General features: G+C 46.5%; 1 protein-coding gene and 1 pseudogene across 3 annotated transcripts; one reads left to right on the top strand and one right to left on the bottom strand.

The window, feature by feature from the left end:
• Positions 1 to 11,036: 11,036 nt before the first annotated feature.
• On the bottom strand, positions 11,037 to 118,791 carry LOC146871997 (uncharacterized). 3 transcript variants are annotated; one of them, XM_085653098.1, is made up of 3 exons: positions 118,167 to 118,791; positions 80,405 to 80,567; positions 11,037 to 17,640 (listed from the first exon to the last, which is right to left on the bottom strand). In XM_085653098.1, exon 3 carries the CDS (start codon positions 16,115 to 16,117, stop codon positions 14,192 to 14,194), a length of 1,926 nt encoding a protein of 641 aa, XP_085509224.1. In that variant the 5' UTR covers positions 16,118 to 17,640; positions 80,405 to 80,567; positions 118,167 to 118,791; the 3' UTR covers positions 11,037 to 14,191. The 3 variants fall into 3 exon arrangements, with proteins under 3 accessions (XP_085509224.1, XP_085509203.1, XP_085509213.1); XM_085653077.1 differs by lacking the exon at positions 80,405 to 80,567; XM_085653087.1 differs by lacking the exon at positions 80,405 to 80,567 and having other exon boundaries at positions 118,171 to 118,791.
• On the top strand, positions 21,987 to 124,686 carry LOC146871996 (uncharacterized; annotated as a pseudogene).
• The last annotated feature ends 5,369 nt before the right edge of the window (positions 124,687 to 130,055 follow it).

Here is a 130,055-nt window from a genome sequence, read left to right as displayed (position 1 = left end):
GAGCCAATCCAATCTGTGCTAAATTAAGATGTAGTCCACCAGGTAGGTTGATCAATTTGAGTTCTTCCTGAACCAGTGGGCTGCCTTTAGCCTTGAACTATCCCAATCCTCTGAGACGTCTGCATATATTGGGGGAACATACAGTGTGCATTCTGGGGGGAGATGTAATTGCTTAAGTTGGCCCTGTGTGAGGAATCCTTCATCCAGATTTGGCGGCCAGAGTCAAAAGGTTGGGAATTCAAAATTCTTTTGGCAGGGTTGGGGGTTGATCTTGCACAAAATGGATGCTGGGCGATTGTTGATATGCTCTAGTTTACTCACCATGGCTTCAATAAAGCTATTGCACATGTCCCTTATAGACTCTATGAGTGAATCGTTAAGCCCAGCATCCAAGAACCCCCCTTCAGTGGGGCCTACAATGTGCTGCTTCTTTGACCTGGTGGGAGGCTTAATCCTCTTTCTTTTTACCGTGGGTCCCTTAGATGTATTGCAACTGGGCTTGCTACTCGGCTGCAGCAGTAGCCAAGGGAAACCAACGTCCCCTGTCGGCTCTATGCTGAAAGAGGACGCTGGTAAAGTAGTGTCATTCTCTGCCGATCACTAGCAAGCCACTTTGAGATTATTAACAATGAGGGGCAATGTAGTTAAGTCCAAAGGCAAGGAGGGCGAAGTTCAAGGCGGGTAAACCAATGATGGAGGTGGCGAGTGGAGCGACAGACGACGATCCACCAGTTCGATTTCTTTGCCAATTACACTGATGGCTCTCTGTAAAAATCCCTCAATGGTGACAGCAGGGGTAGTTTTGGGACCGCCTCCTGGGAGTTTCCGTTTCTCCATTAGGCTAACACCAGTGGACAAGCAGCGAGAATAGAAAATGCAGGGCTCACAGTACCTCTTTTACGCCAGTTGAAAGAGATGTGGCTCAGCCTCTTTCGGGCTCTGATGCATGCAGATGGGCCCTCCCTGGGCCCGGGCGCAGGTGGGCTTGCTGAAGTGCATTTCAGCATGTCGCACAAGGACCCGCCCCTCAGAAGCAACACTCTGCAGGTGCACCCCCTAGCACTGTGATGGTGGGGGATGAAGTCTCCTGAGGTGGTGAAGGTCCAAGGGGGTCAGACACCCCAAAGCTGCCATCCAAAATATCCCCATTTATTCTGCTTTTATTTGTTAGTACTACCAGCGATATACCGGTGTATTGAAGTTGTAAGGTGTGTAACCCAACATTTGTCTGTCACTTTAGGAATCCCACTTTTCTTTTGAAGAATGGTGGAGGGATTATCCAAGCTAATGGAAGAGGAGGAGGTCAAAAGAGACCCTCTTTGCCAAGAAATGCCTTATGTAAAATTAAGAATAACATCCAGGGGTCGACAAGAACAAATTATTAAGTAAGCTACTGCCCGAGGGGACCTGAATGGAGTTGACATAACATGGGGAAAGACTAAATCGCTCTATTGTTTGTTTGTCTTGGAGAACTGACCCTAAATTGCCCATTCTCAAATAAAAAAACAAGTAGTGTGAAATAACGAAACCTGTAACACACTTGTACTTTAAAAGGTAGAAAAAAAGTCCAAATTCTGTTTTATTTCTTCCAAGCCAGAAATTAGTTAAGGAATGCTGCTCTTTTCAAAAAGAAGTAGCCGTGGGTCACTGCCCATAGCGTTGCAAACATGAAAATGACATTAGTTCAAATAGTTATTTTAATAGTGTTGTGAGATGTAGTTGTCATACGTGACCTATTTTAATCCTCCTTTACCTTTGCTATCAGTGTATGGAGGTACTCATTTCAGATAGGGCACATCTGAGAGAATGAGTACCCAGAGATACTTGCAAGCAGAATCCACTCATTTAAATTCAGGATTCACCTTGAACATGACAGGTCACCAGTTTTACCCAGGAAATTTCATAGAAAGAAGTGTTGACAGGTCAAGCAAGGAAAACAAAACTGACAAGGACAAGGTCCCTTTTTTCTGTATTTATTCCAACTTCCATAGATTTCATGTTTTTATTGGCTGTAATCCTGTAAGTCAGGGATATTATGGCAAGAATAAAATGCAGTGGATAAGGTTGGTATTTCTTCCTTGTCATTGTCCTGAATGTTAACCACTTGGAGCAAACCCAATTGAACATCTCCACTGCCATGTGGGTTAGCACACAGTGCCTTGACCCACATCAAGATTGATGGACCAGATCTACAAAATCAAATGCTTTTGCATTATTAAGAGTAACAGTACTATTTATTATGTTCTAGTTTTGCCACTTATAGCGTCTAAGGTCCTTCTCATATCCTCAGAGCTCTGTCTATAACAGATGAAGCCAATATGTGCTCTGTGGGTCACCCTGGGTTGCAAGAAGTAATGTTTGCTGGACTAAGTTTTTTAAAATAAATTGCTATCATTTTGAAGTGAGGTCTGAAGAAAGTCCATTCCCATCTTGTGTATGACCTATGTCAAGGACTGAAGACGCTCAGTACTGCATTTTCAAAAGGTGATGGTATACTCATTTTCTTTTTACATCTTACTTGCTCGCATATAATCAATAGCCAAGGAGACTGGCTTAATTGAAGCATCAAGATAGTTTCTTTTTAAAGATCATACTCCCAATTCCTGCGCATTAGACGCAACTGTTTTGAAAAGGAAGATTACTTCGCTGAAGCATTTACCCTTCCCAACAAACTCAAAGCACGTGGCTACCCTAAAAGATTAGTGCGGAATGCACAAAAAAGAGCATGGTATTGCCCAAGGGAAGTCCTTTTATCCCCCAGATTGAAAACCAAATCCAACCGCATTGTTTGCGTTACCACCTTTTCCCCTGCCTCAAACCCTATCCGCAAATCTATCCTGCACCACTGGCCAGTGATCAATGCAGGTATTCTCTCACTTGAACGTCCCTTATTTGCCTTCCGAAAGAACTGCAACCTTAAGGATCATCTTGTAAGAGCTGCACTCCCCTCTCCCCGACCAATGTCCACTTTGGACGAACTTTGGGGACGCAAGCCACTGATTGGACATGTAAAATGTGGCAATTGCAATGTATGTAGCGCAACCATTGAAGGTACTAATTTTCTATTTAACAATGTATCTATCAAATTGAACACGTTTTCCAATTGCAATACTAGCAACGTCATTTACTTGATATCATGTCCTTGCAACAAAGTCTACATAGGCCAGACTACCCAAAAGGTCAAACTGCGCATCGGCCAGCACAGGAGTCGAGTACGATGCAAAACTCCTAATGCTCCCATGGTTGAACATTTTTTGGAAATGGGACACAAAGAAGATGACTTCAAATGGACAGTGATCAAAACAATCAAACAACCGCCAAGAGGCGGTGACATCACCAAAATCTTGAACAAGGAGGAACTAAAAATGATTATCCGCATCAATAGCATCAGGGATGGTCTGAATCGCATTGAAGACTGGACTAATCTCATTTAACCATCTCCTGTACTTTGATACTTGTTTTCTTCACACTGCTCGCAGAGGTCATGTCTGGTTTCTCCTCCGTTGTGCAAAATAATTGCTTATTGTCTCTTTCATACTGTTAATGTATAGACTAATTTCAATTCGTACAATTTGACCCTCGGTATGACCTGGTACCTTTAACCTTCCCTGTACCTTTTTAGGTTTTGCACTCTGAACTTTACAGTCCGCCTTGACACTGCCTCTCTGCTTTCACAGTATCAACGTAGCGTCTGTTTAGCTCAATCTGACCACCTAATTCATCCTCTTATTGATGTCTAGCCCGTTTCAGTCTCTCATGTATACTTTGTGTTTTTTAATTTTCTCCATTGTCTTCATTGTTGTTCGGTTAATACCTTATTCGTTTTGCATTTATTGATGTTCAGCTAATACTATACTCGTTTTGTACTGTCTATTCTTAATTTTCTTCCTACCTTCGGCAGTTTCACATCTATTGCAATGTGCACTACCTGTCACTCCGCTATACTACCCGTCCCAAGATGGCGCAACTTTCGGCATTCTCACATCGATTGCACTGTGCACTACCTAGTCCCTCCTCTCTGTCCTCACTACCCGTCCCAAGCTGGCGCGACGGTCTCACGCTTCTACTCATTGCGCACGCCCAATCCTTTAAAAACCTTTGCACCACCCGGCCTCCCTGTCACTCCGTATCCCTTCTCTAGGCAGCTCTGAGGTAAGCGGTCCCCCGTTCTCAGCGTGTCACCCTCAATGGTCATGTTCTAATTCTGCTCGCCATTTCGCTCATTTTCTGTCTCCTTTTTCCTTAGTGCATTGTCACCCTGCCTTAACAATTCGGCGGATTCCCCAACCCTCGGACCGGAACTCCCGGCCCGTAGCAGCCCGATTGCCTCGCCTCCTTGCCGTCCCCTCAACAGGATTAACCCATTACGGCATTGATTACCCTGGCTTGGCTTAGCTCTCCTGCACTGTCAGTGAGCCTTCTTCAAACCCCTTGGTTTCCCTACCCTTGGACAGGAACTCCCTGCCTGTCCTTACACAGGTACCCTTTACCCATTTGTTTAGTGTTCACTTTATTACTTCCCACTTCATTTCAGTTATGGTTTATTAATTTAACTTCTAGGTCAGCTACACTTGACTTTGCCCCTGGTTGAGCCCAGCTTAATTCAGCCGGCCACCTGGCCCTGCTTCCGCGTCCAGTGGGTGAGCTTCCTATGGTATTCAGTGACTGGTTCTCAGCTCTCACAAACGCGCCGCAGTATTCTCGTCCCGTACACAAAACGCGGTTACTCACTCTCCTCGTTCTATGTACTCACATTTTATCGGTAATTGATCTCACATCGCCCTCGGTCATGACTCACTCCACGCATGACTCCTCCATTACCATTGATTTCGACACAGTTGTTAGCCCTCCTCCAAGCATGCCTCTAGCTCAATTTTGGTCACTTTACGCTCCTCTAAAGTGCGTTGATTCACACCCGCAATCCATCGTCTGCATGGTAATCCTTCTAATTTTACTGAATCATATCACAGGCTAGCGATATATTCTCCCATAGCACTTCCCTCTTGCGCCTTTTTCATCACTAGTCGCATGCTTACTGTTCGGCATGCTTACTTTTATCTAAATTCAAACTCTCTTCTTTCTTCATATCTACCCTTTTCCTTTTATTTTCACAGGCAATTTCTTATGCTCAGGCCAGCCAATTATTTTTGTCCTGATGATGATCCTAGTATTTTAAGACAGGATCGAAACGTCGTCGACCCAAGCTAACAACTTGCACATTAAGCCAGTGTGTTAAAAAAGTGCAACTGTTGTTACTTAAAAAGCTTCTAACATTGGATTTGTAAAAAAGCTCTTTACGTCTTGCCTGAAATGCCCCCTTGTATGTAATTGTTTTACATGTATTGTCTTTTTTTCCCCAAAGGATACAGGATTGTGTCCCACAATTAGTATGTTATTGTATTTGTTATTATTACATTCTAGAAATAAATAGGGTTGTCCGGCTGGACATCCCATAATATAATATAGCTTCGATTCTGGACTATATTTATCCCAAGTGTATTTTCCCTTTCTCCAAGGACCACTGTTTCTTTTAAAACATAATTACCCAAGGTCCTTGATTACCTTTTGGGTCCCTTTGTGTCTTTTCAAACAGTCCAGGTAAAAAGCCACGTTTGTCTTGTCATCTTCTCACTGGAAAAGATATAGGTTGAGCAGTATTTAATTAAACTGTTTGCTGCTTCTCTGCTACTTGTACAACGTGAGGATCCAGGTGACTCAATCTGAACACATTTCTGTCCTTCTTCTGGAGTTTATTTTATAAACCATTAATTTGTAAGCCTTATCATCATCAGCTTTATTTCGACATAAAAGTCATAAAAGCAACACAGTGCAGAAGTAACATAGCCAGTAAAATGAGTATAAATAAAAGAGGATACAATAACAAATATACACTTAATCATCCTAAAATCTAGTTAAAAGCAATGAGCATTTCATCATTTTGTTTAGACATAGTATAATATATTGGAAGGCTATTTGTTTGCTTAAACTGGTTACCAGAGATTAAGAAGAAATAAATAAAGTGCTTGTGCATGATGATTTAACCAACAGTGCTGTTGTTGCTTTGAGGTCTTAGCTATTGACTGTGCGTTGGAGGCTGTCTCTTTCTCACAAGTGCCAGGCTTGCCCCAAGTACTTTGCTACACAGCAAGATAAAAAAGGTCTGGAATCAGACTTCAAGATGCGGAGCGCAACATGGTGCTCCCGTGTGCTAAATTGCCGGCAAAGTGGGCAATGCTTTCGACAGGAGCTCGACAGCTCTGGCAATCTTTTCCGTTATTTACAGAGCATTTTGCTATCACTTCACCCACTGGGAGGGAGCCATACCTAAAGTGCATATAGAGTTTTCTGTCTCTAGGTACTTTGATTAAATCAAGGTAAGGTTCGTAGTATCTACATATGGGAGTAAAATTTGGTTGTCAGATTGCCCACATTGGGTCTACTAAGCTCTTGTTGGTCCACCCATTCCCAGTACAGGTGTTTTAGATCCTCTCTTCTTGTGGGAGCCTGGCTGGCCCAACAACCGTGAAACCCTATTTCAGATAACAATTTCTTGATGTCACGTAACCAGCCTATTTTCCCCCCAGTGTCGAGGCTGATAACCTCGGTGAGGGCCTCTGCTCAGGGGTTCTACTGATGCAGGCCCAGAAGAGCAGGGGGCGCAACCTAGCTACATCGCTCATTGATCGCCTACCCATGTCCATTAGTAGCGGCATGAGGGGAATATATTTAGGTGCGGCTACTAAATCTCTCAAGAATTTGCATTCTGACCTCCGGAGCTCATCAAGGTTATTGAATTCCCAGACTTCAGCACCATAAAGGGCAGCGCTAACTGCCTTGGTGTTATATATCCGGAGGGTTGGAGCTATGGGTCTGGTATTGGAAAGGCGATGTTCTCTTGCTATCGCACCAGCCGTGCGCTTATGGGCCATCAGCATCTTGCCCAGGTGGGGTTTCCACGACATTTTGTTGTGGAATCTTACACCTAGGTAGTCAAAGGTGTCAACTTTTTCAAGGGGACTCCCGCCTAGGAGTGGGCCATTCCTGCAAGTCTTATGGGGATTAAAAACCATAAATTTGGTTTTGTTTGCATTTATAATCAAGCTCTGGTTCTCACAGAAAAGATGGAATCTATCAGTTAGACGCTGTAGCCCGGCTGGGGTCTTAGATATCAACAAAGTGTCGTCCGCAAACAACAAAGTCTGTATCATTTTCCCCCCAAGACAGGTGAGTCAGCTGGCTCCTCCAAAAGGAATTCCACTACTCCATTCACATATAGGGAGAAGAGAGTTGGCGCCAGGGCGCATCCCTGCCTTACTCCATTTTTGACAGGTATGCGCTCTGTAAGTTGACCCTGCTCGCCCCATCTGACCTGAGCAAAGTTCCCCTCATGCAGCCGGATTAGTAAATTAAGAACAAAATGGGGTATGCCCATCTCGCCAAGCTTACCCCATAGCCTGGACCTAGGAACCAGGTCAAAGGCAGTCTTCAGATCAATAAAGGCTAAATAAAGTCTGCCTCTGCCTATGACCACAACCTTCCAATAGATTAGGAGGAATCTATACACTTGGTCGATTGTCCCGGTCTTTGTTCTAAAGCCCGCCTGAATCTGAGAAAGATATCCTCATCCTCAGACCATATCAGAATCCTGTGCAGAAGCATCCGGCCAAAGACCTTCTGCACAGCATCAATTAGACTTTTTGGTCTGTAATTCACCGGCTCCCTTCTTGTATATGGGCACTATTATGCAGATTTCCATGACGTTGGAACTGGTGCTCCTTCGGCTATGGCATTTGTTAATAGTAAAATATAACGTGCCCATTGGGTACGGTCGGCCAAAAATAGGTCGCCGGCAGGCTATCCGGGCCAGCAGCTTTCGCTGGGACAATTTTGTTAATTGCAAATTCTACCTCCAAAGGTGTAAAATAGTCCTCCTCTTGCGGCCAAAGGTGTAAAATAGTCCTCCTCTTGCGGATACCCAAAGTCCCCTACTGCTTCCCCATCCTGGCAGTCCCCCTCGACAGAGTAAAGCCCTTTGAAGTGGTTAAACCAGGCCTGGCTGGTAATATGGTTCGGGGTTGGGCGTGGACCTGACCTGCTGCCCCAGATGACCAATTTCCAAAAAAGATTATTATCTTTGGATAAGCATGTGTCTTTAAATTGTTCCCATCTCAATTCGTTCCAGGATGCCTTTGCCTCTCTTTGGGCCACTTTGTAAGAACTTCTTGCGATTTTTATTCGTGTTTTGTCATTCCCCTTGATTGCCTTAATTAGAGCTGACCTGTTTTCCCTACAATCTTTGTTAAACCAAGAGTATGGGTCCTTAGTGGAGTCGCTGGGTTTTTCCTTTTGGGTTGGAGTTAAAAAGAGTGCAATGATTCGATTGAATGTGCGCTCGTGGGCCCTAGGGACATCCGATGATCTAGTTGCACTGTGTGCCGCTACTTGAAGCTCAGCCATGCCAAGTGCTAGCTCTTGTCTGATGCCATCGATCTTACCCTCATTTAATACTACCCTTTTCCACTTCAGGGTCCTTTTGCAATTTGATTGCACTACCTCTCTAGTAACTGCCTGAGGTTGGATATTCTGTTGGGGAGGGTATGCTTCCCATAGCGGCTTTGTAGTTAAGCACAATGGATTGTGGTCACTTTCAGTAGTTGTGCCCACTAGCATATCAATTAGGTGTCCCCATAATCTAACGTCAAGGAGGATGTAGTCAATCCGGGATGGGCAACTAGCTCTGTTATAAGTATTGGCCTCTTGCTTGTCAGAAGGTGACCTGCCATTAGTGGCTCTTAGGCCGTAGTCAATGGTAATAGAATTCAGTTGAAGAACCTGCTGGGTCCATCTTTTAATTGGGGGAAGATCAAGTTGGGGTACTGCCCACCTAACATCTTGGGGTTCAATTTCCAACATTTCCTCATTAGCCAAGGGTTCGTAAGTGCAATTAAAATCGCCTGCTACTATTGTTCTTGCATGTGGTGGGCATTTATCTAGGCATTCCTCTAGTGCCGAGATTATATTCGAGGGCCTGCCACACTTTGTCCCTCTTGCGTAAATATTAAAAAGCTCAATTTGGCCGCTGCCCCTGGGGCCCCTAATACTCAGCCACAGGATATCTAGGCTAGGGGATTGACTGAGGGATGATTCGACAGTCAAGGGTGATACTCGTCCAAACAGTCAGGCCTCCTGAAGGGTGACCTCTCCCAACAGATGTAGCAGGAATAAAATGACACATGTAACCAGATTTATATAAGGGGACCAAACTTCACGTCTCCTGGAAAATACAAATGTTGAAGTTCCCTACAAAATCGTTCCCATGAGGAAGAGGGAGTTTGCTATTCAATTCGCCACATTCCAGGACACAATTTTTAGCTGGTGGTTTGGTGTATGAGCTATACATTGCGGGGAGAAGATGATATTTCCTTGCAAAGGAACTGGAGCTAGTAGATCTGTAGGTGGGTGTAAATCTGTGGCTAGCTCTTTGTTTAGATGGATTTTTGCCCTACTTGTGCCTGCTAGACATTGAGGGCTTTGCATAGAGTGATTTGGGCAATTTAGAGGGATCAGAGGAAGAGGTGCCCGCTAAGTGTATTATTGCCTGCGCGCGCTGTAAGCTACCTTGTTTGTCCAGGGGCTGATGTCTAAATTGGATGGAAGAGCCATCCAGAGGGCAAGTACGAAACTCCAACGCCAGGAGATTCCCTGCAATTTCCGAGTCCTTAAGGGTGATCTCAATGTCATCCAGTTGGGTGAAGGGTGAGGAGCAATGGCGCACTTTAAGGATATCATCTCTAATCACCGATTGACAACCCATAGTGTGGCAGATCCAGTGGATTACTTTATTAGTTAAGGATTCTTCGCTCTCGAAAGTGTTTTTGGTGGTGGTTTTTAAGCTTGGGACATTGGTCATATACATTTTTCTTGGTTGATGTCCATTACTAATGATGTCGACAGTTGGGGAGATCTGAGGGTCTCGATTGCCATAAATAAGATGTTGAGGAGGTGATTGGGCCTGTTGTGGCTGTGTGTAATGTTTTGATGCGAGGGCCTGCAGGAGCTGCGGAGTTGCCAGCCTCTTGACCCTATCTTGTATAGAACTAATAGGCCTATTTATGCCCTTGTTTGGTGGTTCGTTGGAAGCTTGTTTGAGAGTCAAAGGAGCAGAGGAGGCTGATTGGTGAGCATTTGGATCAGAGGTAAAGCTTTTTGTGTTAGACGTTAATGGGGCTAAATTGTTTAGGTCCACAATAGATAGGCTGTGGGCAGTGGTATTGAACAATGGTGACATTATCTTTGTAAGGCTCGTCCTTCTTCTTTGTTATAGATGTAACTAGTTCCTCTATCTTCATTTTCAATGTGCCAATCTCTTTTCTTAGTATGTTGATGTCAGGAGAAGTGTCCATGGGCTCGGTCTGGCTTGCTATATTATGCACCTCAATGACATCAGCCATGCCATGCACCAATGACTGGGGGTTGCCGCTATGTTCATCCCCTATTGCCTGGAGAGGTAGAAATCTATTTGAGCAAAGAATAGTTGGTTCATGTGTGTGGGCCTCTTTAGATATGTTAGTGCTAATGTTGGCAGGGGGGGTGATAGGGGATCGAACTAAACCTTTGGCGGGAAGAGTTAACTTGTTGGATTTGGTGGACGTCTTTTTAGAAGATGGTTTTTGGAACATCATTGGGATACCGGGGGGCAGGCTGTTCTTGGACTATGACATGGGGAAGGGATCTCAACCAGGCCCTCATCAGTTGGAGGTATCAGTTGATTACACTCCAAAATTTCTTCGCACTCGTTTATTAGGGTATCTATCCTATCGAGTACACAGTTGCTACCCGGATGTTTGATGGACTTTCTAGCCCTTTTCCCTTTTGTTGACCTGCCTGCCGCACATCCCCCAGTTCCTTCCATGGTTTTGCGCTTCCCCATCTTAATTGACCAGATAACACTGCTAACAATACTAAAAATTGCATTAAACAAAAATGAAAGTGGGGGTGCACGAATGAGATAGTCCAAGAAGCCAGACGTTGTAACTTAATGTCCTCTTTAATTCAAAATAATTTTGGGTTGTAAAAAGATGGTCAGCCAACGCGTTTCATTCCCTCAAGGGGAACTTCATCAGGGCTGTAACATGATAAGACAACATATATATTACATATATATTACATATAAATCATAAAGCACAGGACTAAAACCACACACAAATATGACCAAACAATATGACAATTCTGAAGACAATTATTAGACAACATGAAAAAGTGACCCTTTAAAATGACATGTTTTTAAACATGCAAAAAATATTCTTTTGAATATTTACACTATGTACATATTTAGGAGACATATGTTTAGCTGACAACTGCTAAATTGTAAAAATTGTGTCCGCCTAGCACATATATACAGACAAATGTTGGGCTAGCAGAGACCAATTTGTAGAGATTGCCAACCCAATCATTTAATCTGCTTCCATCTAATGGAGGAACCTGAACAATTTATTGAACTGTATGTGAAGAAAAAACATTTTAAGGAAAATGTATAGAAATGAAAGGGACTGAATTAATAAAGGAAAATAGGATGTATAATGAAAACAGGTCCAAAACAGAAAAAGAGAGAAAAAAAGAGAGAAAAACGCATACCTTCAGTCAATGATTATGTTCTTAAGAAAAGAGCAAGTCTTGAAGTCTTGAAGTATAGTGTAATTCACATATACTTCAGATTTCTGTAAACAAATGCAATGTCCGAAGTCAGAATATATGGCATTGTGATCTCAACTGAGGTACTAAAACCATAACCTACAAATGTAACTCGTTCTAATAGCGTACACTGTATGTTGTACCACAGATTGAATATAACATAACATATGATAAATCACTGGTGAGAAGAAAAACAAGGCTGGGTATGTGATGTACTTAAAGGAACCATGGTTCACTATTGTAGTCAAAGGCTGGCCGATATCGTGTTAAAACTCGAAAGCAATAAATGAAAAACATCCAGCAATCATCATCCCTATAAAGTCTACATGGATTGGAAGACTAAATTCAACAAAACCGATGTGCTCCCAACCAAAGTATGACAAAGTGTAACCATATGATGAAACCGGAAGGGACAAAAAATCAGTAGCGTACATATGGCCTAACCATAGTAATTTTGCGAGAGTCAGTATTGAGCCCCCAGTATGACAAAGTATAACCGTATGATGAAACCGGAAGGGACAGCAAATCAATAGCGTACATATGGCCTGACCAAAGTAATTTTCAAGAATGAGTATAGAGCCCCCAGTTAAAAAAAACGACGAGGTTAATCTGTACGTGTTGTATTGCAAAGACACAGACACATAACTAAATAAAAAGTACAAACTGCCGTCGCACGAGTAGTAGACCCCCAACAGGAAATATCATGGCAATGTATAAACCTGAACCAAGGGCTATGTTAGCAAAACACCCCCACAGACATGAAATTTACAAAACCACCACGGACCCTCTCTCTATATAACAAACGTAAAATGTAGTCTTACCGGCAATCGCCTACGTAGGGTTCCTAGTCAAACGGCGTGTTCCACGTTGAAATTCAAGCGAACCGCCATGATGTTTAAGTATACGGAACTCCACCCCCTAGTGATCTCTTAAGCCAATGAAAATGAGCAGAGACCATGAATGCTGGTCTTCATTGAGTTGAGAACACACAGTCGCCTATTGTAAACAATAAAATTATAAGCATGAATAAGTTCTAATGTTCGTGTCTAGGCGGTAAAGAACCCCGAGCCGTTCCAAAAAAGAATATAAATCGTAATTTTAAAATAAAGCAGGAATCTGCGAGAGAGTAACAGCGTTTCACGTTTGTGGGTATGCAACCCCCCACAAACCCTCTCTCAGTGTGTACAACGTGGAATATATCCATATCGGCAATAACCTAAACGGGGTTCGTGAAAAAGCGGCGAATTCCATGATGAAATTCAAGGAAAAGGCATGATATATGGATATACGGAACTCCACCCCTTTGTAAGCTCTTGAGCCAATGAAAGTGGATAAAGACCATATGTAAAGGTCTTCATTATGTTTTGGTCAATCAGTCGCCATATGTAAAGGTCTTCATTATTTTTTGGTCACTTAGTCGCCATATGTAAACATACAGTTAAATCATAAATAAAGTATAATTGTATATTTGAAAAAAGTAAGAAAACCACAAAAAATAAGGAGTTTGGTAAACAGGCCACTTTGAACAGGTACAAGTCCCAAGCGTCTCTGAATCACAACCACACCTGAAGACATCTAGTCATGTACATATTATGTACACCTCAATCACCATCGTTAAGCAGCTGGTGGCCACGAAGGTGGAGATGTGAATCAAAACCGCAGATGGTGTTGATCAGATGCCACCTAAGAACAGGCAATTAGACATGCGTGTATCCATATATATCAATACGTGCAACTATTAGCCGATCGTACAGCTATAAATTTGGCTCAATTTGTAAGTTAGTGACATATCACATCATTAATACTTACTAAAAATAAAGTGCTCTGCCTGCAAGCGAGCGGATTATTCAAAAGGAAACCGGAAAGTGTCATAATGGAAATGAGGAAGTATAACATAGAGAGACATATTCTTATTACATGATAAAATTGATTGTAATATAATAATATAAAAAGTGTTGTAAATAATGATGTCATGTAAATTATTCTAAGTATATTGGAGTGAAGTTTCAATAACAAAATTTAAACATCCCAGAAATTGCAAATGTAGTATTCTGCGAAGGAATAAGGAAACACATTTTTATATATATCACACCTAATAGACAGGAGCAGAAATGATAATGATAGAAAAGTATAAAAAGCAGATAAAGGGAAAGGAATAAAATTAATAATTATAGCCACCTGTTTTCAAATATATCACTATGCATTTTCGCCAAATATAAAATATACATATGCAGTGTGTCCAGCCATAAATACAAAATGCAATAATGAAATATAGATCTTAGGATAAGGAAATTCCTACATTAATCGTTTTCAAGAAAATAATGCATTTCATTGTCACTGTTAAATCCTTCAACAGTGCTCCGTAATCTGCAAATCCATTTTGCCTCACATTGCCTGAGCCTGAGTTCTCGGTCACCCCCTCTCTCTATATTTTCCACATGATCAATGGCGTGAAACCAGAAATTAGCATGACCCTCATGTTTTTTGATGAAGTGTTCCGTCAAAGGATATCTGGAGTCACGTTTGAGTATAGCCCTCCGTGCTCCTGAATCCTGATTTTTAGGCTGCGTTTGGTACTGCCTACATATATGGTACCACACGGGCATCCAATAACATAGACAACAAAAATGGTATTACAGTTAATGAAATTATAGATGTTGTAGTTTCTAGAGCCATTGTACGAAAAGTTCTTAATTTTGTTAATCCCTAGTTCACAGATGTTACACATTGTACAAGTGAAAAAACCTTTTGGTTTAGCTGGTAACCATGTTGTTTTCTTGTTTTCACAGTTTTTAATATAACTTGGGCATAGATCGTTTCTTAGGGTTTTCCCACGCCTATATGTGATTGAAGGATTGGTGTGAATTACTTTTTGGAGACCAGGTATCTCGCACAAGAGATTCCAATGTCTTTTCAGCAATTTAAAAATAGCACTGCTGTGAGAGGTGTACTGGGTCACAAACCTAATGTTATTGTCACTTTTCTTGGTTCTGGTAGTGCTACATGTTTTTAAAGTCGTCTCTCTGGGTAATGAGCGTGCTCTGGTTTCTGCCCTCTCCACAGTCTCTTTTTTATATCCCCTGGCTAGGAACCTCTTCTTAACTAGCTGGAGATTCTTATCAAAATTGGATTCCTCGCTGCAGTTACATCTAATACGTACCATCTCCCCATATGGGATGTTGTTAATAGTGGAGCTGGCATGTGCACTTTCTGGGTGCAAGACTGCATTACATGCAGTTTCTTTGCGATATAGAGTACTCTGAATGTGCCCATCTTTTATGTAAAACTGGAGGTCCAAAAAGTTGATTTTTTCTTTGCTAAATTCCATTGTGAGCTTAACATTGAATGGATTAGAATTGAGATACTCAAAGTAGTCCTGAAGTTGTGATACAGTACCAGACCATAGGCAGATAATATCATCGATATACCTCCCCCAGAACACGATGAAATCAGTCCAAGGGGAGGCACATCTACCCCATGCGTGCCCCCTCTCATACCATCCCATGAAGAGACAGGCATAAGAGGGGGCAAACCTGGATCCCATGGCCGTACCTCTCCTCTGATGGTACCAGACGTCATCATATAGGAAATAATTCCTATTGAGAACCAATTTCAGCATTTCAACAATCATCTGGTTTTGGTCCAACTGATCAGCCTTATCTCTATCCAAGTAGAATTCAGCAGCCTTGAGGCCATATTCATGTTGGATACAAGTATATAGGCTAGTGACATCGAATGTTACAAAAAGAAGTTCGTCAGACCACTCGAAATCATGAAATTTGTTTAGAATGTCCTTGCTATCCTGGATATAGGAAGGGAGATCAAGGACATGTTTGTTGATTTTAAGGTCAATGAATTCAGACATTTTCTCAGTAACAGACCCAATACCTGAGATGATGGGTCTTCCTGGAGGGAAGTTTCCTTTTTTGTGCACTTTGGGAAGAATGTAAATACAGGGAAATATGGGATTCTCTGCTTTAAGGTACCTAAATTCTTGTTCACTGATCAAACCCATGTCCCTCCATTCCCTTAGTTTTGAGTTAATTTCAATAATCAAATCACGTGTAGGATTGTGATCCAATCTGCCATAGCAATCAGTGTCGCTTAGTTGTCGTTCTATTTCACCTTTGTAATCTTTCATGTCCATGACGACGACGTTACCGCCTTTATCAGACTCCCTAATGACGATGTTATTATCATTTTTCAGCCTTTTAAGTGCTCGTCTTTCTCCAAAGGTAAGATTATGTTGTGCATTGTTCAAGCCCCTGCTTTGTTTTTCCAGTTGGTATAGACCCTCACTTACCCACTCCGTAAAGATGTCAATATTGCCATGGTATACCATTGGGGTAAATTTGGACCTGGGGCGTAAGCCACTGTCTTTCATAACATTCTCACTAATATCAAGGTCATCTAAAATGGTGTGCATCCCCACTTCTTCCCCATCACTTTAGTGAGAGTAGGCACTGAATATTCTTAACTTCAGCTATCGTAAGGTCAGTCTGTATAGTCTCATCAGAGAGTTTATTCAGAGGCATTTTGTCTTTGAAAAAATCTTTTAATTTCAACATTCTACTGAACTTGAAAAGATCGACATGCACATTTGTGAAATCACCACCCTCTGTGGGGCAGAATCCCAGCCCTCTACATAACAAATTTGTCTCATCAGTGTCCAATATTTTACTGGATAAGTTCACCACTCTTAGATTGGAATCATCCCCATCACCCTCAATTTCCTTCATTGTTATCTCAGTTATTACTGTTTCTGTTTGACTTTTCCCCTCTCTGACCTTCTTAGTGGGTCCTCTAGTGCGCCTTCCTTGTCCCCGCCTGCCCCCTCTTCTTGTCTTTTTTGCTGTTGTATCTTTTTTGCTTGATTGCCACTTATTTTCAATCTTGCCACTTCTTTTTGAAAAGTAGTGGCTCCAGCCCCTAAAGGGTGTGCGTTTGAGTTAATGTTCGATGAAGTACTCACAATAGATGATATGGAGGTACTACTCGTGGATCTTGTTTCCTCACTAGCTTCTCTGGATCGTTTTTTATCATCTGCCACCAAAGTTGTGTCAAATTTTTGGCAAATGTATAGATCCTCCCCTCCCTGTAGTCCCTATCGTCACGATTGATCTTTCGTAATTTTTTCGCTTTTAAGTAATTTTGATGACCCTCAATCACTTTTTGAAGGATATTGTAGTTTTTATCAATTAGCTCCTTGTTGCCACAAGTTTCAATTTCCTTTTCTATGCATTCGATCTCTGACAACAGTTTTGCTCCTTTTTCTATAGCATGTCTTATCAAGATCTGCATCATTATTAGTGAGGCACCTTCTAAGTTTGCCTCCCACTCATTCAACAATTCCTCGCTAAGATCTTCAAACATGGGGAAAATGAGAATACGTAACCCTCTTGGCACTTTCTTATTATCTATATTGTTGGAGGGTCACCCCATCCCACCACCTTGATAGTTCTTGTTTTTTTAAACGTTCCAATTTAACAAACAAAGCACGTGGTCCCAATGCATTTTGTATAGTGGGTCCTGTTTGTGGCAGGTTGGTATTTCTTCCGAATAAGTCCTGTGCCATCTCTTCTCTTTTATCATCAAATCGTGGCATTATTCGTTACAGATGATGTCGAGTGCTTGCTGACCCAGAAAAACCAATATTCCAACTGCAGCAACGGCGAGCCCTTCTTGCCGCACCTCACATCAGTTCTCAAAAAAAGGTATATATAGTAGTAATTATCGTGCAATCAACCCCATACGCCAGCCGCTGAATGGCGCTACTGTGCTCCAGATCAATAATGCATTAAACAAAAATGAAAGTGGGGGTGCACGAATGAGATAGTCCAAGAAGCCAGACGTTGTAACTTAATGTCCTCTTTAATTCAAAATAATTTTGGGTTGTAAAAAGATGGTCAGCCAACGCGTTTCATTCCCTCAAGGGGAACTTCATCAGGGCTGTAACATGATAAGACAACATATATATTACATATATATTACATATAAATCATAAAGCACAGGACTAAAACCACACACAAATATGACCAAACAATATGACAATTCTGAAGACAATTATTAGACAACATGAAAAAGTGACCCTTTAAAATGACATGTTTTTAAACATGCAAAAAATATTTTTTTGAATATTTACACTATGTACATATTTAGGAGACATATGTTTAGCTGACAACTGCTAAATTGTAAAAATTGTGTCCGCCTAGCACATATATACAGACAAATGTTGGGCTAGCAGAGACCAATTTGTAGAGATTGCCAACCCAATCATTTAATCTGCTTCCATCTAATGGAGGAACCTGAACAATTTATTGAACTGTATGTGAAGAAAAACATTTTAAGGAAAATGTATAGAAATGAAAGGGACTGAATTAATAAAGGAAAATAGGATGTAGAATGAAAACAGGTCCAAAACAGAAAAAGAGAGCAAAAAAGAGAGAAAAACGCATACCTTCAGTCAATGATTATGTTCTTAAGAAAAGAGCAAGTCTTGAAGTCTTGAAGTATAGTGTAATTCACATATACTTCGGATTTCTGTAAACAAATGCAATGTCCGAAGTCAGAATATATGGCATTGTGATCTCAACTGAGGTACTAAAACCATAACCTACAAATGTAACTCGTTCTAATAGCGTACACTGTATGTTATACCACAGATTGAATATAACATAACATATGATAAATCACTGGTGAGAAGAAAAACAAGGCTGGGTATGTGATGTACTTAAAGGAACCATGGTTCACTATTGTAGTCAAAGGGTGGCCGATATCGTGTTAAAACTCGAAAGCAATAAATGAAAAACATCCAGCAATCATCATCCCTATAAAGTCTACATGGATTGGAAGACTAAATCCAACAAAACCGATGTGCTCCCAACCAAAGTATGACAAAGTGTAACCATATGATGAAACCAGAAGGGACAAAAAATCAGTAGCGTACATATGGCCTGACCATAGTAATTTTGCGAGAGTCAGTATTGAGCCCCCAGTATGACAAAGTATAACCGTATGATGAAACCAGAAGGGACAGCAAATCAATAGCGTACATATGGCCTGACCAAAGTAATTTTCAAAAATGAGTATAGAGCCCCCAGTTCAAAAAAACGACGAGGATAATCTGTACGTGTTGTATTGCAAAGACGCAGACACATAGCTAAATAAAAAGTACAAACTGCCGTCGCACGAGTGGTAGACCCCCAACAGGAAATATCATGGCAATGTATAAACCTGAACCAAGGGCTATGTTAGCGAAACACCCCCACAGACATGAAATTTACAAAACCACCACGGACCCTCTCTCTATATAACAAACGTAAAATGTAGTCTTACCGGCAATCGCCTACGTAGGGTTCCTAGTCAAACGGCGTGTTCCACGTTGAAATTCAAGAGAACCGCCATGATGTTTAAGTATACGGAACTCCACCCCCTAGTGATCTCTTAAGCCAATGAAAATGAGCAGAGACCATGAATGCTGGTCTTCATTGAGTTGAGAACACACAGTCGCCATTTGTAAATGATAAAATTATAAGCATGAATAAGTTCTAATGTTCGTGTCTAGGCGGTAAAGAACCCCGAGCCGTTCCAAAAAAGAATATAAATCGTAATTTTAAAATAAAGCAGGAATTGCCCGCACTTCAATTTGGTCAGACAATAAATAATCATGCAACTCTCTAACTCTCTGCAAGTGATAAACTGAACAGTGATACAGACCAGTGAGACAAGAAAGAGAAAAAAAAAACAAGGGTGCAGTATAATTCCCTGAGGCACAGGGGAGTCAAGCACCGTCAAAGTAGGCAGGCAGAAGTTATTACATGGACAAATGTTAGCAGTTAACGTCATATGAGGGAGCCCAGGATGAACAGTACCTTGCTTGATCCACAGCAAACTCAAGGGGGTAACCCAGCCCTGCCTCTTCCTGCCAATGACAGGCAAGGACGGGCCCGCCATGTCCCGCGCGCGTCCCACACAGCGGGATACTTGCTGCGATTATAACGCACCTCCAGGCGAGCTGCACAGCGTCAGTCCGGGCAACAAGGCAGGGGTTGCTGGGAGAGGAAGTTCAAACGGCAGTTCCCCTCACAGTAGGTAGTGGCGTGCTCCTGCAGTGTCAGCCGTTCCCCTCACGGCGGCGATGATGTGGCAAAAAGGCCTCCTGGACTGCTGCCCGAGAAGAAATCAGCGTTTTCGGTGTCCCACACAGTGGGATGCTTGCAGCGATTATAACGCGTCAGTCTGGGCAACAAGGCAGGGGTTGCTGGGAGAGGTAGTTCAAGTGGCTGTTCCCCTCACGGCAGGTAGAAATCAGCGTTTTCGGCGTCCCCAGAGCCTTATCAAAGTTTTTGCTACAGCTTCCATCAAAAGTGTTCCCACAGAGAATATTTGTCTCCAATGTATAGTTAAAAAAATACCCTGGGCCAGACCTGGATCCACGCCATCAGTCCCTTCAACACAATAAGGCACCAGAGTCGGTCCGCCCCTGCCCTCTGCCTCTCCATTCAGTATCCCATAATAATTTTTGCATAACTTTTGCAATGTTTTACATGCAAAATACTCAATCAACAATAACAATTAATTGAACAGTGTTTGAGTGCCAGAACCAAAGATCGAGCAGAAGTAAGGCCCTCTCATCGAATCCTACTTCTCACAAGAACGAGTAGTGGAAAGCCTTGGTTATATTTGAATAGACATAACTTATTAAAGTAAGTATTCTAGACTCAGGTCTGTGTTCAAGGCAACATCTAAACTTATATAGTACACAAAGATGGGGATCAAAGCATTAGTGCAAAACCAAAGGAAATGATGGACGGAGTGTTGAACATTGCAAGCACTCACCCCCCAGTCAACTGATCTGGGTTTAATCCACCACCGTTCTTTAGCCCATTCTGCCACCCCAGTTCAGACATGGCCATATGCAAATCAGTCTGACCCTGTGCCTCATGGGAACAGTCCAGCCCGAACTGCCAAGCCATGTCTTCCCTGGACCGGAATCAAGCTTCCTAGGACCGGTTTCTGGCATTTCAGCCGTCTTCAGCCAGTCTGCACCAGTCCTAACATCCCAAGTAGTAATATTCATCAAGATAAGGTGCAAATGGGCTTAGGACACAATCCCCCAGGTCCCAAAATAGAGAAGCAAGAAAAAATTAATTCCTTTATCACTCTAAAACAACATAAGAAAAATAGCCCTGCACAATTCCAAAGGTTCAAGTACATGTACATGTCATTAATTGGACCATATCCACAGTGCAAATGATTTACAGTAAACAGTTGTTTTCCCAAATGAAAAAAGTCGATTAGATCTTGCGATGTTAAAAGTTATTCTTTATTCATGTTCTTTAAAATTGAAAACCGCAAACACGTTTCGTTCTCAATCGGACGTCTTCAGGGCTTAAATAGTAAACAATATTAGTTCATGTAGTTGTTACCAGTGAACTGAAACCAATAGATTTAAAGATTGTATGTAATAAAGCATATATGTTATATCGATTCAGAAACTCAGGAATTGAAACAGTATATCGGCGAATGTCATGCCCGTCTCCATGCGGTCATCTGGTTCAGAAAGGTTTCACCAACCTTTCTGACATATATGCTTGAATACATCCAATTTTCTAGTGTGCAGGGCTATTTTGCTAACATCTAAACTTACGTTTAAGTTCACTCCTTCCCCACTGGATGTATGACGTAACAACGCGAGTCATTACAACGCGTGCAGTTACATCGCAATCGTTACAACGACTGCGATGTTACTACGCTATGCCATTACAACGCATGTCTTTACATCGACTTGCGCTAGTTGGCGTGCTAACATTAGAAAAGCGTAATTTACTATCCCAACTCCAGTCCACTTAACAGTAGGGAAGGTGTTGGGATAGTAAACTACACTATTTGTAATGTTAGCACGCCATCTAGCGCAAGTCGATGTAAAGACTTGCGTTGTAATGGCATTGCGTGGTTACATCGCGTTCGTTATAACGACCGCGATGTAACAGCATCGCGGTGTACTGACTGCGATGTTAACGATGTTTCCCTCCCCACTGTTTTGTGACCACAGAGTAGGTTAAAAAATATGAAAAGTCAAAACAATGAAGGGGTTGGTGCAGTCAAATCAACCCTCTTACTATGTTACCTTCCTTATTTTGCACTTGACATGAGCAGCGGATGTGAAGTACTAAACAGGTTTGTCCCCATGCTAACTGGACAACCATTTTTGTATCAAATTAGCTAGACCTGTCAGTCTCATAAGACAGAGCTGCTTAGTGTCAGACACGTGAGACTAAGGCTGGGAAAAAGACATGGATAAGAGAACAACAGAAGACTGCAGGGAAATGCATTCCAGAATGGAGAAGGTGGAGACTGGACTGAGGAAATTGGGGTGGCAGAACAGGCTGAGAGGTCAGGTCAAAGGTGGGTGGCATCCCAGTAGGAGAACAGGAGGAGCAGGGTCAGCACGTATGTGTTACGGTAAGTGGAGTCTTGCAGAGAAGACGTTGCTTCGTAACTTCGTTCGTTGCAGGGCTCCCCGTTGCTGACTAGCTTATTAGCACCCCCTTTCCCATTTGTTATGTTTTTCTCTCCCCTTCCAAGTTCCTTTCATTTTTTTGCTGTGCAGTTCGAGATTCTCTTGTATTACGATTTAACTGTTTATTTCTCCAAATCTGTTGGTGTTCTCCACGTGCATTAACTGCAGGTGCTGCCTTGTCTAGGGAGGGTTCTTGGAACTCTCCAGGGTCGTCAACTGCCCCCCTATTGGAGCATCAGGTAGGGGTGCATTTGTTATAGGATAATTTATGAACAGATAAAATATTTTCAGCAATATCTTAATGTGTTTCTGTGCTTTATTTAAGAGTCGCATTCGTGAGAAGTCTTAGTAAAGCCCTTGAGGGTGGCGATTTGATGTGAATTAATACACCATTCCCTGCAGTCACGCGTGCTTCCGCTCATTCTACACATACACTGCACCCATTTCCCCCACATATGTCTGCACCCACTCGTCCACACACACCCTGACACTCCCTGTAACTTTTCACTCTCTCCAGTACTTCATAATTTGTACCTGAGTATGCACCTCTGCAGACCCTACATAATGCGGTTCTTAATTTTGCCCTATGTAAGTACTGGAGGCAAACTCCTGTACTGACCCCTCCGTTGTACACCCTCTTGAAAAGGCTGTTGCTTGGCCTTTGCTGGAGTGCCTGGAAGCTCTTGGGGTAGGAAGTCTCATGGGATTTGGCAAAAAGAAATTCCCACTCGAACTCTCGCAGGAACTCACATCCCAAAGTCTTGGCGCCATCTTGGGCGCGGTGCTATAAATACCACGCCCAACACCCAGAAACTCGCTTAGCTTCGTGACTCGAAGACAAGACACTACTTAACAAGAAGAATTCCAGTAAAAATAAATTCGTCTGATTTCTGGAGCTCTAGTGGGCTGTAGCACTTGGTAATCAGCGAGGATGTTGGGGGTTCCCTTCCTCGCAAACTGTAAGAGAAAAGACCAAATCGCATCAAATCCCATCACCGATTCCGCTGTGGGGTTGCACACAATGCACAATATCTTTATCCACTCTAGATACAATCTAGTGGATACATAAGAGTTACTCCTGCAGATATCCTGGTCTTCATATGAGTGAGACCTTGACAAAGACCAGACTGGTGGAACCAACTCCAATGTTTTTCTCTCTCTTCTCTCTAACCCTTTTACTTTCCCTGGGGTGAGAGCGAATGCTGCAGTTACCACTCTCCATATGCCCTGTCCCTTCAGTCTGGAGGGTGGTGGATTAGCATTGGTAATTAGTGCATTAATCTTGCTCCACAATAGTTGACTTGAGACACAAGGTTGTACAGAGTATAATTTTAATTGTGGGGAGAATTAGTAAATGAATATATTACTACCTGCTATGAAAAGATAGCCTGTAATTACAGATTACATGTTTTTCCTAGCAGGACATATTTGGAATGTGTGACATTTACTTGTGCGCCCTACAAATGCTCTTAACATAACTCACTCTTAGGGTTGACTGCAGAAGGTGCCCTTGTCAACTGCATGGAAGATAATTTGGAATATTTCAACTTATTTGCATTTATTTATCTAATTTTCTTTATTTTGTGAAATTGTGTTTATTTACTTGTCTTAAATCTTTTAACTTCTTCATTTCTTGGTTGCACATTTTTTTGGTTAGTTGCTGCACGTATAATACATATAGTTCCATACTGCTTATGTCAAGCGTGAACCAAGGATTCCTTTTTGAATCCAGTTTAGCTTTGTGGGTCAGATTTTTTGGGCCTTGAGTGAGCTCAGTTACAGCTCATGTTAATACTGTGACCTCTCTTTCCATACCCCAATGAATCTCTATAACCGGTAACCTGTAAGAGGAAGGTACAGACATTAACTGGTGACGTCTAGGTTAGATCAAGCAATCCCACGCTGGGTCAGACCTCCCCATTATACTCTTCAGTATACTCTACAACATATGATGGAGATAAAAGAAAAACATACATTGACTTTGAGATCGTAGACAAAAACATGACGAACAGTAACTATATTGAGGTTTAAGAAAACACAGCAGAGGTGAACCACTGGTTGTTGATCATTGACCCACTATCTCTACAGCAGACAAGGTGGCATTGTACCTCTATAATTTATGTATTTAAAAGTCAACTGTACCTATTTTCACTTTCAGCCCTCACCCATTGTAAGTCTTCTTTTTTTTTTTTTTTGCAGTTTTATATAGTGCGAACTCGACCCAAAGTTCTTGGAGCACTTAACATGACCACCAGTTACGTTACACAAGGACACATTCATTTGTTTCGGTAGGCATGGGGAGATTATGTGATTTGCCCAGAATCACAAGACGCTGAGCCAACGGCAAGACCCAAATCTGGTTCCCCAGCTGCAAAGTTGGCAGCTCTGGCCGTTACGCCAGGTAGTTTGTCATTTCGTCCCTGCCATTATGTCCATTATGGTGCTCTCTTCTGACTAACCCATTAGTGCCATAGAGATTAAGTCAGTATTCTCAGAATGTGCCTGATGATATAGAGTACCTTCCAATGCAACTTTCAGAAAATACAGGATGTCACATCTTGGTCAGAAAATTAATTCTTGGAGCCAAAAGGTTAGTTTCCAGCAATATATTACTGATCAGTGAAGGAAGGAGTTCCAGAAAGGCAAAAAGCTGATGGCCTTTGAAGTTAAAGTAGTTTATTCAGGGTGTGTTGATGGTCTGTGTAATTAAGACACTTGGCTATGATGAAGCGAGTGGCAGTATTGTGTCACTTATGAGCCTGCTCAAAGTTTATTTACATTCCCCTTCCTAAGCAAAGACTGCAATAACTATTTCCTGTAATACTGGTGGTACATCTCCTGGGCCCTGTGACCCAGCTTTGGGCCTTTGATGGGTGAGTGTTTTTCTCTAACTCTTCTGAGACCCTGAATATTAGTGGTTGAGTGTTGGTGCAGCTCAACATTCAACATCCTTTTAAGGGGTCACCACCTTCTTATCCTTTACCCAAACGTTTGCTGCTGATCATTGCTAGCAGACATAATCTGTTACATGTGACTCGTTATACCCTCTTGGTTGAGAATAGACATTATGGAGGGATTGAAGGAGCATGCAAAGGACTAAAGGCACTATATGTGATAAACAGCTAGAGTGAAGATGACATGGATGAAGGAATGCCCCTATCATACACCCACAGCTTAGCAGTCTCTGCTGCGTCCACTGCTTAACAGTATCTGTCTCTTGCATCTAGGATTCTCTTTACAATTACCACCAACAATTCTCAAGCTCCTCTGACCCACTCTTGAAATAACAAACCTACCAGAAAATGGAAAAGTAAGAAGATAAATAGACCTAGTCAACTTCTCAACACAGAGTAACACTTAATCATAGTGTATGCCAGAGATAAACCCTGAGGCAGGCTCAAGTCTATGTTTGTTTGTTCAATAAGAAGCAGTCAACTCAAAATCAGCCAAGCTGGTGTCCATCTTTTTGAAGAGGGAAATGATGGTTCCATCAGTGGGCGGTAACTCAGCAGATCAGGGACCAGAAGCAGCAGAAGTGCATAGTCTAAGAGCTCTCTCTCGCTCTATGTACAGAACTCATTCTTGGTGTTTTCACACCATCTGCAGATGCCCATCAGCCCCGCCCAGCATCACCCATGGTTGTCCCTAACTAAAATGTGCTTTAGTGGCCTGCAGAGCCTTGGGGCCTTTCACATTACCGCAGAATACAGATGAAGCTGGGCAGGCATCTTAGGCACAGTAGATTGTGCCGAGTCTCCTGGCTAAGCCATGATGGGATGGGAGAGGATGTGGTCCGTCGGCTAGACTGCCGACTTTGGTGCAGGAAACCAGCATTCGAGCCTCGTGGTCGCGTCCACATCCTGTGATTCTGGGCAAATCACTTAATCTCCCCGTGCCTGAATGTGTAACGTAACCGGTGCTCATGTAAAGCGCTCCAATACCTTCGGGTCGAGTTCACGCTATATAAAATCTGCAAAAAAGACAAAACCAAAAAAAAGCCTCACACACGTCCAGTCTCTCAAACTAAGCGTGCTACCCTCGTGATATAGCATGGGAACCATGTCCAACCGACCTTGGAGAAAATCCCATCTTGTATCCACACAGATGAGCAATCCTGGCAATTTCTTGTCTACTCTGGTACGTCCCACATCTTCGCTCTGTCCAGTTTTGAAATGACGGGTCACTCTGGACGACCTCATTTTCCAGTGACTTTTCTTAAAGTAGATGTGGAGTTAGTTATCTATCTTATTTTACAAGTCCCTTTTTCTGTTTATTATATATTACATAAAGTCACCAACACATGTAAGTGATGTAGCACATCAATAAAAGAACATAATTAAAATGTGTTTGCTTTTCCACAGCTTTACCGAGCCGGGATCTATGGTGCGATGGAGATAAAACAGCTATGGCAGGATCAGGAACCATAATACATTGCTTCTACGATAAAAATAGATTTTTATTTGGAAAGAAATACTTGTGTGCTGGTGCGTCCCGAAGAACATGTGACGTTTTATGTGACACAAGTGGTTTTATAAATAAAAAATATGCGACTAGGCTATCATTAAAAGATACCAGATCAGGAATTTTCTCCATCACTTTCAGGCAGCTTTCATTAGAAGATTCAGGCACGTACTGGTGTGGAATAGAACGACCGTATGCGGACATCATCACACCAATGACGCTGGATGTAAAAGAAGGTAAGTCTCTTAAGCAAATTAAAAATACATTAATTTCAATAAACTATTTAAAACCGTTAGTAATGGGGGAGGACCCTAGCGCGCAACCAAGATGGCCGCGTAGGTGCGAGGCTCCCGAGGACCTCCGCAACCTCCTACGTTTATCCTGTCTTCATCCTGCATCGGTTGAGGGGACTGTGTCGGTGAGCCTGAGCCCAGGTGGTACCCGTTTCCCGTTTTCGAATCGGACCTCGGGTGCCGGAGTGAGCACCGATTGAAGTTTGCGGCCTACTTCTCTCCTGACCCCGGATTCGCGCTTGGGGGCGACCCAGTGGCAAAGTGAACAACAACGGCAGGCTGGGCCTGGCGAGTCGCGTACCCCACACTTTCACTTTCACTTTCGCGCCCCCTTGCCGTCTTTGCAAGTGGGATCGCGGCGCTCTTTGTGTTGGGGTGGCCTCGCTGGGAGACCCTGCCTGCCTGCCTGCTGTGGCCCGCCCCGCCGTCCTGGGGTGGCCCCCCGGAGCTCGTGGCCTTGATTGCTTGCCTTTTACTGCGTGGCTGGTGCGGGTGTGAGACCCGCGACGATGGCCACGAAACAAGATGGAGATCGGTCAAAGGCCAAGTCGACCCGGCGTGGCGCCGCACATCAGGCCAACATCATGGACCGCTACACCCTCCCGAAGGGATCTCCCGGCGGACCGCACAAGTCCTCTGAGTGCCCCCCGGATGCCCCGGATTTGCCCACGGATCTGACTCTGCAAGACGTCATGGGCGCCATTGCTGAGATGAAGGCCTCGGTGGGCCAGCGGTTCGACACCTTAGCGCATAAGATCGACGCGGTCCTCGTTGATGTCAACCTGGTGAGAGCTGATCTCTCTAAGACTAACGACCGGGTCGATTCTTTGGCCCACACCGCGTCGGGCCTCACGACTGAGGTGGCGGCCCTTCAAACGGAGGTGCACCGACTTCGTCAGGCGAGTGCGCTCATGGATCGGCGCCTGGAGGACTCCGAGAGCCGGGCCCGGAGGAATAATATCCGCATCATCGGAGTACCCGAGGGACGGGAGGAGTCGGCGGCGGATCTCTTTGTGGAGGACCTGATCACTACCCATCTCCAGCCTCGGGGACTGAGTAAATTCTTTGCCGTGGAGAGGGCTCATAGAGTGCCCGGGGGAAGGCCGAAGGTCGGAGCCCCTCCGCGGCCTCTTATTGCCCGTATTTTCAACTTTCGGGACAGGGACGCGATTCTGCAAGCCTCCAGACTGCAAGGGCCGATTAAGCTGGAGAACATGGAGGTGAACTTTTATCCTGACTTCACCCAAGCGGTCCAGAAGCAGAGACTGAGCTTCCTGGGCGTCAAGCGGCGGCTTCGGGACATGAACTTAAAATACGCCATGCTCTTCCCGGCCAGGCTGCGGGTGGAGGTGGATGGTCGCACTCACTTTTTTGATCGTCCTGAAACGGCCGGGGACTGGCTGGACACTTTGTCTGGGGGTCGTGATCGGGATAGCGGGGGGGCGGCGGGAGGAGACGGCCCACTGGATCGGGACTGAGGTGCTGATACTGGGACTCACTCTGGACGAATATGATGCCACTTTCGGCCAAGCTTAGGGTCTTTCGTTCTTTTGTACTCGTTTTCCCTCCTTTGGAGGTGGTGCGGGGTCTCGAAGGGGTACTCTTTCCTCCTCTAGGGGGTCTAACTAGTTTCAATTATATAGGGGCGACAGGCACACTGCAAGTTGGGGGGGCTGTCTGGGCTCATGCAGGGGTGCAGGGAGGGGGGAGTTTTGTTGGGGCGGTTGGGTTGGGGTGGGGTGTTGTTCATTTGTACCACAAGGCAAAAGTATCATCGTGCTATTCCTAAAGTGCTCTCTGGGGGACGAGTGATTGCTTTCGTTTATGATGGGGGGTAGGGGACTGAGTCTTTTGTCCTGGAATGTTAATGGACTGGGGGACAGGATAAAACGAGGTGTGGTCCTGCAGTTCCTGAAACGAATTTCACCCGATATAGTTTTTCTGCAGGAGACACACCTCATTGGCAACTCCTTTCGTGCTATGAATCGACGGGGCTACCGCCTTGTGGCCCATTCGGGCTTCACGTCTGGTTCAAGGGGTGTGGGCATTATGCCCAAGACCTCGCTCCCGTTGGAAGTTGATGAGGTGCTCCATGATGACAGGGGACGTTACACGGTTCTGGTGGGTAGAATGGAGGGCAGAGTGGTTGTTTTTGTTTCTGTCTATGTCCCGCCAGGGTTGCAGACGACCACCTTTGCGGATCTGGGGCGCCTCCTCCTTGGCCTTCCGGAGGGGATTCTAGTGGTTGGGGGGGGATTTTAACGCTGTGGTTTCCGGAACTGAGGACCGTCACCCCCCTAGGGATCTCCCCCGTGCCCAAGCGTGGTTGTCTGGCCTCTTGGATACCTTGGGGCTGGTGGATTGTTGGCGTTTGAAACATCCTACGCAGATACAGTACACCTTTCATTCCGGGGCCCATGGCAGTCTCTCAAGGCTAGATTATGTCCTGGTGCCGGCGGCGCATGCGAGGAGGATCGGGGAGGTGCGCCATTTGGCGCGGGGTATTTCAGACCACTCCCCGCTCTTGTTGCACTTCGATATTCTCCCGAGGGGAGAGGGTAGGGTGGTCCCGATTAATCCCTGGTACCTGCGTGACCCCACCATTCGCGCAGAGTTGGTTAAGTCCCTTAAGCGATATTTTGACGATAATGTGGGGTCTGTGTCATCGGCGATATCGCTGTGGGAGGCATTTAAGACGGTGATTCGGGGGGATGCCCTGTCCCTTATTTCCCATTCCCGGAGGCGCGAGCGGGAGGAGGTGACCCGTGTTGAAACTGAGATAACCGAGTTGGAGGGTGACCTCGAATGTGGGGTGACGGATGACAAACTACATGTTCTCCGACTCAAGCAGGCGGCCTATAAGGCCCTCGTCACGGAGGCGGCCAGGGGCCTCAGTAGAGAGCAACAGGGGAGACTGTATGATGTGGATGATAAGGCTGGGAAATTGATTGCGTGGCTGGATAAAAAGGAGAGAGCGAGTCGAGTTGTCCCGTCGATTGAGAAACTGGATGGTGTGTGTGTCACTGAACCGGAAGAAATTGTTGATTGCTTCGCAGAATATTTCCGTGGGGTGTATTCCCCGGTGTCCTCCCGCTCGGAAGAGGATTCCCATGCCCTGCTTAGGGATATCGCGCTGCCTTCCCTTTCGGAGGAGGACAGAGTGTCGTTGGACGCCGCCCCAACCTCTGAGGAAATTGCCCTCGCCATACGTTCGGTCGCTTCCGGCAAGGCCATGGGTCCTAATGGTCTTCCCATCGAATTGTACAAGCTGCGACCGGATACGCTGGCGCCGCATCTCCGTGCTATGTTCCTCGCGGCCCGCTCGGCGGGTTCCCTCCCGCTCGACCAGCGTCTGGCTACTATCGTGGTTATTCATAAGGAGGGGAGGCCGCGGGACCGGGTCACATCCTACCGGCCTATTTCGCTGTTGAATGCGGAGCCCAAAATTCTCGCCAAGGTGTTGGCTAATCGGCTGGTTGGCGTGGTGTGTGATTTGATTCACCAGGATCAGTCCGGCTTTATCCCTCATCGCAACACTGCGCTTAACCTGCGGCACTTGCATGGGGTGCTCGCGCGTGTCCCGTTCATACGGGAGCCGGCCATTTTGGCGTCCCTGGACGCCACTATGGCGTTTGACACACTTGAGTGGCCATATATTTGGGCGACACTCGCGAAGTTTGGGTTTGGCCCGGGATTCATCGGTTGGGTGAAATTGTTGTACTCTGGACCGCTGGCGCAGGTGGTTGTGAACGGTAGAGTGTCGGCTCCGTTTGAGCTGGGCAGGGGCACGCGGCAGGGCTGCCCGATATCACCGCTCCTTTTCGCGCTTGCCTTGGAGCCCCTGGCGGAGTGGCTGCGGTGGCATCCTTCTATCCGTGGTCTCTGATGGACCCCTGAGTATGAGGACCGCGTATCTCTATACGCTGATGATATTCTTCTGTACCTGGCTTCCCCACGTAAATCACTGATAGTACTGGTTGATGTATTGCACTCATTTGGCCTCAACTCCGGCCTTGTCATCAACTGGGCTAAATCGTGTGTGTATGTTCTCTCTGGGGAGGATCCTATCCTTCCGCGGGGTTGTCCTATCCAGATCGCCCCGCGGGGATTTAGGTACCTGGGTGTCTTCATTACCCTGGACGCGGAGGCCCGATATAAACAGAACTTGCTTCCCCCCCTCCAGCGCCTGAAGGAGGACGTCGCGCGTTGGAGGCGCTTGCCGCTCTCGCCGCTCGGCCGAGCGGCATTGTTTAAGATGATGTCGCTGCCACGTTTCCTGTACGCTTTACAGAACACAATGGACGTTGTCCCGGCGCGCTACTTTCGCGAGGTGGAGAGTTTGCAGCGCCGACTGTTCTGGGAGGGTAGACCGCGTATCGCCCTGGCGAAGCTGACGCCCCCGTGGTACGACGGGGGGGTTGCCCTCCCAGATATCAAGCGATATTATTGGGCCTCCCAGCTGGCTGTGATCAATCACGGCCTTTACGGGCCCGCTCTAAACCCGGCCTTTGAGATGGATAAAATGTTACTGCCGGGTGGTGACTATAATCGGGCGCTTTATTCTAGCTCGCTCGACGCACGTCTGACGGGCCCCACGCGGGTCATGGTACGAGTGTGGCACGCGGCTAACGTGGCGATGGGGTGGAAGGATCGCTTGACCCGGGCGACGCCACTATACGCATCTGAGCGGCTGGGCTCCCTGTGGACCTCGAAGGGCTTTGAGAAGTGGGACATGATAGGCATCAGCAGGGTGGGCGATCTCTGGACGAGGGGGGGATTCAAGACGTTCGATGTGCTGCAGACAGAATTCCAGCTGCAGGACAGGGAGTGATTTCGATATCTGCAGATTCGTCATGCGTTGTGCTCCGTATTTCCGGACGTTGCCTCCATCCCGGAGTACTCCCCTCTGGAGGATAGAGTGCTAGATGGGCATGTACCGGACGGCACGATTTCATTAATTTACAAAAAGCTTATCAATGACCGTTCGGGACTGCTGACTGGCCTTCGTGAGGCGTGGGGGGCTGATGGATTGGAGCTGGATGACGAGGACTGGGTGTCTGCGGTGGCCTCCCCGAAAGAGGTGGCCATACCGGCCCGCCTTCGCTTCGTCCAGCTCAAGATACTCCATAGGGTCTATGTTACGGGGCCGAGGCTGATGCGTATGGGCTATGCTGTGGACGGGTTGTGTAAGCGTGGGTGTGGTTCTTTGGGGACCTTTCTCCATATTTTGTGGGAATGCCCGGAGGTGGTGCGATTCTGGGGTGGTGTGCATGAGGTTTTGCAGGTAGTTACGCATGTGCCGCTGCTGCCCGAGGCGAGGAGATGTCTTCTGAATGTGTGGGAGCCAACCGACTACTCGGTGCCGCAGACGTGGTGGGCGACTCTGGGATATATGGTGGCCAAACGTGACATTGCTCAACTGTGGGGTTCCCAGAGGTCGCCGACTGTCTCGGCGTGGAAGGACAACATGGATTGGTGTATGTTTCGGGAAAAGGTGGTGTATGTTGCGAGAGGTAAGCCTGGGACATGGGTGAAAGTATGGGGCCCCTGGAACGCCTACCGTGGGGGAATCTGTACCCCGCCGTTACTGCCTGATCCGTCACCGGCCCCGTCTCCTTAGCCTGTTTGTCTTCCCGGTTCTGGGCAATGAGTCTACTTAGTCCCCGTCCTGACCTATTCCCCCCCTCGATATTCCTATGGATAGGTGGGGTCCCCCCCCCTAGGGGAGCACATGCTGTTGTTTCCGATTGTGGGTTGCCTTGTGGACTTGTTTTTTGTTGTTATTTATATTAAAATGAAACCGTTGTGTGGGGTCCGGATGGTGTGGCTGCCAACGCTTCTTTCAACTCCTGTGAATTCCCTTCTGCCGCAGCATGCGTGCTATTGTCTGTATCACATGCTCCCTCTGTTTGCTAGCGGCCGGCCTGAAGGTTGTAGGCCCATCTTTGTATATCTTTTGGATTCTGTAATAAACGGTTTAAAAAAAAACAAACAAAAAACGTTAGTAATAACCATTTGCAGAATGAGTAACTTTTTAAAGTTTGTTGGTGAGTTCTCCTGTCCTATTGTAAATTTATTAACGCCAAACACATGAATACCTGTATGTAGGCGATACAGGAATTCACTCGAAAAGGAGGAGGAGAAGCGAAACGCTTTTAAAGAATTGCTTGCAACATCTGCAGGACACTCCACTCGCAAGGTTGATGGGCGGCACATTAAAACCCGAGTCAAAATTGGTACTGCTGGGGCTGATGGAAGAATGAGGAGGTCGACGCCACACGAACTCCCAGTGGTCCTGGGCTTCCTCATTGCTCTGAGGGATATGGCATGGAACTGGAGGGCTGCACAGGCACCGCCTTCATCCGAATGGGCACATGGGATTGGCTATTGAGCCACAGCAGAACAATTCGTATACAAATCTCGTGGCTGTCCGGATAAACACGGGAAGGTCTGAGGGACTGGGTGATTACTCAGAATTAGAATGTACAGGAATGATATCTGTGAAGTATCTGCATGCTTGTTATGTTATGTTATACAGGTTTTTTTGTATAGCGTGCGGCTACTCGAAAGAGTGTCCCGACGCTTTGAATTGCACACTAATCTCAAAACACAACAGGAAAAATGAACAAAAACAACAAAAAAAAAGAGGAAACCGGATAGGACCTGAAACTAAGAAGTGAAAAGGGTTATTCTTTCATCGGAGTGGGGTTCAACAGGTGTTATTTAGCACTGGTGCTTAAAACCTAATAAAACAGTTGTAGAAAAAACAAAATAGAATTGTATGACCTTAATCTTGAAAAGGGTTGTGTGATGGAACCATGCATGCGTTTATCACGCATGCCAGTTCCACACAGTCTGTACAACTCAAGTCTTAACCACGGATATGCCTTTACCACAACTATTTATGCGTTGTCAAAGCATGTATGGTAAACACATTTCCCTGGTTAAAACTTGACCCCCCTGACCCCAGCCCTGAGTCCTAAAACTACCCCCTCCCTCCTGAAAACCAACCTTCTTCCCCAAGAGCCCTAAAAACGTCCCTGCCTCCAGTCCTAAATACTACCCGCCCTCCTCAAAGCCCTAAAAATTACCCCAATTTCCCCATGAGCTCTAAAAATGACCCCACCCTTCATTAATCCCTAAAAACTACCCTGACCCTCCGAGCCCTAAAAACTACTCCTGAAAACTACCCCAAACCCCGCCACAACTGAAAACTACCACAAACCCCCACCACCCCTTAAAACTAACCCAAACCCCCACAACTGAAAACTACCCTGAACCCCCACCACCCCTTAAAACTACCCCATACCCCCAAACATAAAACCTAGCACAAACCCCCACCACCCCTGAAAACTACCCCAAACCCCCACCCCCTTAAAACTACCCTGAACCCACCCACCCCTAAAAACTACCCCAAACCCCACCACCCCTGAAAACTACCCCAAATCTCCCACCCCTGAAAACTGCCCTGACCCCCATCCCTGAAAACTACCACGAACCCCCCACCAGCCCAACTTACCTGTCTGTGTTCGCTTCTCGACGCTCCTCTTCCAAGTCCCCGCCCATTCCGAACCCTAGAGCGCATTTGCCTTAACCACGCATTTGCATGGTCAAGGCGAATTTGTTGTTCGGAAAAGTGTGGTTACGCTTGCGGGCTTCCGGAACCCGTGGCTCAGGCTGCGCAATTCTGGATGTTTCCTGGTCGGGTTATTAGGTTAAAGACACCTTTTTTTTACCAGATATGCCAAATGGTATTTCAAATGGTCAATGGTGGGTTTCAAGAATTGAGTGCACTTGGACAAAACTTTTTTTACCATGACCTTAGACCCTGCCAGCTAGCCCAAAGATGAATGAATGAATAAATGATCGAAACTTGTAAAGCGCACAGCTACTCCAACAGGAGTGTCCCGGCGCTAGAGGTTTACACATGACTGCAGCCGAGGACGACTTAACTTTTAAAAAGCCATGTTTTCAGCTGTTTCCTAAAGGTAGTCAGATCCATGGATGCTCTCAAAACCACCGAAAGTTTGTTCCATGCTTGAGCACCCAGGAGACTGAAAGATTTGCTACGCCTGCATGCCAAGCGTAACTTGGGGACGCAGGCGAAATCGGCAGAGGATGATCTAAGTGCTCAAATGGGTGCATAGCGACAAGCACGCCTTCTGAGGTATCTGGCACCTTTGCCATGGAGGGCTTTAAAGAAAATTACAATAGCCTTAAATTGTATCCACTCCCTCACTGGAAGCCAGTGTAAGGCCTTGAGATGAGGTGTCATATGAGACCTAGGTTTCAATCTAAGAATCGCTCTAGCCACTGAATTCCGCACCACCTGGAGCCGCTGAAGGAGGTAGTCCGGTAGACCCAGGTAAACAACATTGGCATAGTTTAATCTAGACGTAACCAGCTCCTGAACTACTGTCTTCCTGGAGTCTGGTGAGAGGAGGGGGGAGGAATTTTCTCAGCATACGAAGTAGGCCAAAATAGGTTCCCACCAGAGCCTGAACTTGGGAGCACAGAGAGAGGGCATTATCGATGTAAACGCCCAAATTCTTAACTGTCGATTGGGCAACGCTCGGGGTGGGGGGGATAATTCCTCCGGCCACCATTGGCTCCAATTGCTCACAAAAGGCAGGACAAAGAAAACAATCTCTGATTTATCAGAGTTGCACTTGAGCTGGTTCTCCTTCAGCCATTTAAACACTTTTGTGAGACAGGATCTGATTGCGCCCCCATTGAAGTCTATGCTTTTGTTGCATGAAAAAATCAGCTGAGTGTATTCAGCATATGAAATTATCTTTGCGCCATTTGCCTCTGCCAGGGATGCTAGAGGCAACATATATAAATTAAAAAGAGTTTGACTCAAGGAAGAGCCCTGTGGGACTCATACCTGCATACTGGGCATGGGACCTGAAAAAGGGGGAGTCCATATTGCCTGTTCTCTATCCTTCAGATAGGATGTTATCCAGACTAGAGTATGACCTCCAATGCCCATGCTCCTCAGTCTGTCGAGAAACATCTTGTGTGGCACCATGTCAAACGCCGCTGAAAGATCAAGTAGTATGAGAATCACTCTACCCCCCTGATCAAGCTTATCTTTGAGATGTTCCGTCACCTCCAGCAGAGCTGTTTCAGTACTATAATTGGGCCTAAAGACAGATTGAGTGGGGTGCAAGACACTGTTACTTTCCATATGATCCATGATCACTTTATTAACATGTTTCTCCAACATTTTGGAGAAGGCCGGAAGGAGGGAAATAGGCCTATAAATTGTGGGAACGTTAGGGTCTGCATTCGTTTTTTTTAGGAGTGCCAGAAGTTTTACCTGCTTCCAGAGTGATGGCACAATGCCCGTTGAAAGAGAGGAGTTCAGCACCTTATTGACTGGTTGGTTTATGGTGGATGCTAGGATGGATATCAATTTGGCTGGGCATGCATCTGCTGGTAATCCTGACTTGAGGCCCATAAGATATGCAAGTGAATCGTCAGATTCAATGGCTGGGAAGAGTAACAATGATGGCCCTTGTGAGAGTGCCGGGGGAGAATGGGGCCTGATTATTTAATCATAGATGCGATATGAAGGCATATTTCCACAAAGAAGGATTGATGGATTGTCATTATTTTTTCGTGAAAGGAGCGGGCCACCTGGCTCGTCCAATCTACCGATAGCGGGGCTTCCCTACTGGCTGCCTTGGGAGCCGTAAAGGACTTTACAATACTAAAAATATCTCTGCCTTGTTGTTAGTGGACACAATTTTAGTCTGCAGATAGCTTATCTTGGCCACTTTCACCATTTTATAATGAGATTTTAAAGCTGCCTTATAAATGATCTTATCCTCCAAAAGATAATGATTGCACCACTTTCTTTTGAGGCCTTTGCATATACTTTTGCTAACTCTCAAGGGTTCATTGAACCAAGGAGCAGAGCGACATATCCTCTTCGGAGTGCGTGAGGTCAAAGGGGCGACCACATCAATGTTGGTCCTGATCCATGATTCTAAAGCACAGGCGTCCAATTCGGGATTGTCCGAGAGAGAAGGGACGGAAGAGATGGCATAGATATTTTGTTGAGGGCTCTATAGTTATATTCAGTCCCTTTCCTCCCAGGTGGGACATACATCCCTGTGTCTGATATCCAAAAGTTAACCAGGAAGTGATCGGACCAGGTTAAGTGGATTGGAGGGTCAGTTTCCAGTTCCGTATTACAGAAGATTTGATCTAAAATATGCTCCAAATTATGTGTGGGAACAGAAATAAAAGAACTTAGATTGTAAGCTGCCATTATTTCCGACAATACAGTCGCATAAGGATCAGAAGGCTTATCCATATGTAAGTTCAGATCCCCCAAGTTGTTTGTATCTGAGAGAAAGCGGTGTAATGTATTCCTGTAGGGTCCTAATTAAATTGCTAGAAACGCCAGGTGGTCTATAGATCAAGATTCCGGCAATGCATTGGTGTGGTGAAAGTGTACAGCGGAAAACCAGGCATTTTGCGCCTTCCACTGGGTCTAATGAGATAGAGGTACACTCCAACTCTTGTTTGAAAACAATAGCATTGCCACCACCGGGCAAATGGGCCTCATCAGTAGGCAGGCATGACACAGCAACAGACAGCTGCAGGTCCAGCTCATTTAGCATGTATTGTTCCAAAATAAGATCCACACAATGTTTCATTCTTAGTCGAGGTGAGGGATAAAAAAGTAGATTTCCCGTATATAAGGAGTATTGGACCTATATTATGTTAGCATGCTGCATCTATACGTACACTCCCTGTTTGATATATATGCTTTTGCTTGGAGGAAACTTGTTTATTTCCTCTCTGTATATCTATTGCTATAAGAGTAGGTTGAGAACCATACAGAAGCCATCTTCTGATCATATGCTCGAGCACGGGCCGTGATCACGTGTTGATCATGTGCAGTTGTCAGGCCCCAGTTCATCTGAGTTACTGGTAGCAGCTGAAGGTAAGTTGTTTACTCGACTGTTCTAAGACTCAAGGTCGCATCTGGCTTTGGGGGCGCATTCCTGGAGGCACCGTGTCTACACTCCCAGGCACCAAAATGAAAGGGAGTCACCCCTCCTGACCTCATCAGTAATAGATAGTCAAGCCTTTGTACTGGTCTGATGTGTGCCATATATGGTCCTTTCTTGGAGCTCGAGGGCCAACTGGTGTTTTTCCTTTTACAGTGATTATATGTGTTGAACCAAAAATAATATAACCTCATGTTTGAATACGAGCCAACAGTCTTCTCGGCGCACCTGATGGGTGAGGTTCGTAGAGGCTCCTCTATAGAGTATTTTGTTTAATAAACGATTGAACCTTCTTCACTGCCAACTGACTGATTATTTGGTAATGGTATTGGGACTATTGGTAGGTATAGTCCTTTAGTTCGATTTCATGGTAGTTCAGAGGGTTCGAAATACCTTCTTGCTCCAAGGCATGTGTAATGTTTAGTGTGCCCAGTTTCTTATTGAATATCTTCCATCATGGAACAGTTATAATGTATTTGCATCTAACCATCTTTGTATTATAAAACAGTTCTTGACTCAGCAAAATAATAATACTATTAATAATAGTAATAATAATATCAATAGCAACTACAACAACATTTGGAAGGGACGACCCCACAAACCTAATTAATTATATTGATGATTACTGCACAGTTCACTGAAAAACTCTGCTTTATCCCTGATGGCAGGGCAAAAGCAACATGCATTTATCCAGTGAAATGAATGTAGTAAAGGTTGGATGCTGTAAAGGCCTCTCTTGTTTCCTTCTTACTTCCCCAAGGAAATGGCAGTTCTTCCTAGTAACCCTGATATTATCCTGCTCTTAACATGCATGTGAAAGTGGCTCTTTGAGATGGTCCAGGAAAGGAAGAGAAAGCCACACAGGGTAGAAAAACCTTCTACTCAACATTGGCAGTTCACATTGGGGATTATGAAAGATACAAGTATTAAAAAGCAATACACCAAAACTAACCTGAGGCAGGGTCAAGAAAGGGCCTAGCTTAAAATCTTCAAGAATAGACATTCAGTTAGAAATACTGCTATAGCTACCAAACTGTTGTGTGCATCCTTCCCTGACCAAACCATCCTCGTATATGGTTTTGGCAGAAATTACATCAGAGGAAAAATGGTTAACATCATCTCACTATGGGAAATTGTGAGAACATACCCTGGAATTCAACGAGATTCTATCCAGTTGGTCTTACAGAGAAAGCTCGTGCTTTCACTACGGCCCATAGTCCACTGCAGGGAAAGCGCCTCGCAAAGAGCTGGCTACAAAGGAGTCACGAAGCCTCACCGCTACTGGCCCAGTACCATGGCTCTCCACAAGACCCGCCGTTCTCAGAAATCCACTGAGCTACTCATCCGTAAACTGCCCTTCCAGCGCTTGAAGCAGGAGATCGCAAGGCCTGTTCTCCGAATGCTGCTGCATAGCTCTTGCTCCTGTCTTCTCCTTGCTTTCCCCCTGCTTTTTGAGTGCCTTTGATCCAGCGGAAAGCCAGGTTGAACATTTCACAAAATCAACAATTTTCTCACATGGGCCCATATACACATTCAGGTTTCCTGACTGTTTCGCTGGGGGTCAAGTTTATTTAACTTTGATCTGAATTAGTCAATGCCTAACTAATCTTCACAGATCAACTCTCTTCCTTTGGTCAATGGACCATTAGTCGAGTAGTTGATGGTGATTTTAACGTATTTACTATTCTGTCTTATAACTTCTCAAAATAAAAAAAACAAATGATCACAGACTCCAATTAAGATTCAATAAATGTTATCTAAAAACTCATTCAAAATGAACCCTGTGCAAACTCCATCAACTTTCATGGGAGAGGAAAAATTCATTTATCCAATGACACAAACACATTCAACAATTCAAATGCATTAGGAGTTATAGAGGAAGAGACAAAAGACACAGAAATTCATACTTTGCAAAGGATATGCAAATTCAAGTCAGAAATATAATTACCGAGTGGTGAAAAGGGGAAACCCAACCCCTGGCCAAAGATTGGTGGAGGTCACCTGATAAACAGTCAGGAGACAAAGACTATAGGACAGGTACAGAATAGGAATATACTTTCTACACTTCTCTAGAACCCGACGCACCGGAGCGCATCCCTCACTTACACTCTCCCTCCTCGATATTCTTCCACAATTCTTCATATAATCAGGCTATCTTTCAGTATTGAATCTTCCCAGTCTGTTTTCCTCCGGCAGCAGCTTCCGCCCACACCTCACTCAGCATCGACGTCAACCTCTCAGCAACCGTCAACTGATGTTCAACACGTCAACTTTTAGTCACTCAAGTTATACTCTTTAATTCTGCATGTCCCTCCCTCAAAAGTTGCGAATATCCGTGAATCATGGACTGTGATTGGGCCGGGGCAGGGGACTTGTCGTCACCTCATGTGCTCATTCTGGATTTCTTAACTAATTCTTTGTTTAATAAACCCTTCCCATTTAATTTATTCAATTTTACTGAACACTTCCTTTCACATGCATTCGCAAAAAGAAATAGATACAAATTTTGTATAATTTCTACAGTTGAAGAACTTTCCCAAGCATCCGTCCTTGGTTCTTGGCAGCCGGTCAATGTCATTCCAAGACTTTAATGCACAGACTCAACTTGTTACGTCTCAACCGCCATCTTTTCTTTTGGCTTAGCACATCAGGCCCAAATGCACACTATTAATAAAGGAATCATAAACAGATGTTAATTTCTCTAATATGCTATTATCACTGTTCACCGCCCGCTTCTACTCTATCCCATGTTATTTTCTTCTTTGTGAAGCAAAAGCATTAGCAGCGACAGCTCTTTTTAAATCCAGGCAAGCATATACCAAGCACGCGGTACCTCGACCTACAGTTAGTGACTCCTTGCGCATGCGTGAGAGTTTTCCTGATGATTATTTACGCTGGACGGGTTCGCACATGCGCAAGGCAATTTTCGGTTTCAAGCGGGACTTCAGTTAACTAGCACATTATTCTTTACTTAAGCAAGCAGGAAGCCTTTTTTCCCGTATGTGACTGTCGTGTGAATGTTAATTTTCTTTCAAGTTTCTATTTCTACTTGTTAGTATTTGTTGACGAGAGGTTGATTCGAGCAAGTTTCTTCGAATCCTTGCTCCATCAATCCCCCCTCTGATGGCATTTTTGAGCCATTATAAAATACCCATCATTACCAATTGCCAAGTTTAACATTAAATCTTAGTGTCTTGGTTAGATTTTACACATCCTTTATTTTTCTCCTTTATGTTCATCTCCTTCATTTTTCCATATAGATTGTCTCTCATGTGCTCTAAATCTATCTCCTCCCATTTTCTCTTTCTTCCCATTCTTTTGTTCTTCATTTCAATCATTGATCTTGTTCTCAATTTTCTCTTAAAACATTTATAGGTCATTACTATCATTAATATCACTAATGCTATTGAAATCATAGGGATTGATATCTTTCCTCATAGGATACTTCTAAAAGTGAAAAACCAGTTACCTAATTTTAAAAGACTTTTACTAAATTTTTCCCATGGACCATCAACCTCCAGTTGGGTCTAATCATTATGAATCTTCGTAATATTCTTAATATTTCCCTCAATACCTTTACTTTTATCCGGGATATATGTGCAGCAGTGTTGAACTTTTAACTTGCCACAGACTCCTCCTTCTTTTGCCGATAGTATATCAAGAGCAAGTCTATTTTGCAAAACCATTGATCTGATTGCAACCATTTTAGTATTGATCATTAAGAATCCTCCAGCAGTATCTGTTGATAAACAATCAACTACTGTAGACAACAGACGTATCTTATGAGAATTTAATGTGACTCCAACTGAGGGTATCAATGCACCAAATATATCACCTACTATTTCTGAAAAACTTGATCTTCTATTTCTTGTTATTCCTTTACTTATGTCACTCATTTCATTGTTCTTAGTAATGTGATAAACCTTCGGAAATACAATAGCAACATAACAACTGCCATACCATCGTGCTGGTAACCTATAATAGGCATTTTTACAGCACACACAATAAATTCCAGGGAACACAGGATCGGTTCCTCCTTTTAGTCTCCATGCCCCCATTATTAGGAAGGTATGTTCACATTCACTAGTACCAATGAAAATATTGTTATATTCCGTTTTTAATCTATGTAGACAGAATTTCCCCAGTTTCGACAGGTCCAGGGACATCGCAGCACGAGTCTCGCCTTTCTTATATTCCCCTTCTAAAGCATCCTATGGAGGTATATGAGTCTTTTGCTCAATCACTTTCTTTTGGAAATCCTGAGTTCTTTCTTCTACTAAATTAAAAAAATCTTTTTCTTCATCATGCAAAAGGCATGTTAGATTATTTCGATGTGCGTATGTTATGTCCACGGGATTCGTTGGTAAAAAGAATTCTCCCATGAACTCTGCATTTCTAGCACTAAGTACTGGATTCATATTTCTTCTAATAGGAATTTCTGAAAATACTAAATCCATATTACTACAGTACTGGATTCATATTTCTTCTAATAGGAATTTCTGAAAATACTAAATCCATATTACTACAGTAGTATTGTAATTTACCAGTAACATAAAACAAACTAGTTACAATGCTTAGATTTCAGATGTTCAGTCACTTTTACTTCTGCCATTTTTTAGTTTCTAAAATTAATTCTAAATTTAGTTTCTTTTTACAAATACGGAAATTCTTTGTGTGATCCCACACTTCAAAAGCTTTCCACTTTAGCCTTTCCTTCAGGGTCCTTGTTTAATGTCTTTAATAGAATCCACCTTTTATGCAAAAAAGGAAAAGTCTTTTAAGGTGGTCTCAATTCCCTTTCATCAGACCCGTCAAAATTGCCACTTTTTGGTTCTTCATTTAGGTCAAGATTTTCACAGTCTTCAAGGATGATGTATGTCTACTCTGGAGCCTTATACTTTCTATGTGGAACCTTCGCTCTTTTTGATGACCTTAATGCTCTTCTTTTCGTATGTTCTCGCTCAGACTCACTTGAAACCTCATCTACTGGTTCCAGTTCTTTCCTCGAATTTCTTCTTAGGATGTATCTCAGTCTTTTCACTCCACTTGGCCAGCGATCTTCTTTCCTACCTCTTTATATCTATACTGCCCTTTCACCTTCTTCACCTATCTCAAGTGTCCTTTGATTTTCTCTTTCCTTTTGTTGGTTTTGTTCTGAATTCTCTACTTTTTCTTCTTTTGTTGTTTGTTTTTGTTCCTGACTTTCTACTCTTCTCTTTTCTTCTTCTGACTGCCTCTGATCTAAATTTTCTTCAAATTATTCTTTTCCCTTTCCTAACTTAGTTGGATTTGAACTTTTGGCAATGGACTTCCCTTCCTACTCTTCTTGTAACTGAATTTGATCTGAGTTTTCTGCAATGAGTTCTACTTCTTCTATTTCTGACTGGGCTGAATCTGGGATTTCTGCAATTGATTCTTCTGGATTTTGCTCACTTCGTTCTGGTCTTTCAAGTTCAAGCTCTCCTCTAGTCTTTACAGCAGTCACTTCAGTCCGACCAACTGGTGCCCACTCGATTTGACTTGTACTTGGTTGTTCGTTGTCAATGCGTTCTTCAGAGTCTGTTCCTCTGATTTCTCCGACTTCACAACTCTCAGCTTCTGGTTCTTTTCTTTGTTCTACCAGTTGCTTTTCTGGTCCATCAGGTGGACTTGGGACTCTTTGGGTATAACTGGCGTAGATCCAATTCGGAATCTCAGCACACTTTACTGCTGTTGTCGTGACCAATATGACTTGATGAGGTCCTTTCCACCTGGGTTCCAAGCACGACTTCCTCGTGTGCTTCTTTATCACGACCCAGTCTCCAGGACACAAATCATGAGCTTGATTTGGCTGTGCTGTGTTTGGATCTTGTCCAACCTGGTGAGACACAGAACGTACCAGATCAGCAGCCCTTTGCAATAGTCCAATATCAAATCATCAGTTATATTCATCAATTTGTTTCCAGATATAAATGCTTGTCTCATTGCTCTTTCCATAAGGATTTCATGAGGACTTAATCGTATTCTTAGATCAGGAATGCTTCTAAGGCTCATCAATACAATAGGCAAAGCATCAGGCCATTTCAGTGAAGTGGATGCACACACTTTTCCTAACCTGGATTTTATTGTGCCATTTGGCTGCTCGACCACTCCAGAGGCTTCTGGTCGGTAGGCACAATGTAACTTCTGTTCAATTTTGAAAGCTTCACAAATTAGTTTAATTACTTCATTATTAAAATGAGGTCCTCTATCTGATTCCAAAGTGACTGGAAATCTGAATCTTGGAATAAGCTCTCTTAACAATAGTTTAGCAACTGTGTGACTGTTGTTTCTTCTCGTGGGATAGGCTTCTACCCATTGAGAAAATAAACAAACAATGACAAGGACATACTTCAACCCGTTGCAAGGTGGCAACTCAATGAAGTCTAGTTGCAATCTCGTGAATGGTCCCTCTGCTTTTCCAATTTTTCCCCAACTAACCACTGTCTTCCTTCCTGGGTTTTGCAGTTGGCAAGTCAAACATCTTTGGCAGAGGCTCTCTGCAACTATCCTGAACTTGGGATTAAACCACATTTGTCTGAAAAGTCTGATCATGGCATCCCTCCCAACGTGAGCAACTCCATGATATACCCTAGCCATTTGTGACTACAAGCAATCTAACATTATTAGTCTACCATCAGGACACACCCACACTTCATCGTTAGCCCTTCTTGTGCAACCTGTTTCAATCCAGCGTTCCTTTTCTTTCATGTCTGCCTCATCCTGTAATTGTCTCACTTCATTCCATGTTTCAAAAGCAGAGAAAAACATTTGTTGGCAATTGGTAATTTCTTTTTCCATCCCTCTGTTCAAAGACATTGTATTTCTCGCACAAAATTGTGCCACTTGGTCTGCGTACTAATTACCCAATGTCACATAATCATTGCCTGACTTATGTGCAGCTCATTTGACCACTGCAATTTCTTTTGGCCGTTGTAATGCTTCCAATAGTTCTTTAACATCTTTGCCATTCCTTAAAGGAGATCCTGAAGAAGACAGAAATCCCCTTTGTAGCCACAATTGACCGAAATCATGCACAACCCCGAAACCATATTGACTGACCGTAAATATGGTTACTCTCAAGTTTTTCCCAATTTTACAAGCCCTCGTTAAGGCAAACAATTCGGTTATTTGGGCCGATTTGACTCCTCTTAGACAAGAAGCTTCTATGATGCCTGATTCGGTACATACAGCATAACCAGACATCAGTTCTCCATTTTCCCTTCTCAAACATGACCCATCAACAAACAGTACACAATCTGACTCTTCCAGTGGAACATCAAAGAGATCGAGCCTTGGCTTTGTACAAATCTCTGTTACATCCAAACAATCATGATCAACTTCCTCTTTTACTTCCTCACAATAGAAGTCGGGCAACAAGGTTGCTGGATTCACCATGGTACATCTTGTCACACTTACATTTTCAGCACCCAAGATTACTCTTTCATACTTAGTCAGCCAACTAGTGGTCAAATGTTGTGTACGAGTCCTTGTTAAGAGAATCTCAACCGAATGTGGCACATATACTTTGACAGGATGTCCCATCACAATCGATTCACATTTCTCCAGACTCACACAAGTAGAAGCTACTGCTTTTAAGCAGCCAGGTAATGCTACAGCCACTGGATCAAGTGTGGCAGAGAAGTATGCCACTGGATTTCGAGACAATCCATGCCTCTGGGTTAACACCGAAAGTGCACACCCTTCTCTTTCGCAAAAGAACATGCAAATCTGGCATGCCCAAAGCTGGGGCCTGACACAAACAAGTTTTTAATGTTATGAATGCTTCCTCACTTTCATCATCCCACTCAACCGGGTCTGTCATCTCTTTTCGTGTCAACCTTATGAAAGGTTTTGCCTTTTGTGAAAATCCACTTATCCATTGACGACAATATCCAACCACTCCAAAAAACATTTGCACTTCCTTTTTAGTTTTAGGATTACTCATTTGTCTAATCACTTTCATTCTTTCTGGTGTCACCTTTCTGACTCCTTTCTCTATTTTATGTCCAAGATATTGAACCTTTTGTTTACAAAATTGTAATTTCTCCGGGGACACCTTGTGTCCTCCTTCTGCCATGTGGTTCAGTAAAGCTATTGTGTGAATGACACAAGCTTCTCTTGTCTTTGATGCCACTAATAGGTCATCAATGTACTGAACCAAAGCTGAGTTCCCTCGCATTACCAACGTCTCTAACCATTTTTTCAAAATCTGATTGAATATTGATGGGCTTTTTGTGTACCCTTGAGGAACTCGGCACCATGCGAAAACCCGGTTTCGAAACCGGAAAGCAAAAAGATATTGACTATCCGGATGTAATGGAATTGAAAAGAACGATTGGCATAAATCAATCACAGTATACCAATGAGCATCATGGTATCTGATAAAGAATCACTGCAGGGTTTGGTACTACAGGACAACAGGGTACTACAATTTTATTGATTTTCCTCAAATATTGTACTATTCTATATTTTCCACTAGGCTTTTTAAGTCCCATGATTGGTGAGTTACAAGGACTGCCCATTATTTCTCTTAAAATTCCCTGTTCAATCATTTGGTCAAATACTGGGGTAACTCCTGCTTTTACTTCCGGACTCAATCTGTATTGTGGTGTGTTTGGGTATATTGCATCTTCCTTTACCATAACTTTGATAGGGTCTACATTTGCCTTTAGGCCAACTTATTTTCCTGTGAAATCCCACACATCTGACCTCACTGTGTCTCCTAATTCATCAGGTAAATCACTTTCAGTAAGGAGTGAAAACATCTCATCCACTTCTGTTCCCTATTTAGCTAGCATCATCTTGAAAGCTGCATCTTCATCCAGAGTTTGGAAAGCCACACCATCCAGTGTACAAAAAATGGTGCAATTCATCTTGCACAACAAGTCCCTACCTAATAGGTTTACTGGACTCGAGTCACATACCACAAATCGATGCATATCTCTGAAATTTCCAATATTCACTTCTAGTGGTTTTGTGATCGGGGTCCTAATCTGCTTATTTGAGGCTCCTACAACTTGGATAGTTTCTCCCGAGAGGGGTAGGTTTGGGATTTCTGCTGTTCTTACAGTAGAACGGGTAGCGCCAGTATCCACTAGGAAAGTGATGTCATTGCCCTCAAACTTCCCATCAATAAATGGACCTGACTGATCTACTGCCACGGATGTGCCAAGTACGCACTCCTCCTCCCCCCTCAGGCACCGTCATAGCGACATCACCGATTCATCTGCATCACTCTGCATCCAATATTGTTGAACAGTCTTTGCATTCTTACCACCTTATCCTCGGAATAGGGTGTTCACACTGTACCTCTGCATCTGAGCATTCACATTGTTGGGCAAAGGGGGTTGAGGCACCTGTAACTGAGGAGTAGCTATCTGCTGCTGTTGATTCACAACCACCTCATTTGCATCTATGGATTTAAATTTTGATTTACCCCATTATTCTGTTGAATATTTCTACACTCGTTCTTCCAATGTCCATACTTTCCACACCCATGACAAGGATATTTCTTTCTCGCTTCTGCTCTACTCATTCTTCCTTTTCCTTTACTTTCATTCAAAACTTGACTATTTTGATCCTGTCCATTCATTTGATTCTCAATTTGAGAACCTGAATTTGCTTCTTGGCGTTCTGCTTTCGTTATTTGTGCCCACATCATTTTCTCTTTTAGCTTTTTATGCTTTGCATCAATGTCATCACTGCAGTATTTTGCATACTTCAGACTGTCATCAATCGGTTTACTCTGCCAACAAAGCATATGCTGCTGAATCATCTGGCTAATTTCTGACCTTAGTCCATAGACAAATCTTTACACAAAATGTCCAATATCTTTATCACCAATGTTCTCAAATCCACTATACTGTTCGCCGTGGGAGTCTTGCGAGTCTTTGAACCCTGCTGTGTGTTTTAATTTGAGCTCTATTCTTGGAACTGATCGCAGAAACTATCGACTGCTGCTGGCGGGTGGACGCTGAGGACGGGACCGCGAGGACCAGCAGCCCCGTAACTCGCATCAGCTGCATTCTCTTCCCGCCCCTGCTGCCTGTGGCCATATAACTCCTAACGGCCCCCGCTTCGCGGGAGCCGTTCGCCGTGGGAGTCTTGCGAGTCTTTGAACCCTGCTGTGTGTTTTAATTTGAGCTCTATTCTTGGAACTGATTGCAGAAACTATCGACTGCTGCTGGTGGGTGGACGCTGAGGACGGGACTGCGAGGACCAGCAGCCCCGTAACTCGCATCAGCTGTATCCTCTTCCCGCCCCTGCTGCCTGTGGCCATATAACTCCTCACGGCCCCCGCTTCGCGGGAGCCGTTCGCCGAGGGAGTCTTGCAAGTCTTTGAACCCTGCTGTGTGTTTTAATTTGAGCTCTATTCTTGGAACTGATTGCAGAAACTATCGACTGCTGCTGGCGGGTAAACGCTGAGGACGGGACTGCGAGGACCAGCAGCCCCGTAACTCGCATCAGCTGCATCCTCTTCCCGCCCCTGCTGCCTGTGGCCATATAACTCCTCACGGCCCCCGCTTTGCGGGAGCCGTTCGCCATGGGAGTCTTGCGAGTCTTTGAACACTGCTGTGTGTTTTAATTTTAGCTCTATTCTTGGAAATGATTGCAGAAACTATCGACTGCTGCTGGCGGGTGGACGCTGAGGACGGGACTGCGAGGACCAGCAGCCCCGTAACTCGCATCAGCTGCATCCTCTTCCCGCCCCTGCTGCCTGTGGCCATATAACTCCTCACGGCCCCCGCTTTGCGGGAGCCGTTCGCCATGGGAGTCTTGCGAGTCTTTGAACACTGCTGTGTGTTTTAATTTTAGCTCTATTCTTGGAACTGATTGCAGAAACTATCGACTGCTGCTGGCGGGTGGACGCTGAGGACGGGACTGCGAGGACCAGCAGCCCCGTAACTCGCATCAGCTGCATCTTCTTCCCGCCCCTGCTGCCTGTGGCCATATAACTCCTCACGGCCCCCGCTTCGCGGGAGCCGTTCGCCGTGGGAGTCTTGCAAGTCTTTGAACCCTGCTGTGTGTTTTAATTTGAGCTCTATTCATGGAACTGATTGCAGAAACTATCGACTGCTGCTGGCAGGTGGACGCTGAGGACGGGACTGCGAGGACCAGCAGCCCCGTAACTCGCATCAACTGCATCCTCTTCCCGCCCCTGCTGCCTGTGGCCATATAACTCCTCACGGCCCCCGCTTCGCGGGAGCCGTTCGCCATGGGAGTCTTGCGAGTCTTTGAACCCTGCTGTGTGTTTTAATTTGAGCTCTATTCTTGGAACTGATTGCAGAAACTATCGACTGCTGCTGGCAGGTGGATGCTGAGGACGGGACTGCCAGGACCAGCAGCCCCGTAACTCGCATCAGCTGCATCCTCTTCCCGCCCCTGCTGCCTGTGACCATATTACTCCTCACGGCCCCCGCTTCGCGGGAGCCGTTCGCCATGGGAGTCTTGCGAGTCTTTGAACCCTGCTGTGTGTTTTAATTTGAGCTCTATTCTTGGAACTGATTGCAGAAACTATCAACTGCTGCTTGCGGGTGGACGCTGAGGACGGGACTGCGAGGACCAGCAGCCCCGTAACTCGCATCAGCTGCATCCTCTTCCCGCCCCTGCTGCCTGTGGCCATATAACTCCTGGGGCCGTTCGCCATGGGAGTCTTGCGAGTCTTTGAACCCTGCTGTGTGTTTTAATTTGAGCTCTATTCTTGGAACTGATTGCAGAAACTATCGACTGCTGCTGGCGGGTGGACGCTGAGGACGGGACTGCGAGGACCAGCAGCCCCGTAACTCGCATCAGCTGCATCCTCTTCCCGCCCCTGCTGCCTGTGGCCATATAACTCCTCACGGCCCCCGCTTCGCGGGAGCCGTTCGCCGTGGGAGTCTTGCAAGTCTTTGAACCCTGCTGTGTGTTTTAATTTGAGCTCTATTTTTGGAACTGATTGCAGAAACTATCGACTGCTGCTGGCCGGTGGACGCTGAGGACGGGACTGCGAGGACCAGCAGCCCCGTAACTCACATCAGCTGCATCCTCTTCCCGCCCCTGCTGCCTGTGGCCATATAACTCCTCACGGCCCCCGCTTCGCGGGAGCCGTTCGCCATGGGAGTCTTGCGAGTCTTTGAACCCTGCTGTGTGTTTTAATTTGAGCTCTATTCTTGGAACTGATTGCAGAAACTATCAACTGCTGCTGGCGGGTGGACGCTGAGGACGGGACTGCGAGGACCAGCAGCCCCGTAACTCGCATCAGCTGCATCCTCTTCCCGCCCCTGCTGCCTGTGGCCATATAACTCCACACGGCCCCCGCTTCGCGGGAGCCGTTCGCCATGGGAGTCTTGCGAGTCTTTGAACCCTGCTGTGTGTTTTAATTTGAGCTCTATTCTTGGAACTGATTGCAGAAACTATCGACTGCTGCTGGCGGGTGGACGCTGAGGACGGGACTGCGAGGACCAGCAGCCCCGTAACTCGCATCAGCTGCATCCTCTTCCCGCCCCTGCTGCCTGTGGCCATATAACTCCTCACGGCCCCCGCTTCGCGGGAGCCGTTCGCCATGGGAGTCTTGCGAGTTTTTGAACCCTGCTGTGTGTTTTAATTTGAGCTCTATTCGTGGAACTGATTGCAGAAACTATCGACTGCTGCTGGCGGGTGGACGCTGAGGACGGGACTGCGAGGACCAGCAGCCCCGTAACTCGCATCAGCTGCATCCTCTTCCCGCCCCTGCTGCCTGTGGCCATATAACTCCTCACGGCCCCCGCTTCGCGGGAGCCGTTCGCCGTGGGAGTCTTGCAAGTCTTTGAACCCTGCTGTGTGTTTTAATTTGAGCTCTATTCTTGGAACTGATTGCAGAAACTATCGACTGCTGCTGGCGGGTGGACGCTGAGGACAGGACTGCGAGGACCAGCAGCCCCGTAACTCGCATCAGCTGCATCCTCTTCCCGCCCCTGCTGCCTGTGGCCATATAACTCCTCACGGCCCCCGCTTCGCGGGAGCCGTTCGCCATGGGAGTCTTGCGAGTCTTTGAACCCTGCTGTGTGTTTTAATTTGAGCTCTATTCTTGGAACTGATTGCAGAAACTATCGACTGCTGCTGGCGGGTGGACGCTGAGGACGGAACTGCGAGGACCAGCAGCCCCGTAACTCGCATCAGCTGCATCCTCTTCCCGCCCCTGCTGCCTGTGGCCATATAACTCCTCACGGCCCCCGCTTCGCGGGAGCCGTTCGCCATGGGAGTCTTGCGAGTCTTTGAACCCTGCTGTGTGTTTTAATTTGAGCTCTATTCTTGGAACTGATTGCAGAAACTATCGACTGCTGCTGGCGGGTGGACGCTGAGGACGGGACTGCGAGGACCAGCAGCCCCGTAACTCGCATCAGCTGCATCCTCTTCCCGCCCCTGCTGCCTGTGGCCATATAACTCCTCACGGCCCCCGCTTCGCGGGAGCCGTTCGCCATGGGAGTCTTGCGAGTTTTTGAACCCTGCTGTGTGTTTTAATTTGAGCTCTATTCGTGGAACTGATTGCAGAAACTATCGACTGCTGCTGGCGGGTGGACGCTGAGGACGGGACTGCGAGGACCAGCAGCCCCGTAACTCGCATCAGCTGCATCCTCTTCCCGCCCCTGCTGCCTGTGGCCATATAACTCCTCACGGCCCCCGCTTCGCGGGAGCCGTTCGCCGTGGGAGTCTTGCAAGTCTTTGAACCCTGCTGTGTGTTTTAATTTGAGCTCTATTCTTGGAACTGGTTGCAGAAACTATCGACTGCTGCTGGCGGGTGGATGCTGAGGACGGGACTGCGAGGACCAGCAGCCCCGTAACTCGCATCAGCTGCATCCTCTTCCCGCCCCTGCTGCCTGTGGCCATATAACTTCTCACGGCCCCCGCTTCGTGGGAGCCGTTCGTCATGGGAGTCTTGCGAGTCTTTGAACCCTGCTGTGTGTTTTAATTTGAGCTCTATTCTTGGAACTGATTGCAGAAACTATCGACTGCTGCTGGCAGGTGGACGCTGAGGACGGGACTGCGAGGACCAGCAGCCCCGTAACTCGCATCAGCTGCATCCTCTTCCCGCCCCTGATATTTAACTAATTGACATATCCGCTGCGCGGTCGCGCGCGATCGCGCACCGGGAGAAGCCCGGGACAAGGGCGGGACCGTTTGTGGCCGTTAGTGGCCGGGAGCGGTCGGGCTAGGCTACCCTCATTGGTTTTGTGACCCTGCTATCCATTGTTTTGTTACGTTCTGTGTGTCTATGACCGTGAAAATATGAGCAGGATAAACCCTTCAGTCTCTATACATGCCAAAAAGCATAATGAGACTCCAAACCAACCACTACCTAGCCTGACCGCCATTGACCGTATGCTGCAGAAAACAATAGGGGTGGTGGTTAATGCTATTGAAAACACCGAACGCCGCCTTTCTTTACCTGCTGGCACTTTCCCCCCCCTACATGCGGCCAATACATCGTTCCTAACCATTAACTCCCAGGATTCGATTTTGGCCCCGTCTTTTGCGGCTTTACCGGGATCCCATCCTACTTCCACTACTCAGTCTGTTGTACCTATATCAGGTAATGACTCCCCTGACTTTATCCCAGTTCCACCCAGGCTATCACTGTCCCCTACTATTTTCTTCAATGAACCACCTTCCGATTCTCCAGTTCAGTTAGGGGTTGTTCCCCTAAACCCTACTCGTGAGCTACCTATCACTCCAACTCCGGTTTCACCCTCGTTGTCAAGTCCATTAGTTCATACCCCGAGGGTAACAACAAGAGGGCAGAAAGCTAGGTGCACCCTAAAGCAATCTAATAGAGATGGGCAAAATACAAAAAATGTAAAGACTGCTAAAATATTTAAATGCACCTCTGGTGATAATAAACACAAGAAGGTTGCTTCTAAATCTACTGACACGAGAGGAAGAAAAGCTGACAAGAACCTACCTAGGTTTGCATCCATATTATCTCATGAAAATGGCTCGCCCGCTATATCAGCAGAACAATTAGCCATTTCATCACCCTCTCTTCCATTAAGTGAGGGCCTTTTTGAAAAAATTGAGCATCTTATGAAGTCCCTATTGACCCCACTTTTGGAAAGGGTAAAACGTATAGGGAAAAAAATGGATAATATGGAAATAATAATGAAAACTCTTTCCACCAGTTCCGGGCAAGTGGCGGATAACTCGCATTCTAAGGCTATCCCCACACAACCACGCACTGAGCCCCATTTAACTGGTTTAATTGGTTCGGATAAAAATAGACAGCTATTAACTGTCCCCAGGCCTTTAGTACCTATTACATCGTCGAATACTGAATTCGCTGCTAATCGACCTTTTGCACCCTTGGGGACGACTGAACTCATGGAAAGAGGGGAAGGCGTTTTCCTTAGAGACACTGAGACTGCAGGTCGCACGACTAATATTCCTAATATTCCAGGTCCCCCTAGGGAACGTTTCACGCCAGCAACCTCGAAGAAGTCACTCCCACATATTGATTTACCTCCACAATCATTACCATACACTGTTGTTTTAGTTGGGGTTCCAGAACTACCACAGGGAAAAACTGAAACTTTCCCTGAGCTAGGAAATAAAGCTGCCCACTGGCTGAATAAGAATAGGCCGTTACCCCCTAATATCTCCGGGGAAATATTGTTTGTAAGAAGGTTAAGCTGGTTGGGCCATAGGAGAAAGGATACGATAGGAGACTGTATTTTTATAAATTTTAGGGACAGGCGAGTGATTCATCATATCTGTAACTCTTCCCCTTATAGTGCTAATACCGATATTCAAGTTAGGGATTTGACTTTTTTTTATCCCCAATTTTCTTTCCATTTATTAGACACTCAACCCAGAGATCCATCAAACTTGGGTTGGAGTGAAGGGCCTAGATTACGATATAACATTCCGACCTCCAATTATTATGATCAGCTTTCTGAATTGGAGAGAGTGGATTGACTCAAGCCGGAGGGGTTGTTACCCATGGCCATGTGTAATCCACCTATCCCTGGCGTATCGCCGGATCATACGTGCAGGGGTGTTGAAGTATCTGAAGACCTCTCTCTGCCCATTATCCAGTCTCTTAACCAAGAGGATCCTCTGGGAATGGACCCAAAATTTGTGACCCATAAAGATGATTACTTACAATTCTTTTCTGGAATGTTGCCGGTCTTCGCTCCAAGGTTCTGAATGATATCTGGCTTGCTTTTATACATGATTTTAATATTCTGTGTCTCCAGGAAACATGGGCTCCTTCTGTAATACATCTCGAGGGCTTTAAAACATATTTTTCACCAGCATTACCTTCTTCCTCTGGTAGGGCAAAGGGGGGTTTGACCATTTTTGTTTCTAACACCCTTTGTTTTACATCAATAGTCCCCATTAAGTTGAATGCAAATTTTCAAATTCTTATTCTTCATTGGAACACCTGCAAAGCTTTAGTTATTGTGAATTTTTATAACAAACTTTCTGTGTTTGATTTGGCGAATGTAACCAAGGAAATATATTGTTCCCTTCAAGAACTGCTTTCAAAAACTCACAAGGAGTTGGTTCTAATATGGGGCGGGATTTCAATAAAAATGTATGTACCCATAGTGGCAACATAGTTTGTGGAATAGTGGATGAAAATAGTGCTCCGATAATTCACTTTTCTCACACTCCACTTGGGTATTTCCTGAATGAGATCTTAGGTGGATTAGACCTTGCACTAGTTAATGACATGATGAATCCTCCCATACCGGTAGTACCAACTTTTAATGAAAGAGGCAGGCCATCCACAATTGATTTTATTTTTCTTTCTATGGCCACGGGTAAAGACCTATCTACCTCTAAAAAACATGATATTGCTATTAGCGGTCACTATCCAATTAGTTTTTCCCTAAAAGCCCCCAAGAACCATGAGAGGCTTAACATCAAGGTAACATTAACTCAAAACAATTTAACACTAGATAGACTAAACGGATATTCATTAAGATGGGAAAAGGCAGACCCGATGGCTATTACAGTCTCGCTGGTAACAAAAATGGGTCCAGTGATTAATAATTGCCTTGATCCAGATACTTCCAACGAGGGAATTATGGATCATTTTGCAACATTGTTAGTTGCAATAAAGGATTCTCTATCCATAAATCTTAAGAATGGCAAACCTAAGGGATGGTTTGATTCCTCTTGCAAAAAGGCTTACAAGAATTTGAAAGCAGTTCTTCATAACAAGGCAAGGAATAGTAAGGAGATTGCAGCCTCTAGAATTAATTATAAACAAGTCTTAAAACGTAGGAAGAATAACCTAAAGAAAGAGCTCTGGGACCAACTGCATAAAACATCTACCCTCGGGGACACTGCTGCCTTCTGGAAGGTTGTGAAGTCCCCTTTTTTAACCGAGACAACGTCTAAACCCAGCGTTGAGGTTGCGATAGATGAACAAACATGGCTTGAATATTTTGAGCGGATATTCAGCCTCCCTTCAACTGCTGTTCCTCTAATTCCTTCCAGATTACAAACACCAGAATTCCCTTTGTCAATTACCATTTTATATGAGGAGGTGGAGCATGCCCTAAAGGCTAGCAAAAATGGTAAAGCCCCAGGCCCCGACGGGGTACCAATTGATTTCTTTAAATTTACTATGGACCTATGGCTCCCAATTTTAACGAGGGTCCTTCAAGCTTCTTGTGCACTGGGCCCTATTGATTCTTGGTCCAAATCAATTCTTGTCCCTATTTTCAAAAAAGGGGACAGCCACTTGCCATCCTGTTATCGACCTATCTCTTTGTTAGATTCGCTCGGGAAAGTGGCTGGCCGAGTTATTTTAGAGCGCCTACAGCAATGGGCATTGGACAACAATGCTCTCTCTGATCTACAATATGGGTTCCGTGAGGGCCTGGGAACCACAGAGCAAGCCCTTAACCTATCCCTATTAATAGGCAAATATGTTAATGCTAAAGGGGGGGCCCTTTATTTGGCATATGTGGACCTCTCCGCAGCATTTGACTGTGTCAACCACACCAAGTTGTGGACTATCCTAGAAAATATGGGAATAGAGGAGCCCCTAATACTTTTCTTGCGCGAACTGTATTCAGATGCTCCAGCTCGCGTGAGATATGGTTTGGGGGGCGAGGTGACAAAGCCGTTTAGAGTGGAGCGTGGTGTGAGGCAGGGGTGCGTCCTGGCCCCATTTTTATTCAATTTATATACTAACGGCTTGGAGAAAGCCATGCTAATAGGGGCACAGGACCTCCCTACTATAAACAATCGCCCTATACCGGCTCTACTCAATGCGGATGACGCTGTAATTCTAGCACGTACTCCACTTGAATTACAGCGAGCCCTTGCAAAATATCACTCTTTTATGGATAATTTGAACCTGAAGATTAACATTAAAAAAACATTTGTCAAGAATAGGAATAGAATGACCTTTTCTGTAGATCATCAAAAATTAGAGAGCACTACCATGTATCCATACCTGGGCATTGTTTTCGATCATAAATGCTCATGGAATAGAGCCATTGAGTCTAGGAAACTCACCTTTGCTAGAACAACAGCCGCTTTGGTCAATTTTGCTAATAAACTAGGCAGACGACCCACGGTTGAACTCTTGGAGATCTATAAGGCAAAATGTATAGGTAGTGTAATTTATGGGGCTGGTGTTTGGGGTTATGCTAAGGTTGATGAGGTCCAAAGGGTAGAAAACAGTTTCTTACGATTCCTTTTGGCAGTCCCGCGGACCATGTCGACCTACGCATGCCATCTATAAGTAGGGTTGCCATATGTATCAGATCTAATCAGGATTCAACCCCTGTTATTATGGCACCGTATTTGGTCCTCCAATGCCACTACCTTTTCCCAAGGGTTCATTGATGATTGTATTGCCCTAGACAGAGCATATAAGATTAGATGGATCTCTTACATATAGAAATTCTTAGGTGATTTGGGTATGTCACAGTTCTATCATTTTCCTTCAAAAATTGCTGAAATTCCCAGGAAGCAATTTAAAAAACTGTTCCTCGCTCATCTAGAATGCCTGAGGTTAACTAGTGAGCTTCACAAACCCACAGTTCAATATTCTTTATTGGTTCAAACAACTCTGTCAATCCAGCCCTATTTGACCTTTAACTCCACGGATTATGAGAGATCTCTCCTAACAAAACTCAGATTAAATATTTTTCATCATTTGGTTTCCTTCCCTAAATCCAATACCTGGGCAAAAATACCTTCAACCTTGCCCTTGTGACATGAGTTCTTCCCAATCCACAATGCATACAGTACTGTTCTGTAAATTTTATCAGGATTTGAGAAAGCAGTGGCTTATCCCGATCTTAAAAATTTGGGGCCTGCGTAGATGCCGCCCCGCTTTTCTTGTTCTCCAACTACTGGATGCTGAGATGTTTGCTAACCAGATAGCCATCTTTTTTAAACTAGTAGTGAGACATAGGCAGAACTTGTGACATGTTAAGTCATGTTTTCTTTTTATAAAACCTTTGACAACACACTTATTTTGTCAGTGGTTGCATAATATCTTACTGGTGGGGCACTTTTTATATTTGTTCTTAAATTGGTTTTGTGATGTTAACATGTCTGTATTAGCATTTTCATTTTTTTTTTATGCTGGAAACCTTGAAGATGTCTTTGTTAACTGTATTTATATGTGCTTTTATGGTTGTCTTTTGACATCCGAATAAAGATTGATTTGACTTTGACCTGATTATACTTCTTCATTACCTCCTCTGAGGGTGCACCTGTTCTTGCATCTCTAGGATATTCTTCGGTGGGCCAATCAACTGTAATCTTACATTCTGTCCACAAATCTGTTTGTACCACTATATCAAATAGACTATCCAAATCCTTCAACAAAACCTTTGAGACCTTGACAAATCCTTCCACCTGCTTGTACCATTCAATGGGTTTCTCTCTTAGCCTAGGGAAATCATTAGTAAAAGACAAAATATCCTGTCTACTCCATGGAACTTGAACATATCCACCCCCTGGAACTTCTCTCATCGGATACTTCCTTTCAACCTTTTATGTTTCTCTCCACGGAAATGTAGACACCTCCTTTGCAACTGCCTCCTCTCTTTTCTTTGTCCATCTACTTCTCCATCAATCTACATCTCCCCATTTCTTCAAAAGATGTATCAATTCTTTTATTTGTAACCTCATTCCTGACGCATTCAGACTTTCCAAGTGATTTTCAGTAAACTCTGCTCTATAGTGTTTTTGTAGTACTTTGACCTTTCTATAACTATTCCAAATTCTAATGCTACCTCTGCTATTTTTTCATGCAAGTTCTTTGTCCTCCAGGTGATACTCTTGCATAGGAACATCAACTCTTCAGCTTCATATGAACCAAGTCTATCAAGACTTATTGTACCAATGATAATTTCTTCTAAATCCACCCTTAACTTGCTTACATCTATAGTTTTGGGTTTTCTCTTCTCTAATCCTTTTGCCCATTCCTCTAGATCTTCAGAAGAAAATCCAGCGGAACTTCTTGCCACTGGAGTGACAGTTGGTACTTTTCTTCTCACAATTGTGGACGACATTCTCTTTGGGGTTTCAGTCACATCCTCAATATTTGAGAGATCCATTAATGAAACATATGACTCACACTCACTAACTTAATAGTCTACCATGACTATCTCCTTTCTAGCACTATTCTGTGAAGCTGCCACAATTTGGGATTTCGGTGCACTTCGTTTATCACCATACAATGGAATAACAGGACCGTTCGTTACTGGTACAGTCAGTGTTTCCTCATTTAAGCCTATCTGATTTATTTTCTGAATTATGTCTTCTTCGGTTTTGTTCAATGCATCCTTTTCTTTTTCCTGCGAGTCTCGAATAACTGTTGGATCATATAGGACTTGTGGAACCAATGGACTTCCCATTATGGGGCCGCTTGGAGTTGTATCTCTAGTACTTTCCTGATAAGGCGCAGGTCTCTTTATCAAAATGTCCTCTAATAACTAATCATCAGAATCATTACACCCTATCACTGTCGTACCCACGTGTTTCGTTTTCTCCTTACATTTGCTCATTAGCCATTATTACTGAATACAAACCCTCTGTTACTACAGCTCTTCTCGATCTTTTTGTCTGATCTCCTCGCGTGTCATATGGGTATCTTGGTAAAAATCCTCTATTGATTCTCATGCCTCCTCTGTATTTTTCACATTCAAATGCCTCAACTTCCCATTCTTCCAACGCCTCGTACTGTGTTAACCTGGGATTTGGTAATGTATTCATCCTGTTTCTCAAATTCTGAAGAATCCTTACATTAAATGTACCATGTTCAGGGAAAGCTAAGACACCATCATCTTTTGTATACTCCAAACAATTTTCCAACCATACGCACGTATGATATCCAATTTCCATCATCATATAAGAAGCCGGTGTATTAGGAGGTGGCATAAGAATTCCCTCCCTAGTTATTTCGCGCTTATCCTTCTTGAAGAAATTCTTGATCTTATTAATCAACTTAATTTTCTAGTTCTTTTATCTAATTCACTTGACAAAATCCCAAAACTCTCCCGTGTTCTCAGTAATCCTATTAGTCAATACTTGTCCAATGACAGCGCGTCTCACACCAACAAACCAATTAGGGCTCACTACGTATTTTCTTCTTCACCCAGTACCAGCATGCTACCGGTCTATTGAACAATCAGATCTTACAGCACACCCACTTGTCTGACTAATGCCAGCGTGACTCTTGTGACGTCAGTGTTACTCCTTCTACTGAACCTCACTTTACAATCTGCAGTTTTCTCACACCTGCTGCTTTCACCAATACCAGCGCGGTTTTCTGTGACGTCAGTACGACTCCTGCTACTGACCCTCCCTTCACAAGGTAATACAACAATGTATTTTCCGTCTTTCGTTATAAAATTCTTGTTAGCAACAACGTAAATACAGAGCTACTCTGTCTGCTCCACTAAATCAAAGATAGTTTCTCCACGCACTGCAAAGAGAAAATTCCTTCCTGTCACTGCGAGTAAAAACCACTGTTTACCCTTCACTTAAGCTCGGGGAGGACCTATTACTCGTCTAGGGATACTCCTCCTTTGGGTGAGGTCAAAGTTTCACTGGCGGGCCCTCAGGTATCATTCACTCTCTACTCTTATATGATATAGTCTCTAATGTAATACTGCCAGCCCTCCGTAGCTTCTCAGTATTTCGACAACAGACGAGTAACCTTCTGCAGTGTGATTTCCATTTACCACACTCTTCTAAATTCCTTTCCCGGGATTCCCAGGTATCTCTGTACCTGTGTTTCCAGACGACATAAAACGTAACACTAACTCTTAGGGTTAAACATATAGTCAATTAGTCCGAACAATAGTCAATAATCAATAATCACAAAACAAATCGATAATAACCATCATTCTGCTACCAGAAAAACTGCTCCAGCGGAACATGTCACAAAATCAACAATTTTCTCACATGGGCACATATACACATTCAGGTTTCCTGACTGTTTCACTGAGGTCAATTTTATTTTACTTTGATCTGAATTAGTCAATGCCTAACTAATCTTCACAGATCAACTCTCTTACTTTGGTCAATGGACCATTAGTCGAGAAGTTGATAGTGATATTAATGTATTTACTATTCTGTCTTATAATTTTTCAGAATAAAAAAAACAAATGATCACAGACTCCAAGTAAGATTCAATACATTTTATCTAAAAAATCATTGAAAATGAACGCTCATTTGTACAGATTCACGGTGCAAACTCCATCAACTTTCATGGGAGAGAAGAAATTCATTTATCAAATGACACAAACATATTCAACAATTCAAATGCATTAGGAGTGATATATGAAGAGACAAAAGACATCGAAGTTTCATACTTTGCATAGGATATGCAAATTCAAGTCAGAAATATAAGTACTAAGTGGTGAAATGGGGAAACTCAAACCCTGGCCAAAGATTGGTGGAGGTCACCTGCTAAAGAGTCAGGAGACAAAGACTATAGGACAGGTACAGGATAGGATTATGCTAACTACACTGCTCTAGAACCCGACGCACCGGAGCGCATCCCTCACTTACACTCTCTCCCTCCTCGATATTCTTTTGCAATTCTTCATCTAATCAGGCTATCTTTCAGTATTGAATCTTCCCAGCCTGTTTTCCTCCGGCAGTAGCATTTGCCCACACCTCACTCAGCATCAACGTCAACCTCTCAGCAACTGTCAACTGCTGTTCAACACGTCAACTTTTAGTCACTCAAGTTATACTCTTTAATTCTGCATGTCCCACCCTCAAAAGTTGAGAATATCTGTGAAGCATGGACTGTGATTGAGCCGGGGCAGAGGAGTTGTCGTCACCTCATGTGCTCATTCTGGATTTCTTAACTAATTCTTTGTTTAATAAACCCTTCCCATTTAATATATTAAATTTTACAGAACACGTCCTTTCACATGCATTCGCAAAAAGAAATAGATACAAATTTTGTATAATTTCTACAGTTAAAGAACTTTCCCAAGCATCCGTCCTTGGTTCTTGGCAGCCGGTCAACGTCCAGGTCAGCAGATCATTCCAAGACTTTAATGTGCAGACTCAAATTGTTACGTCTCAACCACCATCTTTTCTTTTGGCTTAGCACATCAGGCCTAAATGCACACTATTAATAAAGGAATCATAAACAGATATTTAATTTCTCAAATATGTTATTATCACTGTTCACCGCCCGCTTCTACTCTCATGTTATTTTCTTCTTTGCTTAGCAAAAGCATTAGTGGTGACAGCTCTTTTTAAATCCAGGCAAGCATATGCCAAGCACGCGGTACCTCAAGACCTACAATTAGTGACTCCTTGCACATGCATGAGAGTTTTCCTCTCACGTGGGTTAATCACATGATTATTTACACGATTTTCGGTTTCAAGCGGGACTTCAGTTACGTAGCATATTATTCTTTGTTAACTAAGCAAGCAGTAAGCCTTTTTCCCCGTATGTGAATGTTGTGTGTGTTAATTTTCTTTCAAGTTTCTATTTCTACTTGTTAGTATTTGTTAACGAGAGGTTGATTTGAGCAAGTTTATTTTCTTCGAATCCTTGCTCTATCACCTACTCCTTCCTTTTCCCTCGTTTTCACTGCTTTCTCCTTGCTTTTTCCCATTTTTTGAGTGCCTTCTCCTTTCTTTTCCCTCGTTTTTTACTGCTTTTCCCCCAGTCTTTTAGAGTGCTTTCTCCTTGCTCTCTCTTCATTTTAATTGCTTACTCCTTTTTTCCACATTGCTTTTCCCCCGTTTTCACTGCTTTTGCCTTACTTTTTCCCCTGGTTTTTGAGTGCCCTCTTCTTGCTTTTCCCTTGTTTTTCACTACTTTCTACTTGCTTTTCCCCCCGTTTTTTTGAGTGCCCTCTTCTTGCTTTCCCCTCGTTTTCATTGCTTTCTCCTTGATTTTTTCCCTCATTGCTGCTCCTGCCTGCTGCCTTTTCCCCACCCCCTGCCTGGCCCAGCCCACTGTCGCCCTGCAGCCCTCCCACCTCCCCTGACCTGCTTAATGGAGGCTGCTGAATGACCGCATTGAGCAGGCCAAGCTCTCCCCATGGTGCTGCATAGCTCTTGCTCCTGCCTTCTCCTTGTTTTTTCCACACTTTTTGAGTGCCTTCTCCTGGCTTTGCCCTCATTTTCACTCCGTTCTCCTTGCCTTTTCCCATTTTTTGAGTGCCTTCCCCTTGCTTTTCCCTAGTTTTCAAAGCTTTCTCTTGCATTTCACCCTGTTTTTTGGGTGCCTTCTCTTTGCTTTTCCCTCATTTGCACTGATTTTTCCTTGGTTTTTACCCTGTTTTTTGAGTGCCTTCTCCTTGCTTTCTCCTGGTTTTCATTGCTTTCTCCTTGTTTTTCTCTTCATGTTTTGAATGCCTTCTCCTTGTTTTTCTCTCGTTTTCACTGCTTTCTCCTTGCTCTTCCCCCTGTTTTTTTAAATTCCTTCTAGTTGCCTTCCCTTTGTTTTTAATGCTCTGTCCTTGTTTGTTGTCCATTTTTTGAGTGCCTTCTTCTTGCTTTCCCCTCTTTTTCATTAAAAAAAAAAACTGTTAGCAACTCCAGCCCCTCATGGCTGATTTTTTCTGTGCTTTATAAATCCTTGGTTGATTGATTGAACCATCTTTGATACGAATAGATTTAATGCTACCCATGCCTCCTTCTTCAGAAAAATCATGTTTCTTTAAGGCCATCAGGCATAGGTTGATGACTTTCTGTTTAACATCTTTCTTGGCTTCCATACTACCCCATTCCACCTGGTGATCTCCCAACCCGGTGTTCCTATATATATATATACATATATATATATATGAATATATCATCAAGGTACATATACATGGAGTAAATGTATACTTACCTTTGTAAACATAGCTACATGATATTGAGGTAGTTGATATTTTGGCCATAATATCTTGACAGGACCATATTAAAAACTTAGGGGCAGATTTATGTTTCCTGGCGCATCCCTGCAAATCAGCAGGGATGCGCCAGGAAAGATGCGTCACGCAAGTTTACCCTTGCGCCTCCACAGATGCGCCACATTTACATTGCAGCCCATCATGGCGCATGGATAAACAGATGCGTGACGCATCTGATGGCATAAGGGCGGCGCATTGCTGGAGTCGTGTCGCAAGCACGACGCAACTCCAGCAATGCTCAGGGGCTGCCCAAACCGAACATGCTGCGTCATGCCTTACGCCTGCTTCAAGCAGGCGCAGGGTTTTGACGCAGCAGCGTCGGAAAAGTGACTCAGTGAAATCTTGTAGATTTCACTGCGTCACTTTTCCGAGGCTTTTTCCGACGGACCGCCCACCCTGCATACATTAAACCTGACGCAGGTTTAATGTAGCGCAGGGCTTTACAACGTGACGCATCTCCCTAGATGCGTCACGTTGTAAATAACGCGCAACATGGCGCATGGTTTACGCCGCCGCTGCGTCACAGAAGTGACGCAACGGCGGCGTAAATGTTTCGCAAGGGGCTTGTAAATCTGCCCCTTAATATTCGGCTAGAATACCCCTCCAAACATGGTACTTATCAAAATACTGACATAACCATGAGTTCCAAGATGCATAGTCTCAAAATGCATCTCTTAAATTACACCTGCCATTTCCTCAAATCGCACATTCTAATGGTCCATACCCTGATCATTGGCATGCTTGACTATGCCAATGTCCGACAGACCACTCTGCACAAGCACCAGGTGATGTGGTGCCAGAGAATCCACAATGCATCCTACTGGCTTAACATGGCGTTCAAGAACCTGCTTCTTTCATCCTTCTGAGCCTCCAGTTTCTCCTGGCGGGAATCTATCTTCACACTTTCCATTTTTTGTGTCACTCAGTGACATCTGCCAGAACTGCTAAAAATGTGTGGTTGACATAATGCTGACTATTACCCGTCTCACTCTAGCAAACAGCCACTAAATGAGCTCTTTAGAATTTCGCTCATGTCCTCTACCACCTCCTGATAGAAGAAAGTTCCAAGTTCAAAGTGATGCCAGAGTCCACTTGCATGTGTTTCCTCACATATCTGTGTTATAAGCACCTAGCTAAGCGGACCTCTTGCAATGTTTATCTTTACACAGCATGAGGGTGAAGTATTTATCTTGTTATGAATCCATCTCAAGAGAGAAGTATACACATTTTTGTACTTTTCTACAGGCGTAATAACTTTTGATTGCCCAGCTTGCAATGAACAGCCATTGGAGCACTAGAAGTGTGAACAAATGGGGTAGTTCAATTAACTGCTTTTAAGGCATGGCAGAATGTGGGAAGAAAAAACATTTGCAACCATTTCTCCTACATCATAACCGTGCATGGAGACTCATGTCAAATGTCTCAGCCTACTTTGTTTACCTGATCCTTAGTTTACCCCACTCTGGAAAAGTTACATCTCAAGCAAAGAGCAGTTAACACCAGCTTTCTCACTCACCCTATTGGTGAGCAGAGTTGGGCTGTGCATTGCAGATTGGATGCTCAGGAACATTGCTTTTTCTCTTTGCGTAAGATAAAGACTTGTTGAGAGAATTATACCACTGCTGCTGAAGAACATGTTTTTGTTGCAGAGCCTGTGTCACCTCCTTTCATCACATTCCTCAATGCACCCGAAAGAACATGCGGTGACTGTGCAGTGCAAGTCGGTGAAGGGATTTAATATAAAGTACGTTTGGTATAAGAAGAGCGAGTCTACTGCTGTCACTGTTTCCCCATCTGCGAACATGAACCTTCACTGGGGAGTCCTCGCACAGACTCAGGAGTATTACTGTGAAGCGTCAAACCGTGGGAGCAAGAAAACAAGCCACATAGTCACAGCTGTGGTTCTGACTCCATCCAAGGAGAACTGCATTTACCAGCTTATGTTAAATGGTAACGTTTCATTTGTGTCTCTTTCAGTTGTCTGCTTTTTGTAACCTTTGATAGAGCGTCATGTTATTCTGAAATTTGTAGGGGTGCATCATATTCACCGTTAGTCAGCACCTGCATATTAATCGATGTAGGTTAAGTGGGCCATAGAAATGTATTACTAGAATCGTTTAACATAGAGGTGATTAGAAATGTAACCATGCTTTTCATGACAAGTAACGTTGCAGATTATTGTGAATGTATTTTAGTAAAGCATAATGATTAGTTTACGTAATGCAATGTATTAGATTAAACGTGTGCCATGTTAAAGTTACATGTGCAAATTGCTTAGTCACGTATAAAAATAATGAACTACTGCTTAGAGTGTGATGTAGTAATGTGTTTAACAGTGTAAGGGCCTGATCGTATATATGTTTAAAGAGAAAGGCCTGTTCATTTTTCTTATGTTAGCTAAATGTTGTAGGTCGAAAATGATTTCCCTTGGTAAAGGCTTTGGGTTGTAGGACGAAATAAAACCTTAGAGAAGAGAAAAAGTTTTCGTTTCCATGTTTCTGTTGCAGGTGCAAGGACATTTAGCTTGTTAGTGAGACTAGGTCTTTGTTTTAGGAGTTAGGATGCTATGAGAAGCCAACAGGGGAGTACGATGGAATGTGAGGATGATACTTTCAGCGGAGAAGTTGCCTGAGACTCAAAGTCAAGCTAACCATCGTTGGATGACTTACAAGTTTCGATGATAAAGTACTGGAAGAAGACCTGGCTGAAGAGGTGTGCCTAAGGGCGTGTTCTACGTTTTGGGGATTTTGGATTAGGGACAGTGCCCCGAGGGTTGAGCAGTTGAGGTTTAGACGGGAAGCTAGAAAGCGGGAAGCTTGAAAGAGTATCTTAGAACGAGCTCTGACTAAGTGAATGTACTTCACTTCTGACTCCTTTTGTTCTCTTGCCTGGGAAGGGAAATGTTAAGTAGGGATGTCACCTTAGAGGTAGTGTAGGGAAAGACTAACGGAGTTTCTTTTAGGCTAATGATTCCTAATGTAGATATTGGTTTGACTATTGCATTTCTTATGCTTCTTGAGCTTGTCATTCTTTTTGTTCTGAGTCGTATGAGACTTTTGCGCAGATTGGCGTTTGTATTAGTGCCCATCTATCTTCTTCACCTTGTTCTAAGGTGTTTGTATGTGCAGTTGTTTTTGGTTGTAATAAAATCCTACAAATTTTAGATTCGGAGTCAGTGGTCCTTTCCAAATGAGATCTAATTTTGGCGAATATGTTTTAATAATTATATTTCCTCCCCTCTACACTATTTAGCAGATAAAAAGATCCTGGCGACCTGAGAGGATTCTTGGAGATAACCAGGTAGTCAAGAATCCGGCCCCATCAGTTGGTAGCAGAGTAGGATGGTTATCTCTGATAGTGAGGGGAGATCTAGATCAGGATAAGAGATTCTAGAGGCCCATAGAAGTCAAGTGATGGTGACTCATCGGATGGCGAGCAGCGGACAACGGCGGTTGTTGGAGATTGATGGAGAGTAGCAGTGCGGCGGAAAGCAGCAGTTCGAGGAGGAGTGAGAGGTTTGTAGATTGCGGCGTTGAATTTGTTGTGTGATGTTTGCGGAGCTGGAGTGATTGTTGAGTGATTGTGAGATCAGGCTGTGAGCGCGCGCAGACCGGGAAAATCTTAGGCTTGATGAGTAGCTTAAGTGATTGTGGTGTAAAAGACACCCAAGGTAGATTTTGTTGACCACCGAAAGGGGATCGTGAGACGTCATCGATTACCCGGACCGAGATAGGGGGTACGAATGTGTGAGTGCGTTAGGAACCAATGCTGGTCGTGGGTTGTTGTATGTGGAATTTGAGCGCTTGAAACCTATTAGAGAGGAGATTGTATGTTCGTTTTGCGGACAGGCAGTTGCCAGTTAAGGTCGACAACTTCGAGAGACTGTGGACGGACAGTCAGAGAAGTAACTTGTTTGGGACAAACGGTTATTTCAGCGTGTGAATGGGACGAATGCAAGGGTGAGATGTGAAGTGTGAAGGAGGGGAACTGCTGCGAGTGGATGAAAAGTGACGTCAGAAGGTGCCGCGCAGCGATAGGTCGGTTGCTGTGAGTCGCGCTGCTATTGGTGGATTTGACATCAGTAAGTGAACGAAAACATTGTGTGCGAGCGAAAATCTGTTCATCATGAAATGTTTTAAGGTTTTCCGAGAATTATGTAGAGGTGATAAACATGTGGTTACTCAAGGGGGAGAAGAAGCCCCTCCCGAGGATACTCCGGCGCATTATATGGCAAGAAATGTGGGGTTGCATACCACAATTTGGCTTGAAAATTGGCATAAAATGACCCAAGGTGAGGGAGAATTGGCTTTCCCATGATATGGTTCCTTCAAGTTGGAAGTGTTGTATCAGTTGAAATCTGTAATGGCGGCACTATGACCTTTGCCGAGACCAACTCAGTTTGAGGCGTTGCATGCATGGATTAGAGCAGCACATGACAAGCAGAGAGACCGAAGTCAAGAGAGGGTGAAAAAGTCAATTAAGGCATTCCAGGAGGCGAGGTGGGACGCACAAGAAAAGAGGTGGAGAGTACAAACTATAGAAGGGGACAGGTTGTACCCACTACTGGAGAAATCAGACAGTGCTAAGTCAACAAGTGTAGATGAGGACGACAGTGATACAGATGACAGTCTAGTAGAGAGGTTGTTGTCTGAGAGACCACCTCCATACAATCCAGATTCCTATGAAGGGAAGTCGGCTCAAGCAGAAGGGACTAGCGGATTACAGACTCAGTCGGAGGTTAGAGTAGAAGGGAAAATCTCGACAGGAACTGAGGGCATGAAAAATCAGTCTGTAGAAAGTACTGAGGTTGGGAGAGGTGTGAGGTTACCGGATGCTCTAAAGGTACCGGTTACCATTGGACCTATCGTTTCAGTTTACGACCCAGATCAAGAGAAGGTTGGGAGTTCAGTGCAGTCAATTGTAGGAGCGAGGAGTGTGGTCGAGGGAAATGGATCCGTGAATGGAATGGAGCAGACTTTGAAACCTATAGAATGGAGTACGCCATTGCCGGCTACAGCAGACTCCTCTAGGGGACAGGCGGAGGCGAGACCAGTGAGGCCGAGGTCTTTGGCCGAGTCAAGATCAGACTTGCGGATGTGGGCACCGCCAGTGAGAAATCAGAATCAGAGTGAGAGGAAGGTAGAAAGTGAACGAGGCACTGTAGTGAATCGTTCTGTTCCTATGAGCATGTCAGAAGAGAGTAGATCTCAGGAACGGGAATGTGATTATGATGAACGGAATGGAGCAGCTTGTCGAGAAATATTGAAGGGAGCTCTGAAAGGAAGCATGTTAGATGCTGTAAGGTTGAAGGCAGAAATAGATGAGATAATAAGTGGAAATTTGCCTCTTGAAAGAACGTACATGTACGAGCAAGACGAGTTACTGTTTGTAGCGAAGGATGTGACTCGCAAGGCAAGAACTGCACATGAGAAGTTGTCAGATTTGGCTAAGAAGTATGATGTGGACCTGTCTAAAACAAAATCATTTCAGGGAAGCCATAGATTGCAGTATAGCGACCAAGAATTGGAAGAGAAGAGGGTCATGGGATTGAGGACCCATATCAAAGATTTGATTGTAGCAATGTGTGCATGGATCATGCTTGACAAGTGGGAAGAAAGGTGGTCCAAGAAGAAGAGTTCTAGATGGACGGTAGGAGAGACGCCACCTCCAGGTGGGGGAATGATGGATGTAGGAAATTTCCCTTTACGAGAGGTACAGAATGGAGGATACGTGCATGTACCTTGGAGTAGGGGTGATTTGGCTGCATTTACAAGAATGTTCCCCACTTGAGGGAGCGGCCTATCGAGTGGTACAAGCAGGTTGACCGGTTTGTCAAAATCTCAAAGGTGTTGTGGATTGACTTGAACACATTGTTTGACATTGTGGTTCCGAGTGATTTATGGTCGGCATGTAAGATCGCTGTTGAGTGGCCAACTTCAGAGCCTGACAGGGATCCTATCTCGAATGGTCCGTCACCCATAGTCATGAAGAAGTTTGAACAGGTGATTACGTGGCTGATGTCGAAAATTTCACCTCAGGATATTGATTGGGTCAAAATAGATTGGACATTGTAAGAGCCAAAGGAGACAGTACATGAGTTTTATGAAAGACTCTTGCAGGCCTTCAACCAGTACAGTGGATTAGATGTATTGGATACAAAAGACATGGGACAGTTTGTCTCGAAGTTTGTGTTGGGATTGAGACCAGAGGTTAGTCTCATGATAGAGCAGCATTTGATTTGTTGGCAGAATAAGCCTGTGGATGAGATCTTATGGTATGCTAGGTACTGTAGTGATGAGATAGAATCAAAGCACAGGAAGTTGAAAGACAAATTGATGCTTGTTCAGATGCAAACGACTCAGGGACAGCCTAGTGGAGGAACGTTAGGAAGGAAGCAGGGAAATAACCAAGGAGGAAATCAGAATGTCCAAGGTCAGGGAAGACCAAAGTCAGTTGATCCTAGGACAGGAATGGATGTGGCGACATTGAAAAAGACCACTGCGTGTCATCTTTGTCATCAGGTGGGACACTGGAAACGCGAGTGTCTCTTGAACCCGATGAATCAGGTGCAGCAGGAAGTAGAGATAGTTCAGGTACCTGTACCTGACATGGTTCCCACTGTGACTAGACCTAGGATAGTGAAATGGGGGACTAATAGTCCGCAGGTACAAGTTCCTCAGCCACCTAGGGTCCAAAATGTTCAGCAAGGAATTCGAACTTACCAACAGATGCCCTTGTTCGAAGGGTGCGGGGAGTTTGACCCAGACCCGTTGGCATGACGGTGCCTGAGAGGGGAGGAAGACTGCACACTTGGAGCAGTCTTGGAGGTAGACCAGAGGGGACCATTTGTAGAAGCAGACATCGATGGTCACCTTACCACCTTTTTGGTTGACACTGGCGCTACCCGGTCTACTGTAAGATTAGCAGTAGTCCCTAACCTACCCCTCTCGGGGCAATCGATCCAAGTCGTTGGCGTAGCAAATAAGAAACTGACTAGCCCACTGACAGAGCCAATTCCTGTGAGAATAGGAAACTTCAAAGATCGACACCAGTTCGTGGTGTGCGACTCGAGTCCAGTTTGCCTGTTAGGAAGAGATCTGTTGTGCAAGTTGAATTGCACCATCTATTGCACACCAAAGGGAGTTGAAGTACAGACAAAAGATGATGATGCGACCTTTAAGGTTGCGAATCAGCGCATGTGTATAGAAATGTACCCGGCGCTGACAGTAGAGGAGGTTCCACTTGACTTGAGGTATTCTGTGTCAATTGACGTGTGGGACCTGAGTGGTGAAGAGATCGGATTGGTCAAAGGTGTAGATCCAGTGAAGATAAAGGTCAAGCCGAATGTAGAATTTCCTAGGACGCCCCAGTACAATTTGTCACCTGAGACAATTGCAGGGATCAAACCCATAATTGAGTCTATGATCAAGCAGGGAATTCTGAAAGAGATCATGGGTAGCTCATGTAATTCACCTATCATGGGACTACAGAAACCGAGTGGGAAATTCAGGATTGTGCAAGACCTGCGAAAAATGATATAGTTGTTCCATGTTGTCCTGTGGTACCGAATCCATCTGTGACCCTGTTTCAAATCCCATGGGAAGCTGAGTGGTTTACAGTGATTGACTTGTGTCAAGCGTTCTTCTCGATCCCACTCCATGAGGAAAGCCAATTTCTTTTTGCTTTCCGGCTGGAGAATCGTTTGTTAACGTGGTGTCGGATCCCACAGGGGTACACAGATAGTCCATCGATCTTTAATCAGATCTTGAAGAAGAATCTTGAAAGTCTTGTGTTGCCGCAGAACTCCATTCTGGTGCAATACATCGATGACCTGCTCGTTGCTTCAGAAACTGAAGACGCTTGCAGGATCGATACCATTGCTTTACGGAATCATTTGGCAGAAAATGGACACAAGGTGTCTCCGAGCAAATTGCAGTACTGTCTGAGTGAAGTGCAGTATTTGGGTCACAGAATTGAGAAGGGCAAGAGGAAGGTGTCACCAGATCGTATTGAGGCAATTATGAACATGCCTGTGCCCACCACTCAGAGAGAAGTCAGAATGTTCTTGGGGATGGTTGGCTACTGTCACCAATGGATTCCCAACTTCTCCTTTGAAGCAAAGCCTTTACAACGGCTGACGCACAAAGACGTGAGTGATCCGGTACCATGGGACAACAATTGTTTGATGTCATTTTTGAGGCTGTGTCGCGCTCCAGCTTTTGGGGATGCCTGATTACTGCAAGGCATTCACATTGTTCTGTTGCGAGAGAGAAGGTTGTGCATTGTCAGTCCTGACTCAGAATCATGGAGGTGTCCGTAGACCAGTTGCCTACTTTTCAGCTACTTTGGATCCAGTAGCTTCTGCGTTGGCCGGATATCTTAACTCCGTTGCTGCAACAGGTATCAGTATTGAAAGATGTGAGAGCATTGTAATGGGACATCCACTTACAGTTCACGAGCCACACTCTGTTGAACTGTTAATGACTAGGACTAAAACACAGCACCTCACAAACAACAGGTTGACACGTTACGAGCAAGTTATAGTTGCTGCAGAATATGTAACATTGAAGAGGTGTTCTGTTTTAAATCCGGTAACATTGATGCCTATTCCAAATGTAGATGATGAAGATTGTGAGGACCACGATTGTCTCGACGTGACTGAACTATGCACCAAACCAAGACCAGACATTGTTGATGAACCGCTCCTTGACCCTGATGAAATTTTCTTTGTGGACGGTTCATGTCTAATAGACAATTTTGGTCGATTGAGAGCAGCGTTTGCTGTATGTACCATCACAGGCGTGGTTGAAGCTGCTTGTTTAGAGGGAGTACACTCCGCACAGGTAGCTGAAATCATTGCTTTGACCCGTGCCTGTTTGGCTGCTGATCAGATTCGGATAACGATTTATACCGATAGTCAGTACAGGTTTGGTGTTGTTCATGATTTCGGACAGTTGTGGTCACAGAGAGGGTTTATGACATCTTCAGGTTCGCCCATCAGAAATGGAGAATATGTGAGGCAGTTGTTGGAAGCATTACAGTGTCAAAAAGAGATCGCTGTTGTCAAATGTTCTGCCCACTCTAAAGGAAGTGACTTTGTGTCTATAGGGAATAACTATGCGGACGAAGTTGCCCGATTCTGTGCAGAACAAGGATGTATATTTACTGGAGGATACACTGGAGAAAGCCAAGAAAGAACCGATCTCAGCATGATGTTAGCCATGGCCGATACATGGGAAGAGCTAAAACGACTGCAGGATGAGGTTCCTGTTCAAGAAAGGGATGCCTGGATAAGATTGGGATGTGAGAAGGGTGATGTGGATGTGTGGGTTTCGAGTGATGGACGAGCTGTGCTACCGGAATGTCTGTTGAGTCCAATGGCAAGATTGATACATGGTGCAGTACATCTTGGCAGAGATGCGATGGTGCGAGTTTTCAGACAGACATGGTACAATCCGAAGTTTCGTGCAGTTGCTGAAGCTGTGTGCCAGAGGTGTGCTACATGTCAGCAGATGAATGCAGGAAAGAGAACTGCCGTGACTTTAAGTCACATTGGGAGGTCAGGGGGGCCTTTCAATAGGATGCAACTGGACAATATCGAGATGCCAAAGTGTAATGGGTTGAGGTACATATTAGTTGTGATATGTGTCTTTTCAAGATGGGCGGAGGCTTGCCCAACATGTAGATGTGAATCACTCACTGTAGCTAAGCTGTTGTTGAGGGAACTTATCCCGAGGTTCGGTTTTCGACCTCTTTGGAGTCAGACAGAGGGACACACTTCCATAGTGAAATCATGAAATTGCTTTGTCCTGCCTTGAATGTGGATCAGAGATTGCATTGCAGTTATCGACCAGAGGCTTCTGGGATTGTGGAACAAGTTAATGGGACTTTGAAAGCACGGGGAGCGAAAGTGTGTTCGTCAACATCCCTGAAATGGCCTGACGCACTGCCCTTGGTACTCATGAGCCTTCGTAGTGTTCTTGATAGGAGAACTGGGTTGTCACCACATGAAATCATAATGGGGAGGGCAATGCGAGTACCAGTGATACCTGCCACTGCTTTGATTAACATCACTGATGACTTGATTCTCGACTACTGTAAGGGACTTGCTGACGTAGTCCGTTCTGTGTCCCAGCATGTGCAAGCAGCAACTGTTCCAGCCGCAAGTGACCTGTGCCACGACTTGTGCCCGGGAAACTGGGTGCTTGTGCGCAAACACGTGAGGAAGAGTTGCCTGGATGTTCGTTGGCGTGGTCCGTACCAGGTGATACTGGTCACGAACACGGCAGTGAAGTGTGGGGGACTGCCAAACTGGGTGCATGCCTCGCATACCCACAGAGTTCCAGCACCCTTGGAAGATACAGCCCCTCTTGTAAACGAAAATCCAGCTGAGGTGGCAGGGCCATCTGAGAGGGCAAGCCAAGCTGTGGGGGTTGCTGATGCAGTTGGTTGTGCACTAGATCGAGCTGAAAGGGGTTGTTCAAATCGAAGCCCCGAATTTGACTCAGACGGAGAAGATGTTGCTGTGGGTGGAGTAGAGTCAAATTCTGCTGAAGAAGGAAGTAGTGCACAGGGTATTCGAAGGGAGAGCAGAAGTGCCACAGAAGCAGAAAGAGTTTGGCCCGAGAGTCAGAGGCGGCTGAACTTGAGATTGGGACCTGAAAGAGATCTTGCCCCAGTTTCTGAAACGTCTGAATCTGAAAAAAGTGACGAAGAGCAAGCTCGAGCTAATCTAAGAAGGTCAAGGAGAACAAGAGTGCCGTGTCAAAGGTACGCCTCACCAGAGTGGATATACGCTGTGACTGATGCCAGGTGTATTGAGCATGGGGAGGTTGAGGTCCTTGATGCTGGTCAGCAATTCTCCGAACTTGAAAATCGACGCGCTATTACTGGTTCCAGGGGTGGAAATCGAAGGAATACTGACTCTCAATATTACGAATCCACCACTTCTGAGCAAGATTCGTGAATTGGTTTTGGAGACGCTGGTTTTTCCGACTTTTGGTATTGTACCACCGCATCAAGAGTTAGTGGTACTTCGTCTTGAAATTGTGCAAGGTGTCTTAGAGATTTTGGGAGCTGATCTTATCCTGGACTGAAGGCAAACACTTTGTTGTACATAAAAGTCCAAAGAAGAAGATAACCTAGGCCCGAGTGGAAGAAGAATAAAGTTAGGGACTTTCCGTCAAGATGACGAAATAGGGCTAGGGTAGTCTTTTGGTGGACTGTGTAAATAAGGAACTGAAAATTGCAAGGGGATTTCCAGCTTTTGAAATGTCGTCTGAACTGGTTGACAAGCAATATTTGGAGGAGAAAGAGACTGTTACTTGTTGCTGTCTAGCCAAGAACTTTGAGAACTTTGCAAAGATGGCAGAAGCTGGAAATACTCACTGTAGGGCTAAATTAGTGATAGGTACACTCCTAGGGTTGATGATAGTTTCTATAGTTGTAATAGTTGTAACCTCATATATTGTTGCACATGAGCAGGAGGGGGAGGTACAGGGGACACCTACACCTACCACCTCTAGCCAGAAGGAGGTTACTATAGGAGCTAAAAGAGCTTTGCTACTCGAAGAGAGTCGTAGATTTCACATAGATATATCTAGAAGTGATGTTAAGCTTAATACGTATGCAAAACTGTTGTATGAATATGTGGATGCATCTGCGGAACCTTTGGCGTGCGCTCTACGGGAATATCACGACCTCAGAGGGGTGAACTTCCCCACCTACAAGATAGTGGTATCCACCTACGCAGATGACACCCTGCTGTATGTCAGAGACCCTGAGAATAATTTGGCACCGGTGCTGCGGGAGGTGGTGCATTTTGGGGCACTCTCTGGACTGCAGGTCAATTGGACTAAGTCCATCGCCTTTCCGTTGACCCCATCCACGACTCCGTTTGAGATGGAGTACCCGCTTCAGTGGTCTGACGATTCGGTCAGGTACCTGGGATTAAGGCTGCATACAGATCCGGAAATAATACTTAGGGGAAACTATGGCAGGGCCATTGACAATCTGGAAGACGATGTGGAGGTCTGGATTGGGCTACCTCTCTCGCTGGTGGGTAGGATATCAATCATGAAAATGGTAGTACTGCCCAGATTTGTATTTTTGTTTACTAATATTCCTATTGTGTTGCCGCGCGTCTTTTTCGCAAGGCTTAATAAATCCTTGTTGAGACTAGTATGGGCGAGCAAACAGGCCCGAGTTAGCTGGCGAGTGCTATCACTGCCTTACCATATGGGAGGACTTGGGGTGCCCGATTTGGAGCTATACTACAGGATGGCACAGGGGGCTCAGGCGCACAGTTGGATCCATGGTGAGGAATCAGTTCCATATCTTAAACTGGAGAGATTGTTTGCTGAGCCTCTCCCGCTGCCGGCGGTCATCTTTGAGTCAGCTGACCGTAGAACGGGATTTTTGGATTCACTCAACTCAACCAGGCATGCATGGAATAACATACTGCAACACACAGCTGGGGCACTATTATATTCTCCGGCACTGCCACTAGAATGGGCGGTCTGGCTGCCTCCTTGCAGGGATCGCGGAGTGGTGCGGGCCCTCCAGGAGATGGGAATTCGCACGATGGGAGATTTGTTCATAGATGGCACTGCAATAACTTGGGACGAGGTCGCTACCAGGGCGGAGGCCCCTACGCAGCTGCAGCGCTTCCAATTCCACAGGGTGAGAGGGCGTGGCGGCAGCATCTGGGAGACGACATGGCTGAACCCCCGGGGGTGCCGGAATTAACATATCTTATCAAACATAAATGTCCCCGTAGGCTGATATCCAAACTCTACAGCATAGCAATGTCGCAGAGAACACAGCAATACACTAAGGCCAGACTGGCCTGGCAAAGGGACGTAGACATTGTGATAGACGATGTCATGTGGGCGTACTGCTGCGCTGGTACGCGTCGAATATCATTACATGGCAAGCACAGATTGCTACACTTTAAATATATAAACAGAGTCTATTATACGCCAGACAGATTGCACAGGTATGGACTAAGGGAGGAATCGACTTGTGAGAGATGCTGCCACCCAACTGCGGATTTTATTCATTTGGCATGGGAGTGCCCGGGGGTTTATAAATTTTGGGACGCTATTTTTCAGAAGATAGGAGCAATGGTGGAATTAGATCTCACGCCGTACCCGGCAGTGGCTCTGCTGGGCTACGCTAAAAAGTTGCCCAGGGCAGTACGCAAAATGGTGGACATGGGATTATTGATGGCAAAGCGCAGGGTCGCAATGTGCTGGATGCAGGGACCTCTGCCAACAGTGGCGCAATGGGCTCGCGACGTGCTTTATTGCTGCACGCAATCAGAGGTATTTAGTGAGCTGCTTCCGCCGCGAAGTATGCCAAAGGACATCTGGGTTTATATACAGATTATCTCAGAAGGGGCGGAGGGGCCGAGGAGAAGGTGGCCGGGACGGGTGGCGAGAGGGACCCTGGCACGGCGGTGGCTTGAGCAGCCTAGGGGACACCCTTTAGAGACCAAGGGGCCTCCTGGGCAGAGGTGTAACGGTGCTACTAGATCAGTCGGGGACGGATGGTAAGGGGGGACATGAAGGTCAATCACCAATAACGCTAGTCTGACATGGGTATCGAGTAGTGGAGCACCCTCTCAGAGGAGAAGACACTACACGGCAGTGTGTATGGGCATAAACCTCATGATGGGCACTGACTGGACACCTCAATGGTTATGGGCGGGGGGAGGGGAGGGTGTTGGGTTAATGTGTTAATTTAAGAAGAAAACTATGTGTCCCCAATGGGGAGGTGAAAACGAGAAATGACATACTCTAATATAACATCTGTTAAATAAAACGCACTGCTACTTCAGTATACAGTGATGCTCAGCCTCCGGGATGTGGGATAAGCTGAGGGGAGACGCGACCTTCAGTGCTAATGCAGCCGGCCTCAGGGTTGTAGGCGCACAACTGTGTATGTCATCATGTTTTATCAGTTATTAAATAAATTTCTAAAAAAAAAAATATGTGGATGCGATGGATGCGAAAGACTGCTATGTGTGTATGCAGCTACCTTCTTCTGTAGATGAGGGTATTAGATACCATCGCCTTCCACTGACATATGGAATTTCCTGTAGTTTGTTGCTCAGTATCTTTTATGAGAGAAAACAGTTTGAGTATTTCTTTTCCAATTACGATGCAGTACTTCCTGAAGTTCCAGCTTACAAGCATTTGAATAAATATGATTATTACAAGTCAGAGGACAGACTCCGGAAGTATTTTATACCGTCTTTGGAACTGGATACGGCTTATGCTCCCCGACAGACATGTTCATTGTCAGATACAGAAAAGAAGTTTGTAGGTCAAGTAGACGATAGATATAGAAAACTAACACAGACACGAAATACAGGAGATAGTTCCGTAGATTGGACTGACGAGGAGAGATTACACAGATGTACGGGGAGTTATGGTCCCATAGCATTGGACCAGGTGCAAAAGGGGAAGTTGTGTGTGAGACGTCCTCAGACCTACTATGAAAAGGTTTCAGTAGGACAAAGTACATGTGACCATACCTTTACAATGGAAGAGTCTGCTAAGAACTTTTTGCAAGGTTCGGTGCAAGTGATTCCAACTGTTTATTATGTGTGTGGCAGGAATGCTTATGTGAGGATGCCTGCGAATTGGTATGGTACATGTTACTTGGCTATTATTTTCCCGAATATCTATCATGCGGAAGATCTGGAGCTTTTGGAGACTGGACATCATTCGAAAGTACGGAGAGCTGTGAGTGCGGGAGCAGTGATTGGGAATGTTTTTGGAGCAATGATGCCAAGCTTGGGTGTGGTTCTGAATGATGTGAAAATAAGAAGGTTGGCAACTGTAGTTGATGAGTTGTCAATGAACACCGCAAGGTCATTGATACTGGTGGATGGAGAGATGTTATCAATAAGGACGATGGTTTTGCAGAATCGCCTTGCTTTAGACATACTATTGGCAAAAGAGGGCGGAGTCTGTAAATTATTGAAAGTTCAGGAATGTTGTACGTATATTCCAGACAATGGCAAGGATCTGGAGAAATATATAGATAACATCACCACGATTCATCAAGAGATTGAGGATTTGACTGAAGAAGGTATGTGGGAAAAGGTTGGTGAAGGATTTAGTTGTGTGGGAAGATGGTTTGCGAATTTGGGAAGAGGTTTCCTTGGATTTGTGCTTAAGCCTCTCATCATTGTTGTGGTTTGTGTGATCTGCTTGTGGGGTCTCATCAGAGCCCACAAGTGGTACAGAGGGAACAGAATTGAAAGAGCTCTCAGAGCGAGTGAAGTGCGAATGGCTAGACTGCAGGACAGTCAATATCAGAATATCAAGAATATGGAGAGGTCCCGAAGGGGGAGGATGGCAACAAGTTCTGTTTAGGTCGGTTCTTTCTCCAAGGGAATTAATTGTGGGATGGTGTGATGACATTTGTCATCAAAGGGGGGAACTGATAGAGTGTCATGTTATTCTGAAATTTGTAGGGGTGCACCATATTCACCATTAGTCAGCACCCACATATTAATCAATGTAGGTTAAGTGTGCCATAGAAATGTATTGCTAGAATCGTTTAACATAAAGGTGATTAGAAATGTAACCATGCTTTTCATGACAAGTAACGTTGTAGATTATAGTGAATGTATTTTAGTAAAGCATAATGATTAGTTTACGTAATGCAATGTATTTAATTAAACGTGTGCCATGTTAAAGTTACACGTGCAAATTGCTTAGTCACGTATAATAATAATGAACTAATGCTTAGAGTGTGATGTAGTAATGTGTTTAACAGTGTAAGGGCCTGATCGTATATACGTTTAAAGAGAAAGGCCTGTTCATTTTTCTTATGTTAGCTAAATGTTGTAGGCCGAAAATGATTTCCCTTGGTAAAGGCTTTGGGTTGTAGGACGAAGAAAAATCTTAGAGAAGAGAAAAAGTTTTCGTTCCCATGTTTCTGTTGCAGGTACAAGGACATTTAGCTCGTTAGTGAGACTAGGTCTTTGTTTTAGGAGTTAGGATGCTATGAGAAGCCAACAGGGGAGTACGATGGAATGTGAGGATGATACTTTCAGCAGAGAAGGTGCCTGGGACCCAAGGTCAAGCTAACCGTCGTTGGATGACTTACAAGTTTCGTTGGAAAAGTACTGGAAGAAGACCTGGCTGAAGAGGTGTGCCTAAGGGCGTGTTCTACGTTTTTGGGATTTTGTATTAGGGACAGTGCCCCGAGGGTTGAGCATTTGAGGTTTAGACGGGAAGCTAGAAAGAGCATCTTAGAACGAGCTCTGACTAAGTGAATGTACTTCTTAGGAAGTCTTCACTTCTGACACCTGTTGTTCTCTTGCCTGTGAAGGGAAATGTTAAGTAGGGATGTCACCTTAGAGGTAGTGTAGGGAAAGACTAACGGATTTTCTTTTAGGCTAACGATTCCTAATGTAGATATTGGTTTGTTTGACTATTGCATTTCTTATGCTTCTTGAGCTTGTCATTCTTTTTGTCGTATGAGACTTTTGCACAGATTGGTGTTTGTATTAGTGCCTATCTATCTTCTTCACCTTGTGCTAAGGTGTTTGTATGTGCAGTTATTTTTGGTTGTAATAAAATCCTACAAATTTTAGATTCGGAGTCAGTGGTCCTTTCCAAATGAGATCTAATTTTGGCGAATATGTTTTAATAATTATATTTCCTCCCCTCTACACTATTTAGCAGATAAAAAGATCCTGGCGACCTGAGAGGATTCTTGGAGATAACCAGGTAGTCAAGAATCCGGCCCCATCACCTTTGTGTGTGTATTCAAAGAGGAGGGTGAAGGATCTTGTGGCGAGACCCAGCATTCTACAGACAAGCCATCCAATGCAGTTGAGCTACTTTTCTTGTTCACGTTGCCATGTGGGGCACTGATTAATATTCACTGTACTGAAAAGGCAACAGTAAAATTACTTCATCAAAAACAGCAACAAAGGTGCAGAAGTAAAAGGTATTGTCTTCTTTTTGACAGAGAGTAAAAGAAAATGCCAGCACTTACTTTGCACGTTATCTACTGTATTAGATCGATAGGCTGCATTTCATGCATCTGCTGATGTCACTTCCTCTCTCGGAGGTTGAAGATAGTTCACAAAATGGTGTAGTCAGAACAACGTTTAAATACGTAACATAAGGCAGATGAAAGGCGTTTTTGATTGGTAAATCTAGTATAAATGAAAGCAGCAATAAAGAACAATTTATTTTATATCTGAAACAATATTATGCCTCCATTAAATTGTTGAAAATGTTATCAAGATATCCTACCAGGTTTTCTCCTGCAACTCCTGCTCTCTGCTTATTATTACCTCATCCATAATATCCAATTAATGGACAGTTGTCCAGCTGTTTAGATACTATTAATGCTGCCTGTTTCTGTTACAGAGAACTGCTGCACCTGCGCTCCTTAAAGTGCATGTGTTCGAGTACCTTCTGAACTGCGTACCATCATTTTACTTTCTTTAGAAAAACTGCTCTTCATAGGGAATGATAATTCAGATAATTCAGAGCATATGCTTAAAATTGTGCATTTTTTGGCTAAAAGCATGAAGCTTGGCAGAAGTGTTGATTTCATCTAAATTGCAATTTGTTATCATTGTAAGCAATGGTCTCAAGCACCGTGTGCCCCCGTAGTGGAAAATATATACTCAAAACAATAGTTCACCTGGAATTTTTTGTAGAAAGGAAAATAAATATATCCTAAGCATAAATGAATGAATGAATGTACTGACACATTCTAACCTTATCGGTTCATTTAATTAAACAAGAAAAGTAGATGAACTACACTTGTAGTGTAGTAATCTGTAGATCACATAGACATTGTGCAAACATCACATACAGTGTGCAATAAACAGACAAAACAATCAACGTGCGCTGTGTCCCAAGGTTAAAAAACACATAGAAGTAGATTGGTCATAATATTATGCACAGGCAACAGCTTTTAATATGAGTTTATAATGCACACGCACACCAATCATTGAAAATAGCAAATTCTTTGAAGCCTGTGATAATTAGTGTGCTTGATGGCATTTCAAACTTTATAGAAATGTGGAGTTCTTTTGAGGTCAATGAGCTAACAAGGACACCTGATTAAAGGGAAGCTACAGGACCACGATCGGATAAAGGAACCAGGAAGTGTGAGAGTACCAGCAACACCCTAAAATGTGATAGGTAAAATGTACTCATTCAGTTAGGATTCAGTCCTGGAGATGGTGAAGATGAGCTGTTCTCCCACTTTCGGCACTTGGACTGAATTATCCAGCGGCAGCTTGGTTTATGCACAAGACATATTTAAGAATAAGAGGACATCTTCCCCAGCTGACCGACCCACGGGGCAGAAGTGCAAGTCAATCGCCCACGGTGACACCACTCGGTAGCAAGCTCAACCGAGTGCGTACATCTTCTCTATCACATTTTAGATGTCACTGGAACTCTCACACGTCCTCGTTCCTTGATGGTGTGGTGCAAGTTTTTGAAACTGAAGGTTAGTCTGCCTGCGTTGTTCGAAGGCAGCTCCCTACCAGTGATCTGAAACAGAAGATTGAGATCCGGGCAACAGGTGAGAGAGTGTTTCAGGACTGGAGCTAGAAAAGGTGTGATATCTCTGGTCTAGTCTCAATGAGTACATACTTTCCTGAGCAGGACAATACGGGCTCTAAGTGACACTTTGAACAGTTCGACTGAGGGACATGGCCCAAGCATGCTGGTAAATTAACTGGGGAGAAATACCGTGGAGATAACCTTTGATCCAAGTACTATTTTACTTTTTAGCATTTACTTATAATGTTTGAAGTGTGCACATTGCTTGCTCACTGAACAAACTGCACAATGAACTGCAAAAAAATATTTTTTGTGAGCTAGGCGACTCACATACCAAACGATGATGGTACAATAGTCGGTACACTTATGCAGTAGTCAGTTACAGTACACAGTTGCTCCTGGGGGGATAAACGGAGGGTAGTGTGAGTTGTTCCCAGAAGGATGGAAACTACAATCAGCAGTCTTTTGAGATCCAGAGCGGGTAGTGTTGAGAAGCGCTTTAATCGTGATCCTGGTGATGTGGAGTGATGGGCTGGCTTTGATTTTTAGCAAGATATGTTTCTTAAACTGTTGTTTATGGCAGAGTACAAAGCATTTTCATAGATTTGTTCAAAGTATACTAGTGTGTTAATGACAGATGTAGGTGAAGATTGACTGAATGTCTTTCTGATTGGTTTGAGCATGAGGAAATGATGAAATACCCATCGAGTTGCTCTCCTAGATTCTTAATATGGAAGTGTAGAAGATTAAGGAGGCAGTGGGTCAGTGACTGCCTCTGGTGAAGGGGGCATGACGTGGGCATTACGTACTAGGTCACTTTTCTCATCCAGCTCTCGATGGCAAGTAGGTAATTCGTGATATTGGTGATGACTGCCAATAGAATGAGTTGCATGTCATTGGCATAACTGTGGAGTGAGACTTCTATGTCTCTGAATAGCGAGCATATGGGAAGTCTGAAAAAGCATGAAGGTATCAGGAAAAGATGGATCTTCAAGGACTGCACAAGATACCTCAGGGGGATGCGATGGAAAAAGGTGAAGGATGACATGTTTGGACCAGTAGCTCAGAAAGGATAGGCTGCCTGTGGTGTGTTGGGTGGGGATGGTGGCAGCCTGGATTTAGTAGATTAGTGTGGTATTGGGTGCAATGTCAAAGGCAATGGAGAGGTACAAAAATGGGTAGTTCATAAGATTGGCAAGAGTGGGTGGTAAATGAGGAACAAACCATGTTATTCTGCTATGGAGGCATGTATGGCCCTTCGAAGGTCTAATTCGGAAGAAAGGAGTCTGTGCCGGTAACCAAGTCAAATTTGCTAGGGGTGCACCAGTTGATTGTCATCCAGCGTTTGATGGCCACACCCTGGCCTAAAAGCATATTGTAGTGAGTTTTATTGTTCCACTCATTTTCCACTTGCTTTAACTTTAAATTGTTTGTTTTCAGGTATGGGAACATATTCCTGTGTTCTTACAACAACATTAATTACAACATCAACAACAATGCCAACTACTCCCGTAAATACAATGTTTCTCAATCTTTCCAAAAGAAGCTATTTTAATTCAGAATGTTGCCCATCAACAGCAAATACATCCTGCTTAACGATGGTATCTCCCTGTCACGGGTAATTATACTTTTCCTATTTTAATAACTGAGAAATTCAGGCAGTTTCTTTCCAATATAATTTTTTGCACGATTAACTATATTAATAATAATTTTTACAAAATGTGCTTAGCCTCATCTTATTCTTAGACATATGTATATAAGATGCATAGGATGTGTTTGCTCAGATGTTTGAGCTGGGTTTTTGATTTTTATACTACAGTGCATGAAAAGAACCTTAATGGTTAGTATGACTAATAAATTGATATTGTGTATCCCTAAAATTATGGATGAAGAATGTTCAAAAGCCAGACTCATCAATGACAAAAAAGCAAACTAACCTAAAAATGTTCCCACGGCGTTTCTGCATGACTCTCAGGTGTGTCACTGGATAAACTAAAGAGTTTAAAACTGTACTAACGACCACCCTCTGCTCCCCAATCACATATCGCAAAATTCCCCAACCTGATGAAGTTATGAATACACCACTAAATTTATGATGAGATTGTGGAAAATAAAAATTGGATTATCCGCTATAGCTGTATCAATTCCTGTCTCCTCTGGAGTTCCACAGGAATCTATTCTCACTCTCATGATGTTAAGCCTATACATTAGGCCAAGGTGAGTACTACATCCAACAAGACATTGTTATCCACTAACGTGCTGACTACACCCAAATACATATTTAAGCGTTGTTGGGAAAGGATAACGCAAGCTCAGTTCTTGCTGGGAAATCATTCATATGTGGTTTTCATCCGTGAGTCTGAAACGCAGCTGAGCAAAGACTAACTTTGTCCTGGTAAATAGGAGAACATCAAACCTATTATCCAGACTGGCTCAAAGTATGAGCTTAGATGTCTTCTTGCCCTCCTTCAGTCCTCTGCTATAATGCTCGGTTTTCTCCTTTGTTTCTATGGGCCCACACCACAACACAAAGAAAGTACCCCTAGCTTTGTACAAACATTCAGTCAGTGGTACAGGGCTGTATCTGATCACACATCTATGAGGGCTAAAAATGTCTCACTCATCTCCCAGAACACCAAAGTCGTTCTTCAAACAGCAGCTCAACTAATCATCCAACCAAAGAAAGTACAAGAACATATCCTCTGCTTTGAAAGAACTGCACTGGCTCCCTGTTCCTGCCATAATCCATTCCATAGCCTGTTGTCTGAACCTAAAGGCACTCCACATAAACAAGCCCGACTAATGTCCCTCTAAACTCAGAGAATCTGGTGGTGTACCCACTAATAAGATAGCGTCCCGGGCCAGGTTGAAAATCCAAAAGACCCACAAGGAATGAACATGCCAAAAGGGTGTATTCAGCATATAGGCCAAGGCTGCAAAATAGCCTCTCCTTGTACCTGAGATTGCTCTTTCAGTGGTGCAGTTGAGGAAACTTCTCAAAGCCTGCCTCTTCGCTACCTTCCTACCATCAAGCAGTATCCCTTCGGGACTAGTAATCACCCCACTCTAATTGTTTTTTACCTCGGTATTTGCATGCATTTATTGTCTTGAGTTCTCATTGTAAGCACATGGACATTTACTCCCCATCCTCACCTGAAGACATATTGCTACGCTCCTCTCTCCTTCTCTCTGAGCTAGGTTTATGCTTTGTAATCACTGCCTCATAGCCAGCTGCCAAGGGCTATACAGTTTGTTAAGGCCCTGAGGGAGAGGGCCTTTAACAACGGGTATAGCCTGAGGCAGAAGGCTACAAGGCTGTTAGAACATTCCACACATGGATGGTGAAAATGTTCTAATTTAAAAAAGGGAGAAACAGAAAAACAAACATTTGAATGTTGGAGCAGAAGGCTATACCAGTCATTATAAGCCCGGAGCCACTCCATTGTCTTCAGTGGAGCTCTCAACATGCCAATGTTCTAATATAGCCTTATAGCCCGCCGTAGCGGGCTATACCGGCTATTAAAGGCCCGCTGCAGCGTTAAAGGCCCGAGCCGAAGGCGAAGGACTTTAACAAAAGCAGCGGGACTTTAATAGCGGTATAGCCCTGCTACGAAGGGCTATAAGGCTATTAGAACATTTTGCCGCTAGAGGGCAGAATGTTCTAACAAATTAAACAAAGGCTTCTCGAAGCTCGAGGGGATTTAAATCCCCTCGAGCTTCGAGAGGCTTTTGTAAAACATTGGAATGTTGCTCTGCGGGCCTTTACCGGCCCGTAGAAGCATGGAGCACTCCATTGTCTACAATGGAGTGCTCCACATTCCAATGTTCTAAATACCTTTAAAATAACGAATTATTATTATTATTTTTTTTTTTTTTTTTTTTAAGCTTTATTCGAGACAATTCTCATAAAAGCACATAAAATCAACACAGTTATACAATAATACATTATTACGGATTAAAAATTCATTAAACATAGAGTACAGCTCATACATTTGCATATAAAAACCATATTAACAAATAGTATTACATTAATCATTGTTGAGAGGAATACCTTGTTACCTGCTTCCCCCCAGGGACCGTCTTCTAATTGCCCATGCCCAACCCAGGTATTTAGCTACCCCTATGACTATAGAATCCTGAGTTGTTGTACGTAGGATTCTTAGAGCCACTGTGCTGTCTCGTGTCCCCAAGTTTTTGCATACCGGCGAGAGCCATTTTCTCCTCGGATTCACATAAGCGTGGCATACGAAAAGAAAATGGCCTATGCTCTCCTCGGCATTTTCGCATGCTGGACATAAGTTATTGGTGGGTCTGTGCCAGCCAGATGTCAGTTTCTTGAGGGGGATAGATCCTGATCTTAGCTGAAATACAAGTTTCCTGTCCATTGGTACCGTGATGTTGTCCCAGTAATTTTTCAGGGCAGGAAAAAATTTTATCTCCAGGAAGCGACCAGTCATAGAGTCGGCCCTGGTGTCATTCAGCATCTTACCGCCAACCCAATCCCAGTATTGTTCTTTAAGGGCTTCTTTGCTAGGGAAGATCTCTCCCTCAGGGTTATTCCAAAGATTTGAAAACCCTAAGTTTACTAACATGGACTTCAGATGTTTTAGCCATTTTATCTTATGGAAGGTATCTTCCTTGATAATCCATTGAAAACCCTCCGCATATTGTCTTATTTCTGGAGTCGTCCAGAGACGTCTCCAGTAAAGGACTGGGCGCAATCGGGCTCTATCTACAATGGTGCGTCTACCTAACTCCAAAAACAGTGGGGTTAAGGGGGTACTCTGTGGGAGTCTTGTAATCCCTCGCATAAACTTGTTCTCTGAAGTCTGAAGAGCCGCTAAACCATTCCAGGCCCATAGCTCCGCGCCATATAATGTGGCACCCAAAACCTTCGCGTCATACACTATTAATGCGGGTTTTATGGGTTTTGTTTTGGATTTGCGGTGTTCCCCCCTTAAAGCACCAGAAAGCTGCTGGTGCTTTAAGACCACTTTATCTACATGATGCGTCCAGCCAATGCCCTCTGCGATCTGTACACCCAGGTACATAAATTCTTTGACAATGTCTAACCTACTGCTGTTTAAGGTTACCTTGGGGTAGTTCCTGCGTCCGGGGGAAAAAGCCATTAGTTTTGTTTTTCCCACATTTACCTCTAGCCCATGCTCAGTGCAAAAAGCATCAAAAATGTTTAATGCACGTTGCAGCCCCATGGGGGTCTTAGACAAGATAAGAGTGTCGTCAGCGAACATCAGGATCGGAACCCTGGTGTCCGCTAACGATGGGGCATCAACACTAGCCTTCAGCATCCTCTCAACGATTCCGTTAATAAATAACGAGAAAAGTAAAGGGGCCATGGAACAGCCCTGTCGAACACCCCTTTCCACTGGGAAATCCTCTGTTGTCTCTCCGCTTCCACCCCACTGGACTCTAGCGAAGTTGGATTCGTGCAGTCGCATAATTAATGTTAGCAGATCAGCAGGGATCCCCAACTTTTGCAAAACCAACCATAACTTAAACCGGGGGACTAGGTCGAACGCCGTCCGCAGGTCGACGAACGCGACGTACAGGCAGCCCCTTCCCAGTACAACGGTCTTCCACCTTAACCCCTTCGATGCTCATGACGGAACGGTTCCGTCATGAGCATCGGTTGGGCTGTGCTCATGACGGAACCGTTCCGTCATGAGGACAGCCCCCGGGGGAAGCGCTGGCGCTCCCCCCCTTGTGCCTCGATCTTGCCCCCCTTTACGGGGGTGGCAGCGGAAGAGCTTCCGCTGCCACCCCCGACCCCCCCCGAGCCCTCCCACGCTTTCTGATGACGTCAGCGCGCACAGCGCGCGCCGGCGTCATCAGGAAGCGTTGGACGCGCTGGAATCCATTTCTTCCAGCGCGTCCAAGGGGAGCAGAGGTAGGTGTTTGTCGTCCGGTGGGGGCCGCGGCGGTGAAATCTGTAGTATTGAGGCATCGGGGGAGAGGAAAGAGTATTTCCTCTCCCCCGATGTCTCAATACAGGGCATTCCTGCTCCACGATCGCGCACAGCGTCGCGATCGTGGAGTAGGGATGCCCCACTAGACACCAGGGATTTAGTATTTCGAATTTGGGAAGCGACCCCTTAGGCAAGGGTCGCTTCCTTGGGGATGAAAATTTGGCGAAGTCTTTTCTGCCCCCCCTGGGGGCAGATCGGCCCGCTTTCTGCGCGTTTCTGCCCCCAGGGGGGGCAGAAAAGCCCACTAGACACCAGGGATGTCGTTTTTACTAAGTAGGAAGCGACCCCTTAGGCAAGGGTCGCTTCCTTTGCGGCCTATTTATTTAGAATACTTTTCTGCCCCCCCTGGGGGCAGATCGGTCCGCTTTCTGCGCGTTTCTGCTCCTTGGGGGGGGGGGCAGAAAAGCCCACTAGACACCAGGGATATAAATATTATTGTAGGAAGCGACCCCTTGGGCAAGGGTCGCTTCCTTGGGCCCCTAAATGTTTTGAAGACTTTTCTGCCCCCTCTGTGGGCAGATCGGTTTTATTTTTTTGCCGTTTCTGCTCCCATTGGGGGCAGAAAAGCCCACTAGACACCAGGGAATTAGTTCAATTAGAAATAGAAGTGACCCCTCGCTTCCAGGGTGCAATTTGTTATATGTATTTGGCTCACCTGCCCCGGGACTGAATAGCCTTTTTTTTCCTGCTGTTTTCTGCCTGACCTGGCACACAAACCGATTGACCATTTGGGTAGTGACATGGCATGTTATAATGTTTATTGTTATATTTTTTGTGATTTCCAATTGTAATGTTTTTTTTGTTTACTTTTTTGTTCTAGGTGAAGGCTTTTCTTCTGTTCACGGTGACGTTTTGGTTCTGGTGGTTTTGCTGTTTGTGTAGTTTGGTAAGAGACTGTTTTTTTGTACAATGCAAATGTGTTTGATTTCTCTGCCTGTTTTTTTTTGCAAATGGTGTAATAATAGCAGTATGTTTGGTTTTTGAGTTTCAAAAACTTTTTGCATTGGTGCACGATGTGTATTTTGTTGTCTTGTGAGTAATTTGTTTTTTTTTCTTCTTTCTAGTTTGATATCGTTGGTCTTTGCTGTGTCACTGCAGAGTTTGTTTCTGGTGAGTGCAGCTGTCTCTTTTGATTTTGGATTGTATAGTTTTTGAGTACATTGATCTTATTGATATAAGGTACACATTTCTTTACTTACTTGGTTTGCACATTGTTGGTTGTTGTTGACTTGTTTGTGCAGTCTTCCATCTTAGTAGGTATAATGGCTAGCCGCAGGATGACTGCTCAGCAGGTTGTTGGTTTGCTGTTTGAGTCTTCCTCTGATATTGGGTCAGAGACTGACTCTGCTTCTGAGGGAGAGGGGGCAGGGGACGATTCTGGCAGTGAGTTTTCTCTCCGTATGGGGTCATCGGATGATGAAGATACTCTTAGTGCGGATGAAGTGCCTGTGTTAGAGGAGGAGACTGATGTGCCGATAGTGCGGCAAGAGGCATCTGGGCTGCAGCCTGCGGCTGCAAGGCTTCCCGTTGGTGTAGTGCGGCAAGAGACATCTGGGCTGCAGGCTGGGACTGCAAGGCTTCCCGTTGGTGTAGTGCGGCAAGAGGCATCTGGGCTGCAGGCTGGGGCTGCAAGCCTTTCCGTTGGTGTAGTGCGGCAAGAGACATCTGGGCTGCAGGCTGGGGCTGCAAGTCTTCCCGTTGAAAGTGATGACCTCTGGGTTGCCCCTGGCATGGTGGAGCCGGAATTTCCTGAGTTTACTGGTGTTCCAGGGTCTAGAGTGAATACCGAGAACTTTTTGCCTGTAAATTTTTTTCAGTTGTTTATGGACGATGTGTTTTTGGCAGAGATTGTTGAGCAGACTAATTTGTATGCCGAACAGTTTTTGAGGGACAACAGTGCCAGTCTTAAGCCACACTCTAGAGCTACCCGGTGGACTCCCACAAATGTTGAAGAGATGAAGAAGTTCTTGGGTTTAACTTTTTTGATGGGCTTGCTAAGGAAGCCATCATTGGCTTCATATTGGTCTAGCAGTCCCTTGATGGCAACGTCTATTTTTCCGGCAGTCATGAGTCGTGACAGGTATTTGCTTCTGCTTCGGATGATGCACTTTGTAGATAATGGTTTAGCGTTGCCACGAGATCACCCTGATTGTGACCGTCTTTTTAAGATTAGGCCTGTCCTTGATCACTTTGTTGATCGATTTTCTGAGATTTATGCCCCTGGTAGAGAAATTGCAGTGGATGAGTCTTTGGTGTTGTTCAAGGGCCGCTTGGTTTTTAGGCAATACATTCCTAGTAAGAGGGCACGCTATGGAATAAAGCTGTATATGCTGTGTGACAGTAGGACTGGATATGTCTCTAATTTCAGGGTGTACACCGGTAAGGAATCTAGGTTTAACCTCCCTGGTTGTCCGTCCACTTTTGGAGTGACTGAGAAAATTGTTTGGGAACTTGGAAGAGGATTTTTTAACAAAGGCCACCATTTATATGTAGATAACTTCTACACTGGTGTACGGTTGTTCAGGGAATTGGCCAAAGTGGACACTTTTGCTTGTGGCACAGTCCGCTGTAACCGTAAAGGTTTTCCGAAAGAACTTGTTTGTCAAAAGCTTGTGCGGGGACAGTGCAGTGCGTTGCGTTGCCAGGAGCTTCTTGCTGTGAAGTTTACAGACAGGAGAGATGTCTACATGCTGACTTCCATCCATGATGAAAGCACTGCACCTGTGACTGTTTGGGGTCAGGTCGCTGAAGCGCGCAAACCTGTATGTGTTTTAGACTATAATAGGTACATGGGTGGTGTTGACAGAGTAGATCAGAGGTTGGAACCTTACACTGCTCTTCGTAAGGCTTACATTTGGTACAAGAAGTTGGCTATCCATCTTTTCCACTTGGCAATGTTTAATGCTTTTGTTGTGTTCCAGGATTCTTGCCCTGAGTCAAAGATGACTTTTGCTAAGTTTCAGGAGTCTGTAATAGGCAGCCTTGTTGTAGTGGAACAGGCAAGTGTTCCTAGAGTTGGACTGGTGGAGGATGTTGCTAGATTGAAAGAACGCCACTTTCCAGATCACATTCCTCCCACACCCGCAAAAGATTTTCCCAGTAGGAGATGTAGAGTCTGTTGGCGAAGAGGTTTGCGGAAGGAGAGTCGTATGTACTGCCCCGATTGTCCCTCTCATCCTGCACTGTGTCTCTCTGCTTGTTTCCGAGCGTACCACACGCGTAAAAACTTCTGGGAAGATTCATGAGTGGTAAAGTGAACTGCCTGGTCTGTATTCTTTGGAAAATATGATTCTGTTTCAAGGTTGGTGTTAGTGCAATGTATTTAGTTGCTGATTTTCTGTTAGAAGATTTGTATCTATTTGCAATTTGTTTGTGTTTTTATTTTTTTCTAAAAAAATCCAAAATGTGATGGCGGTGTGTGTAGGCTTGCGCTTGGCTGTTGGTGTGTGTGGACTGGCACTTGGTTGGTGGTGTGCGTGGAATGGTGCTTGGCTGACGGTGTGCGTGGACTGGCGGTGTGCATGGACTGGCGGTGTGCGTGGACTGGTGCGTGGCTGGTGGTGTGCGTGGAATGGTGCTTGGCTGGCGGTGTGCGTGGACTGGTGCGTGGCTGGTGGTGTGCGTGGAATGGTGCTTGGCTGGCGGTGTGCGTGGAATGGTGCTTGGCTGGTGGTGTGCGTGGAATGGTGCTTGGCTGGCGGTGTGCGTGGACTGGTACTTGGCTGGCAGTGTGTGTGGACTGGTGGTGTGTGCGGACTGGTGTTTGGCTGGTGGTGTCCGTGGACTGGAGCTTGGCTGGTGGTGTCCGTGGACTGGAGCTTGTCTGGTGGTGTGTGTGGACTGGAGCTTGGCTGGCGGTGTGCGTGGAATGGTGCTTGTCTGGTGGTGTCCGTGGACTGGAGCTTGGCTGGCGGTGTAGGTGGATTGGCGATTGGCTGCCGGTGTGCCTGGACTGGCGATTGGATGGCGGTGTGCCTGGACTGGCGCTTGGCTAGCGGTGTGCGTGGACTGGCGTTTGGCTAGCGGTGTGTGTCGACTGGTGCTTGGCTGGCTGTGTGTGAGTAGTGACTTTCTGCTGGTCACTACACACACTGCTAGCTGAGTGCCACTCCACGCAATCCTTCAGCCTGTGTAGTTGCTGTGTCTGGATTGTGGGCGTGTGAAAGTGATGGGCCCTTGAATGGCGCTGTGTGCTGGTGTGAGTTTTGTTATGTGATGGGCCCGCGGCTGGCGGTGTGAATGGTTTTGTATGTCTCACACGTATGAAAGGTGTATGAATGGCCTGTAAAGAGGTTGGTGCCTTGTCGTGGCTTTACAGCTCACGAGCTGTGAGTCAATGGTTCAGTTTCTTGCCCTTTCAATTATTACCTGTGCATTTCATGTTTTGTGAAATCACTTGGTAATACAATTTTATCTACTGAACCATCACTCACCCTCGTGCCAAATCCAACCAGTATGTGTGTGTGCTTGCGGGTTAGATGACTGTGCAGTAATATTTGTCTTTCTGAAGCAGGGTGTTCCTTGTCCCTTTTTGGTGATTTTTGTACTGTGTTGCTTTTGTACCTGGTGGTGCGAATGGTCTTGTTTGTATCACGTATGAAAGGTGTGTGAATGGCCTGTAAAGCGGTTGGTGCCTTGACGTGGCTTTACAGCTCACGAGCTGCAAGTCATTGGTTTGGTTTTTTGTGAATTTAATTATTGACAGTGCATTTCATTTTTGTGAAATCTCTTGTTAATAAAATTTAATACACTGAACCATGACTTGCCCTCGTGCCAAATCCAACCAGTATGTGTGTGTGTTTGAGGAATAGATGGTTGTGCAGGAATCTTTGTTTTTTGTTTCTCTGCCAAGGTACACTTTCCATGTCAGATTAACCCACCAACCGTAGATATTGTCGAAAACCCTTGGGAGTTCATGGTGATGTCTCTCTAGTGATTTGAAAAATATTTTTTATCCCCATTGTCCTGTAAACCTCAAATTGTCTGCCACATTTTCTTTGCAGTATTATTCCTAAATTCTCACGCTGTAGTAACAATAGGTAATCTGGTTTTGCAAGGGGGGTTACTTTGGTTTTTTGCCCAGGGCTCGGCGGCCATCTAGGGAAACCTACCAAACCCAGGCATTTTTGAAAACTAGACACCCGGCGGCTTCCAGGGAGGTATGGCTTGCGTGGATCCCCCAACGTTTCCTTACCCAGAATCCCCTGCAAACCTCAAATTTTGCTCAAAAAATCGCTTTTTTCACACATTTTGGGGTGGGAAAGTAGTGGCATCACCGGGCTCACACAAATTTACCACCACCCAGCGTTCCCCCAGGTCTCCCGGTAAAAATGGTGCCTCACTTGTGTGGGAGGCCCAAGTACCCGCGGCAGGCAAGGGCCCCAAACGTAGTGAGGCGACATCAAGATGGCCTATCGCCAGACCACCTGGTTTTGCAAGGGGGGTCACTTTGGTTTTTGGCCCGGTGCGCGGCGGCCATCTAGGGAAACCTACCAAACCCAGGCATTTTTGAAAACTAGACACCCGGCGGCTTCCAGGGAGGTATGGCTTGCGTGGATCCCCCAACGTTTCCTTACCCAGAATCCCCTGCAAACCTCAAATTTTGCTCAAAAAATCACTTTTTTCACACATTTTGGGGTGGGAAAGTAGTGGCATCACTGGGCTCACACAAATTTACCACCACCCAGCGTTCCCCCAGGTCTCCCGGTAAAAATGGTGCCTCACTTGTGTGGGAGGCCCAAGTACCCACGGCAGGCAAGGGCCCCAAACGTAGTGAGGCGACATCAAGATGGCCTATCGCCAAACCACCTGGTTTTGCAAGGGGGGTCACTTTGGTTTTTGGCCCGGTGCGCGGCGGCCATCTAGGGAAACCTACCAAACCCAGGCATTTTTGAAAACTAGACACCCGGCGGCTTCCAGGGAGGTATGGCTTGCGTGGATCCCCCAACGTTTCCTTACCCAGAATCCCCTGCAAACCTCAATTTTTGCTCAAAAAATCACTTTTTTCACACATTTTGGGGTGGGAAAGTAGTGGCATCACCGGGCTCACACAAATTTACCACCACCCAGCGTTCCCCCAGGTCTCCCGGTAAAAATGGTGCCTCACTTGTGTGGGAGGCCCAAGTACCCGCGGCAGGCAAGGGCCCCAAACGTAGTGAGGCGACATCAAGATGGCCTATCGCCAAACCACCTGGTTTTGCAAGGGGGGTCACTTTGGTTTTTGGCCCGGTGCGCGGCGGCCATCTAGGGAAACCTACCAAACCCAGGCATTTTTGAAAACTAGACACCCGGCGGCTTCCAGGGAGGTATGGCTTGCGTGGATCCCCCAACGTTTCCTTACCCAGAATCCCCTGCAAACCTCAAATTTTGCTCAAAAAATCACTTTTTTCACACATTTTGGGGTGGGAAAGTAGTGGCATCACTGGGCTCACACAAATTTACCACCACCCAGCGTTCCCCCAGGTCTCCCGGTAAAAATGGTGCCTCACTTGTGTGGGAGGCCCAAGTACCCGCGGCAGGCAAGGGCCCCAAACGTAGTGAGGCGACATCAAGATGGCCTATCGCCAAACCACCTGGTTTTGCAAGGGGGGTCACTTTGGTTTTTGGCCCGGTGCGCGGCGGCCATCTAGGGAAACCTACAAAACCCAGGCATTTTTGAAAACTAGACACCCGGCGGCTTCCAGGGAGGTATGGCTTGCGTGGATCCCCCAACGTTTCCTTACCCAGAATCCCCAGCAAACCTCAAATTTTGCTCAAAAAATCACTTTTTTCACACATTTTGGGGTGGGAAAGTAGTGGCATCACCGGGCTCACACAAATTTACCACCACCCAGCGTTCCCCCAGGTCTCCCGGTAAAAATGGTGCCTCACTTGTGTGGGAGGCCCAAGTACCCGCAGCAGGCAAGGGCCCCAAACGTAGTGAGGCGACATCAAGATGGCCTATCGCCAAACCACCTGGTTTTGCAAGGGGGGTCACTTTGGTTTTTGGCCCGGTGCGCGGCGGCCATCTAGGGAAACCTACCAAACCCAGGCATTTTTGAAAACTAGACACCCGGCGGCTTCCAGGGAGGTATGGCTTGCGTGGATCCCCCAACGTTTCCTTACCCAGAATCCCCTGCAAACCTCAAATTTTGCTCAACAAATCACTTTTTTCACACATTTTGGGGTGGGAAAGTAGTGGCATCACTGGGCTCACACAAATTTACCACCACCCAGTGTTCCCCCAGGTCTCCCGGTAAAAATGGTGCCTCACTTGTGTGGGAGGCCCAAGTACCCGCGGCAGGCAAGGGCCCCAAACGTAGTGAGGCGACATCAAGATGGCCTATCGCCAAACCACCTGGTTTTGCAAGGGGGGTCACTTTGGTTTTTGGCCCGGTGCGCGGCGGCCATCTAGGGAAACCTACCAAACCCAGGCATTTTTGAAAACTAGACATCCGGCGGCTTCCAGGGAGGTATGGCTTGCGTGGATCCCCCAACGTTTCCTTACCCAGAATCCCCTGCAAACCTCAATTTTTGCTCAAAAAATCACTTTTTTCACACATTTTGGGGTGGGAAAGTAGTGGCATCACCGGGCTCACACAAATTTACCACCACCCAGCGTTCCCCCAGGTCTCCCGGTAAAAATGGTGCCTCACTTGTGTGGGAGGCCCAAATACCCGCGGCAGGCAAGGGCCCCAAACGTAGTGAGGCGACATCAAGATGGCCTATCGCCAAACCACCTGGTTTTGCAAGGGGGGTCACTTTGGTTTTTGGCCCGGTGCGCGGCGGCCATCTAGGGAAACCTACCAAACCCAGGCATTTTTGAAAACTAGACACCCGGCGGCTTCCAGGGAGGTATGGCTTGCGTGGATCCCCCAACGTTTCCTTACCCAGAATCCCCTGCAAACCTCAAATTTTGCTCAAAAAATCACTTTTTTCACACATTTTGGGGTGGGAAAGTAGTGGCATCACCGGGCTCACACAAATTTACCACCACCCAGCGTTCCCCCAGGTCTCCCGGTAAAAATGGTGCCTCACTTGTGTGGGAGGCCCAAGTACCCGCGGCAGGCAAGGGCCCCAAACGTAGTGAGGCGACATCAAGATGGCCTATCGCCAAACCACCTGGTTTTGCAAGGGGGGTCACTTTGGTTTTTGGCCCGGTGCGCGGCGGCCATCTAGGGAAACCTACCAAACCCAGGCATTTTTGAAAACTAGACACCCGGCGGCTTCCAGGGAGGTATGGCTTGCGTGGATCCCCCAACGTTTCCTTACCCAGAATCCCCTGCAAACCTCAATGTTTGCTCAAAAAATCACTTTTTTCACACATTTTGGGGTGGGAAAGTAGTGGCATCACCGGGCTCACACAAATTTACCACCACCCAGCGTTCCCCCAGGTCTCCCGGTAAAAATGGTGCCTCACTTGTGTGGGAGGCCCAAGTACCCGCGGCAGGCAAGGGCCCCAAACGTAGTGAGGCGACATTTGGGAAAGGCAATGTTGATGTTGCCTCACTACGTTTGTTGTCCTTGCCTGCCGCGGGTACTTGGGCCTCCCACACAAGTGAGGCACCATTTTTACCGGGAGACCTGGGGGAACGCTGGGTGGTGGTAAATTTGTGTGAGCCCGGTGATGCCACTACTTTCCCACCCCAGAATGTGTGAAAAAAGTGATTTTTTGAGCAAAAATTGAGGTTTGCAGGGGATTCTGGGTAAGTAAACGTTGGGGGATCCACGCAAGCCATACCTCCCTGGAAGCCGCCGGGTGTCTAGTTTTCAAAAATGCCTGGGTTTGGTAGGTTTCCCTAGATGGCCGCCGCGCACCGGGCCAAAAACCAAAGTGACCCCCCTTGCAAAACCAGGTGGTTTGGCGATAGGCCATCTTGATGTCGCCTCACTACGTTTGGGGCCCTTGCCTGCCGCGGGTACTTGGGCCTCCCACACAAGTGAGGCACCATTTTTACCGGGAGACCTGGGGGAACGCTGGGTGGTGGTAAATTTGTGTGAGCCCGGTGATGCCACTACTTTCCCACCCCAAAATGTGTGAAAAAAGTGATTTTTTGAGCAAAAATTGAGGTTTGCAGCGGATTCTGGGTAAGGAAACGTTGGGGGATCCACGCAAGCCATACCTCCCTGGAAGCCGCCGGGTGTCTAGTTTTCAAAAATGCCTGGGTTTGGTAGGTTTCCCTAGATGGCCGCCGCGCACCGGGCCAAAAACCAAAGTGACCCCCCTTGCAAAACCAGGTGGTTTGGCGATAGGCCATCTTGATGTCGCCTCACTACGTTTGGGGCCCTTGCCTGCCGCGGGTACTTGGGCCTCCCACACAAGTGAGGCACCATTTTTACCGGGAGACCTGGGGGAACGCTGGGTGGTGGTAAATTTGTGTGAGCCCGGTGATGCCACTACTTTCCCACCCCAAAATGTGTGAAAAAAGTGATTTTTTGGGCAAAAATTGAGGTTTGCAGGGGATTCTGGGTAAGGAAACGTTGGGGGATCCACGCAAGCCATACCTCCCTGGAAGCCGCCGGGTGTCTAGTTTTCAGAAATGTATAGGTTTGCTAGGTTTCCCTAGGTGCCGGCAGGGCTAGGGTACAAAATCTACAGCTAGTCACTTTGCCAAAAAAAGGGTCATTTTTCACTCCAAAACCACTTTGCGTTTTGCGCCATTTCCTGTTGCGGGCACTAGGCCGACCCGCACAAGTGAGGTACCATTTTTCTCGTAGGACTTTGGGGAACGCGGGGTGGGTGGAAATTTGTGGATCCACGCAGGTTCCAGAACTTTCCATCACAGAAATGTGGGGAAAATGTGTTTTTTTTGTTAATTTTTTACGTTTGCAAGGGATTCTGGGTAACAGACCATGGTGGGAGGCAGTCAAGTCACCCCATCCTGGATTCCCCTGGGTGTCTAGTTTTCAAAAATGTATAGGTTTGCTAGGTTTCCCTAGTTGCCGGCAGGGCTAGGGTACAAAATCTACAGCTAGTCACTTTGCCAAAAAAAGGGTCATTTTTCACTCCAAACCACGTTGCGTTTTGCGCCGTTTCCTGTCGCGGGCACTAGGCCGACCCGCACAAGTGAGGTACCATTTTTCTCGTAGGACTTTGGGGAACGCGGGGTGGGTGGAAATTTGTGGATCCACGCAGATTCCAGAACTTTCCATCACAGAAATGTGGGGAAAATGTGTTTTTTTTGTCAATTTTTTACGTTTGCAAGGGATTCTGGGTAACAGACCATGGAGGGAGGCAGTCAAGTCACCCCATCCTGGATTCCCCTGGGTATCTAGTTTTCAAAAATGTATAGGTTTGCTAGGTTTCCCTAGGTGCCGGCAGGGCTAGGGTACAAAATCTACAGCTAGTCACTTTGCCAAAAAAAGGATCATTTTTCACTCCAAAACCACGTTGCGTTTTGCGCCGTTTCCTGTCGCGGGCACTAGGCCGACCCGCACAAGTGAGGTACCATTTTTCTCGTAGGACTTTGGGGAACGCGGGGTGGGTGGAAATTTGTGGATCCACGCAGATTCCAGAACTTTCCATCACAGAAATGTGGGGAAAATGTGTTTTTTTTGTCAATTTTTTACGTTTGCAAGGGATTCTGGGTAACAGACCATGGTGGGAGGCAGTCAAGTCACCCCATCCTGGATTCCCCTGGGTGTCTAGTTTTCAGAAATGTATAGGTTTGCTAGGTTTCCCTAGGTGCCGGCAGGGCTAGGGTACAAAATCTACAGCTAGTCACTTTGCCAAAAAAAGGGTCATTTTTCACTCCAAAACCACGTTGCGTTTTGCGCCGTTTCCTGTCGCGGGCACTAGGCCGACCCGCACAAGTGAGGTACCATTTTTCTCGTAGGACTTTGGGGAACGCGGGGTGGGTGGAAATTTGTGGATCCACGCAGATTCCAGAACTTTCCATCACAGAAATGTGGGGAAAATGTGTTTTTTTTTGTCAATTGTTTACGTTTGCTAGGGATTCTGGGTAACAGACCATGGTGGGAGGCAGTCAAGTCACCCCATCCTGGATTCCCCTGGGTGTCTAGTTTTCAGAAATGTATAGGTTTGCTAGGTTTCCCTAGGTGCCGGCAGGGCTAGGGTACAAAATCTACAGCTAGTCACTTTGCCAAAAAAAGGGTCATTTTTCACTCCAAAACCACGTTGCGTTTTGCGCCGTTTCCTGTCGCGGGCACTAGGCCGACCCGCACAAGTGAGGTACCATTTTTCTCGTAGGACTTTGGGGAACGCGGGGTGGGTGGAAATTTGTGGATCCACGCAGATTCCAGAACTTTCCATCACAGAAATGTGGGGAAAATGTGTTTTTTTTGTCAATTTTTTACGTTTGCAAGGGATTCTGGGTAACAGACCATGGTGGGAGGCAGACAAGTCACCCCATCCTGGATTTCCCTGGGTGTCTAGTTTTCAAAAATGTATAGGTTTGCTAGGTTTCCCTAGGTGCCGGCAGGGCTAGGGTACAAAATCTACAGCTAGTCACTTTGCCAAAAAAAGGGTCATTTTTCACTCCAAAACCACGTTGCGTTTTGCGCCGTTTCCTGTCGCGGGCACTATGCCGACCCGCACAAGTGAGGTACCATTTTTCTCGTAGGACTTTGGGGAACGCGGGGTGGGTGGAAATTTGTGGATCCACGCAGATTCCAGAACTTTCCATCACAGAAATGTGGGGAAAATGTGTTTTTTTTGTCAATTTTTTACGTTTGCAAGGGATTCTGGGTAACAGACCATGGTGGGAGGCAGTCAAGTCACCCCATCCTGGATTCCCCTGGGTGTCTAGTTTTCAGAAATGTATAGGTTTGCTAGGTTTCCCTAGGTGCCGGCAGGGCTAGGGTACAAAATCTACAGCTAGTCACTTTGCCAAAAAAAGGGTCATTTTTCACTCCAAAACCACGTTGCGTTTTGCGCCGTTTCCTGTCGCGGGCACTAGGCCGACCCGCACAAGTGAGGTACCATTTTTCTCGTAGGACTTTGGGGAACGCGGGGTGGGTGGAAATTTGTGGATCCACGCAGATTCCAGAACTTTCCATCACAGAAATGTGGGGAAAATGTGTTTTTTTTGTCAATTTTTTACGTTTGCAAGGGATTCTGGGTAACAGACCATGGTGGGAGGCAGTCAAGTCACCCCATCCTGGATTCCCCTGGGTGTCTAGTTTTCAGAAATGTATAGGTTTGCTAGGTTTCCCTAGGTGCCGGCAGGGCTAGGGTACAAAATCTACAGCTAGTCACTTTGCCAAAAAAAGGGTCATTTTTCACTGCAAAACCACGTTGCGTTTTGCGCCGTTTCCTGCCGCGGGCACTAGGCCGACCCGCACAAGTGAGGTACCATTTTTCTCGTAGGACTTTGGGGAACGCGGGGTGGGTGGAAATTTGTGGATCCACGCAGATTCCAGAACTTTCCATCACAGAAATGTGGGGAAAATGTGTTTTTTTTTGTCAATTTTTTACGTTTGCAAGGGATTCTGGGTAACAGACCATGGTGGGAGGCAGTCAAGTCACCCCATCCTGGATTCCCCTGGGTGTCTAGTTTTCAAAAATGTATAGGTTTGCTAGGTTTCCCTAGGTGCCGGCAGGGCTAGGGTTCAAAAACTACAGCTAGACTCTTTGCAAAAAAAGTGTAAATTTTCAGTGTGAAAATGTGGTGTGTTCACCTTAGGTTTTGAGCCACTTCCTGTCGTGGACACTATGCCTACCCACACAAGTGAGGTACCATTTTTCTCGGGAGACTTAGGGTAGTTCAAATTTGTAAAGCAACTGTTATTACCTATTGATTTTTGATGCATTTCTCCCTTCCAAATGAAAGACATTGTGTAAAAAAAAAGTCATTTTGAAAAATGACCAATAATTGTCATGCAAATATGAGTATTCCCAATTTCGAAAATGTGCAAATATGCACTGTTTCTGAACTCTGTAATTTGTTCCCATTTCAGAAATACATAGGTGACTTTCATACCGATTTTTCCAAGTATACATTTTCCCACAATAATTGCTATATACCCGGACCAAAAAAAAAAACATTACAAAATGCTGCTCATTTTTCTACTCTGGGTTCGTTGGGCTCTTGGTGAACCTACAAGTCCTATATGTCCCCACAACCAGGAAGGTCTACCGGATGTAACGGTACATTGCTTTCAAAAAGATGTCATAATTCGAAGAAGTTACAGGTAAAAACGTTGACTCAAGAGGCTGCTTTTTTCAACAAATATTTAATTTTTCCTATATTTGCCTGTAAATTTCTATAAAGAAACCTTGATGGATCTACGCAAATGACCCCTTGCTGAATTCAGAATTTTGTCTACTTTTCAAAAATGTATAGCTTTCCAGGATCCATTATTGTTTTGTTACCCTTTTCTACCGTTAACTGGAAGGAGGTTGAAAGCACAAAAAATAGCAAAAATAGGGTATGTCCCAGAAAAATGCCAAAACTGTGTAAAAAATGTTGGTTTTCTAACAAAAGTCTGTCATTCCCTAAAAGCTGGAGAAATTGTGATTTCAGCCCCACAAACCCTTTTTTGATACCATTTGCAGAGAAAAACCCAGAAGCTTTCATTTGCAGCCCGTTTTACACATTTTTCACAAAAAAAAAAAAAAATGCTGTATTTTGACTAATTTCTGGGAACCCTCTAGGACAATCCACAAACCCTGGGTACCTTTAGAATCCCCAAGATGTTGGAAGAAAAGGACGCAAATTTGGCGTGGATACCTAATGTGGTCAAAAAGTTACAGGGGCCTAAGCGCGCACTACCTCAAATAGCCCAAAAAGGGCTTAGCACAGGAGGGGAAAAGGCCTAGCAGCGAAGGGGTTAATATGGTAAAGCGGAAGACCTGATCGATGGTACTGGTTGCTCGCCTGAATCCCGCTTGGTATGGAGAAAGGGCGTTGTTGACTTCAACCCAGTCCATAAGCTGGTTTGTTACCATTCTCCCAACTACTTTCTGTATGGTGGCTATTAAGCTTATGGGCCTATAGTTTGCAGGCAGTGATCGATCTCCCTTCTTGTGGATGGGGATAATGGTTGCGCCTTTCCAGAGGTCTGGGACCACTTCCCCCTTGGCTAGGGCATTTGCTACAAGGAGGATATATCTCGCCCATCTGGTCATATTGTGTTTAAAAATATCAGGTGGAATGCCATCTGGACCTGGCGCCCTCCCACATTTCGCGGAACCAATGGCAATTTCCACTTCTCTAAGGGAGAACAAATCATCGGTTGCATAAACCGGTGTTATACTATCAGCTGCCACAGGATGGTTAACTTCCGCGTACTGAGGTCTGAAGTAATCAACCCAAGCTTCCTCTGCTACATTGTTGTCTGGCTTCGCAGGACCGGCTCCACTACCCCACTTGATGATTTTCCAGAATGCCCTGGAGTCTTTACTATCAGAGGCCTCTTTTAGTTCGGCCCAGTGGCCTTCATCCCAATTCTTTTTTGCACGATAGATGGCCATCTTGTACAGTTCCCTATTCTTTGTCACAGCGGCGCGGTCCCTATTCCTTATGGCTTGTCCCAGGGCTAATCGTGCTGATCTACAATGACTATCAAACCACCTTCCCACTTCTTTAGATTTCTTCCCTTTCCTTTTTTTAATGAAGAAGCATGGTCTCAGGAGGGAGAATAACTTATTGTGGATTTCGGTGATTCCACTATCCCCTGGAACCACTGGAACCGCTGTTTCCATCGCCGAAATTGCACAATCAACAGCATTATTGATGTAAGTCATAGTGGCCTCGTTTGCCAGTACCTTGGGCCATTTTAACCTGCGTTCATCATTACTCATAACAGGGGTTTCATCGTATATCACTAGAGGGTTACCCGCACCAGTATTCCACCACCTATGAGTCACACAGAGGGGGTTGTGGTCACTTTCAACCTGGGGCCTAACTGTCATGTCAACAACCCCTTTCCACAGTTGGAGACTGCACAAAATGTAATCGATTCGGCTCCTGTTGATGCCATTGTCAAAAGTGTAGCTGCCCTCCTTGTCCCCAGGTGTCCTCCCGTTCAGTGCTCTTAAGCCATGTTCCATACAAATTCCATTCAGTGATAAGATCTCTTTTGTCCATCTCCTTACAGGTTTTAGGCATAGAGGTGGTACTCCCCAGAGATTGTCCTCTTCGCTCTCCAAGAGGTCATTTGTACAGTCCAGAGGTTCAAAAGTCCTGTTGAGGTCCCCTACAATTATCGTTACACTTTCCTGGGACTTGGTCTCAATGGCAGTAGACAACAGCTCAATGGTGGGTAAATTGGTTACGTTGCTACCTCTCACGTAGACATTGTACAAATCTATTAGTTGACCCTTTGCTACGGAGATTCTTAATAATTGCAAATCACAATTTCCCAGGTCCAACATTTTGATGTTGACCTGCAGGTCCTGTCTAACCCAAACAGTTAAGCCTCCCTTGGGCCGCCCTCTTCCCCCTTTTGACGCTGGTATACAATAGTTCAAATAACCAAGACAGAAAAGGGGATCACAAGCCCAGGTTTCTTGGAAGCAACAGATGTCATACCCACTTATAAAATCCACCCAGGATTGGGAATCCAATTTACTTGCCAGCCCAGCGACATTCCAAGATAAAAGCGTACCAATGCTAGCATCTAGCCCATCTCGGGTGTTAGTCAATGGAAATACTTGGGCTAACATAGGGCTTTCAGTAGAATTAGTCTGCCTTTCTTGGTCATCTGTCGGATCCATTGGCTGGGTATGTTATCTTGGCATTTGTATTTAGGGTTCCCAGTCTAAAACCACCTTCTTCGACCAAACCCCCCGTCTCGATGTAATTGACCAATGAGTTTGTAACAGTTGTATTACCATGAACATCACATTGCCCTTCTGGCTCGTTAGTGTTCCCTCCTAAACTGTCAGTACTGGTTTGTCAATATCCCCATCCCAGCTCCTGCCATCCTACATGAGGGTTGTAATATGTGTAAGTGGTATGATTATGACCTACAGGAGGAGGTGGTAAGGGATTGACTGGCCATGATACAGTAGGGGGAATAAGGGGTTCATTGAGTAAACTAGTCGTTACACTAGTCGGTCGGGGGTAGAAAAAGGTAAGGTCTACAATTCCGATACCTCCCTTATTTGTTCCCCATCCCTGCCTTGTTATCCATCCCGCCACCCTTGGGTCTTGGAAATTGACCACTATGCAATCCCCACCCAAGGTTTTCGATGTATATCCCATCCAATCTATTCTCCTTACCCCTATGATTAGCCCGTCGATGTCACCAGGCAGAGGACGGTTTTCCTTTAGCCAGTGCATGATCTTGTTTTTGAGCATCTGGAAAGTTTCTCTCTGTCCTGGGGGTAATGGTGGGACGTTTATAAGAACTGCTACATAGGGAAAGGAGTCTGGGGTGAGATTAATTGGTGGTTTTCTGTAGGGTTGTTTTGCCACGGGCGGTGGGATAGATTTGGGAACTTGGGGGACATATTGGGGGACAGGCTTCAGCGCCTGTTGTTTGTTATTTATTTGGGACGGTACTGAAGTTTTACCTACCAACAAACCTGTGTTAGCCCTATTCCCTCCCACCGGAATATTCTGAGCTTTCTGCGTGCTATTAGTTACGTTTGCGTTTGTTGGTACTATTCCCGCTTGGTGACGCACTGTAGCCTCAGCACTCATTGCGATTGGTGGATTTTGTGTCGGGGGGATTGTGGGCTGTGTAGGGTGTATTATGGTCGACTGAGGTAAATCAGGGCCAACGTTTGCTCTCTCTGTTCTGTCTGGGGATTTTGTAATGGCTTTAACTGTAGGTTTGCTCAGTTTGGGAGGTAAAGGAGAGCTATTTCGGTGATTTCTTCCCTTATCCTGAATAACAGGGTTGTTTAGGACCTGAGAGTTTGTGCTTACTTCCACCCTATTCGCTTTAATCAGTGATTTTGTGGAATAAAAATTGTCTAAGGTAGTCTGTTCAAAATGGTTTAGCCTATCTACAAGCTTTGCAATTCTATCCTCAATGGGGGTGAGTAGTGATCTAAACAATTTTTCCAGTTCAGGGAGAACAATTACAAGTGATTGCTCCTTATCTTTACATGGTACAGTGGAGTCGGTACAAGGATTGTCATCTCCGTCCTGGCTGTTCAAGGAGACAAGATTAGTAGGTGTAACACTTTCTGTGCTTTGAGTTTCGTTAGTAGCTACCTCTCCTGTGTTCACGAGTTTATGTAACTTCCTGAGTTTTTGAGGGGGTTTGACCACCCTTTTACATTTTCTTACAGATGCTGGTCGTTTCCGTTTGGACCCGATTTTGGGTTGGGCCAATATAACCTGGGCGCCAGAATCAATGAGCGGTGCTGGTAGGATTTTGCCGCCACAAGGATTATTTAGTTCTATCACAACATCCTTGTTTGGTTTTTTGGCCTGGACCTCAAAATGGTCGTTTACAACTGGCAGGTTCACTGATGACAGAGGAGTTACCAGGGTGGGGTAAGCTAGAGTTGAAAACTTATCCGTTGAATTCTTAAGTATTTCGATTGACAGCCTACGCTCTGCGCGCTTCTCTGCCAAGATCAACTCTTTGTCTATTACCAGTGAACGATTAAAGAAAAATGTATCTAAGGGGCCAATTGCCAGTGGACCAGACTCTACAGGAGGAGTTATTTGATGGCTATTTACAGAGTTTGTTGATGTAGACGTTGCCATGTTAAACACTAAACAAATCCAACTTTTCTAAGCCACTTACTGGAGGTGATACTATATGTCACTGGTAAGGGGGGTGGCCCAGCCCGGCCTCCTTCAGCCCCGGACGGCCACAGACGGTCCCGCCCTTGTCCCGGGCTTCTCCCGCGCGCTCTCCCGCGCTGCGGGAGTACTTGTGGCTTAATAAGGAGTATGAACACAATAGGTGGAAGGGGTAGGAGGGGTCGGGGAGAGCGGCCCAGGTGTAGCTGATCAGGGCTGGCGGGTGCTCCTGGGAAATGCAGTCCCAAGGAGCTCACGCACTCGCTCGCAGCCCCGTGCAAGTACTTCCCTCGGTGTCCCCTTCAAGGCGCTGCGGTCAACACTCCTCACGCAGCGGGACCCGCGGAGCGGGTTCCGCAAGAAGTAGGCTGGCAGCAGGCGATTCCAAACGGGCAGAAACAAAAGCAGCAAGGCGTCCCACTCGCCGTCTCAGCGAGAGCAGATGATAAGGGCTCGGTGGAAGGGTAGGAGGGGTCGGGGAGAGCGGCCCAGGTGTAGCTGATCAGGGCTGGCGGGTGCTCCTGGGAAATGCAGTCCCAAGGAGCTCACGCACTCGCTCGCAGCCCCGTGCAAGTACTTCCCTCGGTGTCCCCTTCAAGGCGCTGCGGTCAACACTCCTCACGCAGCGGGACCCGCGGAGCGGGTTCCGCAAGAAGTAGGCTGGCAGCAGGCGATTCCAAACGGGCAGAAACAAAAGCAGCAAGGCGTCCCACTCGCCGTCTCAGCGAGAGCAGATGATAAGGGCTCGGTGGAAGGGTAGGAGGGGTCGGGGAGAGCGGCCCAGGTGTAGCTGATCAGGGCTGGCGGGTGCTCCTGGGAAATGCAGTCCCAAGGAGCTCACGCACTCGCTCGCAGCCCCGTGCAAGTACTTCCCTCGGTGTCCCCTTCAAGGCGCTGCGGTCAACACTCCTCACGCAGCGGGACCCGCGGAGCGGGTTCCGCAAGAAGTAGGCTGGCAGCAGGCGATTCCAAACGGGCAGAAACAAAAGCAGCAAGGCGTCCAACTCGCCGTCTCAGCGAGAGCAGATGATAAGGGCTCGGTGGAAGGGTAGGAGGGGTCGGGGAGAGCGGCCCAGGTGTAGCTGATCAGGGCTGGCGGGTGCTCCTGGGAAATGCAGTCCCAAGGAGCTCACGCACTCGCTCGCAGCCCCGTGCAAGTACTTCCCTCGGTGTCCCCTTCAAGGCGCTGCGGTCAACACTCCTCACGCAGCGGGACCCGCGGAGCGGGTTCCGCAAGAAGTAGGCTGGCAGCAGGCGATTCCAAACGGGCAGAAACAAAAGCAGCAAGGCGTCCCACTCGCCGTCTCAGCGAGAGCAGATGATAAGGGCTCGGTGGAAGGGTAGGAGGGGTCGGGGAGAGCGGCCCAGGTGTAGCTGATCAGGGCTGGCGGGTGCTCCTGGGAAATGCAGTCCCAAGGAGCTCACGCACTCGCTCGCAGCCCCGTGCAAGTACTTCCCTCGGTGTCCCCTTCAAGGCGCTGCGGTCAACACTCCTCACGCAGCGGGACCCGCGGAGCGGGTTCCGCAAGAAGTAGGCTGGCAGCAGGCGATTCCAAACGGGCAGAAACAAAAGCAGCAAGGCGTCCCACTCGCCGTCTCAGCGAGAGCAGATGATAAGGGCTCGGTGGAAGGGTAGGAGGGGTCGGGGAGAGCGGCCCAGGTGTAGCTGATCAGGGCTGGCGGGTGCTCCTGGGAAATGCAGTCCCAAGGAGCTCACGCACTCGCTCGCAGCCCTGTGCAAGTACTTCCCTCGGTGTCCCCTTCAAGGCGCTGCGGTCAACACTCCTCACGCAGCGGGACCCGCGGAGCGGGTTCCGCAAGAAGTAGGCTGGCAGCAGGCGATTCCAAACGGGCAGAACCAAAAGCAGCAAGGCGTCCCACTCGCCGTCTCAGCGAGAGCAGATGATAAGGGCTCGGTGGAAGGGTAGGAGGGGTCGGGGAGAGCGGCCCAGGTGTAGCTGATCAGGGCTGGCGGGTGCTCCTGGGAAATGCAGTCCCAAGGAGCTCACGCACTCGCTCGCAGCCCCGTGCAAGTACTTCCCTCGGTGTCCCCTTCAAGGCGCTGCGGTCAACACTCCTCACGCAGCGGGACCCGCGGAGCGGGTTCCGCAAGAAGTAGGCTGGCAGCAGGCGATTCCAAACGGGCAGAAACAAAAGCAGCAAGGCGTCCCACTCGCCGTCTCAGCGAGAGCAGATGATAAGGGCTCGGTGGAAGGGTAGGAGGGGTCGGGGAGAGCGGCCCAGGTGTAGCTGATCAGGGCTGGCGGGTGCTCCTGGGAAATGCAGTCCCAAGGAGCTCACGCACTCGCTCGCAGCCCCGTGCAAGTACTTCCCTCGGTGTCCCCTTCAAGGCGCTGCGGTCAACACTCCTCACGCAGCGGGACCCGCGGAGCGGGTTCCGCAAGAAGTAGGCTGGCAGCAGGCGATTCCAAACGGGCAGAAACAAAAGCAGCAAGGCGTCCCACTCGCCGTCTCAGCGAGAGCAGATGATAAGGGCTCGGTGGAAGGGTAGGAGGGGTCGGGGAGAGCGGCCCAGGTGTAGCTGATCAGGGCTGGCGGGTGCTCCTGGGAAATGCAGTCCCAAGGAGCTCACGCACTCGCTCGCAGCCCCGTGCAAGTACTTCCCTCGGTGTCCCCTTCAAGGCGCTGCGGTCAACACTCCTCACGCAGCGGGACCCGCGGAGCGGGTTCCACAAGAAGTAGGCTGGCAGCAGGCGATTCCAAACGGGCAGAAACAAAAGCAGCAAGGCGTCCCACTCGCCGTCTCAGCGAGAGCAGATGATAAGGGCTCGGTGGAAGGGTAGGAGGGGTCGGGGAGAGCGGCCCAGGTGTAGCTGATCAGGGCTGGCGGGTGCTCCTGGGAAATGCAGTCCCAAGGAGCTCACGCACTCGCTCGCAGCCCCGTGCAAGTACTTCCCTCGGTGTCCCCTTCAAGGCGCTGCGGTCAACACTCCTCACGCAGCGGGACCCGCGGAGCGGGTTCCGCAAGAAGTAGGCTGGCAGCAGGCGATTCCAAACGGGCAGAAACAAAAGCAGCAAGGCGTCCCACTCGCCGTCTCAGCGAGAGCAGATGATAAGGGCTCGGTGGAAGGGTAGGAGGGGTCGGGGAGAGCGGCCCAGGTGTAGCTGATCAGGGCTGGCGGGTGCTCCTGGGAAATGCAGTCCCAAGGAGCTCACGCACTCGCTCGCAGCCCCGTGCAAGTACTTCCCTCGGTGTCCCCTTCAAGGCGCTGCGGTCAACACTCCTCACGCAGCGGGACCCGCGGAGCGGGTTCCGCAAGAAGTAGGCTGGCAGCAGGCGATTCCAAACGGGCAGAAACAAAAGCAGCAAGGCGTCCCACTCGCCGTCTCAGCGAGAGCAGATGATAAGGGCTCGGTGGAAGGGTAGGAGGGGTCGGGGAGAGCGGCCCAGGTGTAGCTGATCAGGGCTGGCGGGTGCTCCTGGGAAATGCAGTCCCAAGGAGCTCACGCACTCGCTCGCAGCCCCGTGCAAGTACTTCCCTCGGTGTCCCCTTCAAGGCGCTGCGGTCAACACTCCTCACGCAGCGGGACCCGCGGAGCGGGTTCCGCAAGAAGTAGGCTGGCAGCAGGCGATTCCAAACGGGCAGAAACAAAAGCAGCAAGGCGTCCAACTCGCCGTCTCAGCGAGAGCAGATGATAAGGGCTCGGTGGAAGGGTAGGAGGGGTCGGGGAGAGCGGCCCAGGTGTAGCTGATCAGGGCTGGCGGGTGCTCCTGGGAAATGCAGTCCCAAGGAGCTCACGCACTCGCTCGCAGCCCCGTGCAAGTACTTCCCTCGGTGTCCCCTTCAAGGCGCTGCGGTCAACACTCCTCACGCAGCGGGACCCGCGGAGCGGGTTCCGCAAGAAGTAGGCTGGCAGCAGGCGATTCCAAACGGGCAGAAACAAAAGCAGCAAGGCGTCCCACTCGCCGTCTCAGCGAGAGCAGATGATAAGGGCTCGGTGGAAGGGTAGGAGGGGTCGGGGAGAGCGGCCCAGGTGTAGCTGATCAGGGCTGGCGGGTGCTCCTGGGAAATGCAGTCCCAAGGAGCTCACGCACTCGCTCGCAGCCCCGTGCAAGTACTTCCCTCGGTGTCCCCTTCAAGGCGCTGCGGTCAACACTCCTCACGCAGCGGGACCCGCGGAGCGGGTTCCGCAAGAAGTAGGCTGGCAGCAGGCGATTCCAAACGGGCAGAAACAAAAGCAGCAAGGCGTCCCACTCGCCGTCTCAGCGAGAGCAGATGATAAGGGCTCGGTGGAAGGGTAGGAGGGGTCGGGGAGAGCGGCCCAGGTGTAGCTGATCAGGGCTGGCGGGTGCTCCTGGGAAATGCAGTCCCAAGGAGCTCACGCACTCGCTCGCAGCCCCGTGCAAGTACTTCCCTCGGTGTCCCCTTCAAGGCGCTGCGGTCAACACTCCTCACGCAGCGGGACCCGCGGAGCGGGTTCCGCAAGAAGTAGGCTGGCAGCAGGCGATTCCAAACGGGCAGAAACAAAAGCAGCAAGGCGTCCCACTCGCCGTCTCAGCGAGAGCAGATGATAAGGGCTCGGTGGAAGGGTAGGAGGGGTCGGGGAGAGCGGCCCAGGTGTAGCTGATCAGGGCTGGCGGGTGCTCCTGGGAAATGCAGTCCCAAGGAGCTCACGCACTCGCTCGCAGCCCCGTGCAAGTACTTCCCTCGGTGTCCCCTTCAAGGCGCTGCGGTCAACACTCCTCACGCAGCGGGACCCGCGGAGCGGGTTCCGCAAGAAGTAGGCTGGCAGCAGGCGATTCCAAACGGGCAGAAACAAAAGCAGCAAGGCGTCCCACTCGCCGTCTCAGCGAGAGCAGATGATAAGGGCTCGGTGGAAGGGTAGGAGGGGTCGGGGAGAGCGGCCCAGGTGTAGCTGATCAGGGCTGGCGGGTGCTCCTGGGAAATGCAGTCCCAAGGAGCTCACGCACTCGCTCGCAGCCCCGTGCAAGTACTTCCCTCGGTGTCCCCTTCAAGGCGCTGCGGTCAACACTCCTCACGCAGCGGGACCCGCGGAGCGGGTTCCGCAAGAAGTAGGCTGGCAGCAGGCGATTCCAAACGGGCAGAAACAAAAGCAGCAAGGCGTCCCACTCGCCGTCTCAGCGAGAGCAGATGATAAGGGCTCGGTGGAAGGGTAGGAGGGGTCGGGGAGAGCGGCCCAGGTGTAGCTGATCAGGGCTGGCGGGTGCTCCTGGGAAATGCAGTCCCAAGGAGCTCACGCACTCGCTCGCAGCCCCGTGCAAGTACTTCCCTCGGTGTCCCCTTCAAGGCGCTGCGGTCAACACTCCTCACGCAGCGGGACCCGCGGAGCGGGTTCCGCAAGAAGTAGGCTGGCAGCAGGCGATTCCAAACGGGCAGAAACAAAAGCAGCAAGGCGTCCCACTCGCCGTCTCAGCGAGAGCAGATGATAAGGGCTCGGTGGAAGGGTAGGAGGGGTCGGGGAGTGCGGCCCAGGTGTAGCTGATCAGGGCTGGCGGGTGCTCCTGGGAAATGCAGTCCCAAGGAGCTCACGCACTCGCTCGCAGCCCCGTGCAAGTACTTCCCTCGGTGTCCCCTTCAAGGCGCTGCGGTCAACACTCCTCACGCAGCGGGACCCGCGGAGCGGGTTCCGCAAGAAGTAGGCTGGCAGCAGGCGATTCCAAACGGGCAGAAACAAAAGCAGCAAGGCGTCCCACTCGCCGTCTCAGCGAGAGCAGATGATAAGGGCTCGGTGGAAGGGTAGGAGGGGTCGGGGAGAGCGGCCCAGGTGTAGCTGATCAGGGCTGGCGGGTGCTCCTGGGAAATGCAGTCCCAAGGAGCTCACGCACTCGCTCGCAGCCCCGTGCAAGTACTTCCCTCGGTGTCCCCTTCAAGGCGCTGCGGTCAACACGCCTCACGCAGCGGGACCCGCGGAGCGGGTTCCGCAAGAAGTAGGCTGGCAGCAGGCGATTCCAAACGGGCAGAAACAAAAGCAGCAAGGCGAATTATGGAAATCTATGACAGGGTATGAAATCATGCAATGAATAAAATTAACTTTATGTGACCGCTGATGACTCTAGGAAGAAGTCACTTTTAGAGTCCATGAATTGGGATGAATTGCAATTCCTAAAGTAATGAAAGTGGGAGATTTACCCTAGAATGTTTGTGCGTCCGACTCGTGTGCTTTTTGACTTTCCAGGAATTTGCTAAGAATTCCGGCATTATTGCTAGGAAACCATGAATGCTGCAGATTGTCTGGAGTACTCACCTGATGCAATATTTGCACATATGAAAATGTAGAAAAATTAAATAACTGCATGTATAAATGTATGTATAAGTGCGTTTTCACTGTCTAAGGTTCTTTTTTTCATCAAGAAGAACCCGTTCAACCTACACCCTGCGAATTTCAAGGCAATTTCTTACACTGGCTAAACAAAGAAGTAATGTACTTCTGTCTTTTACAGGCAGAAATCTCAAGCCGTTTTCAGGGTGGGAAACCTCCAGCAAATGGATTGTGACTATCCTCAAACTTGCCACTGTAAATATTTCCCGACTTTCACAAATGCTACCCAATGTCATGCCCAGAGCCCACTGTGAACAGATTCACTGATACTTGAAATCTGTCAAACTAGGGAAGCATTAAGGGTTAATTATTCGCAAAGTTTCATCTTTTTAGCAGCCAATTACTGAACCACAGAACCACACCACTGTCTGAGAGGCTGCCACCAGAGCTGCAATATTTCATATCAGATTCCTGGCAGCTGCAAATACAACCCTAAAGGAAACTCCCAAATCTAATCATTTCTTGCTTCCAGCATGCCAGAATGCTAGAAACAATGCATTCACACTCACTACACATTCCAGATCTGTTCTAGAATGGACTACTGTCACAGGTGTGAGGGAAGTCCCTTCTCTTTCAAGGGCTTTAGTTTATCAAAGAAAAGTCACCACATATCATGAACCTGTGCGCGTACTCACTATTCTTCACATACACTCAGGATCTCCCCGACTACCGCCATATCTTCTTCAAACATTGTCATCTAGGTTTTTTTGTCAAGACTTTATGCCAGGGGTTGTACCTTTGTGTCTTCATGAATCAATTTGTATTATGTCAGTATCATCATTCTCAAGCCCCTGGGTGCTGTCTATCTTTTTCAAATAAAGTGAGTGCTCAGATGACAGACTTTTTTTAGAGCACTTGTATCCTAGGCAAAGAGAATATTGATAATAAATGGGTTTCTATTCAGGTCCAAGGAAGCCAGATACGTTTTGTGAGACTGCCTTCTAAAACTGTGCCTTTCAGCGCCTGCCAGTAGTTGATAGAGAGACTGTAATTATACTAAGCCAAAGAGACTGTAATTATACTTACCTAGAGGGAGAGTCATTATACGAAGCTGCTCCAATTAACACCATTTTATTATCTAGAAAGTTAGCCTCCTTTGGAAACATTAATATTGTTCTGCCCCCCTCGCCCCCAGTAAATCGCATTGTTCTATAGACACTTGTCAATATATCTCTTTGTAACTTTTATGGGTAACATAGGGATTCATGGTTGCAAGATCTGGAAGCTGCAAAGAAGACAGATATTAATTTTGAGGGAAGATATCCAGACCGCCAAGGAGGTATCTAAATGCTGCTGGGTTCCATCTCTTCCTGGTTTTCCAGCATTGTAAAGCACAGATGTGCTTTTATTAACACCCAAGTATTTCATGGCTCCATGGGTGGTTATCAAACAGGGATAGAACAAGGCCTAAACGTGTCACCACTCACTAACTGGATCTGCGTTTCAGATCTCTCAGATGCCCCCCTTGCTCCGAGGCTAGGTCTGGTCATTTCCCACTCACAGCATGCACTCTCACTCATGCAATAAGAATGCAATGTCATTTATCTGACATATGCTCACAGGAGCAGTATGGGTAAAGGCAGAATGGCATCTCTTAACATCTTAATACCTACCCCAATGCCCAGAAATGAGGCTGAGTCTCGATGTAATCCCTGGTTAAGGCAAGAAGGTAAAGAGGACATCTTTTGGCAACCGTCAAACCTCACTCACTGACTTTCAATATTTGCCACCGGTCAGGAGGATGAGCCCCAGAGAAGGAGCAACAACAGTATTAACAACACACTTAGATGTTATATTGTGCCATATCTGGCTCCGAAATACTGAATGGTGTTTAAGTTACTGTGGAGAATTGGGCACTGATCTACATGGAAAAGTATATGCTTTCTGGCGGAAGATATTAAATATGAAGGAGAGTCTAACAGAATTATTTTCTGAGCTCAGGTATGCATTATAAAGAAATGCTTCATATTGAAATGGGGGTGATGAAAGAAAATATTTATAGCTAGACCCCCAAATGTACCCATGGCACCACATGTGACAATGGTACATCCCAGGAAACGGAAATCAATCTTCAAGCCAAACACCACATGCTCCAATATATTTCCAACTCAAATGATGCCGATTGCAGTGTATCAGTGTTTTCTTTCAAGCTCCCAACACGTACCTTAGCTTGAATGTCCCTGTCCCTACAAAGCAATCTCTTTCGATTGTTCTAGTTATCCTAAGCACAGGTGCGGTGCGTCCATTGGGGCGTTGGGGCGTAGCCCCCCCTGCCCGCAGCTCCCTCGGCGTCTTTGGACTTAAGTAATCAGTTTACTTAAGTTCAAAGACGTCGAGGGAGAACTGACAATCATGTCAGTCAGCATGACGTCGGACCGTCCACCCCCTTCAGAGTCTGAATGGGGTGGGCGGTCCGGCGTCATGTTGACTGACATGATTGTCAGACCAGGGGCAACAGGCAGCAGCACAAGTGCGCATGAGTGGGGATGGTGGGCAAATTTTTCCGCCATGCCCAGTCATGCGCACTATTGTCTGCTCTGGCTGGCGAATGCCCATTAGGAGAGCGAGGGGTGAGCAAAAGCTCAAACCTCGGTCTCCTAATGGGAAGGCAGGAGAGTAGTAACCGTGCCCTAAGCCAATCCTGGCGCCGCTGGCAGTGCCAGGATTGGCTGAGAGGGGTTGGCAGTCCACTCCAGTCAGTGCCGTTCGTGAAGGCGCCAAGGGGAGAAGAGGTGGCGCGGACTGGCTGTGAGGTAAGTTTTCAGTTTTTTTATATTTAATTCCCTGGCCCCCACCCCCCGCGACCCCCCCAACCCCCTCCCCCCGCGAGCCGCAACTGATCACTATGCTAACTAAGCCAGTACAAGCTGCCATTGGTTAGATAGCTCTGGTGGCTCGGCGCATGCTGCAGACCTCTATGTTTCACAGCTTTGAATCCAGCTAGACCGTCCTTGTTTTTCATTATTTCAAGATTAGTAACTTAGCTGCTATTGCTGAGGTAGGGGAGGGGGGCAGGTTCACGAGCATCCTTTACGTTTTTGTAAATCCAGTGGGTTTTCTTTATACATTGGGTATAGGTTCCTGGTGCCGTGAAAGAACACAGGTACATGATGAGGTGAAGGTGGTTCACACTAGATGTATTTTCCCTTCTAAATGTGGCCAGGCCCTGCTTTCAGGAGCCCAAGTTGCTGTGTAAACTTGAGACCTGCATCCTTTGTAGCTGCATGAGAGAGGCGAGAGTGTTCTGGCGGACCGGATGCCCTCGCGCCACCACGCACGCACGCAGCCCTCGTGCACGGCCACATATAACAAAAGCTGGCGTTCCTTGCCATGTGTCGTGTGACTGCAGCACGTGGCAGGTCTGACAAACTTTGCGAGTGAGTGAGACTGGGCTAAATGTATGTTAATGTTGCAGTGGAGTTGTAGAGCACATGTATCTATCACCACCAGAGAGGCCTCTAGGCGCTGCAGGACAGTTATCTATCCGCAGGAACAAAGCCTCGTAAAGAAGCAAATGGTCTTTTAAAGACCTGTGAAGTACTCGGGTGCGGCTGAGTGCCCGGGCTGCCACACACGGGGGAGGCTGAACTCCTTTGAGCCCAATGGGCGTTGTGCACCTGACTGGTGGACAGAAAGCTCTTAGGCGCTGGCCTTGTTCTGATGCTGTGAGTGGGATTGAACAACAGAGTCTGTGCTCACTGGTAGCTGACAGAGCCTGCTGGGACTCACAGGGGCCTCATCAAGCCTGCCATTGATTTACAAGCAAAAATCAAGGCCGGGGGCTCACAGGCAGCGGACTGAGCCTCGAACTCTGGTTGACTCGGCAGAAGCTGCAAGCACGCACTCGTAGGCAGCGAGAACACGTCAGAGGCTTGCAAGCTCGCAGCCGCCTGCGCCTAGAGTTCGTAGGCAGAGGCTGAGGCGCTGCCGCAGGCTGTAAGGCAGCCAAGTGTTGACGGAGTCCAGCTTGGACCGGAGCAGAGATGGAGACAGCGGCGGACTGTTACTTCGCCGTGCCCTCCCTGTTCACCGTGCTGGCCGTCATCCTGGCCTCGGTGTTCGTGAAAATGAGGTCAGGCAAAGAGGAGGAGGAGAAGAAGACAGACGAAGCGGCCACGGGAGATGCGCAGGGAGAGGAGGATGGGAAAGGGGTAGAAGAGGTGAAGAGGGCAGAAGAAGATCACAGGGCAGAAGGGGGGCAGAGCGTAGACGGGGTGCATCAGAGTGTAGAAGAGGAGCAGAAGGCAAGAAAGGATCAGAGGGTTGTGGAGGTACGTAAAGCTGAGGAGGTATGTAAGGCAGAGGAGGCACGGAGGGTAGAAGAGGCACGGAAAGCAGAGGAGGCATGGAGGGCCGAGGAAGCACGGAGGGTAGAAGAGGCACGTAAGGCAGAGGAGGCGCGGAGGGCAGAGGAGGTGCGGAGGGCAGAGGAGACACGTAAGGCAGAGGAGGCACGGAGGGTAGAAGAGGCACTTAGAGCAGAGGAGGCTCGTTTAGTGCTGTAAGATATGGGGTATTTTGTAATGTATTTGCATATTTCAAGTCTACACCTTCAGAATTGCTTTATAAACATTCTTGCCCTCTCAAATTTGCTTTAAAATGCTCCATTTGCACACACTTTGCAAGTCCCTCTCCCCTCGAGTCCCTCCTATGATAGTCGGCTTGCTCGCTATCGACATAACACTTCTCCTCAACTTTTACGCCTCACCAATTTCAAATGTCGCCAGCCGCCCCTGGCACCACTCAGTAGCAAATAGACTTGCTATCTTACCTGCTAGCTGCACAAGCTCTTGTTTTTTTTAACATAGTTGATACCAGGAACATTTCAGTCCAAAGTACCTTGGTTCATCCTGTGTTGGTGTTTAATATAGCTAGCTATTCATAATCGTTGCCCTGTTGTTATCGGAATGTGTGAAACCTAGCTAATATGTATTTCATGTCACAGTTTTAGACAAAATTGTATAATATTTTGTCCTACGAATTCAGGATCAGAATAATGCACCCGTGGGATAATTTACGATGGGTTCTCCTGGCTGTTTTGCTGGTGTCATTGATGACCATCCAGAGGAATGGTCACCGCAGAAGACACATGGTAAGTTTGTTTCATTCTTTGTGGATTAAATAGTCTCCCTGTCACGAATGCCGGTATCTAATGGTCTTGCTTTCATGAGTAGATCTAGGGAGCTATTCACAGTCAGTTATAGTCACATACATCCAGACAGAGCCAAAAACAAATGACTGTGTAATGCATATATTCCATCTCTCACACCGCTTCCTCTCATCACATGCTTAGATAGAGCATCTACGACAAGATAAGAAGGACATTCTGGCCACTCACGTAGTCTCTAAAACACTTCCCACGTAGGCCCACTGCTAAGTGTTCTCTCTTCAACTAAGCGATCTTTAATGGATTAGCGTGACATGTTTTGGCACCTCGTCCACTGTATGAAGTGTTGTGCAAATGCACTTACAGTACAGTACAGTACAGTACACTGTAGTAGTGCTGACAAACAATAAAGTAAATTCACAAAGCAATTTCCTGCAATCAAGTAGGAGTATCTCGTGAGTACGAATTGATGCATGCAGGCGGTTCCAAACATAGAAATAACAAGCTTTAAGGAAGAACTGTCAAAACGGTTGGAAGATCAGAAAATTCCAAAATGTCTCAACACTATGCATGTGTAATATGTGCATTGTGCACAATAGGCAAATGTAGGGTTATAAAAGTGGACATATATCACCATTGTATATTGAGTACCGCACATATACTTTCAAATTTATGCCTGGTCTCAGATACACCTGGAGCTGCTGACAGGCTATTTCCATCACCACTCACCTGCTTGCAGGCCTTCCTGCCGCCTCAGTATAGATTTCTGTTTCCTAGGACCCCCTCTTCAGATTGCAGGCCTAAGGGACCATGCTGAGAGCCTGAGCTACTGTGCCCAGCGTACTATCAGAACTGACAAGGGAGATAGGCTACTTGACCCTTGTCCCATGCTCAGTATGCAGATGTCTCAACACTAGGCCAGTGGCCTCCTCCTGCAATAAAGGCTTACATCACCTGATCTTAGATACAACCTGGAGCTGCCAATGGGGCAAATTTATCTTCCATCCCCACTCAATGCTTGTAGGCATCCCTACCATGCAAGATGAATGACAGGAGAGGAGCTCACTAGGACAGCTCCGCTTGCTTGGGATCACCTGCCGTGATATCCCTGTTAGCCCCATCAGATGCATTGCCGAAGTAAGGAAAAATGAACAATACAAGTAACAGGAACCATTACTTTACCTACAGCCACAACAATGGAGCAGAGTGCAAGGTTCGGAATCAGCGAGCGTCTCCATCTTGCGGCCCCACAGACCCGGAGCTCAGAGTCATCGATGGCGGGGCTGTTGTTGACGGTCCCCATCAGAGAGCAACCACAGGACGCCACTTGCTAAGGGTGAGCAAGTTGTCTGACATGTGGTGAGCCGTCCGTCAAAGTGGAGCACACCGAAGCTCTCGCAGGAGTGGCGAACACCACGATTGAGCGTTCCTGGCTGCAGATACGGAACTGGGGAGAAGCAAGCGGCCCACGTTCACCGGTCTGGCTCCCTGCCGCGATCCACCTCCCATCAGCTCAGGAACCAGGGGAGAGGGTGAAGAAGAGTTACAGACAGGAGGCTGCCCGGAGCCCCATAGAGCGTCCGGATAATTAGGCATGCAAGTATTTGAGACACGCTGGCGGATAAACTAAGGTGGTTCAACGTCGCTGGAACGACTACACCGAGCCCATGATACAGCTCTCGGGTGACGTGCAGCGTCCCTCCCCATTATCCCCAGGCAACGTCCCTCCTTCCGCAGAAGAGCGAAGTGAAACCAGACGGCCTCCTGGGCCTCCTCTTGACAGCATAAGATTCCCCGAAGGGGTATGCATGCCAACAGCTCATCCGAGGGGCCGGGTGGCTCTGAACCGCCTATTACGCTAACTTGCGTTGCCAGACTGGTGCGTCTGAAGATCTCAGCGGGCATAGATTGGGCGCCTCCCCCACCCCGCTAGATAAACGAGCAAATCCAAAAACATACCGGGGTGAAGACAGAGGATAACCTACAAGAACATATCTTGAGGACACAGCGGAACCCACTATTTCAGGTTAATCACAGCGCTTGTGATAAATACATACAGGACTTCTGACTATACACATACCACGGGGATCGTATGTAGACTAGATTTGTTCAAGGGTCCTAGGCTGGACCCCCATCCCTCATACCCATGACTGAGATCTGCATTACATGCCGGGCATTGATCTCATTATATGCTTACTTGTCACATTGTAACCGCATTCACCGGGGCACATAAAGTTATCCCTGACTCTAGGGGCACACTGATTTTACCACAGTCTGATGGGTAAAAGCCAGGAAACCCATTCTAGAAAATTCAGATAATTTAATCGGGTGATGAACCTCAGCTGCCTCTACAAAATACGCAAAATGGCCAAAATAGCTATAAACTGGGATAAGGGACTATAATCATGGACTGAATTGAAAGAAACGTAGGACTTTCCCAGAGAATTGACTACTCGGAAATAAAAAAAAAGGACCAATCTCCACTATTTAGATAAACAGAGAAAAAGGAATCAACCCAAGAGGACCCTTAATCGAAATAGAAAGAGGACTACATTGCAACTACAGATCTAAACAGTAAAACATGGTGGCCATCTTGGACTGATACATCAGTAATGGGTGGGCATTCACAGAACATAGTCAACAGCCTCATTACCCAACCCAACAATTGATAGGTGAGAGTGCCGCTCATCAGACCTAGCGCCACCTTCCCCCAAAGTGCATTCTGCCACATGCACACCACCCTGATCGTTCCCCTCTTACAAGCTCCTACAAGCTTTAGCCATCACTATGGGGCGAACGGGCAGCCACACCTATTCAATTCACTACACCCCCAACCTTACAAAAAAAGCAGCTAAAGGATTCAAACACAACATTCTAAAATCTCATTCTGAAACCCCAATCTCTGATCCCTACTACTCAGTGAACAAAGGGCAGATTACTAATGACATAATCTTCTCTACTAAAAGAAGAGCTTAATGGAGAAAAGCCTTTCTCGCTCTTTTTATGGTCGCCAACATGAGGAAAACAGCGCACGGACTTACACTAACTATCCTCCCATTCCCATTCTATAAGGCAGCAGCTACCATCACTATCTATCGTACTGGGATCATCCTCATGCAATCATCAGACCTAAACCTACTAGATAACATTTTTCCGCTCATCAAGGAAAAAGCTATAAGAACACCCCCCTCACCTGCTAACCACAGCCCAATCAACATCTCCCAATCTGATTCCCAATTAAGTCACGATTCCCTGCCGTCCCTCTATGCACATACACCCACCCCAGACCTAACCGACCACCGGGCTAATAACACATACCTCCGTAGGCCCTTTTCGCACCCTAACACCACCATCACACACACTATCTTTCCCCACCCCACCCTACCACCCCACCATCTCCCCGCTCCAATACTCCCAGCGACCCTCTCACACCTCCTTCCCAACCCAACACTCATCCTCATAACGCCACTCATCTTCCCTATTCTTACACCTCCCACAACAACAATACGAGTCACACGGTCCTAATCACACATATAACACCTTCCTCCCGTCTGCATAACCCACACCCAGACCCCTTCACACCCAAGCTCTACACCCCCCCTCTCCATCGACATAACCACAGAAGGATCTCAATACAAGGATCCTGAATACGACTCCCCCTCAAACTTCACACAAGGCACAACTACTCCTCCTTCACCACCCACAATCCATCCATCAAATATGGCAACTCTCAATACAGACCCCAGACTACACAAAATATTATATCTGCAACAAGTCAAAACTGACATCCAAAGTCTACACAGTCTGATTCTACAGCAACCCAAGCTAGCGCGCCCTAAACATGATCCCAGAACATACACACACATCAAAAATTCTAATCACACCCAACATCTACATGTAAGCTCCCTTACATCCCACATAACTCTGTGCACCCAGATAATTTACATATAGATTCCTTAATCCAGTCTATCCCTATCAACACACACAGAGCGACAAGACACAATTCCATAGGCATAGTTGAAAACAACCTCACGCGAATCCCTCTCACATTCGAACCCTCCATATTATCCAACAAGATGCGGCTAAAATGTATACTCCCAAACTGCAGGTCCGCATCTAGACACGCAGCTGATATAGCTGACCTTCTACTCACTAACGAACCAGACATTCTAATCCTGACAGAAACATGGCTAAATGAATCATCTACACCCATCCTGGACATACTAGTACCCCCTAACTATGACATCACCAGACTTGACAGAATTGATAGGCTGGGGGCTGGGATTGCGTGCATACATCAGAGCAATCTAACAGTGATCAATTCCAATGCCCCCGCACCATCCTCTTGTGAATAACTTTGCTTAAACATCTCTAGTAATAACAAACAAATATGCTCATTACACACATTCTACCACCCCCCAGGAGATAACATCACATTCATAGATATTCTAGCTACAAATGACGGCCAGCAAAATATGCAAATATTCCTGGGTGACTTCAACCTCCACTGGGACGACCAGAATGACCCAGGGGTCAACAGCCTCAAAGCTTTCCTCTCAGACCTTAATCTTAACCAAATATGTAACAGCCCCACACACGACAAAGGCGCAACCCTCGACCTAGTAATCTCCAAAGTTGACTCCACTCAGCTCGTCTCGATCCTCCCCTGTGATTGGTCTGACCATCACATCAATATATTCCAAATCATGGTATCTGTTAAAAGTCATTCGACTCAACCTTTGAGAACAAAGATCTGGAAGAGAAATCTGAAAAACATTGGCTCCGACATACTAGTATCCTTTAATCCAAACATCTTATGTTCCCCGGAAGACCTAGCTGATGTACAAGATCTGGACAACCACTACTTCTACTCCATAAACAGCCTATTAGACAAAATAGCCCCTCTACAATGGAAAAGAACTACCACAAAAGACTCAAAACCCTGGTATGATGGCAGGTTAAATGAAGACAGACGCTCATTTAGAGTATTCGAACGACGATGAAGATCCGCACCTTTAGCTGACCACCTCAAGCAACTAAGAACCACCAGAAACTCCTACTTCAGAAAGATCAAAAGATCTAAATACGACTTCTTCAGGAATCAACTAGACCAAGCCAAGAACCATCCCAAAAAACTATTCGATCTAATCAAAGCCCAAACCAAGAGTGCACCCATCCACCCCAAGCCTATCCCTGATACTCTACCCAACTGTGAGGAATTTACCTCCTTTTTCATTACAAAATCAGAATCCATAAAAAACGACTTACTCAATGACCTTTTATCCCTTACGGACATGCAATAGAATGCTGCATTGCTCCTGATAGGTATCCCAGTCAAATGCTCCACAAAATTCAACCTTAAAAACAACGCAACCTGGTCCTACTTCAACACCTACAGTGAAGATACTATACTAAACACCCTAACCGCATTGAATCCCTCCAACCACTTCATAGACTCACTTCCCGCTAACTACTTAAATGACTTCATTCCACTGCTACTACCTCTCTGGACCAAGATTATAAATACCTCCCTCCTTCAAGGAACCATCCCAGAAATCCTGAAAACATGGCAGGTATCCCCTATCCTAAAGAAACCAACAGCTGACCCATCGGACTTAAACAATTATCGTCCGATACCAAAATCCCCACCTTGGCCAAACTTTTGGAAAAATGTGTTCACCCCAGCTTAGCAACCACGTCGAACAATTCAACCTGCTTAACCAATACCAATCAGGCTTCCGAGCAGGTCAAAGTACTGAATCAGCTATGACACACATAATTGACGACACACTAAAAATCCTTGACCAAAACAAAGCCTGTTTACTAATCTTACTCGAATTGTCATCAGCATTTGACACCGTCAAACATGACAACTTGCTAGAACTGCTGAAACACAGAATGGGAATATCTGGATCGGTGCTTACCTGGTTTACCTCTTTCCTCCAAAATAGATCTCAAAGATTCAAGGTCAATCAATCCTTGTCCAACCCCGTGCCAGTCACGTTAGGAGTACCACAGGGCTCTTCCCTTTTACCCACACTTTTCAACCTTTGCATGGAACCACTCACTGAACTTCTCAGTCTCTCCAAGATCCATTTCCATATGTATGCAGACGACACCCACCTCTACATCAAGATCCATTCACTTGAGGACATCAAATCTCCCAACACAATGCTACAAAAAACTCAAACATGGTTGGCCGAAAACCATTTGAAACTAAACTCCCTCAAAACGGAGTTCCTCCTAATCGCCCGCCCCAACAAATCATCCACCATCCTGGAATGGATGAAGCACATAACAGCACTCAACACTCAACACTCATTGTTGAATCAGCGAAATCGCTAGGTGTGACACTGGACAGTAACCTAAAGATGCAGAAGCATATCAGCGCCACCACAAAAGGAGCAAATTTCCACGTGAACACCCTGCGAAAACTAAAACCCATCTTGCCAGCAAACGACTTCAAACATGCAGTTCAAGCCCTAGTAATCCCAAGAGTAGAATATGGGGCTGTAACCCAAGGTGGCCTCCCCAGGTCGACGACAGCCCCGCTAGGAGCCGCTATCAATTTAGCTGCGAGACTCATCACAGGCTCAAAAAGAACCTCTCACATCTCACCAGACCTTAGAGCCCTGAACTGGCTTCCGTTAGAATTCATCTACAAAACGCATGTATGTCGCACAAGGCCTTACACTACAATTTCCCGGGCTATCTAGCTCAGAAGCTGGTACTTTCTGCTGGTACTAGAGCCTCCAGAAGTTCCAAGAATCTTCTACTGAAACCACAACGATTTGCCAAGAAAAAAACTTATTACTGATCCTTCTCTGGAATTGCTCTCAGGATCTGGAATACTTTGCCCACAGAAATAGGAGTGAACCCCTCCACTCCCTCCTTCAAAAAAGAAGTGAAAGCGATTCTCATGGCTAAATTCACGTGAATTACTTACTTATTACTGTAGTCTAATTACTAGTCTGTATTATTGAGCACCGTATGATAATTACTAGTTTGTATTATTGTGCACCTTATATCTGAATCACCTATAATTGTATGTTTCTATGTTTATACTTGTTTCCAATATATAACATGTAAAGCGCTCTGATACCCGCAAGGGTCTTGTTCGCGCTATATAAAACCTTCAAACAAATAAATAAATGCCATCTTGGTGTAGATTCCATCCTCCTGAGCGTATTTCTTCAGATGGCAGATTTGTGGAACCACAGATTGTGCTGGGAGCCTGAGCTACTGTTCCCAGCATACCACCGAACTCAGGCAGGAGGATCGTTCACCTGGCCCACATCGGATGCCTTATTGTGCAGATGTCATCATGTAGGGTTTAATGTATTTAACCCACTTCCTTCGGTTTCGGCCACTCCACCAATGGTGGCAGCTGAGGACATTGGGCGGTTAGCTGCCATTTGCTGCAGTTTGCTTCTTCAGCTTGCAGCTGCCCTCCTTGCCCGTTCTCTTTTTCCAAAATGTATTGTGCTGAACATATACTAGTTTCCCGTAGCCAATATCCCATTGCTAACATCACTCAGCAACTCCTACAGGCTGTAGGTATTTCTTCTTCACTTCATCTGTCTGACCCTATGACTTCCCTTTCTAACTCTTGAGGCTTCCTCTTGTCTGATTCCTCTACGACCAGATTCAAATCCACAACTCGATAACCCAGGTTACTCCAGATGTGTTGCGCTTGACATAATCCTCCCTGAGAAGTGACCATTACTGAGAGATCCCAGTCCATTAACCCAGTTAAAGTGGGTGGACTCTAACTTGTCTCTCTGCTCAGAGTGTTAATCATTGGCACACCTGAAGTGATCTCTTGCAGCAGTGGCTTAACAAAACTTGAGGGGGCTTGTGGTGTTCTCCGGCTCCCGTTACAGTAGTACGGGAAGGCGACCGCCGGGTAGTCGCGACTCGGGGCCTGCGGGGGACATAAAACTCGGGAGCCAATAGTTGGTGTTAATGGGTCCAGCGCCGCAGCCCAAGTGGCCTACGTACACGCGTCCCCAGGCTTTATTGATTCCAACCACGTGACTGGACGCGTACGCATGGTGCGTATCGCGTCACTGTCACGACACTACATTCCTCCCCAACTAACAAAAAACAACTTTAGCTGCTATACTTCTGGCATAGGATTACCTACCCAATGTCCACCTATATTTTGACATTTCAACATTCCCAAATAACAAAAATAGAACAGTCTTACGTGAGGTAGTCTTTAAGACGGCAGGAGGGCTCCGGATTGTTCCGCAGACTGTACTGCGATGCTCCCCGGCCTTGTGAGCTCCCGGTATCCCCGTCATGCTCCTCGGCCGGAGGCCTCACTTCGGGACTCGGTCACCCCGGACTCGCAATCATATCAGACATCTCTCCCAGTGGAGGTGTCCAGGTACTGTCAAATTCTCCCGCGTCTTCCCGGGAGAGTTCCATCTCTCCGCTACCGGCTTCAGCGCTGTCCACTCGCCGGGCGTTCCGACTGTCATTCTCCTGGTCAGGAGATGTCTCTGCTGGTCGGGGATGATACCTTTTAAAGTGCGATACATTTCGGGTTATTTTCTCTCTTCCGCGGGTTGCAGTGATGCAAGTTCCTTTGACGGACACTACCGTCCAGGGCTCCCTTTCAAAAGTCAGACGGAATTTACCTCCTTGGGCCCGGTTCTTGAGCAGTACAATATCCCCTCGGATAATATCTGGCACAACGGCTCTCCGCCGTGCACTGACATGGGCATGGGTTTTCCGTCTCCTGGCATCAATGGTACTGTCCTCAGGAAGTTCCGGCATCTAATCCGGGTGATGAGGGATGGAGTCGGTAACTATTCTCCCCATTAGTAGATGTGCCGGGCCCCCCCAGTGGTGGTGTGGGGCGTCTGGCGATAACTCCGCAGAAAAGTAAATATAGCCAACTCTACTGATTGGGCTTTGTCATGTGCAATTCGAATTACCTTGTTAAGTGTTCTCATGAACCTTTCAGCTTCCACATTCGCCTGCGGCCACCGGGGAGTAATTCGGCGGTGACGTATGCCCAACTCTTGTATGTATGAGGCAAATTCTTGACTTTGGAAGGGTGATCCATTGTCAGTTCTTATTTCTTTCACCAGTCCATGGGCAGCCATGATCTTCTCGATTTTTGGAATGACTTCACTGGCGCTGAGGGCCGACAGTATTTCCACTTCAGGATATTTGGAGTGGTCATCGATGGCTACCAGGGTATGGCGTCTTTCTGGGAGGCTGCCAAAGTCTATACTCACTTGGGACCACGGGATCCTCGGCCGAGGTTCCACGATGACAGGAGCAGGTCGGGGTGCTTCTCCAGTGACCTGGCATGACGGACACGAGCAGACCGTAGCCTCCACCAAGTCGTCCATTAACGGGAACCAGACCTTTGTGCGAAGTCTGGATTTGGTTTTGACCATGCCCTGATGTCCTACATGGGCAAGGTCCACCACCCTCTGTGTTAGGGACGTCGGAATCACCAGCCGGTGTCCTCGGAGCAAACACCCAGTGTCATCCTCGGTGAGTTTGTCTCGGACATGGTACAACCCGTCCATTATTCGTTGTGCGGTGGCTGTCAAACTCTTCCATTCCTCCTTTGCTTTGTGCCAGCTGTTGCCTCTGATGGCTCCCTTAGCGCGCTGTAGGCACTCATCTTGGCCGGTGGCGTCCCGTAGACTAGCCATGGAAAGGGGTATGGGGCACGATCGGGCCGTGACACACCTAACGTACTCCTCGGTGTCAGCGGCTGGATTCTTGGAGCCAGGTTGATACTCCACTTCACAATTATAGTCCTGGAGTTGGAGAATCCACTTCTCAATTCGCGGTGGCGGCTTTGTCGAGGTCCCTGAGAAAAGCGCCATCAGCGGTTTGTGATCCGTAGCTACCACAAACGGTTTTCCATACAGATATAAATGGAAATGGTGGCACCCCCAATGGATGGCGATAGCTTCCTTCTCTATTTGTGAGTATCTCTGTTCGGTCGCGGTCAGAGATCTGCTGGCGAACGCTACCGGGCTCCATTCTTCTTGAGGATTCCGTCTTTGCAGGAGGACTGCTCCTAATCCGGCCGGACCAGCATCCACAGCGACCAATGTTAACTTAGTGGGGTCAAAGAATGCTAGGGTAGTGGCTTCAGAAAGAGCCTCCTTGATCTTCGTAAAGGCCTGAGCCTGTTCTTCGCCCCACTTCCATGGGGTGGATTCCTTGGTCAGCTCCCTCAGCGGCGCCGTCAGGTTGGCCAAATCCGGAATAAATCTTCTGCAGTAATTGACCATTCCAAGGAAGCTGCGGACTTCTGTGGTGTTGGCAACAGCTTCTTTGACATCCCGCACCTTCTCCGGATCTGGGTTGACTCCGTCCGCCGGGAAGGAGTAGCCGAATAATTGCAGTTTCGTGCATAGAAATGTGCATTTCTCTCGGTGAAGAGTGAGACCAGCATCTCGTATTCGGCGTAGCACTTGGAGCAGCCGCTCATTGTGTTCTTGGACGGTTTTGGCGTAAATCATAATGTCATCACTGACATTGATTACTCCTGGGATTCCTGTAATTAACTCCTGTATCACATTTTGGAAGACTTCCGCTGCACTGGAGACCCCAAAACTCACCCTGGTGTATCTCCGGAGTCCCACGTGTGTAGAAAACGTGGTGATATTGCGGGAGCCTTCGTCCAATACCAGTTGGTGATATCCGGACCTTAGATCCAGTTTTGAGAACCAACAGGCTCCTGCCATTTCTCCGATGAGATCGTCTATCGTGGGAGTTATGTGGCGTTCCCGCTTGATCGCGACGTTGGGGAGTCGCATGTCGACACAAATCCTCACCGCGCCTGGCTGTTTGGGCTTCCGGGCTACAACGATGGGAGAAACCCACAGCGTCGGGCCGGACACTTTTTCGATTATCCCCGCTGCCTCTAGCTTCTTGAGTTCTTCTTCTACCAATGGCCTTAGGTGAAATGCTATTCTCCGATGTCGTAGCGCGACGGGCTGGACCGTGGGGTCGATGTGGAGGTGGATTTCTTTGCCTCGGAACTTTCCGATCCCCCGGAATACCTCCTCAAAGTCACCTAGGATGTGCTGCAGGGATTCCTGATGTACTCCGAACGCAAACGTCACGACTCCCAAGTCCGCAGCTGCACGGCACCCCAGCAGCATCCCTTGACCATCTTCGGTGACGTACACGTTGTTGGTGACGGACCGCGTGCCGTGGGAGATTACCGTCTTGAAGCACCCTCGTATTCTTAACGGAGCTTCCTGGCCATACGCAAACACCGTGATCGTCGAGGGGTGAAGAGCTGGCTTCGGGTGCATGGTGCTGTGTAGAGCGGCGGCCATGATGTTGATGGTAGCGCCCGTGTCCACCACTGCGGTGACCTCCTGCGACTCCACTCGGATGTTGCATTGTAGGAGACGTCGCGCCTTACGAGTGCCGGTGCCGATCATGTGGATTTTGTGCACCACTCTCTCCTCGTCTTCGTCATCAGCCATGTCACTGGGCACTGGTTCTTCTTCCTTGAGAGTGTTCGCCGTTTGTCGGGGTCTGCGGTATTTCTTTGACCGGCATACTTTTTCGAAGTGATTAAACCTTCCGCACCCTGAGCACCTTTTGCCTTTCGCGGGACATTCCTCTGCTTCGTGCGGCGATCCTCCGCAGTAGCCACTTTTGCTGTCCTGATGACTTGGGTCCTGTTCTTTTCTTACTCCCCCTCTGTGTTGGTCTGTTCGACACCGCATTTACCGGTCACTGGCGCTTGAAGAGCAGCTTCCATGTGCGCCGCTCGCGCTTTCGACAACTCTTTAGTCCGACCCATTGTTAGAATCTCCACCAGCGGCTTCACAGACTCTTCCAGTATGCGCTCTCGCAGCTTGGCTGAGGCGCAGCCCTGTATAATCTGACCTCTGATTTCCTCTGTCTCGTCCCGGGATCCGCACGTGGCGGCGAGATTCTTCAACCGGGCATGTCTAGCGATTCGTCCGGAAGCTGACACGCTTGCCGGAAGATGAACCTCTCATAATCGTGGTTGGCCATTGGCTCAAAGTGTTCGTTGAGGGCCGCTATCAATGTTAGGTGTGTTTTGGGAGTGGCCTCCGCTAGCGTTTTGACAATATTATGAATGTCCTTTCCACCCAGGTGGATGATCATTGCTCGTTTTTGGTCCCTATGGACCTTGGTGGCCTCAAAGAATATGCGCACCCGATCTTCCCAGTCTTTCCACTTGGCCGCAATTGTGGAGGGGGGCCCCTCTATGAGGAACGGTTCAATTGGCGGTATTGTGGCCATGGCTGACGTTATGTGCCGTGTGTGGGCCTCCCTGCTCTATGCAGGTAGGGTGTTGCCTGTTAGGCTCCTCGTGCCCGTGGGTCTTTTCTGTCTCCAGGGCACTCTCCTAGGGTCCTTGCGCGTGTGCTCAGAGCCGTCTGCTACGCTGGGCCGGCATTTTATTGACGAGCCTCCCTCCTACGCGAGGTTGTGAAGACTAGGCCTCAAAGTCCTGAGAGGACCCTTGTTCCCTTCAGTCTATGCCGTGCTGTAGGCAGAGCGGTAACTTCCCAGCAATGGAGGCCCCAATTACCCAGGCAGATGTACTCACAGGGCCAAACACGCGTTGGGGCGGCACACCCGGCACTCTTGAGGGCCCGGACCACGTCGCAGGCAGGCAGGCCGATGGGTCGCGCACGTCATGCGCGAGCACTGTGGAGCTCCAGCCGGGCGGCGCACTCCCACCGCGCACCAGGCTCCGCGCGATGGACGGGCCACACCCTCCGCGCAGCACCGGGGCACGAGCACCGCGAGCCAAGAGCAGCGCTCGCGGCCGCCACATCAGAGTGCCACACGTCGGCGAGGGCGCGCCCACCCTCGTCGCCAGTTTGTGGTGTTCTCCGGCTCTCGTTACAGTAGTACAGGAAGGCGACCGCCGGGTAGTCGCGACTCGGGGCCAGCGGGGGACATAAAACTCGGGAGCCAATAGTTGGTGTTAATGGGTCCGGCGCCGCAGCCCAAGTGGCCTACGTACACGCGTCCCCAGGCTTTATTGATTTCAACCACGTGACTGGACGCGTACGCATGGTGCGTATCGCG

This window comes from Triturus cristatus, chromosome 1_1 (assembly GCF_964204655.1).
Source record: "Triturus cristatus chromosome 1_1, aTriCri1.1, whole genome shotgun sequence".
NCBI lineage: Eukaryota > Metazoa > Chordata > Amphibia > Caudata > Salamandridae > Triturus > Triturus cristatus.
The sequence above is the reverse complement of the archived record's forward strand: the minus strand, read 5'-3'. Positions and strand labels throughout refer to the sequence as shown.

Excerpts from the sequence above, each read along its gene's own strand:
- LOC146871997 (XM_085653098.1), bottom strand. The coding sequence starts at position 16,117 with ATGCACACCATTTTAGATGACCTTGATATTAGTGAGAATGTTATGAAA.